The sequence below is a fragment of the Strix aluco genome, chromosome 10, assembly GCF_031877795.1.
Source record: "Strix aluco isolate bStrAlu1 chromosome 10, bStrAlu1.hap1, whole genome shotgun sequence".
Classification (NCBI taxonomy): Eukaryota; Metazoa; Chordata; class Aves; order Strigiformes; family Strigidae; genus Strix; species Strix aluco.
Genome location: NC_133940.1, coordinates 18,942,369 through 19,068,108, shown reverse-complemented (window position 1 = coordinate 19,068,108; position 125,740 = coordinate 18,942,369). Strand labels below are relative to the sequence as shown.

Sequence of the window (125,740 nt, the reverse complement as noted above, 5' to 3'; positions counted from 1 at the left end):
CGCATTCCTCCTGTCCTGCGAGCATCCCTCACTCTGCCCCTGTTCGCAACTCTCCTCCAGGCACACATCCCTTCTTCCCTACAAGCATCCCTGTCTCCTCCTGCGCTCGTGTCCCTCCTCCCACGCAAGACCGCATCCTTCTCCCATGCATGGGCAGCTCTGGCTCCCTCAGCCCAGCCACACAGACAGAGGAGCTCTGGGCTCCCCTTCCAATCTCCCTTTGTCTCCCCAGGAGCAACCCCGCTGGGTGGTGCAGAGGTTGCCCAGGGGAAGCTGGTGCTGGTGAGCACACCGGGCAAGGAGCTCCCCACACAGAGGAGCCCGGGGCTGGCCTGACGCATGGCTCCCACGAGGAGCATGTGGGGTGCAGGTTCCTGGGCCCTTGCACCCCACACTCTGTGATCCTGGGCAGGGAGTGTTGCCACAGCCTCCCCACCTGGGCTCTGGCTGTCCGATTTGGGATAGGTGGCCTCATAACTGTCCTAATTTCTACATTTGCCACACTGACATTCACATCGAAAATTGCTAGAAGGGCTCAGGAAATCAAGGGCCTTAGGGATGCTTTTGCGTAGAAGTGGTGGAGAAGAGAAGTTAATTCAAAAGAGGTCTTGAACTGAGAAAGAAAAAAGCAAAAACCTGCTGTGGGAAGAGGAGGTGAATGGAGAGAAGGAGTCAGGGGGCCAGAGCTGCACTGCAAAGCTGGGCCAGAAAAGGGGGAAGCCATTTCCCCAAACGAGAAACCCCACACTCCCCAGTGGCCTGACCACCTCCACCAGGACCAGGAAAAAGTGTGGGTTCAGGCATTAATACCTTCTTCTGGTTTTAGGAGAACAGCAAATACACATTCAGGCACACAAGACCCTTTTCAGGTCAGAAAGATGAGCCATTCCCATGCCTGGAGGTGAGAGCAGCACAAAGTAATAAATTCAGACATAATACAAGAACATTAATGCAAGGTGCTAGCTCTTGTATAAAGTAATATCCATAAAGTAATGTCCCATTTTTTTATGTTTATTTACCACCCCATCAGGAAAATTAAACTTGCAGAAAGGCGGCAATTATCTAACAAACTATTAATAAGGCATGCACCAACATTAATCATTCTTTCTCTTTGCGTTAAAAATTAAATAAATGTAGGGCATATTTAACTAGAACTGCCCAGTGAAATCCATTGTAATGAGCATATGATTCTCTATATTGCCAATGTTACAGGTGCACATTTCTGGATCTGAATTGCATAGTCACACATTATGGGTTTTTGTATGAATTATTTACAGAAAGACTGTCAGTCTGATCATTACAGAATAAAGCAAAACACATTCCATTGTCAAAACCGTCAGGAAAAATCATTTTGCAGTTAATTTTCCAAAGCTACAAAATGACAAGGTCTCACAGAGTGGTCCCACATGATGGAAGTGTCACGGTTCACAGTGGGAGTTTCCTCATCACATTAGCAGGAGCAGCTTCCTGAGAAGAATTAGACTCTCTTCCCTTCATCCTTTTATTCTTTTTATAGAGTCGGATTTCTCATTGGATGTCTCTTACATATTCAAACTCTTGCATATTCATCAGGTTATTAGACTAGCTCTCAGGAGATAGGAGTAGTAATTTTATACTGATTTAAAAGATTAGTTCAATTTTACGCTTTATGGTGGTAGTCCTGTGTTCAGATTAGGCCAACACATTGCATTACAAACACAACAGAACTGTGAATATTTTTAATTCTGGTTACAAATTTTAACAAAAAAAATATACTTTACATTATTTTTTGTCAGATTTTGCTAGCATGCCAACATAAAAGAGCTAGAGACATGAAATCATCTTTGTAGATCTTGACTATTCAGAAAATGCAGATTACACGTTTCTGTGCCCTGCTTTTGTCCAAACCAGTAGTATGAAACAGGCAACTCTTTGTTCTTCGAATGAGGGAGCAAAGTATTAAACATATTGAACATTTACCAGTTGCCTCTTTATTAGGATTTCCCCATGTCTTCATGCACAAAGAAAGTTAAGCTATAGTAGACAAATCCATTAATTCAGCTACAACCACTGCTTAGTACCCTGATATAGTCATCAAGCTCAGTTTAAGATTTTTATTGAATACTTAGTGTAATTACTATATTCTGAGTGAGATGTCAAAATGTGGAGATTCATTCACACAAAACTAACGAACACCTTCTTTGCAAAAACACACAATTGCACTTTCTTAGGTGATTATTTATTGTTAAAACCATTAACACAGATATTAGTTTGCCTTTCTCATGAAAAATAAACATAAGGCTCAGCAACTACTGCTTTGTGAAACAATGAACAAATTTTTTCAAGAACATCTGACAGCATGCTGTTGGATTCTTACTTCACTGCATCCACGGGTGATGGAGCTGGGGGAGGAAAGGTGACATTTTGGCAAAGATCACAGGGGAAAACCAGTGCCCTTATAAAAAGTCCCATGGAGATCTTAAACAGAGACCAAAGCACAATGTGGATCAGAAATATCACTGTTGGCCAATGACCAAAATTGTGTTTGGGACATTTTTAAAGCCCTTTCAAAAAGATTCCTATTTAGAAAATGACAACTGTTTACATAGAGGGACTTTCTGCATAATGGCGTGCATGAACAGGTATAAACATGAGCAGTTTTATTTAATATGACTTTTAAATAAAGTTGTAGTGAAATATTTTTGTAGAAAATATGCACTTAGAAGATGCTGACTTCACAAACTAATAGCTTCGTTTTTCCATAGAGACCTGGTGGGATGGATCCTATGAGTGGAGTGTTGGAATGGAAGGAGACAGGCCCCTTAGGAAGGACAGGCAGGGGAGATGAGGTGGGGTGTCACCCTCCATGTCAGTGACCAGCTGCAGTGCCTGGAGCTCTGCCTGGGGATGGATGAGGAACCGACCGAGATCTTACAGGTCAGGATTAAAGGGAAGGCAGGGACAGGAGGCATTATAGTGGGGGTCTGCTACAGGCCACCCAACCAGGAAGACTGGGTGGATGAGGGCCTTGGTAGACCCATGGGAGCAGCCTCACATTCACAAGCCCTGGTCCTCATGGGGGACTTCAACCACCCTGATATCTGTTGGAGGGACACACAGCAGGGCATAAGCAATCCAGGAGGTTCCTGGAATGTGTTGATGATAACTTCCTTGTCCAAGTGATAGAGGAGCCAACAAAGAGAGGTGCTATGCTGGACCTTGTCCTCACCAACAAGGAGGGGCTGGTGGGGAATGTGAAGCTCAAGGGCAGCCTTGGCTGCAGTGACCATGAAATGGTGAGTTCAAGATCCTTAGGGCAGCGAGGAGGGTGCACAGCAAGCTCGCTACCCTGGCCTTCAGGAGAGCAGACTTTGGCCTCTTCAGGAATTTTGGGGTTGTTCATCCTGGAGAAGGGAAGGCTCCGGGAACATCTTATAGCAGCCTTCCAGTACCTAAAGGGGGCCTCAGGAAAGATGGGGAGGGACTCTTTATCAGGAGGTGTAGTGATAGGATGAGTGGTAAATATTTTAAACTGAAAGAGGATAGATTTAGATTAGATGTAAGGAAGAAATTCTTTACTGTGAGGGTGGTGGGACACTGGCACAGGTTGCCCAGAGAAGCTGTGGCTGCCCCCTCCCTGGCAGTGCTCAAGGCCAGGTTGGACGGGGCTTTGGGCAACCTGGGCTAGTGGAAGGTCTCCCTGCCCATGGCAGGGGGGTTGGAACTAGTTGATCTTTAAGGTCCTTTCCAACCCAAACCATTCTATGATTCTGTGATTCTGTATAGGAATTTTGGAGGAAGGAAATAGGCCATACTTTTTGAACTTGAGTTTAAACAGTGCTTCATTAATTCTCTTCTTCAGCAGAGTATGGTCAATTTAACAGGTATCAAAAAATGCCCTGGCTATAGAGCCACCATGGAAGGACTGCTTGCTGGATTTTTGTATTGAACATTTTTAACTCTAAGGATTTGAATGTCCATAAACGCAGTCTATTGTAATAATAATCACCAGACAGATGAAGGGCTGACCCTGACTCCAGTATGATTTTGGCACTGACTCTGGCTGGACTGGCCCTTAACAGACTTTGCCACTGCTAGATTGATGTTAGTGAGAATCTGTGCCTACAGAAGTAAAATGTATTTTAATTATGTATGTTTAAATCTAAAGTTCTTATCTGGCAGCTTAACGTTACATCTCCTATACTGCTTTTCCATTGTATAAAAGTTACATCTTTGCTCTTGGCTGGATTATTGAATAATATGTGCGTTTAGCATAGAATTATGGTCATTTACCTGTGAGAGTGTCTTACTTAGGCAATGAAATAAAGTTAGATGAATTAAAATTAGAAAGGATGAAATAAAGTTAGAGAGGGATTAGGAGGATAAAGGGACTATGAGGACTATGAGGATACATAATCCTTGTCTTCTCAGTGCAAATCTAACTCATTTCTGATTGAGAGCTCCTGCCAACATCACTAACAAGAAAAAAGACCATTATCTGTTAAAGAGGGGACAGTGCCTTTTGGAAAGGGTATGCAAGAAACAATAGGGTCCTAAGAGATGCTGTGAAACTCATATGGTGTGTATCTGTGCAAGGTATGCCTGATATCCCCTGTATAAGCTAGCTGCTTTAACATCAAGATCATCATAGACCATAAGTAAGGGGTGGTGACAATGAGGAAGAAGGGAAGAAAGCCTGACAGGGTAATTAAAAACGTGTGTCTCTGATGCACAGTATGCCAGATGTGCAGTATGCCAAAGAGACAGAGAAACTGCAAAACATACTGGGGGAGTGGTAAGCATAAGGGTTCAGAAGTGGTCTTTAGAGAAATGGGCTTTAAAGGAGTTGGTGTGAAGTTCTTCCATTAGAATTAGGGCATCTGTTCTCAACTAGATTTTTGTTTTGTTTTCTGCAAATACTTACCCACAACATTAACAGAATCTAAGAACCAGGATATTAACGTCAAAAACACTTGTCATCAATCAAGGAGAACAACTGAGTGGCTCTATGAATAGATTAATAAGATGGAACAATTTTTTTTTTTCCATTGCAAGAAAGCAGATGTAAATCTACGTAGTAGTATTTTGAACTACAGCAAATTTAATTTACCTCCTGCTAGAAACATTTACTCAAATAATTCTGTGCACTTCTTTACCTAAAAACAACTTTTGGGAAATAAATATCAGTAAGTTTATCCAGCAAGCTTGCCCCATGCAAGGAATCCATATTCAAAGTCTAAAGAAGTGTCTGAGACTCCTCACGTGAATGTAGATTACCCACCAAAGTTATCAGCCTGCCAGGCTGTAGGCAAGCTACCCGTCAGCTGCCCTCCCTCTCACTGTCCTGACTGCCAGATAACAGATCACGTCCTGGGACTCTGGACTTTGTTTTGAAACCACCACTACCTCCTGTTTATTCTGCTGTAAGGCAAGCTCATGCTTTGGCAAAGGGGTTGCCCATGTTTTCGAGCTGCCTCTATTCTGCAGTATAGGTTTTATTTGTTTAAAACTGATCTCTTTCCTGTCAAGAGATTTTCAACGATTGCTCATGCAGCATAAGGAGAGGTCTGCACTTCCAACCCAGCAGTGGCAAGCCAGAGTTATTCACGTTATGTCTTTGTACAACCCTTAACTACCATTTTTTTATGGACCGAGGTTCCAGAGGACTCATTGACCTTTGAAGTATGCAGGAGAGTGGGTGACTTGAGACTTTATTTATAGCTCATATCAACATGGTGAACTTCCCTCCTTCATCCCTGTGGACCAAAAAATAAAAAAGCAGCATGGCAATGAGAAGGTGCTTTTGTCTCCTTTTTACTTGATTTATCAACCTTATCAAGACCAGCCTCTCAAAAGCTACTGAGTCCACACTCCCTTTCTCCTAGGTAAGTTACAAACAACCGTCTCCAAAGAAAATCATGTTTCCAGAGAGCAGGACATGCAGAAGGTCAGACATAGGTAGTTTCAGGCAAAAGAACCAAGCAGAGTTGCCAACTGTGGAATATACAGTCACTGCCCATGCAGCTGACAGTTGGCCATTTTGACCATTTTGGTCATTTTGGTCATTTATCTATGTTGACAAGTTGGCGTGCAGTAACCTGGTTATTACTGTGGCTTGATGTTTTGCATGCAGCTTCTTATTATTAAATCCTGGCAATCTGCTCAAAGCTGAACAACATTACCCTGGAATGAGTTTTTAGGAAGGGTTTGAAGGGGGAAAAGCCTGCTGGTTTGGCAAGCTAGGACCAGATCGATATTTCATGCAATTGGTTCTGCGCTGGGACAAGACTGGAGGCAGGAAACAAAAAAGCTGCTGACGCAGGCAATTCTGCACAGTATAGAGAGCTTGGGATGGGATGAACTGAAAAGTGTACAGGGCCTCCAAGGAGGACTCTTGTCTGCACAGCGCTGGCCTTCATGTGGGTCAGGCTTGCCAGCAATGGCCTTGCTTTCCTCTTTCTCTCCATTCTGCCTTCCTTTGGCTCATCTCAAGTTAAAATGAGGTATACAGAGACTGTATGGCAGCTGAAGAATATTATTCATCTGCTACAGGATGAGAGCGGGAGGCTGGGCTCGATAACTGAGGAAGTGTTCTTGCTGCTCAAGGACAGTATTTCTAGTGTTCCTAATATTTCCCCATTTGCTAGTAACTAATTTGGACTTTTTTGTTTTTCTAGTCCATAATACATTTGTGAATATTTTGTTCTCCTTTTCTCTGAACTTTCTTCTCACTTTTCATATTTTTTTGCCCCTCTACCTTTTGCCTCCTCCTCTATTTTACTCATTCTGGCACAAAGCTCCCCCAGCTCCTACAAAACTCAGCCATCCCACAGCCTCCAAAATCCACGGTGAGCGGAAGCAGAGCAGGGCTGTCTACATTCCTGCAAGCCCAGGGCTTGGGAGATGGTGTGGATGTGTGCCAGTGCTAATAAATAGGGAACTATTAGTGACTGTGTAAAGCAGGAAAATTGCAGAACAAGATAAGACTCACAGAATTCTCATAAGCTGATTTTGGATAAGGATATTTACGAAGGAGAAAAACAGCTTACCCTTAAATGCATATCTCTCTAGCCAGCCAGATGCGTGTTTGCACAGGCGCCATACCCTGTATAAAAGGCAGCAGGATTACATGTTGAAGTATAACTGTGACACACGTTTGGTTCCTTTGCACCCTGCCCAGTACAGAAGCTGCTTTGCAGTTTTGCAGCCAGGCTATGGTCAGGGGTGACTGTTCCCAGCTCTGAGGCCAGACCATACCTTGCCAAACTAAACACCTTGTGTAGCTCCAGTTGGGCCCAGCATGCACGAAATCCAGTGCAGTGGCTGGGACAAACTGAGTGGAGCAGTTTCTCTTACAGGTCTAGTAACCACAAGGCTTTATTACCTCCTCCTTCATCCTGCAGAGCAGAGGTCAGGCCAGGCACCCTGATCTTACAGGTTTGCATTGCAGCAAGACAGATCTGCAGATCCGAGGAAGCTGCTTTGACCTTCTGGGCTGAATTGCATCTCCAGGTAGCTGAGTGCTGCTGGGCAGGGCTGACCCTGCTGAATAAAAAACATGAGGCTCTGGTGGGTTCCAGCCTCTCCACCGCAGGTGGGGTACAATGAATGGTGCTGGCACATCAGCCAACATTTACATATCAGTGGTTTGCATAGCATAAGCTTTATTGCTACGGTCACAGCAGGAAAGAGAGAACAGGCTGAAAATAATGTGACTTTTGTGGTAACCGGTGTGCAGGGTGGGTCAGAGAGCAGAGGAACTGCTTATGGTGGACAAGAAGAACATGAGGAACTGCAGAGACAGGGCAAACAAAAAACAGTCTAGGATGGTTCAGGTTCAGGTCATCCTGCTGTGGAAGATGGGACAGACTAGCTACCCTATCCAAGGACCTTCCAGCCTTATCTCCTGCTGTTGCAGTTCCTGTTTGTTGCAGGAAAGCACCTCTTAGTGTCAGTCATGCTGGGATTTCTCTCCTTTCTCATCTGTGCAGGACCCCAGACAGCACACAAGGTGCAGCTACAGTGCATGGAGCAGCTGCAGGATGTACGTGCAATGGAGTTAACCTCATCCCCAGCCCCATAAGAGGTGCTCAGCTCCATCCCCCCTGGCACAGGAACATGGATGAGTCCTCGGGGCAGCAGCGTGCAGAGTGGCTGGATCCAGCTGGCAGCAATGTTTTCTCCTTCCTGACCCCACCACTGTACTACTCCCTGTGCTTAGCTCTTGCTGTTCTAGTTTTTGTTGATCTAGACGTGTTAAAATTAATTTTTCTCTTGGTGCCTGACTCTAGGCAAGGTTACTAGGTAGCTGGGTCATTGCAGTATGTGACTGTCAGCTGCTGAAATAATTTGCATTGGGCTGTGGGTTGGTAACCCACTAAAGACCTCGTTTGGAATGATGACTAATCAGCATCAAAACTCCTTCAAGTTTCATTTTAAAAACAAAGAATATTTTTTTCAAAAAGAACAAGAAAACTGCATTTCTGTGTTGTAAAATGATTGGCCTTCACATGGCAAGAGTCCAGCTCATTTCCCCTCTGGTCTGCATTCTGGAATCATTACCACACTTATTTCCAGTAGTGCAGAAAGTCTTTTCCATATGCCTTCTCTTCAGTAGTCTGCAGCTGATGTTTAATGTTTCCTAGGCAGGAGGAGATGAGGACAAACCAACAGCTCTACTGTGATGACAACCACCTTAGAAAACGTAAAACCTTTCTCCAGAAGCAGTCACTAGCTCTGAGAGTAAGCCCAGTTCTGCAGACAGTACTTCAACAACACCTCTGAGGATTGTGCAGTCTTGGGACAGTCTGTGCAAGGAGTCCACAGAAAGCTCCTATGTCCCAAAAAAACCTCTTTGTCCAGAGCAAGATTGTACCTTGTCCCGTCTGAGGGGAAAGTGCTTAGTAATGAAGAAGCTGCATAAAGTTAAAAATTCATTTGGACAAGCAATTATTTATGAATTCATAACAAAACGTGTTTTGCATCGATATTCATTTTCACTGACATTGAAGAGCGTTTGTGCCAATTAAGATGGATAAGCAGAAACTTCATCTTCTGCATTCACATAACTTCCATCACAGCATTTCTTAACTGGACGCTATCTTGGCATTTTACATTCCAGCCTGACAACAGTCTGCAGGTTTTGACCAACATACTCTATAAAAAAAGTCATTTACTGGAAAAGGACAGTAAACAGCTCATAAAAAGTGTTTCTCAGCATCAGCTCCAGAAAGGAATTCCTCCCAGAAGCCCATCTCGCTGTCTTTGTTAGAGCTGATAGGGACGTGTGGGATGGAAGGGTATTCATAGCTGAACGTGGCTTAAAAACAGAAGAAAATAATACTCTTGTGGAAAAAAAAAATGGCTCTCTAGTGGGCTGGGCACAGGCAGAATTAGAAAACAGGCTGTGTTGTCCTTAGGCAAGGGCACTCCACGTCCCCCTGCTTCTGCAACAGGCACTGAAGGTCTTTGAAGGATGGCAGATCATACCAGTGAGAGGTCCTCAGCTCCCACATGTGGAGGATACCTGAGATAATCAGGCCCTGGCCATACTGACCTATACAGAAAGGGCAAACTGGTTCTCAGAAGGGCACTGTGGGCCCCTATTCCCAGCCTCACCAAGCCAAGGGTATTGCTCAAAGCATCTGTCCCAGGCATTTTATCATTTCAAGGTTTAAGGGCTGGGTCTCTGCACCTCTTTTTTGTCCCTGCCCCAGCAGCTACTCCAATGGAAGAGCCCAGAGCCGCATTTCTTTAGAGATCCAGTTTTTTTGACAAGGGGTGGATGGTCCAAGATATTTCCAAGGGCCACACTTGCAGGAGAGGTGACCATGTGCTCACCAGTGTGCAGCCCAGCTGCCTGCCCTCAGGCACCAGAGCTGCCTTCGGTCGGTGGTGTCTGTGGTTACAGCTCTCCCAACTTCAGCATCTCCTGTGCTCCAGATGGAGACAAAACACAGTGTTAAGAGCTACCAGCACCAAATGCCCCAGATGGAGTAAGAAGCTCCTCTAAAGGACAAAGTAACACATATCTGTCCCACAGAGATCTCATCTCATGTTTCAACTTGGCAGTGTGAAGAGTTTTGATCTCTTCCTACGCTTTTTCTTGCTGTTTTAGCATTATCTGCCCTCACTTTCCATATTTTTGGTGTTCCTATCCAGACCAACTTCAACTGGTGTTAAAGCCATGAATAAAAAGCACTTCTTCTAGAAGTAGGGCAAATAATATTTGGCCTTAGATTTGATTTTTCCCAAAATGTTTTTACAATTCACTTAGTTTTGTGTTCACACATGTATCTCATAAGAAATCTGAGAAAGAAGCACTGCCAAAGGTATTAACATATAAAAACATGTTTCAGCCACTAAATATCGCCCCCTGATCTGTGAAAAGAAGCTTTTCCAATCATTGTGTGCTTATGGTCCATCAAATTGCTCCATCACCAATTACTGTCACAGACAAAACAGACACAACTTGGGGAAAATTAATTTAATTTATTACCAATGAAATCAGAATAGGGTAATGAGAAATAAAAACTAAATCTTAAAACACCTTCTCCCCACCCCTCCCTTCTTTCTGGGCTTAACTTTACTCCAAATTTTCTCTACCTCCTCCCCACCAGAGGCACAGGGGGAAGGGGAATGGGGGTTGTGGTCGGTTCGTCACATGTTGTTTCTACCACTTCTTCCTCCTCAGGGGAGGACTCCTCACACTCTTCCCCTGCCCCAGAGTAGGGTCCCTCCCATGTAAGACAGTCGTCCACAAACTTCTCCAACATGGGTCTTTCCCATGGGCTGCAGTTCTTCACAAACTGCTCCAGTGTGGGTCCCTCCCACAGGGTGCAGTCCCTCAGGCACAGACTGCTCCAGTGTGGGTCCCCCACGGGGTCACAAGTGCTGCCCAGCAAACCTGCTCCAGCATGGGCTCCTCTCTCCACAGGGCCACAGGTCCTGCCAGGAGCCTGCTCCAGCACAGGCTTCCCATGGGGTCACAACCTCCTTTGGGCATCCCCCTGCTCTGGTGTGGTGTCCCCCACAGGCTGCAGGTGGGAATCTGCTCCCCTGTGGACCTCCCTGTGTGCAGGGCACAGCTGCCTCACCACGGGCTGCACCATGGGCTGCGGGGGAACCTCTGCTCTGGCGCCTGGAGCACCTCCTCCCCCTCCTTCTTCACTGACCTTGGTGTCTGCAGAGTTGTTGCTCTCACATATTCTCACTCTTCTCTCTCCACTGCTATTGTTCTGCAGCAGGTTTTTTTCCTCTTTTTTAAATACGTTATCCCAGAGGCACTACCACCATCACTGATGGGCTCGGCCTTGGCCAGTGGTGGGTCCATCTTGCAGCCAACTGGCATTGGCTCTGTCGGACATGGAGGAAGCTTCTAGCAGCTTCTCACAGAAGCCACCCCTGTAGCCCCACCACTACCAAAACCTGGCCACACAAACCCAAGAGGTATAGAGTTGTGATTCTGTTTCACAGCTCCAGGGGTCCTGGTTCACCCTTCTGCACTGCCCTGCTATTGCCTCTGGGCTCCTACTCAACCTCTAACAGCATCAGACTGGCCCTTCTCATAAAAGCTGGGTGTAAGCTGTACGGTAGATAGTAAACTTCCCCCAAAAGGTCACCTCTGGTGGGCAACAGAAAGTGTGAGGAGTGGGGTCAAACTCAGCAAAGCACCCCCAGACCCTGGGAAACACAAATTCTAACAACAGTTTCAAGTACAGCATTTTAAAGGAACATCACTTGACACTTCATTTTGAATGTGAGGTTAAACATTTAAAGGAGGCTGCAAGTGTTGAAAGTGTTCAAGTCAACGCAAAATAAAGCCTTTATTTTCACTCCAGCTATAACTGACCCTTCTCCTGTTCTGTTTCACCAGACAAACACTTATGTTCCCACCATATAACTGGGAAAAAAAATCTAACTTCCCCACTGGGGACCAGCCTCAAAGACCTGGGAGTTGGAAGATGCACTGTATGTAACACATACTAAATAAACCCTTTGCCCTGCAATGCAAATAAGCCTGTAATGGTTTTACATCCCCAGCTGGGAGGAACGTTTTTCCACATACATCCATCTTTCTAGTGAATGCACAGCTCCTCAGGTTTAAATCTCAGCTTGACACCCTGGCATCTTCTTCTCTGAGTGAGCAAAACAAGATCCTTAAAGCTTCCCCTATCAAGTCCCACCCTCGTTAATGTCACCTAGCTGCTGAATCCTTCAGGCCTGTGAACTGGATATTCCCCTTGGCACAGCCCAACTTTTTTTGTTAAGGTTTGCAACATTTTGCATGATTTTTAAAATTTTCAACCCTCCTCCACAGTGCCACCTCCTTGATTACACAGCTTTGTGTGTCTATCTGCTGCGTTTCACTCTTTATTCGGAGTGTTTAGATGCTTTGGGATAAAAATGATCAAGTCCAGTGCCCATGTGCCATCTAGCACAGTGGGGTGCTGGTCCACACACAAGATTTCTCAGAGCCGTGATTATGGAGGGAGTAGTGATATCACCAAGGGATACAGGAAGGTGACAGGCTGGGAAAGGCCATGGCAATTCAAACCCATGTTTTTTACAGACAAGCCCTTGGTGACACATATGCTGTGATCCAAATGACCTTTAATAACAGCTTTACCTTCTGGACACCGATTCAACAGGGGCTAACAGTCCTGTCCCAGACTGCCCTTTGCAATTTGCCCTCAGCGTCACGTGCAGCCCTGCCTTATCGGTGTGGCAGCTGCCTTCACCCCGGGACAGATCACTTGGTTCCCAGTTGAGCCCTCTCCCCAGACAGAAACTGCCATGAAACCGTGGAGAGAAAAAACTTTGATCTTTATCAGCATGAAAATAAAGAATTCTTGGAGGCCACCCTTCCCCACACTCCCAGCTGCTCCAGTCAAGCAGAGCTGCAGACATCTCTGGAAGTGCCGAGCATGCCAAGCGAGCACTAACACATGGCAGGAGGGATTAGGAAGACACAACTGCTAAAACAACAGCCTGGTCAGGTCAAGCCCTGGGTGCAGGCAGCTGCCTGCAGTGTGGGCAGCCAGGGCGGCTTATGGAATCACCTGTTGCATGGGGGCACAGCTCCTGTTGGCACCCTCACTTGTGTGCAAATGTGATTTTCAGCCTCATTACTATTATTAAAAGCATAATTTATTCAGTGGCACACATGCAAGAGCATAGTATTTCCTCGCTTGCTGTATGAACAACATGATACAGCAGGGGATGGTCCACGCTCCTGATTGCACCTGTGTCTGCTTTCTCTTCCCTTTTTCTTGTAAAATGCTTACTGTGGAAGAAAACAGGCAGAGGAAGAAGTCACACATGGTCGGTCCGTGTCCTGTTTTAGCAGGAATGTTGGGACCAGAGAGCTGCAATTGTCTCTAAGGGATCACAAATGCAGATCTACCCAACAAGGTCCTGGCTGTCAGCAGATCATTCTACTTTACTGCTTCTCTGGCCTTGACCATGAATACGAGCCACTCCTTGCTTCCTCCAGCAGCCAGCTGCAAGCCCACAAGCTGCTGGGCAAACACTCATTGTTTGCATTTTATTGTCTGTGCTATCTCTCACCTAGCAGTGCAGTTATCTGCAGCACGTATAATACACCAGCTTTCCCGTAAAGCTGCCCATGTTTATGGTTTTGTCAATGAGGACTCTCTCCTATGATATTTCTGTACCCTAAGTAGATATGGGCAGGAAGATCAGGGGTGGCAATATTCCATGCTGGGGGATCAGAAAGAAGAATTAGACAAGCCACGGATGCAGACCTTGAAACTTCCACACATCAAACTGCTGGTCTGGATAAAGTGGCTGTCCCTGGTGAGTTGGAGACAGGCTTTAAGTGTGTGATAAATACCCATCCTAAAGTGAATAGTGTTGGGAATCAGTGTGAAGTGAAGTGCAGAAAGTGAAGGAACCCCAAACCAAGGAATCTTACTGTGCCGTGATGCATCTCTGAAATGCTTTGCCAAGCTCAAAAATCCTCTGAATCCCCATGTCTTGCAAAGTAAGGATGCCTTCAGCAGTGACAGTTGACCTGCAACGTGGCAAGGGACAGCCACCCGTGCAGCTGGGCACTGTCGGTGTGGCAAGGCAGCCACCCCCCTGGCTGGGGATGAGAGCTGGAGCAGCTCCCATGCCGCCCCTGCCGCCTCCATGTGGGAGGATGGGGATGGAGATAGGGATGGGGATGGGGCTGCTTCTCAGGCTGACAGCAGAGGTTGCTCTGACATGCCAGATGAATAGAAGATATAAAACTCATGATGAAAGAGGACTGTCCCCCTGTCTGCTGTTGGAGTACTCCCAAGAAAGGTATGAAGGGTAACGCAGGCCCATGGCCTTGGCTCTACCCAAAGCAAGATGTGCAAGAGGACCTGTTGAGGTCAGATGGCTCTTTCACAAAGGGAAAGTGTAGGCATCCTTCCTTTCTCATAAGAGAAACCTTGATGCTGGCAGTCAGGGGCACAGCAGGTTTCTGCAGCTCTGTGAGCTTGCTCTGCTGCAGCCCTCGCCCGCAGGGCTCAGCATGGCTGCCTCCACCGTTGCAGTGCCGAGCATGCCTTCTCTCAGCTGGCAGAGGAGAAAATGTGCTGGAAAGAAGAGATGAAGGGTTCAAATTGAAATAGCTCAAGGCAAAGGAGAATGCTGCAGGGAGAAACATGAAACGTACTACAGGGTGCACCTACTGCACTGGTGTTACAGCTACCCTCGAGCAGGCACAGGAGCAGGAGTGTTTGTCAGCTCCGGGGTAAAAACAAACCAAAAAGAGAACAGGTCTGGGTTAGCAAGATGGGGAGGAGAAAAATATTTAATCTTGAGCAATCAAAAGCACTTAGTTCAACCTGAACATTGCTGTGTTTCCTAACCCTGTATTTAATTCCCCTTATACTTAAGGTCACTTGTAATGGAAAAAATGTATTTTAAAAACTTCCATTGGAAATTAAAATAGTTATAGAGATCCTAAGGTGAAACAAAGGGGAAAATAGAAGATGTTGAAACAAACATTTTTCATCTATATCTGTTGTCGAAATCATGAGTAATTTCAGTTCTCCCAAAATTCCTTTGTGCATTCATTTTGTTACCGGAGATGTGTGAACTACTCGTGGGCAGCAGAAGAGAAAATGGTTAAAGAGTTTAAGAAGGAGGCAGCTCAAGCCTGTACCTGTGCCCGGTGAGCACGTGATGAAACAGGTTCCTGACCGCACTGAGCTGATTGCATATTTGTTATGAACGTATAATCACCCAACTGCAAACAGCAGTGGGTGCCACAGTTCATCAGCCCATGAGCCTGGCATCTGGCTCATACCCGACAAGCCCCCTCTGGATTATTTTTTGGACTATCCAGCACTGAAGGCAGTGATGTCCTTGCCGTGGAGCAAGACAGGCTCAGCAGCTCAGAGGCTGTTGGTACCAGGGGGAGCCTTGGCGCTGCCAAGCAGGGGAGCCTGAGGATTTTGGTTCTATTTTCTTTAGGGCAGGATATTGCCAGACACATCTTTTGGGGCCAAGACTCCTTCTGAGTGTTTATGTGGGACTTGCCCCTTAGCACTGGCAAAGTCAGGGGCAGCTCAGCTTGAGGGCAGCAGTGCAGTGAGGGGGTGATGGGTGTGACGTACGGCACCTTTTCTTCCCGCCTCCCTGCCAGGACACTAGGACACCCCCCCATTTTGTCTGATCCCCAAAATAACATGCATGTATCAGCTAAATATAAGGTTGCACTCCGTGCTGTTTAAGGTGGATCTTCCTAATATTGTAGGTTGGCTTTTGGGACAGAAATAGAGGTGAGCAATGCCCTGCCTAGCACCCAGCACCAAAGCAAATGAGCTCCTTGCAGTCTTTACCAAGTTACACTCCTGATGCTGCCAGACCGTAGGTGAAAACACCGTGTTCAAGGGGTTTGTAGGCTGATGCTGTGATACTGTGGACATGGGCCACAGTACCAAGAACCTACACAGTCCCTTCTCAGAGTATTGCCAGCAGCCAGCATCATCCCTGCAGGACAGCAGGGGCCACCCTGGGCTGGTGCGCGCTGCCCTCTCCTCTTTAACCCTGAAAAGGTCTCCCACATCCCTACAGAGAAAGCTGGCAGTCAAACAGCACTGCTCAACCTGATGTTCTGCAGAAATGCTACACAACTTTCAGGCTGCTAAGGCTGAAAGTATCACAGCATTCATGATGCTCTCTCCTTTTTTATTTCTTTTGTTTATACTGTATTTAGTGTTTCCATTTAAATAATAACCCTCCTGTTACCCAGCTTAGCCAGAAAAATCAAACGTGTGTCTGAGAAGCGAAGGCCTGATTCCTCCGTAGGATTTTGGATCTCAATGGCAGTAAATCAGCAGCGTTTTCCTAAAATGAGCTGTCAGAATCAGGACCGGGCGGCAGCCTATTTCAGCTGTGTCTGTGATTCCTTTGTTATGATTCACCTTCCACAAATATCCAAATAAACAAGTTTGCTGGCAGGAATACTCTGGTGAGAGGCAAAGAGCTGCAAAAAAGGCACTGAACCCTCACTTTGAACGGAGAAATCTCCTCCTGACAATTTGATCATCAAAGATGCCCTGGCTCGTGCCCCGTGACTCCCTGCACCAGAGGCAGGTACCCACACCGCGTGCTTGGCACGGGGCACAATCACACCAGGAATATTCACAGTGCTCTTTTGGCACGTCTTAAGGAAATGCATATTTTTCTGCTGTGCTGTCTTTTTGAATCCTTACACAGAAAAGTATCATTAAATGCTGTTCCAATATTCCCCTTGTTTTTGCTGATCCTGGCATCTGGAAGCAGATGATTTTGTTACTGGGACTTCACCACTGCGACAAGGATTTCTCCCTTATCAGAGACTTCCACAGCCTCTTTTATTTCTTGAAAGATTCTATGTTCCTAAGAAAGATAGCTAATTTCCTAACTATAGTGTCCAATGAATCAGTAGATCTAGTGATTTCAGTAGATCAATGGATATCTAGCATTGCTTTTACTTATGTGGACAAAATTCTTAAAATTTTTGTGCATATTATATAAATCAAAATTATTGTTTTCATGCATATTGAACATGTCTCTGCCTGCCATCATGTTTTTAAGAATCAAATAATGATCATCTGAACTGGCAAAGAACCATTTTTGGAGGAGGGAGAAGTAAAGCACAAAAAATGTTCACTAATATATGTGGTTGTAATATACATATTTCCCTCTCTGTTCGAAGAAAGAAATAAATGAACTAAACCAAACCCTTCACTTAGCTCATCTCTATAACTGGCCACATACAGTTTTTGGCATTGGTGTCAACAGTATCATCAAGACAAGGTACAGAGTCCCTCCCCAGGATTTCAGCATGTGCAGCAGTGCCAGGCTTACAGTGTGACAGTAATGAAGTGTAATGTGGCCTCTTTACCCAGAGTGAAGCCACCACAGTGGTGTCTGCAAAAATTTAGTACAGTTGCATGAGACAGCAGCTTGCAAAATACTTGAGATGCTGAAATATATCCAGAAGACAACTGCTTTGGACAGGCTGACAAACGAGCCTGTTATCCTCTGTCCTTCAGCAGATTTTGTGCCATGTATTAACTCCTGTCAGAAATGGCTCAGTGTTGATCCCCTGGGTGCAATGCTCTAATTTTTTCAGTTATGCATATGGGTCACACAGAAGTCCAAGGCCTGGAGCACACAAAGGCTGAGGCACGTAGCTCACTGCACCACAGCGGTCTGCCAGCTTTGCAGCCGTCCACAGCCATTGCACAGGAAAGTGGGTCTGTGGAGGAGGGAAAAGACAGCAGAGAGATAACTCTCTCCCAAATTCAGAGCTACAGATTTTTTCCTTTTTCTCCTTCTTAAGAAAGAATTCACTGAGAATTTCTGGGCTTGGACTGTTTGTATGTTTGCATTAATACATGGTAAAGTTGCTACTTAATAGTTGCTAACTTAATCCAGAAAAAGAAAAGAAATTACAGGTCAAGGTATTTTTAAATGTACTTAGCTGTCTAAATCCTTTCACTAAAGCTAAACTCAAAACTAAAACTATTCCTTCCCATTTTCTCCAGACAGTGCACGCTTTCAGGATACAGAAATAGCCCAGCATCCCTTTTCAATAGTTTATGAGTTGTCAATTGATGCTCACTGTGTTCTGTGTTTAGAAATCATCCAGAGCAGCAGGATGTATGTACCAGGCCCAAGAAATCTGTTTATATTTCATACACATAGTTATTTAGACCAGCTGTGCTTGTGAGATTTCTTCGTATTACTGCTATTGTGCAAAGAGCAGAAGACACTGAAATACTGTATTTCAGAAGGCTGCTAAATGGCAATATTTGAAGTCCTGACTGTGGAGCAAAGTCTCTCTAATTCAGATTTCTGGAGCTTTTCCTGGAGCCATGTGGATATTTCGGGAAGTCATTCAAAGGAGCAGTTTTTGGGAAGGGAGATGGTTCACAGGAGGATCCGTTCCTCCCAAGCCCGTCTAGGTCTTGAGTACTTCTGAAGAAAGAGTAGTGTGTTTTTTGAGTTGTGTGCTGACTATTTTTGTACTATTTCATAAGATATGTGCCCCGAGGACTGCCATGAGAAACCGATGCATTCGGGGCAGGGGTTCGCAGGAGCACACAGGCCATGCCTGGTCCCACCCAGCAGGGAAACCCAGCGTCCTTCCCTGCTGACAAATGGCACAAGGAGATAACGTGCAGAAATAACGACCACGAAAGAAGCTGGGGAAGGGGCGGGAGCAGATAAACATGCAGAGACATTGGACAACAACGTCCTTTCTCTAACAGAAGTTTGCAGTTATATGATGATGGCTTTGCTGCCTGCAAAAGGGCAGAAATGTACAATGAAAATATTGCAATGGCCATCATAGACTAATGCAGAAATAATTAATCAGTTGTGGATCAGCTGTTGAGGCATGCAGCTCTATGCAGCCTGGGCTGTGAAGCTCAGCTGTGCTGCTGGCTGCCCTGAAGGACAAATCCTGCTCCGGCTGCAGCTCCCTGGCCACGAGCCGTGCCTGCTGCTGTGAAGGGCAAAGTAATTTGTCTCTTCCAACGCTCTTGAAACTCATGTTCCACAGTGATTCAAACTATTCCAGGAAACGTATTTTTTCATATGTAATTATTCTTTGCCTTTTTAAAAAATTATTATTAAAGTGGTCAGCATTTTTCAAAAATCAGAAATGTAATTGCAAAGGATGCTAAAAATGTCAGTCTATTTTCTGTAAATCTTCAGATTTGCTCCAACACAACTGTGTTAATTTGGCCAGATGTTAAAAGATAAAAATCCAGAATTTCTAGTGAATTTTGTCTGTTTAAACAGCAAATAATTTTTTTTCTTGTTCTTTCTTGGGCAAGTGAGAGATGACCTGGGAGACTTATAATGCCCCTGTATCCTGCCTGCTACAGGCAGCAGCTGCAGATGACCTGCTAAAGAGGGAGCAGGGGGATGCAGGCATATGTGAGAGGAAGTCAGAACTGCCCCACGAATGCTGTGGCTGTATGAGCTGTTGCATCCCTAAGACACCTAAATGGAGGAGGAACAGGACATTTCCCTACAGGTATGGCAGGCATCTCCCTAGGTTGCTCCCTCCGTGTGTAGGAGATGTGGCACTGTCTGGGTGTAGCCCAGCGCAGAAAGCAGCTGTCTGGACAGGAGGAAAGATGCTCCCCAGGGCATTGCCTTTCACATCCAGTGCTCTGCAGCAGCCAGCACTTTTGCAAATAATAACCTCCAGGCAGGCAGGAACTTTCCAAGTGAGGCAGAGCTTGCCTGGAAATGCCCATCGGGTGTGATAGAAGCGTGTGGTGACAGCCCTCGGCCCAAGGATGCAGGCTCAGGGTCCAGGTGTGAAGCCATGCTTGGGGATGGAGTCATCACAGCCCTCCTTGGACTCGCTTTGAAAAACCTTTTAAATCCTAAAAGCAAATAGGATCCTCATTGTCATGCCTCTGTGAAAGGATGGCAGGAGGGGAGCTCTCCTTCCTTGCCAAGTATGTATGTTTAGCAGACGAAAGCCCATCCAGTCTGGGGTGGGAGCGCAAGCCAAGCTGTTCATGAATCAATGACCTGTGCCATTTGTGACGTGTTATGATTACAAGTTATTAAATGAAGCTCAATTGAGTAACCGTTCCCTGCCTGACTTTCCTTCCTGCATTCCCTGAACAGCCATCTCCCCTTCACGCTGTACATCTACCCTCCCCAGCCCAGAGGCGTTCGTGATGAGGAAGAAGAGACCATCCCAGTCCTGCTTCATATCTCCGTGTTTGCCTTCACTGCAGCTCCCTGCTTCCCTTCAGGGCAGATCTGTTGACATAAGAGCTGCCTGCAGGCAGAGCAGACAGCACAGACAGCACTGATGCTGCTGTTCCTCAGCTGCCTTCGCCGGCTGACCTGCCCTGTGCTGTGTGCCATCTCATGGCTTTTTTCCTCCCTTCTTTCTCCTCTTGCATTGCAGTACAGAAAAAACTGCAAATTAATTTTCCCCCCGCAGAGCTGTTTTCTTTTCTGAACACTTTTTGGGCAGGAGTAGATGGGGTGCGTGTGAGAAAGAGCCAGCAAAACAGGCTGATGTTATGGAAAGGCAGTGCGCTAACCCAGGAGGGGCAAAGGAAAACTTTTTTTGTTATTTTTGGATTAGTTCACCCAGAATTTCTCTTTGGTTTTCTGCCAGGGCTGCTCTTAAATGTCTAACTATACACTTTTCAGTGGTTCTTGAAAGATCATTGCTTCCCACAGCTCAACATTTTTTCCACCCAGCTCGTAAGCACTCAAGTGTCGTGCAGTTCTGACAAACTGTGCTCTGCCGCTCTGCAGCCCTTGTGCCTGGACCCCAGGGCAGCTTGTGGATGTGGGGAGGGGGCCAGCAAGAAGCAGGGTATCTCTGCATGAAGCATCCTTTTCAGACTTGATCAGCTACAAAGCTGGGAAAGTTCAGAGGAAAAATCAGGAGCAGCATTAGGTGTGTTATGATGGTCCTGCACACAGTGCTAACCATTGGCGGGGCTCAGGGTGAGGGAGCTGCTTCCAGCTGGGAAATTGCCGTGGGGTTATTTGAAGGAAACAGCAGAGCAGAGACGGTGTAGGTATCAGGGGAACACCATGTACTTGTCCCATAGGTTGTCCTGGCCTGTGGCTGTGACAGGCTTACCCATGGGACATCAGGTCTGCAGCCCACGCCACTGCAGCGAGCCAGTGCCATCCTGCTCCCCCCGCTGACACGCGGCTGGGGGAAGTGCTGGATGTTGGGGTGCTGCGCTGTCCCTGCCGGCTCCTGGTACAAATCAACATCTTTGCAGCAGCCTTGTCCTCAGGCTTAGGTTAGGCAAGTGGCTCAGGCTGGCAGCTTCTCCTGAACTGTGAGTTTGGGGCAGTAAGTTTTGATGCTCTGGGAAGAGTCTGCTTTGCTGGGGTGTCTCAAGGGCAAATAGGGACGCAACATTTTTCAGGCCTGGAGGGAATATGCTGTGCTGCTGTGGCTTTCTTCCTTAGCTGCTATAAGAGATGCTGAATGCTCTCTTCTTTGCTGTCACCCTCACAGGTCCCTTAATTTTAATAGTGACAGAGAAAGCAGAGGCCAAACAACAAGCATGCCAGGTACGTAAATCCTGACTGAGAACAAATGCACCATAACAAGGATTGAAATCTTACACCGACAGATCACCTTGACCCCCATCTGTCTGCAAGGAGCACCAGCAGTGCGGAAAGGCAGCTGGGGAAATGGGATGCTATGGGTGGAGGGAGCTGAGTAACCCAGTCCTCTGGGCTAGGTACCATGCCCTGTGCAGCAAGGTCAGGGATGCCCCCAAAGGGGCTGGTGAGACACTGACTCTTCCAAGGCATGAGCCAAGATCTGCTGCCCATCTCCTGGAAGCAGTTAAATTGACAGCCTCCTGTAGCACACAAGGCTGATGTCCCTTTCCTTGCCTCTGACTGTGATTCTGTTTCAAAAGTGGTTTGTTTTTTCTGGCTCTCACAACAGCAACCTGTGTTCAGTCACCAAATGAACCGGCCTTCTTTTGTTGCTCTTAAGTGCTTTCAATCCCTGTGCCCTGCAAGGAAAAAGACTGGCTCCTGTAAGAAAGAAATACATACAGTAAATTCAGAAGCATTTTAGTCATCCCAGCAGTGCACTAAGATGTTTAAGATGCATTTGAGAAAAGCTGCCCTTTGTTGAACTGTTTCACCGCACTCTGTTTAATGCAATTTCTGTCTCCTTCCTTTGAATAACGTATATAATAACAACCGTTAGTCTTGGTCTCTGGTGTGTGAATAACAAACAGCAGCGATGGTCGGAGGCCGGCTCTGGTGAGGAGGCATAGTGCTTCCACTCTCATCTCCGCAGGAGAGGAAGTCAGCAAACACTGCCAGCCCTCATAAAATAAAGAATTAATGCACCCGCTGTGCACACAGTGTATTACTCATTGGACAGACATATATGCACCCTCTGCCCAAAACAGTCAGCAGTCATTATTACCACCCAGCTGAGATCGCATGTGCTGAAATGCACCATCAGCTTGGGAGAGGGGCTGCAGCATTCAGGAACGGGGCAGCAAGAAACACAGCAAAGGAGTTTCTGTCCTGAGGGAGGTGAACAGAATTGCTCCAGCCATTGCCACGTGTCAGGATGAGAACTGGAGGAGTAAAGGTCTTTTCCCAAGTGATATTTTGTTCTAGTGGCCTCTGGATCAAGGATCATCTAGGAGAAATTAAGACATCCATATGGTTAGGTGGCCCATGGAGTACCTAGGTAACAGTGAACTGCAGTGGTGGGTTACAGAAGGAGACTGGAGCATGAAGCAGAGAGGATTAAAGCAAAGACCTGGGGCTGTGGCAGAGCAGCCAAGAGAAGACTATGTTGCAAAGCAGGGTTTGAAAACTGTCATAGAGGTATTTAAAATGTTTTAATAACAACCTCTCATCTTATGAAGGGGATTTCCCCAGAGGATCTCAAACACTTTACCAATGAGGTTAATACCCCTTGTGCCCAAAAAACAGATAAGAAGACGGAGGCTCAGCTAGGCAGAACACCTAGCCACCAGCTATGGAGAGAGCTCTGCCTGAACTCCTGTCCCACACCAAGGTCTGTCCTGTATCACACTCACCATTGCAGAGGTGTGTGTAGCAAAATCCTTCTTCCCCACACATATGGTCCAAAGTGTGATGAAAATAGCAGCATTCCTCAGTTACAGAGTCCTAATATTCCCCGCAGCCCGTCTGCCATCGCTCTCAGCACCGTGAGCCATGACAGTGGAAGTACATTGTCATGAGGAAGGTGACAGTGCAGCACACTGAATACACAAAAGATTATTCTTCGCATTTTTTGAGGCTGAGATGTAACACACGCAGGGAAATGTCCCTTCTGACTTACCTGAAATGGCCCCTGAATTATCTGATTATCCTAAATATTACAGTTCACATAAAGAAAAGGGAAAAGCCAGGAAGCTTTTCTGTAAAACTGTCAGCTCTCCACACTGCTTTCTTCGCATGCCAGACATGCTGTCCTGCAGATGCCCAGCCAGTTTTGCTAATATTCATTTCCAAGTGGATGCAGCACCTTGACCAGCACTGGGTCAAAAACGTGCAGCATCCCTGATGCTAATGATGGCCTTGGCTGATTCAGCTGGTGGGCAGCATGCTGCATCCAGCTGATAATGTCATGCAGGGCGGTAAGAAACCTATTGTGATAATTCCATCGTCTTGATCACCAGCTGCTCCTAAACGTCTCTGGAGCATGTCTGAAGTCAGTTAGTGTTTGCACAATCCTGCTGCTGGGCTGAAACTTGACAGCTGCCGAGAGGGCAGGTCTCACCAGTTGCTGGTGTGCACAGCCATCGTGTTCACCGGCCACCCTTAGCCTCAGCAGCTTCAGGGCCAGATGCTGTTCAGCCCCTCATGCGGCATGAGCCTGCCCCACCGGAGTCCTTGGGCACCATCACAATGGAAACATGCAATAAAGAAATGATGTGTTTGTGCACTCTCCAGAATCCCAACGAAGGAACAGTATGACACAGTGCCCTCTCTTTTATTCTGGAGTTTCCTGCTGGAGTGCAAAGCTCTTAGGCTTTCAAAGGGCCTAAACTTTCTTGGATATTAATGTAGGGGAGAGAGGGAAGGCAGCAAAGTGCCCTACTTCTTGCTTTCATTTTCATCTTGGCTTGACAACACATAGCTGCCGCTAGCACATCTCCTTTCTCATTCTCTTTTATTAGCAAATGCACTTTGACTGGTTCAATTATTCATTGCAAACAATTCACCAGGCCACATAAGGCCAGCTTTTCTCTGCCTGTGAGTTATCCACAAATGATCACGTACTTTTTTATTGATGTATTTGTTGTCGGTAACTGTTCAGTAAAAAGCCTGTGCATACATGAGATGGTGAGTTATTTGTGAGCTGCTGGTTGCTTGGACTGGCCTGTCTCTGGGTAAGAGGTTTCCAGGAGAGAAGAGAAGGGAGCAGCCAGGCATGGAGCAGTCTGACCCCATTTATACTGGAAGGCATCTAATAACCAAAGGTCCCTTCTGTCTCACAAGTGCCCTGATTTGTCAGAGCAGCAGCCGCCGTGAACATTAATGCTAGCAAAGCCCTGTGTGCATGAATGTTTGCACAAATGGGACAAGACAGGGTGACACACTTAGTTGAACATGTCTTAAGTGAACACTTCGCAGGATACACCACCAATTTATGCTGTAGGAGAGATTTGAGTTGAATGAAAATCCCAAATTTTCTAGACTCATTGTGCAATATTCATAGCAGTTCAGTGTAGCCAGAAGTAAGAGTTACCACAAGTTTAGGCAGTCTTAATTTGTTATCAAATCAACTGGATTTTCTGCAAGTGTCACATTTTTCTAGCAGCTCACCCATCTACTATGACACTTTTTATTTTTAAGGTGAGATTCAGTGTTGGTTGTGCAATATTTAACCATGTCATCGGGTCTGGAGATACTTTGTAGTATAAAAGTACAAGTATTCATCTGCTGTAAAAAAGAAAATCTTTGCTTGAGGCAATGAAGCAGCACCAATTTACACCAGGGAAACATTTCCAGTATATACCACAACATCATCCAGCTATTTAATTTATGGTGATGTCAGAAGTCTTGGTTGCTGGTATACAGTCCACTGTAAAGAACATTTCTCACAAAGGAGGGTGCCATTCTCTGGGAGATAAAGACAGTACAGCCTGCAGTGGCTGCTAGAGCCACCTGTATCACTGGAGACAATTAGGAACCATCTAGGATGCTTCTGTGACTGATAGTCTGTGAACAAACTGTGTTTTATGCTGTTGGAAAAAAAAAAGATGCATTATGAGAAGTGCTCTTTGCAATACAAGCTTTCTGTCTTGGTTTAACTTGATGTAATGAAAGTGTTCAATTTTTTCCTATTCTTTCCCCATTTTTGTAACCACACTGTTTGTTGCTTTGCAAAAGGACTTTAATATCTTCGCACACTTTCCTCCTTCCACAGAAAAAAGTTTAGGGCAAGGAAAGAGGAGAAGCTACAAGGGATTGCTCACCATTGCCTGCATGCACTACAGACAGACTTGCTACCTTCCCAATTCTGCTATGCTGCAGTAAATCCTGCTGGACATTACGTTTTATTCACAAATTCAGGGTCAGGCTTGAGCATTAAGCTTTCATGGGCATATCTCATCTTGATGTCTGCAAGTGGGAAAAAAAATCACTGCTGTGCAACTCCGTTCTGCAGCAAGATAAATGTGAGCTTTGAATTTACAGTTGCTCACAGCTCTGCCCACAGCTGCACACTCCCAGTTTCCTGCCTCCACACAAACTTCGTCTGAAGAAAAATGTCCTCTTCTGATTTACTCCATGAACAAGCCTGATGAGGGTTGAAATTGGGCTGCTGAATGCCTGAAGTTCCATCTCCGTGACCTTGAGAGTGCACAGAAAGAAATGTTATTGTACTGGAATTTATCCTAAAAACAAGTTGAAGTATCCTCAAAAAGGGAGAATTACTACGGAAAAGCTATAGAGAAGGTACCATACTACCACTGCAAGTAATTTCTATGGATTTTTGCTAAAAAGTAAAATGAAATGAGATTTAAAAGTGGAGGAAGATCAGTATTAACTAATCCTGTAGATGCCAGTATACTCATCTTCTCAGTAATGAGCTGAAAAGCTTTAAAATATGCTGTCAAGTAGTTAAGATACCTTTTTCTGGTCTCAGTGGAGCTCTCTTTCTGAAAACTTATCAACCTCTTGACTAGTTTCACTGTCTCTCAAGAACATGGGCTGTTGGAAATGACCAGAAACTGTCTCCTCTCCATCTGCCTGTACTATGCAATGCAAAAAAGCAATACAAGGAGACTAACGAAGTACCCAACCAGCATTTATAATTCCTGAAAGCTGTGAATGAAATAACAGAGGACATTTGAGTCATCAACCCCATTCATCTTGGGGCAGCCACTCCCTGCCCATTGCCATCAGTCCCAGTGGGCTGAGATTGGAGCAGTTGAGCTTATCCCATCACTGACGTTTTGTGGCTGCCTGACCAGTTCCATCACATGCATAATTGAGAACAGGTTATTAGCAAAGCAGCCAAATGACAGAGGAGCTGACAAATGGTGCTCAAGGCAGGTGATTTGTTAGACCTGGGTAAATTTCATTGTTCTGAAATATTTCCTTGGGTAATGGGACAAAAAAAGTCAAATTGTTGACTGCTGGTGGCTTGCTCTGGTTTGAGGGCACGGTGCTTTCCAGCCACCCTCGCAAGATGTGGCGGCCACTGTCTAGACTGCTGCAAACCCAAACCTTGTGCTGGCGCAGTTTGAAACCTCATTGTCAGCCTCAGGTCCTGCTTTAAAATGCTTTTCCCCTTTTCCAGTGGAAACTCCTTAGAAAACAAAATGGCTCCCTGCTAGGCATACAAGTGACTCAGATTATGCTCAGACAGCTTTTCTCACGCAAATTAATTCATGGTAACGTGAACCTGAGAACCATGCAGGATCGTCATTTGTGCATATGAAGCAGAAGTTTGCTCTACAAAGCTGGGGGGGTGGAAGGGGGAGAAACAGGTAAACGAAATCCAGCACCTCCCATTCTGATGTAAATATATTCAAGGATGCTCAATGCTTGGAAGAGGTTAAAGGGAGAGCCACAAAAAATGACTTGCAATCTAGAAACATACCTTCAGCATGAGAGCATGGAGCTGAGCAGTCTATTTACCCAGGAGAAGAAAGGAGGGTGACTCCATCACAGTCTGCCTGCATAAGGATGCATTTTCAAGAACAAGCACTTTTAAAATTAACCTAAAATGGAAAAATTTATATTAAGATGCAAATAGCTAGTAAAGAAGCTAGGTAATCATTAAGAAAATTCAGAAAGAAGGTAAATTTTCCATTACATTAATAGCAACAGAAAGAGTGGCTGTTGGCCTTTTACAAAATATTCTGCAGCACAATCAGCAGTGACAGGCTGGTGCAGGAGCTGCTCAATGGGGGTATACAGCCCACATTAATGTCTTCCAAGGGATGTCAACCTGTATCCTTTCCTTTTGCTTGGAATATATCCATGTGTAGCATTCCCAGATGTGAGTGATGCCACCTGTTTGTCTCAGGGAATTCTCAACTGTTCAGCATCCTCCCTTTAACAGCAGTAGGACCTGCATAATTTATTATTATTAACATTAATAAGACTTTTCTTCACATGCCTCAAAGAGCAAGGGAGAACTCCTGGGCTGATCTGGATTCTGCAGCACTGATGACAGATTTTTCTCTAAATACTGTGAGCAAGTACTTCTCAGGAGCCAGGCCATCTCAGACAGGTTGATGGTATGAGTCTGTGCAGATAGTAACTACACCTAAGTAAAATGTGCCAAGTCCGAAAGTAGGAACAACTTATTGTGTTCATCAGAACATCCCAGAACTTTTGGAGCAACTCTGAACCACATTTGGGTTTGGAGCAAGTCATACAAGACTAGAGAGAGTGTTTATTCCAGCAACCTTTCCAAGATGGTTGTGTCAGCTGAATTTTTCTTCAGATTCACAGTTCCTAGGACCTGGAGCTCAAAACTGTGTAATCATGACACAGCAATTCTGGGATGAAATGACACAAGCAGAAGAAAAATTGTTCACATTCTATTGCAAAATGATGCAGCATCTCTGGTAATGCTAGTAATGTTGAACTGTGCTTTTGCTATACAGCTCTGAGATTCTTCTCCAACCCACATTCTCTGGAAAATCTCTCTGCTAAAACATATTAGTTTGTGGTCATTCTTTGCTGGATCTGCTCTGTCTTGACAAAGATACAGCACAGGCCAGGAATTAATTGACTGAGATGAACACTTGGTGGCTATCTTAGATCTTGCTAATATGATTCTTCTTTGTTGAATCCAGCTTTTTAAAACTGGGTTTTATATTGACTTCATGCAGTAGCTGTGAGACTTTCTGAAGCAGCATGTGGGATGATGGTGCTAAAGAGAAAACAAGACAGCAATCTGCCATCTGGCTGGTCTTGGAGCTAGCTCAGGCCTCGCCATGGCATTCATGGCACCAGGAGGAGGTAGACAGCATATAGAGTCTCCCTTTAGCCTGGCACCCACAGAAGGGCACAGGAGCCCATGGAGCATCTGGGCTGCGATGTGGCATGGGGAGTTCTTGGTGGTTTATCCCTCCTCCTCCCCACTTGGGGATATCCACAGGCAGAGCTGTCAGGTCAGTGTCAGGCAGTGTTAGCCATGATCCCATGTGCTCCTCTACCTGAAGGTGGCTCATCTCACTGGGCGGGATGTGGCTCAGGTTATATTCAGCTGTGTGCCACAGCCATGGGCTTCCCTGAGATGCATCGTCCTGAGCCTCAGGCTCAGCAAGACCCTCCTGCCATGGCTCTTCTTCCACAGCATTAGCTTTTCCTCTAGGACTTGCCATTGCAAGAGATGCTGATGTGGCAGTTCAGGCTCCAGCATGGTGCTGGCCTCTCTGCAAGCCAGCCTGTTTCCACTGCTCGGATTGATCCCTGAGGTACCTTCCCAGAGCAGTGAGGGACTGTTCCTGCAAAAATGAAGAAGTATTTTAACACTTACAGTCTTGGTACGTGCGATGGCAAAGGCACAAAGACAGTATTACTGTTATGCATTACACAGACTTATACTAACCAAATTATAACAGTTAAACACTAAACTAGCTGGACACTGGACTAAAGTGTGTCCCCTGTGAAAAAAAAAGGTTCAGATGTATAAACTTCTACTTTGGTTTTAAAATACGAAATAAAGTTCTTAGTTTGCAGTTTGTTGCTACATTAATTGATTCTTTTTTGTTCTTTTTAAAAAGGAAAAAGGAGTCTAAGATGCAAATACCATTTCCTGATATGGAAAGCAGAAAATACTCCTAACACGTTTTCCAAGGTCAGCTCAGAAGTGGAAGCTGCTTCCAGACTACAGCTACAAAAATTAGCAAGCCAAAAGTTAGAATCCTCTTCTATAGTTGGTCTGTTTATAAAAAAAGACTGAGCATCTTGGTCCTCTCTTCACCCCAGAAACATCCTGTCTGACCTCAGTGGGAGATTGTGGGTATATGATACTCTTAAAACTTGAGCAAGTGTCTAAATAGGGACTCAGGAGCCAATGTTTGAATCTGTTATGTAAAAAACCCTCAAAGTCTGTCATTTCAAGCAAAGACACAGCAGAACAGTAATCTATAGTTTCCATGTCTTCACGTAAAGGAAGTTTGAATCTATTCTCTCTCCTCTTTGTTTATTGTGCAAACTGCTTCCTCACAAAAAGAAATGAGCTTCTCAATCCAAATGTCACTTTATTTAAAGCAGTGGGTAAGGAGTTTACCCTGGGAAGTGGTGAGCACACTGCAGTGCTCACTGACCTCCCAACAGGCTCCTAAACAAACAGAAACCAAAGTGCTGATCATGACAATGCAGCCATGAAATGATTCAGTAGCAAGCTATGTACGTTCAAGGATCAGCACCCAGGCAAAGAACCGTAATGAGCTTTAACTTGCGTTTGCTGAGGGCTAAGAGCACACACCGTCACTTGCTGTAACTCAGCAGATCTGCAGTATCTCAAGAAGCTGCAAGATGTGTCCAAGTATTCACATTTGCAATGGATGAAATTGCAGGTCCCCACATGGGAGTCCACCTTTCTCAGGATGGGTCAAAGACACTGGTTATCTTCCCATTGTTGCTTAGAGCAGCCCTGAACAGGCTCCAAACCAGATCAGCTGTTTCTCCATAGTCCTTGTCTGCAGAGATGCACATGAGGGCACCCAGCAGCTGCTCTAAGGAAGAAGGGGCAGGTATTTGCTCTGTGGCTGGGCCTGGCATGTTGTGTACCTGCAAATCAGAGCATTATCCCATCTGATTTCTGGGTGATGGTGTCAGGCAGAATCAACAGTCCTCAGAGGGTCTCTGTGGATCTTCTATTTACAAGGTGGAGACATTATGAGGCATGACAACACATCAGGCAAGGATGTGTTTAAAATAACCAAAAAATACAAAAGCAGAAGTGCGACTTCTGTGTATTTTTGTTGTCCTGTGATCATCCTGGAATAGCATGTGTGATTCAGAAGCAAGCCCAAAGCCACAGTCACTCTCCCAACACCTCCCTACCAACCTGCTCACAGCAGCCACAAGACCCCACTGCACAAAAGCTGTTGCTGTTCAACTGTCCTGGCTCTGAGTTTAAACAATCCTGGGCTGTACTTGCTGTAATGAGTATGATCAAGACTAAGCACATGGGACATAAATAATCTAAAGGCAAGTTATACTCACAGCCTAATTCAGTTACAGCTTTAATTTGCACATTTCCTCTTTGAAAGCAGTTCTTTTATCTTCTATATAGAGCTGAACCTCTCCCAGCTGCCATTTGCAAGCCAGGAGAGGTGCTTTGCATCAGAGCCAAAGCAACACAAAGACCTGCAGGAGCATTTCTGACCTACCCACCATGCTCTCCACGTGAAGTGCAGGACAGAGTCCTTCCATCAGCAATGTTCATCAGCAGTTCCTCAGCCTCCCCCAACTTTCCAGTTAGCTCTGTGTCTAGATGGGAGAAAAACTCCAGCACTTAACAACAGTCCCTTAGCTGACCTTCCCACTCAGTTACTTATTGCAAGCAGCTATAGCACAAAGCAGGAGCAGCTACAAAGAGCTGGTTGTTACTAAAGCAGTATCTGTGGCTCTCCGTTTATAAAACCTGCTCCTCATTTGCACCCCCGGCACCTCATTATAAAGCAGAACAGGCTACCAGCTACTCTTCTTTTCTAGTTCCTCACCCAATTCTCTGCTCCTTTCCAGGTCAGTGGTGTGGCTGTAGGTGTGCTTGTGTAGCTCTCTTGGGTCAGAGCAGCAGCATGCTATGGAGCAGAGCTGCAGTTTTATATCTCTGTGCAGCAGGGAAGTGGTATATGCATAGAGATGGCTTGTCATCCATTCTGAGTCTGGGTTAAAAAAATCCCAACTTGTTGTAAAGCATCAGGAGAAGTACTCTAACACAGCTCTGTGGTGTCTGGTCATCCCAGGAAAAAGATGTGGGTGTTTCCAGTTTCTGTGGATAACTTTGTTATCATGTTATTGCCTTCTTTGATGTTATTTGTTATGTTCCTGTAGAAACTGGTGTCATCCTAGCAATCACAGGCACCCAGCCCCTGTGAGGAGGTGCTGTTGGGGCTCTGATAGCCTGAGCACCTACTCTTAGGCTTTTGTCTTTGTTTACAGATCTTTGACTATACTTGTCAAACTGCAAAGTATCTCAGAAGAGATACTACTCATACTATTTAAGAAACCTTGTAGATGAGGTCTGCCAGCTGCAGACAATGCCAGAGGGAGAGCACAACATATAGCCTGCTTTTATGAAAATATTTATCATTTACTATTCCAGCATTTCCTGCAATTTTGGGGTGTTATGGCTGAAAGGTTTCATTAACAACTCTTTCATGGAGTGTTCTGTTCTCTAAGAAATCTCTTATGTATAAAAACAAATAAAACATGAGGAATATCTGCTGGAGACCTGGCTTGGCCTTTGAAACACCTAAAACTAATTCCAGAGCAGAGCAGTGTTTGTATAATCTTAACTGGTTATACTGCTCTGAGAGCCTGGTGCCAGCTGAGCTGGCTGTCTTTGCAGCTCTGCCCTCACCCCACTCCTGCCCATGCGACAGGGTCTACTGCCACCACCTTCCCACCCACGGGAGGGAGCCTGACCTTATGTGCTCCTAAGCAAGGCTTCTCCCATGGCAGTCAGGGATTTAATCCTCAAGTGAAGCTATTTTCATGTATTTGGTGTGGTGACACAAGTTTACAGCAATGTGTAGGGGTGTTACCCAGAACAACAGGGTCAGGCTTGTCAGCAGCAAGGCAAGGAGAAATGCCAGCGCTGGCTAGTGTCTCCTTTAGAACTGCAGGCAGAGGGCTGGGAATTGCTACAAAAGGCATTTCAGACATCATGGGTCCTGTTGCTCCATCTGCGTGCCCTCTGAGGCACAGTTTACTGGAGAGGAAAGTGTTGTCTCGCGTCAGAGCTCCTCTGTTCAGCAAAAGCTTGGATTGAGCAATGCTTTACAGCTAATGATGATCTTTCCTGGTGGCAGAAATAAAAATTACCATTACCCACGGAAGAGAGATTTTTAACAACTAAGGAGAAGCTTGTGTTTTCCTGTGTGGAGAAATGGAAGGATTTCATATTCACAAAAAAAAGCGCAGCAAAACAAAAACCTGAAAATGGCAGTTTTGTCAAAGAACCATAAACCTGGCTTGGCAAGAAAGTTCAGCAACAAAATTTGAATCTCAAACTCCTTTGCTAAGATGATGTTTAGCAAGTCCATTGTTTAGAATAATTACTTTAGCTTCCTTTTTGAAAACAGATGCCAGCCAAGACTGGGGAAAAGGGTTTTGTAAGAAAAGCAACAGGATAATTCACTCATGGACTCCTAGCAAAACATGTTTGTGTTTACTCAATAGAAGAAAGTCATTTTCCAGATCAATATTTGGACTAGATCCAATTATTCACTGTTTAGCCAAGAAATGGGACAAATCCACTAAGAATTGTTATTTATTTGGAAATTGTTAGTGGTTATAAATCAGTTTCAACTGGCCCAGATTCAGCTTAACATTTAGCCTCTGGGCTTTTTTATTTGTTCCTTTAACCTGTTCCGTTCCAGCTCTTTGCTTCTGAGGTCCGACCTGGTGAAGCTCTCTCCACCAGGTAACTATGAGTGTTGCTCAATGGGAGATGCAGGTCTTGGAGGAGCAGGAGGTCAGTAAACTCAGGACACTAGTGAGGGTAGGTGTTGCTGGGAGACACGCTGATTTCTCTGAGGAAAATATTCTGAGCGATGCAGTTCTGATCATTAAAGTCCCTCAAACTATTACATCAGAGAATTCATGAGGATGTTGGCATATTTCTCTGATTAGGACTATTTACCACAGGACATTAACCCTTTCATATACAGCTTCTGTAGAATATGTCAGCTAAAATTTATTCTGTAGTTTGCATCAGCAGAAAAATTGTAAGTGTAGTTAATACAGCATCTAAAACACTACACTTAATAGAGATGCACATAGCATGGCCAAAATCTTCAGGAGGCTGTACAGAGATGGAGCTGCCTCCCTGAAGGCGCTGCTGGTCTGGAATTAAAGTAATGGTATTTATTTGGTCTTGCCCAGAAGCAAATTGCATGGGGGAAGGGAGCACACTGTCTAATCCCAAGTGATCAGTTGCCTGGGTTTGATGTGAAGTCATCCTTAATAGGCTTGTGCAGGACACGGGCTTCAGAAAGAACATGGTGTCCGGAGAACTGCACTGAGCCTGCTTTATTCTGTGTTGACCACAAGGCAGAGCATCAAGCCCAAATGGCTCTGCCTCTTGAAAACTCAAACGTGATGATCCACCTCTGTCGGGGAAACCAGAGCTTTGCATGGTGCTAGGAGACTGCGCTGCAGTTTGCACAGACATAACATGCAGAGTTAGGAAAGTTATTTTCTCTCCCACAGGAATCTGACATTTCAACCTTTCCAGTCTTTCTGTTTAGGGGAAGACTTTAAACAAAGCTTCCTCACTAATGATGCATTTAATATTGTGCATCTCCACTCATGCGGAGTTTCCTTATCATTCATGCCATGTTACCTTCTTTCAAGTCTAACTATTCATGTAACTGCAGACTGTGGGACACTGAGGGTGACTCTGAGCACCACCTGATCGATTAGATGTCATCTTCCTCGTGGCAAAGGACGGAGCTCTGCGTAGTGGTTCCCATGCCATAAACTGTAGCTCCATGGGTCCCAGATGCCTTTTGCAAGCCAGGATACTTTGCATCAGAGTCAAGACAACACAGAGTTCTGCAGCTTGTGCATAATTTTCTGCCCCAGGTGCTATAGGGACTGAAACCTCTCCTGGCAGACCTGGCTGCTACCCAGCTTCCTTCCATTGATTAGATGAAACAAATAAACTCATGCAACTGCTGTAACAAGGTATCTGAAAGCAGACACAGCTGCCAAGCAATTAGTGTCCAAACCATGCCTAATTAGCCCCTTGAGTACATCTTATTACAGAACAAAGGAGAAGATGTCTTTGTCTGGGTATTATATTGGCAGTGTGCAATTCTGATCTGATTCGGGCTGGTGCAAGGCAGGAGGAGTAGGGCTGTTAGATGATCATTTCCAGGACATGTCTGGGGAGAGACCATCTCTTGCTCTCCCTGCAGTGATGACAGTTCTGGCTCGTGCAGGGAAGGGCAGGAGAAGGGCTCTCAGTTTGCAAGTGGTGCAATATAGAAAGCCGTAGTTTTTATTCTGGATTAGCTGTAAAAGATAAGATACAGATATAAAGGCAGTGTTGTGTAGACTTAGACACACACTGTAGATCTTAAAGACTTTGGAACATAGTAAATTTTACAATATAAGTACTGCAAAACACGTGCTGGTTTGGAGGGTAGTCATGAGAAATAAATGGTCTGCTTCAAATAGATAACACAAGAAATTTCTTAGCTAAAATCAGCCAGATATTAAAAGCTGACTGAATGTTACCATTAAATTTTAGATCCAAAAATAGACAGAATCTGAATGGGAACTGAAATCCTGCTCAGTAACTGTTGGTAAATCCCAGCAAACCACACTTCTGTGTTGAAAGGAAAACACAGACATGCATTGGTTGGCTTTGGCAGAGCAGAAACAAATTCGCTTTCTCAAATCTGCTGACATGTTTATCAGGATAATGTGAATGAATGCATTGCACTTGCCAATACAGCACACAGTGGCAGCAGAAGATAGAAAATGATCTGAAAAGAGATGACAAACTATTTGGCTGTACACACGGGGATGTTACTTGCCCTTCCCGCACAAAGAATTGCACTTCTGAGGAAGATAGGACCTAGCAGCAAAGCTGGCTGCTGACTATGGCTCTGGGAAAAGAGTGGCAGGGGAAGTCTAGGGGAGAAATTAGTCACCCAAGCCCTGCAGCACCCAGTGCACCTCTCCTGCTGTCCCCATGGCCCTGGACCTCTGCAGAAGCAGAGAGGGTCTTTGGCCTTAATGGGTATTTACTTTTTAAAAGCCTAAAAAATCTTTTCATCCCATTTGCTTTAATTCTTATGTAGAGTTTGGGCTCTATATTGCTTGAGTGGAACACAGAACATGCAATAAAAGGGACAGGAGCTAACGATGAAAAATACCCTTTGCTTTCAGCTTTTTGCCTCTGTGTTTGCTGGAAAATAACAGATTTTCTTGGCAAATATCAAGAGAATATTTGTGACTGAGCTTGCTCTAATGGACATGAACTGTGCTGTGCCTCTTAGGACTGTTGCACTTTCAGATGATTTCACCACTTTACAATTCAGCTCTTATGATAACATTTAACACACACTTGTTAAACCATTCAGTGTAAAGGCAGCATAAAGTCCGGGGAAGGGTAGCATTGTGCGTGATTTGTTTCTAGATGGTCTCCCTCTTAAAAGGGCTGAGATGTTGTAACTTTTTACGGTAGGGAGTAGAAATTTATTGACGGTGCTAATGTGATTTAGCAAATTGAGCAAAATAACATGTGGAACTATCTTTCAGTTCTCTTGCATTGTGTGGGTTTTACTTTGTCAGTTGTTTTAAAAAGCAACCAGCAATTTCTGGGAGTGCTGAGTTTTAAAAAAAAAAAAAAAGGGAGGGGGGAGGGAAGAAAAAACTTATCAAGCATTTCTATAGCTTAGTAAACATGATTAATCCAACTCAGCAAGACTGAATCAAAGATAATTCATTGACCAGTTGATAATCAGAAACATTTTGTTTAAATATGTGGCTTAAATATGTGGTTTAAATATGTGGTTTAAATATGTTTAAATATTTCGTGGCTTGAAATGCCACGAAAAATTGATCTAATCCTGAAACCGACACATGCAAAGTTCTTGTTGTCTTTACATCTGTGCTTATGGTCAGATCTGTTTTAATGTCTTTAAAAAATACAATTGCTAGTAGAAAAGCAGAGGGCTTTTGCAGGGCTTAAAGGAATGCAGAGCAAAAACCAGTTTAAAATTGAAGTGCCTGGCCCAAAATATGTTCTTCACATCCCCTTTTACCTGCTTCTCTGCATAGTTGCATAGTCCTTCACAGATCTTCTGCTAGTAGGGTGAAGGATGGGACTTCCCCTCGGGTGTCTCTTAATCTGCCTTTAGACAAAGGAGTTGACTGTGCTGCTCATCCATCCGTATGAGATACCAAGCAATCCTCAGGAGCAGCAGGCACAGAGGTGGCTGTCAGAGGTCCTGTAAATGCCATGTGTCACCCAGGTCTGCAGAAGTGGGGGATGGCAGATGAGCTATGCTCCTTGGCCCCACAGCCTACCCTCAGTGGTGTCCCCCCATCCTTCCCGTGCTCCAGGGGAGCCCCTCACTGCAGTGTGGCAATGCAGCAGCTTGCCTGAAGGGCTAGCCAGCACTCAGCAGCGCATGTTCGGGTCTGAATTGTGAAAAAAGAAAGGCCTACGTAGCTATGGGCAGAGTCATTGGTCATTTTTGCACTACCCAAGATGTTCATTCAAGTTCGGGCAGGATGAAATTCACTGCTGCTGCAAAATGATGGAATACCTCTGAGCGGGGCCTCTCTCAGCCCATCTGACCCTGACATACAGGTCACATTAACTCTTATAATTTGCTGAATATTCTTTGAAAACTTTTAAAAGATTTTCATTTACTGTATCCGGAGTTACAGCTTACAGTTCCCAGCAGCTACCAGGAAGGAGGGGACAGACAGGCCCAGACAATAGCAGCTGTGGAAGGCAGACCTGTTGTAACAGCACTTGCAGAGACTGATACAATGTGGAAGGAGCCCATAAATTGTTCAATGGTTCTGGGACTTGATTTAACGTAAACAAAAGAAACTGAAAAAAGACTGAATATCCCCTAGCTTGTCAGGACACTGGTATGTAATAAATAACCCCTATAAAAATGTTTACCTCCTTTATTCCCAGCAATGAGAGCTTCTTGATGAAACACAGCATTTTCATTTAAAAGTTTCTGGTTCTCCTCAAGAGCTAGGGGGATGTTCATCTGAACAGCTGAAAATGTAATTTGTCCATCTTTGCCACCAGAATGATCAGTTTTAATATTTGAATGAAATCCAGAATTCCCTTTCCTGATTCTAACTGTCATCTGTAAGGATTTTATATGTAGATGATGACTGCTTTCTAGCTGTTCCTAGAGACCCATATGAGGACATTCAAGGAAAAACACAGTTTTATTGCAGTTTATTGCAAGCTATCAAGTGTTGTAGGTCTGGGATGCAATAATCTCCCACAGCCCTTCCATCACCCAGCCAGCTGTCTCTGATGGAAATGTCTTTGGGGAACATGAATGATTGTGAGCTGGTTTTTAGAAGCTCTAGGATCTTTCTCAGCCCTACCTCCCTCCAGCTTTCCATTTCCAGGTGGTTGGAAGTTGCTGATGTGCGTGGCTGAGCAGAGCAGGATGCCGGCAGCTGAGATAACAGAGGATCTGCCTCTGGCCCTGAAGTAGTCAAAGTCCTCAGCAGCCCAGATGAGCAGGAAATTGCCCTGCTATAAAGCAGCAACCAGGCAAATACACCAAAGACTTCTGGTTGGATGGAAAAAGTGCTGGACTGGAGACTTCCGCAAGGGTTTTCTGCACATGGATCCAGGATGGAGTTGGGCTCTGATATCTCCAGCACGGTAAAACCTCCCATGGCAGCGGTCGGTCTGGTGGAGCGTAGGCCTGACAAGTCTAGGGTGGGCAGCAGCCATGGGAGCTTTTATGCTGTGAGCTTGATTCTGCCTTTGCCAGGACACTGCAAGCACTGTGCCAAAGCAGAGACTGCACTCTGCCCGAGACTGAGGAGCTGCTGCTATGCAGCTGAAGAGGTCAAGGTCCTCACAGCGTACATGGGGATGGATCAAGAGCAAAGGCGAAGGTGGGCAGCTAGTTCAAGGAGGTGAAATGTGGCTAGCGGCTGCGTGTACTATAGTTTGTGCGCACACCATGGTCTGTGCAGAGCTCGTGTCTAACACAGATGGCAGGAGGGCTCAGAGAGGAAAAACTCTGCCCTAACCCTGCCTAGGCTCTGGATGACTGCCTGGAGAGGTCCTGCCTACCTCACCAGTATACCAGTTTTGACATTTTGAGTATTTTTTTCCTGGCTGGCCCTAGTAAGAGAGCAATCTCAGCAGAGAACCAGCTTGTAATTTGAAATGGATATAAAAATGCAGTTCTCTAAATACATATGATCTATACCACTTAGCCTATTTTCAAGGAAAGACAACCACACATAGAAAGATGTGATCAGGGGCTGTAATTAGAAGATAAAACCTTGCATTAAAGCTAGGTGCTGGGTGGGAATTGCTACATTTTCACATTCTGTTTGTGGCTACATTCTGTTATCGCCCTGCTTTAAAAGTGCTGCAATTACCATCTATTTCAATGAACACTGCTGGGGCTGATATAAATACATCACCAGAGCATCTTGTATGCAGTACACAAAAGTCCCTTTTCCTTCCAGAAGTGCTTTGGTGTTCATTTGCATCATAGATTCATGACCAGGCACATTCAATAGTATGAATCAAAGTGCTTCTAATTGCAGTGTCAGATCCATTGCACCCAATGAGGCTCTGCATCCCTATCAGTAAATCCAGGGCAACTCCAGAGTCAGACCAGGTGTAGCTTTAGCTGGGGCTGTTGGTGTGTTTCTGGATTGCTGTAGAAACATAACAACCCAAAATGCTCCTTTTTTCCCCACTGGGGTTGCTTAGCAGGGATTTCAGCCACGAGCTGCAGCAAGCAGGGTGCTGGTCATCCAAATGCCTGGGCAGTGCTGGGGACCTGGGAAACAGGGGTGTCTTTGGCACTTGCTAACACTCAGACACACCCTCCAGCATTTCATGGCTGTGGTCTTACCTCTGTCTTACCAGCTTCCTTCCCATTTCCAGGGTTTCCTGGCCTTGGAGGAGGTGATCACTGGGCACAGATACACAACAGAAGCAAGCTTTGTGCAAGCAACTGGAGAGTCTCCTCTTGAGCAAAGGAGATCTCTGCAGTTCCCCCAGGGCTTTGTCTCCTTTTGTCTTCCTCTTGCAGTCTCTCCATCTTCCCCAATCCTTCTCAGCTGTTTGTTGACGAGGTCCAAGCAGGGCACTTTCCTGATGGTCCTTTCCCTTTTCATCATTATCAGCAAGGGGAAAAAACACATGTTTTTTCCCCTTGTGTAGAACTGGTGAACTCTTAAAAGGCTGGGTTTTTTTTCCTCCAGGAACCAAGATCCCTGAGGAATCTGCCTCCCCTGCATCATCCTTGTGTTGAGGTGGAATTAGTCAGATTTTTTGCAGATGATAGCAGTTTCTCAAAAAAAGGAGAAAGTTCTGGACAATTTATAGGTTTATGAAAAAAAAAAGTAAATCAATCTTATTCTAGTCTCTAGCTGTTCGGACTGTGTTCTCTTTTCATTGCACAAAAGCAACTTCCATCACTGCTAATATGCAAATAAAGATATTTGACGTCAGTTTTTCCTACAGGGAGAAAACCCTCAGCCATGCCACGTATCCTACAGCCAAGGCTTGTTGCATGTCAGACCATATTTTCTTCCCTAGCCTGAATCCATGTGGGCTAAGAAACCCACAGGCTCCTGCATACCTATATTAGAGAAGACCCAGACCTCTCAGGATGTTTCAGCTCAGTCCTTCAGGTGAGGTTTTTCACAAGTTATTTTCCATATCGCAGAAGCATTATAACTACAAAACTGTAGTGATGGAAACTGGGACTCAACTGGCGAGAGCTGTTTAGTCTGTTGTTAATATATAGCAGGCAGCTCACAGACACTGAAACTGCAGCTAGATTCCTGTCTTTACCCAAGCATTTTCTGCATACCAAAATTAACTGTGGTCAACAAAGAAACCTTGGATTGGTTGACAGCAAAATCCTTTAAGCAAATGCACAGATGAGTCATTGTGCTGGGTCTAGGGCAGGGGGAAAATCTGAATTTAGGATGTGTGCTCTCTGCAGGCCCAGAGGAGGTGTGAAACCCGGGAGCTCCTGCAGATACCTCCTTGGCAAGGCTGTCTTAGTGTGGTGCAAAAGTGGCTGGTATAAAATATCACTGTCTCAACTGGTAGTATTATGTGGTTGTGCTCCCCAGCAGAGCTGTGCTCCACAGTATGATACAGAAGAGATGTGAGGTCTCTGCGTGGTGGCAGGAGTGCCGTTCGTGAGTGAAGGTCTTGGTGCTCTGCCAGAGCATCCGTGGGGTGGGTTTTTGCATGAAGCTATGAAAAATTCAAAAATTGAAGGGCCGTCCATCTATAGCAGTAACCTTCCTCGTATAGATAAGACAGCTTATTCAGCTACAGTGCATTTGGGAATGGGATGTTAGAACTGGAATTTTCCATTTGTGGGGTTTGAGAAGGGCTCTTAATAGGGCTGGGAGAACTGTGCTGAAAGAGCCAACTGCAAGTGCTCAGCAGAATGCAGGCTGGGAAGGGACTTCTGCATATATACACGCTGCGGGGGACACAGGACAGTGGGGAGGGGAAAGCCATTTCAGCAGAGGATGAGGCTGACTCAAGAACAGGCAGAGATGACTACAAACTTATTTAGACTGGAAAACTGAAGCTAGGGAGAGTCTTCAGAGCAGGGGTTGCTGGATACTCCCTGGCAGAAGTGGAGGGAGAGCCTGCCTGCCCCAGGTCCTGTGGGTGCCTGTGGGTTGCCAAACCCCTGACTGTGGCAGCCCCTTATTTCTCCAATGACAGTCACTGGGAGGAAAAATACTTGCAGAGCTTCACCCATTCCTGGCATTACCGGTAACACAGAAGGCTCCAAGAGGTTTATGAACATGGCCAGCAAGAATGACAAAAAGCTCCATTCCTGGAGCAGCTGGAGGAGACATTACCAGCTGCAAATAAACTCTTAGACAAGATAAAGCAGCCTCCCTCCCTCCTCAGCGCTTGGCTTCGCTTCCCACCCCAGCCTGGGTCCCCCATGGGGATCCTATCAGTCACCACACTCCATCTTCACCTCACAGTACACTTCCTCGATCCACGGCCAGGGTCAGGGACATCCTCAGTTTCCAGGGATGGGTAGCCAGAGCGACAGTGCCATTGATCATCTGAGGGCACAGGGTGGGGAGCCTGCACCCTGTCATTTTCCTCCTGGAGCCTGGTAAGAGGAGGGTTAATAGTTGCAGCCTAGTGTGATTTAGAGATGAACATCCTCTTCTCCAGTCTTGACCTACGAAGAGAGCAAATCTCATGTTTCTCAGGCATATGGGCTTCTGCAACAAGCTGGGACTATTACTGCAGTGCAACAAAGTGCTGCCGCAATGGGGGAAGCGGGGACAAAGGTCTCCAAATGCTGGCAGTGGCATAGAGATTCCCATTTACAATGAGACATGACTGTGGATTCATTCTGGTGCAGCAGTGTGCTCTGAGCATTTCAGAGTCATGAACTGAGCTCTAAACATCATGAGGCTGACTTAGAAACATGACATTCAAAGAAATAATTAAGAGGTTCCTTGTTATTTTGGCATCTGATGCCCAAGCTTTTAAGTTACACTTGGGTCATGGTCTTCCCCACACAGCCACAGCATTGCAAATTGACTTTTTAATACAGGCAAGCCAAGATTTTCACCTCTTGACCCGTCTCCAGGAACCAGGGTTTTAACTGCATCATTAAACATCACAGGACTTTCAGTAAAATCATGAGAGCTGGCAGCAGTCCTGACATAGCTAGGAAGGATCTGCTTTAGGACATGGCTTAATACTAAATCCTAAACCTCTGATCTTGAGTGGATAAAGCCCAAATCTGATTTTTTTTTGTTTCTCTTGCCTCCACGTTTTAGCACTTTATGTTATGTTGCCTATAAATATGGTCAGAGTTGATCCAGATGAACAGTGGCAATAAGACATCAGTGAATGAAACCTGCGATGGGGAAAAATAAATGTCTTGCAAATGGAAGTTAAAGGCCCATTAATTGAGGCTATCCCTTTTCCAGGGTGCAAAGTGGAGCCAAGCTTCTGCACCTAGCATGGGGCATGGGTTCCTGACAAAGCTAACGCTGGCTTGGAGCAGGGCTAGCCATGAAAGCCGGGCACTCTGCCCGTTCCAATGCCTTAACTGGAAGGGCTGGGATTGCCTGGTGCTTCCTGGGGGGATGCTGTTAGTTTTTCTGGTCCTCTAGGAAATTGTGGTAAATCCTTCAGGTTTGTAGCACTTTCCTACATCCTTTTCTCTCCTAGCCCTGTGCTGGGGTAGTACGCTGATTTGTTCAGAAATTAAATTAGATTTCTGGAAATAAGTTACTTGATAAAGTACCGTTCAACCTTCCACAGGCTGTTTCCCCCCTCCAGGCTGTTTTGCTGTCTGGGGTCCAGTTTGAGGCACTCCTTGCATTTCAGTCTAGGGGTTTGCGTGTCTTTTCTCAGCTTGTTATGACTCTCTTTTCTACTGGGCTGCTGCCTGGCAAATTCTCTGCTTGTAGCTCATTTTAACTGTATTGCCTGAGATGCTGTTTAGACCTCAGGTTTCTGTTTAAATATTTTGCCTGTAGTTTCTGGATGTTTGAATCCCTCCAAGGACCCCTAAAAACTAACAACTCCTGCTGCTGACAGCAGGCTTTCCCCTCTGCACCTTCAAGTCTGGGCAGCAAGTTCATGCCCTGCCTGACTCTGTTTTGCAGCCAGTCTGACAAACACTGGCACAAGGACCCCTGTGCAATGCAGGGGGGACTGGCAGCCCCCATGTGTGATGTCTTGGCTGTTGCTTTTATACCAGGACGGGTCTGTCCCAAACCACATGTTTTTATTCTTGAGGCCCCTACTGCCATGCTGTTCCTGGGGCACCACTTTGGGACCCTGCCCTGTGCTAGCTTGGCAATATGAGTGTGCTAAAATACTGGGGAGTGACCTGATGCACATCTTTTACTGGTCATACAACACTAAAATCGGGAAGAGGGGGAAATTCACAGGAAAAGTTGGCCTTCTACCCCCTATCTGTTAAACTCATTAAAGGTAGCTTTTAGCATCAAACCAGACATCCTGAGAACAGCTAAGAAAATACCGAACATCAGCTTAGATGGGAAAGCAGACCCTTGGGCACATCCTCTCGCAGCCAGCCTTTCAAGGTGCCCTCTCTGCCACTGATATGTTGGCTGCAAGACCAGCTTCTGCAGAAAATGTTCCCTGGAAACTTGTTTCATTAAACCAATATAAATGTGCCTTACCGTTTCCTACTCTAAGTGGCTATTCTGGGTTAAAAAGCAACTGGAATGTTAGGAATTATTAGGAGGGGAACAGAAAACAAAGCAGAGTCTCCCTATAAATCCATCTCACATATCGTGTCTGCTTCAGCCCTGCTGTCTCAGGCAGATGTAGCAGAGCTAGAAAAGGTTAAAGGTGACCAGAGGGATGGATCAGCTTCCAGGCAGTGGAGAAGTAGACACATCAAGGGTCTTCACCTAGAAAGGAGGTGAGCAAGGGAGAACGCAGCACGGGTCTATAAAATGCAAAGGAAGTAAAGGAATGAATATTCACTCCTAATACCAGCCTTTGGAGGCACAGACAAATAGAAAGTGAACAATAGTGGAAGCAATAGTGGAAGAAAACCCCACCAAATGCTGTTAAACACAATGATACAAGTGGCTAAAGAAAGAAATCACTGGTACTCTGGGTTCAGTGCAGTGTCCGACCAGGACCACACGCATGTGATGGTGTCCCCGCTCCCCTGGGATGCGCTGTGGGGACTCTCTTCTGACCCCATACCATTGCTCTGACGTTTTTAAATCTCTCAGACATCATCAGAGCTGTCATTCTGGAAATGGCTTTGGCTGCTCTGAAATAGAGTAAAAATGTTTTCTAGCTGCCCCTTCCCGGTGGCCCCAGCCTGAGAGCAGCCATCCCGGCGGGGGGCTCGGCCATCAGCCGGCTGCTGCCACCTTCCGGGTAGGGGACCGCCGGCTGCCTGTGCGGCACCGGACACCTCCACGGAAACCGCCAGAAACGGCCCGACTGGACAAACACATCTCCCAGGCGATGGTTGAAGAAGCGTGCTGAACTGCGACACACAAACACCCTCCCCAAAGAGCACCCGGGCTCGGTGCAGCAGCTCTCCCTATGCACGACAGCAGGGATAATTTTAGAGATGATTATTCTGTGGTTTTAATACTGTGGCAGAAAGAGGTATTTTATGCCTGTTGGAGTGAACTGACTGTGCTCTCTCCCAGTATGTTTTTAGCACGATGGTTATGCTTTTTTGCCACTTATAAATTCAGTGCCCTTCTGTGCAAAGCCTGTTTCGTCTCTTGCTCCATGCAAAGTCACCCAGCCCCGTGGGGAAATCAAACCAGAAAGTAAGTGTAGTTTTTATCATTAAGCCCTCAATTTCAATTTAACTTTAAAAATTATAAGGTACAGATTGCTGAAAAACATCTATTTGGAGAACAATACCAGGGCGTGCTCTGAACACCAATGCAATGCTGCACATTCAGCACTGAACGGCTCCATCCCTTTGTAACCTGGTTTAAGAAGGTTCTCTTAGCGAGTCTACCATCTTTTGTCAATATTTATAGTGAAGGTGTAACTGAAATCAGGGATATAGCCATTTGTGACAGTGTTTCTTGTTCATCTTCCATGACATCCAGATTATTTGCATGAAGGGGTGATGTCTTCCGAGTTCATTAACCTGGAAGTCAGTTTGCATTTGTTTCACTTTGGACATACTCAGAGCCAGGTCTGCTCTGATAATTTTGCCAATAACATTAAAGGCAAAAGACATCGCAGCAAAGATTTTACAAAATACCTATTGAAGGCCTCCCACTGCTTTGGCTGTGCTTGGAGCCAGCTTTGCGAGCAGCAAACTGCTGCGTGGCCAGTCCAGTGCCCCACTGCCCACCAGTGGGCACCAACGGCGGCCACAGTCTCCCCCACAGCGCCGAGGTGGCAGCCCATGTGGCCACACATACTGTGCCCTGCAGTGCCATGCTGAGAGGCTGAACTTGTGCCAAAAGCCTGTTGAAGGAAGGGAAATAACCAGAAGTGACATCTGACAAGTTAGTTTTTTATTCAGTGCATTGGACTCATACATCAATGCTTTGTCAACTAACAATGTTTCACACATTCCTATAAAACCAACGCCAAGTCCAGTCTCTTGTTAAAGACGCTCAGTGTAAAATGTAAAGCAGTCTATCAAATATTTACTTTAATAAGTATAGCTTAGAGCCCAGTAACAGGCTGTGTCCAGTGCATTCAGTGCTGGGTTGCAGCAGTGGGTGGAGAATGGATCAGTGACTCATGGTTGGTGCAGGGCTTCGTTAACAAATGTCTAGACCCAGCTCATTAACATCTCAGCCAATGTTTATTGGACTGCTGTAGAGCCTGGCCTCCCTCCTGCAGCTGCTAGTTCGATTATGCCAGTGCTTTGAGCATGGGTGGAGCTGCACCTACGAAATCCCTAATGCAGAACTACTGCAGCACTGGAAAACCTGATTTGAGCTGGGGCAGCCTGTCTGTGCTCCATGCCAAGGACAGTCACGCCGACAGCTCGGCAAGGCACGTCTCACCCCGTCCCTGCAACTGGGCCGGCAGCAGCAGTCAGAACAGCACAGCAAACCAAAGAGAAATGCAAGGTGCTCAGGCCTGACTATCGGGGCAGAAGAAGACATTTCAGGATGGAGGGGTCTTACACTGCAAACCTCCAGGCAGGGATGCCTGCACGCACAGCAAATCAGGCAATTAAGTGGATGCTGGGGAATGTGGGCAGCTGGAGCATCCCCACTGCTGCCACTGCTGGGGCACATCCTTCAGCCCCACACACGCTCCGCTCCCTGCTCTGTCTCCCACGTGGGCAGGCAGTGTCCTCAGCCCTGTCCCACCCATGGGACAACGCAGGGAAGGCTCCACAGGTATGGCCTGGAGCTGGTCCCCCTTCCCTCTTGCAAGAGTCACCACGGGCAGCACAGGGTGCCCTGGCAGGAGGACAGGGCTGGTGCCAGCCCCACGGCTCCCTGGCAGAGTGCTCCCAGCAAATCCATCTCTGCTCATCCCCCTCCACCAACCTGCTCGTATCCCACCTGCCCTGTGCTTTGGCCTCAACTCTCGTCCTGCCTCATCCCTGCCCTCAATCGCTCATTCATTCTGCACGTAAGGAAGGAGACGGCACATTGCCAAATTAGCTATATCTCAGAGGAAATCTATCGAGTTTTATTGAGCTGCCCGTTACGGGGCCTGGACTGTTATGGGCAGTCCCTGTGAAGAGCATGTGGTGCTAAGGCATGGTGACCGTCCGGCCGGCGTTCCTGGCTGCTGTAAAGCGCCTCTTATTCCTCAGACCAGAGAACCTCTCATCCAGTGTCAGGCTGGTCTGCAGGGGAAAGGGAGAGCGAGTCAGTCCCGTGTCTCGTGGCAAAGCATGGCCAAACTTGTAGCGGGGTATTGATTAGAGCCCATCAGTCAGGACGGTGCTTCACAGCCAGTTAGTCAATTAAACCACTCAGCACACGGAGACAAGGAGCTCAACAGACTGTGTGTGGCTGGAAAACCTCCAAGCAGCGCCCAGCCCCAAGACACTGGGCATCCTCAGCAAGAACAGGAGCAAGCAGATGGCATTTGAGCACATGGCATCAAGTAAAACCAAACCGTCCAGACAAGAAACGCCGGCGATGAAGAAGGTGGAGCAGGATTTCTGACCTGCCCAGGGGCTCTTGGACCATACTTCAGCATAAAACGTGGCACTGAGGAAGTCACCAAAGCAAAGAGAGAGCAAAGCCCAGAAGTGCTGTGTGTCTCTGAGGAGTGGGGAGCACCGACAGTGAAATGGTCCCCCCTGGCCAAGACCACTCACAAGCAGCATCTCCCCGCTCCAAGCAAGCACATGGAGAGGCCAAGAGGGGCCAAAAGACTGGGGAAAACTGGGCCGAGTCTGTAACTGCTGAACAGTCTTCTCAGATGCCTTCAGTTTTGTGAGCAACCTAGCCAACACGGCTACAGGACTCTCCTCCCGGGTTATGCTAGATAAACCCAACTGGTAGCCCCAAAGACCTGTGAGTGATGTTAACAGCTTAGTGGCAGTGCTGCTGCAGGGTGCAAAGTGCCACCTGTCCCGTCGACACTCCTCTACCTGGTTGGCCATTGCACGGAAGTTGAATCTCAGCAGCACCCCCCTGGGCTGGGGCTTGGTGGCCCGTGGCGGGGGCCTCTGACTTCGCAGGAACGGGCGCTTGGATCCAGGCCTGGGGAGAGCACAGATCTGCAGTCACTCAGGATGCTTAGGCAGCTCACTTCCTATCATCTGCAAACCAGCACAGAGTAAAGGAGACACGCGCATGCCCCACACGTCCCATGGCATGTCTCACAGCAGCCGGGGTGAGTCTAAAGGGTGCCGGGAGAGCTGCTGTGCAGGCAGAGTTCCAGCACTGGGGACTGCGTCACATCAAGGCTATCACGGGGTGCTCTCTGCACCCAGGACATGCCAAGTGCCCTCACTCACCCTTCTTTCTGCCCCTGGGTGCTGGGTCCTGCAGCTGCACCGGCTCAGCCCAGGGGTGAAGCTGCCCCCTTCCAGCCTCTGCATTCCTCTCACACAGTGAGGGTGCTGTGTCCCTTTGGGGTGCGTGGGTTTCCCCCGTGAAACCCCACAGCGAGCACAACCAGCCTGCCACCTCCCACATGCTGCTGGCACTTCCATTTCTCCTTACTCCGGATAACAAATGAGCCACACAGTAATTATCATCTCCTTTCAGATATGCCAGGAAGGGAACGAGACACCATTTTGCTAATCATTTTGGGTCTGAACCATTCATTGCACGCTCATTATAGAAGAAGTGAAGATGCAATAATGCTAAAGGGATTTGCAATGGCTTTTGTAGGGCTCCCATCCTAACAAATCACCTCATTTACTTACGCGTTGGTCTGGCCTGCCTGGGGATTAGCCACAGAAACCGTCAGAACTGCTCCGGGGCTGGGTTTCACTTGCCACCTGCCGAGACAGGGAGATGTATCCAGCTTCCACTCGAATGTGAAAGAGCACCTTGTGTTTGCAGCGTGCCTTTGTTCACCAGTTACCTTCTCATCCTTGGTGGTTTCCCTTCTTCATTAGCATCCATCTGTTGTGAAATATATTTTTAAAAAAATGACTTAAAGAATTAGCTCTCAGAAACAATGATTCATTTTCTAGTATTTCATTTGGTGTATCTAAATAGCTCTTTCCTTGCATGTTGTCAAGAAATTTGTTAATTTTGGGGTTCCTGCTGGCACAGTGATCTGTATGGGGTGGCTTTACTTTACCCTGTGTGTGCTGCTGTATAAGCTACAAGGTTTACTTTTATCATCTGCCCAGGTTTTATTTTCCAGCTGCCAGAATATTAAGCTGCATTGAAAGTTGCCTGTCCTGCAAACACTTTCCTAGGAATACATTCATTGTTAAAGCCATTCATCTCTCCCAGTCACTTTTGGAAGCAAAGATACAACTGGGCAAAGGCTGGTAAAACTGAAGGCTTGTCACCATCAGCAAGTTCCAGAAAAAATGTCTCGATACTGACCCCTCTCTGAAAGTTCGCTTTGGAGAACCGCTGCTGCATCCGCTTCTGCTGGAAGGCTGGTCCCCTGTTCAGCAGGAAAGGCCTGCTGGTAAAGGAGGAGAGAGAAAAGGACATAGGTGAGTATGATGCCAGGTCTCTCCTAAAGTTTAATGCTGAACTACCTAACCCAGTGTGGTATTAAAAAGCAAATGAGGCTGTGTGTTACCAAGTTCCGCCCAACGGGTTTTTCTGCGAGCAAAGGATTTCAGAGGAACTCGTTTTTCTGCTCAAATGAAACAACAGCTTGTGTTCTGAACTCTGCTCGTTTAAAAAAAAAATCATGGAAGAAAATAATCTGATCAGAAGGGACCTCTGGAGGTCATTTAGTCCCTGGTCTACTCCAAGCAGAGAAAGATGGGATTGCAACAGAGAACACAAGGACCGCAGTGAGACAGGCACGGAGACTGCCCAGTGCCCGGCAGCCTGCCTTTGTCACCGCTCCTGGGGCACAGCATCTGCTTCTGCAACCCCTCACCAGGACAGACACCCTCTCCCTGCCTATCCCTTACAGCTGGAATCTGTATTTCCTGCCTTTATGAAAATAAATGCTATTTCACCATTCAAAAGTTTTCCCCAAAATGACAGAGTTTAATAAAGGTTTAATAAAAATACAAAGGTCACATTTTCTATGTTTTCTAAAATGAAATGACAGATCTAATACCTGAATTATTAACTATCAGCACAAGGTTGTTTTATTTCCAGGTGCCCTCCTAACATACCCAGGGGTACTTTTCTCACATCGCATGAGCACATGGGTGTGGCCACTCCCAGCTGGCACAGACTGAGAGCAGAACCCCAGGAACTGCACAGGGAAAATCAAAAAAGCCCAGAGTTACCAAAGATTTTACCTTCTCCCTGGGGCGTGGGTGCTGGCGGCAGCTGCTCTGAATCTCTTGGGGCCTGGGGGTGGCCGTCGCCGTCCCTCCGGCTGCCCACTGCTGCTGCTTTTGGAGAAAGCATCGTTGTTCTTGTTGCCCTGAAAGAGCAGCGAGAGCTCAGCAGTTGTCACCCATGCCACAACCTCGGTGCACAAAGGGGGAGTGAGCACGAGTGACAGCACACGACCATGCTTCCCTCCACCGACTGCCACTGCCTGAAAAGCCAGTACATTTATTTGGCATTGTCTTTGGCTCTGTCTAGAGGGAAACCCAGACTGCTCCAAAGTGCAGGTGGTGATTGCTGACACTGCAGCAGTTCCCTCGCTGCTCTCGGACACGTTCAGCGCCACTTGCAATTGCTTCAAAGGGGGCTCAGTCCCACACTGTGTGCTCTGCATTCCCCGTATTCTCATTCCCAACTGTTTTTCCTTTGCAATTTCTGCAGTCTTGCAACTGAACAACCCTGCTCTGCAAGTGGTTTTTTTTTTTTTCCTTTGCTATTTTCTTGATGTGAAACTGATTCCTCACTAAATCTACCAAAATCTACCAAAACCGAGCAGTGTTGCTGTAGTCTCAAATTTGGACTCGGTATACACTGTTGTCAACAATCAGTCTGTGTGTCTCAGCTCCTGGGCATGAAACTACAAGTACCAGGAAGAATGTTTCATTCTAATGGTGCAGAAATACCAAAAAAAATTAGTTCATGGAGAGCAAATCTCACACAAGCCAAGCATTATAGCTTTGCTCAGGTTTCTTTTCGGTCATTGACTCTTTCTTGTTTGGACATGTACGTTGCCCGGTCCAAGCCCTGACGCATGAAGAACATCAGAAGACCCCTCAGCAGTGTATGTCCTCCTGCAGTTACTTATGCAAACTGCCACAGACTCTATCCCATTTATTTCTGTGGGACAACCACCACCACTGTTACTACCCACTAACTGAGATGTGTTTCCACATTCTTCCCACTTGGTTTATTTCTGCGAAATGGAAGCTACCGTAGAATTATGCCTCCTAGCAACTGCTTATTACTTTCTGTTAATATCCAGCCACATTCAATATCTGAGTCATCGCAGTCTTTATTTTCAGGAATAACCACACTCCATGCACATGCATGCTCATCTTAGGGCTCTCTTATTTACACCCCCAGCACACAGCCATTAAATGTGCCATCATGTTTGGCACTTGGGTGTTTTTTTAAAAGCTTGCTGAGCGTATGTGACCTCCTAATTGAATGGAAAAAACCAACCACCTCTCACAGAGGACTACCTGCTTGATTTCCACTTTCTACACCAAGCCAGTTTAATATTAGTGATACTCAGAAGAAAGCTGTAAGAACTACTTTAATGGTGATCACATACCTTCCTTCCCATGTCTTGAATCTTAAAAATAACTCAAAAACCAAATGAAATATTTCAATCTTTTTTTTTTTTAAAGTGTTTTTGAGCAGACAAGACCTAGACATTTAAACTTGAAAAAGGCAGAGCCATGAAAGAAAAAAAATGTGTTTTACACTGAAGCACGTGGGCAATCTGACCATGGCTGTCACAGTACTGGGAATCAGTGTCTCTCGGGAGGATATCCACTTGTTAGTGAAAAGTATGTCTCTGAACCAAAGTCACCTGAAGTCAACAACAGGCTGTCCTTTTACTTCATTGGACCTTGGAAAACGCTCAGGGTGGAGGGCAAATAATGGTGAATCTTAACGAACCTCCTCTAAGTGCTAATAGTAAGATGAGATGACATGAAATTTGTTTTTATGGAAATATTTTTAAATCTTTTAAGAACACATTTTTAAAAAATCTTTTTTTGTAAAACCTATGGGAACTGATTCAGTAAAATTATGCCAAGTCATAAGCTTATAAAATCAACCAGAAAATTGCTATTTTATATGCATATGTGTCTGTACTCAGCTAAGCATACAAATGCTATGCACAGACATATAAAGGATAGTGCCTGTAAATATTTTATGCAGATTGTTCTTTGGGGTAATCCAGGATCATAAAATCCAGCAGATTTCCTCATGACATTTGGGAACAGCTGTACCTTCCTTACCCCCCTACCTCTTGAGCCGATGCCTGGCGATTTAAAGGGCTCACTCCATTTAATGCGGCAGCTGCTCTTCTCCTGGGGCCGGGCACACCATTCCTGAATTGTCTCCGATTGTATTGTTGTTGTCCAAACCCTCTTCTAAAGCGGTTAGGTCCTATGAAAATAAACTCTTATTTTAGCATCCTTCGAAACTTAATTCATGATTACAGTTTTGCAAATGGATTACAAGGTTAACTTAATATGATATAGCAGTATCTATATAAATAGTGATGCAAGAACCACATTAATTTATTCCAGAAAAGTAAATGAATTTTGCAGAATATTAAATAATTTATCCTTCCAATGTCTCACTAACATTCTCATTCTGTGTAGGACTGACATACACATTATTTGATTTGAAAGAATATAGAAAAGCCTTCCACAATTCTGATTCCTAATAAAGGCAGGAACGCTCGCATCAGGAAACCTGTCAATCTGTTGTCAGAGCTCACACTGCTATGAATTAACTGTGAAATGGAAGAAGCCTTTTGATACAGATATGCAAGTGACTCAAGCATCTGGAAGCCAACCCCACAGCAGCCTGGAATAGCTCTGAGTGCCCACATTATAGCACTTGATAGGTGAAGACTGGACCATAGCTTTTATATATGTATATTATATTTTCTTTCAGCTTGACATAGACATATCCTTACTTACTGCATATACTGAAGGGGGAACCTTCTGCTGCTGTTTTATGTAACTGCACAGGACATACACACCAACAGCCCATCTTGCATATAATGCTTTCCCCTAAGCCTGTTCATGATCTTGAAGCGTGCTGAAGTGTCGAGCAAGAGGAAAGCGCTCCGTCAGACGGAGGCAAAGTGCATTAAAGCCTAATTACTCCACATGATAAACTTCTGTAGTCATAATGAAGTAGACATATTCTGAGTCGCTATAGCAGTGAAATGTGCACACATACTCAGAGGGGTGTATAAATCAGGCACAAAGCAGTGCATGGCAGAGAGCGGCAAGAGTGCGGTTAAACCCTGGCCCACGCAGCAGCACCGCACTGATACAAACCACAGAGCAGTTAGACACATGTATTGATCCTACATCATCGATTCCTACTTCACAGCAATTTATAATGACTTGGAGCAATTAGAAATGAAGTGTTCTGAGGCAGTGGTGACATCGCTGTCAGGGGCCACCACCGCAGTGATTAATGAAGGCTCCAGCCCCAGGGTGTAACACCGGTTGGTGCCAGCATGTGCTGGTTACACTGGAATGAGTGAAGATGATTTGAGCTGCTCTAGCTCTAAAACAAAAGGGCACCAGGGCATGCCCGTGGGAAGCACCTCCGGGACAGCTCATAAGGGTGCTTCGCTCCTGATGGCTGGAGATGCTGGTTGGGGATCCTCACAAAAATGCTGCTCACACGATCTGTGGGGCCAGTAGTTATTTTATTTGCAAACGATGCCCTCTCACCTCAGATGTGCAGGTGTGTAAATGTTCCTCTCCAAACACTTGAATTCTGGCAATCTGTGTCATTTTGACCAGATGTGGTCTCGCTGTGTTTAATGGCCCTTTTTTCCCTTCTGGTTCTGTCCCCACAGTTTGTTTTTCCCCTTCTTGTTCCCTTCAACGCCACCCTGGGCTTGCCCCTCTCTCCTGTTTGCCAGATCGTGCTCCTGCAGGCCACCAAGCTCTCCTGTACCCCGGAGAGGGCGCCTCCTCTGCGGCAAGACAGACTGAGCTCAGCTGCCTTTCCTGGGCATTTCATTGGTGCAATGGGAGGGACTGATGCAAAAGGCAGCCCTGACTAGAAAATCATGCCCCTGTCAGTCAGTTCATATTAGGGAGCCTCTGCTCAGCGGTGCGCTCAGGCACACCTCAGCCAGTGTAAATAACTAACGACGGAGCCGTCAGCCTCCAAGGGGTACCCTGTGTACACCAGCTGGGGACGAAGGACTCGGTCTGTCATGTATCCTGAAGTGTGACAGATGGGAGGCTCCATCTCTGCAAAAAGTCTGGCACATATTTATTAATGAAAGAACATTTGAATAAAACCCCACAGCATCAGCAGCTGGGGAAGACCCTCACTGTGTTTGGGTGCACCCTCAGAGCCTGGTGCTGAGCATATCTGGGTTGGCCAAGAGGCACCTCTGCCCAGCAAGCCCAGTTGGGGGAGAAGCCCCGATGTCTGACAGACTCTTTTTCCAAGGAGATTTGAAATTCAAATTTCTTGTCATTAAAAATCATCTTTCCCCCACTGGGGAGATGGTTTAAGCCATATTCCAGGAGGGATAACAGCACTTCGCTTGCATGAATTCTCTTGCTGGTTTAATCAGCATAATAGCCTTCTCCATCCTCTGTCATTACAGTGCTAGGCTGTTCTGATCGTCATTTTGATAATGGTTATCACATCTCAGCCCAGAAGGGACTGCACTTCAGCAGGGACTGAAGTGAAATGAGCCCCTGAAGAATTACGGGCTAAATTCCCAGTCATGCTGAGCTTCCCAAAATTGCTACTGACATCAGCCCCACACAGCATGGTGGGTCTCTGCACTTGGCAGGACTAAATTCAGATTCAGTTAAAACCTCTGAAATACTAAGACTAGCAGAAATAATTCTATAAATGAACAGAAAGGTTCTCCACTCTAAGGAATAGCTAAAAAAATATTTTGGTTGATTTATTTGACTCTGCATGCAGTAGTCGCTTGAGTGTGGAAGAATATCAAAGCCTGTGTTTTTGACAGAAAAATCAATTTGCAAAGGGCAATTATTATCATTCTGTTTTGAACTGGAACAATTCTTGCTAAGCAATACGTGGTGGAGACCAAGAACATAAGAGTGGGAGGCAGACTGGAGACAAGCAGGATTGCTCCCAGCAGTCCCACTGTCCTAATGTGCCATTGGCACCCCAAGGGAAGACTGTAAAGACACTGCTGCAAAATGTCACTAAAATCTTCAATGAAGTGATCTAGCGGTAATTTTAAAAAAAAGCAACACTTTGATAGAGATGGCATTTCGTGCAGCAGATCATTTTGGTTTTGTAGATAAAAGCTAGTGGAACCAAACATAGATTAGTGTGTGATCACTCGGTATTATAAAAAAACTCATCATAAAAATAGCATGGTTGGCAAAAGTGACAAATTAGCTCCAATAACTGAGCTATCAAAGACAGTTACTGAAGGGGTAATTTAAGTGTGTTCTGGGAAAAAGAGGATTAGGAAGAGGCATAATTAAAATATGCAAAGCCAAAAGGGAATAGAGAATAGATATTAAGTCACTTTGAATTAGTAATTCATGAGAGGGTGGAAGGGAGAGAAATGGATGAATTTATGCTCTGAAAGGGCCCTGATAGCCCATTGTTGCAGAGAGAAAAGCTATTCAGAGCCCGAGAGCATCTTATACGCACACAGGAATTAGACAGGAGAAGGATTTAAGGGATGCATTTTGTTATACAAACGTGTTTTCCAGATTGGCAGGACTACACTGTCCCAAGGCGCTCACCTACCTTGCAAATTCCTCTGCATCCAGGCATGGAAACGGGGCCGCCCGTACCCATATGCCGAATTCCTGTTCTTGACCTGCTGCCTTCGCCTGTCCCCTGCGGTGCTGGCATCTGTTTGCTCTTTCCTGTGGCGTTTTATGATGTCATCTAGATCAAAATGGCAAAGGGGAAACCCATAAAACCTGCACTTTCTACCAACAGTGATTCCCACTTTTGGTGCTTGCAATTGTCTGCAGTAAAAATGGAGCTTGCGGTTCTGTGAGCTACGCTGGCTGGACAATAAAAGATTAAGCTTAGCTCAGAAAGTATAGGATCAATTTACTTGGCTCTTGCGGGCTGGAGATTAGAGTGCAGCGAATTATTTAAAAATGTGCCACCATCCAGCACGTATCCACCATGTGCAGGACAGAGATTTCAGACCCACATCCCACCAAGGGATCTGATCCTGCAGATTTCCCACGAGCATAAGGGAATATGGTTTTGCAGGGGCACCGGGAGCTCAGTGATGAGCAGAGAACATTTTTTGAGAAGGTCTGACCTGGAAGGCTACAGGAGCAGTGGTCAAAGGGGGGACATTGAGCAGAAGCACCCATGGGTGCACCCACTCTGTGACAGCTGTTCCAAGGCTCCCCTTGCCATGCGTGGGACACGGGCACTGCCCTGTGCAGAGAACGTGTCCCTGGTGTATAAACAACAGAAATGCTGGTCAAGTGCCATGCAAACACAAGTGGGATGAATGTCCCCCCAGGCCCTAAATTTGTAAAGGGGAGAACTGAAGCTTGATGCAGCGAAGGCTGCGACGTGAGGGCTGTGGGGAAGGAATCTCACTCGTACAGGGCGACTGTCAAGAAAGCGGACATCGCAGTCCCACAAACACTCATGGCTCACCAGGCAGCTGTAGAACAGTTTCCTTTCAATTCCCATCTCCTGGAGTCAGCTACCTGCATGTCTTTCCTCAGTGCTTTAAAAAAACAAAGCAAGTTTCTAGCCCTCAGTGGTATGAGATGAAACTTGAAGCCATAAACCTCTATGGATGAAAAACTAGTAAGTAAATAGATGCAACATGCACAATCAATATCAGCAGTCCTTTGTATTTTAAGTTTCATTATCTTCAGGACCTGACTCTTGATTTTCTATCTGGGGTAGACGCTCCTGCTTAATTACTCAATATAGCTAACATAGAAACAGTTGGATAAGGATGTACCAACCACAGAGGAAGAATTCATTAGCTTCTGCTGTTGTCTGGTGAGGCAGAGAGGGAGAATATCCCAAATGCAAGAGGACTGCGCAGGGGATGCCTGCTCTCCCCTGCAAAACTTGGGCTCTCCCATATAGACCTGTCTGCGCCACACCAAGGGAACCAGCTCTTGTGCTTCACATTGAACACATCAATTCGATTTCCATGCTTGCCCCACTGCCAGCAGCAGCAAGATATTTTGGGAACCCTGTACAGCTCTCTGCAGACAGGAGGGAGGACAACCAGCCAGCTCCTGCACTGCTGCAGTACGAGCACTGGGACCAGGCACAGCTGCCTCACACCTCTGAGTCTCCACTGCCACCCCACCACAAAAGGGGTATAAAACAGCCTGAATGCAGCAAAATGGACTCAGGATGTCTTGCCAACATCCCAGGACTCCCCTCAGCCAAAATTCTTATTAGGCAGCTCTGAAAATGTACTCTATTGAGCTCTTCCATGAACTGCGAGGTGTTTCTCGTTTTCCTTGCAAGACACCATCCAAATGCAGTTCCCAAGGCGCAGAGCCTGTACAAAACAACCAATTATTTTCCCTGTAATTTAGACCCTTTTGGTTTAAAACTGTACTGGTAGCACTGAGAAGACATCACAAAATTTCTCCCAAGGACATTTTGCCACAGTGCTTCACCAGTTCGGACCCAGCCAAGCATCCCGGGTGCTTCCCTGGGCACTGCTGCTGTAACACTGCACATCCCCTGAGCTGCACTGAAGTGGCACATTTTACAACAGAGCACAAGGGACACAAAGTGATGATTCACCTGCAGTATCCAGAGTATACCTGACAGGGTTTTGAAAGCTCATGCTCATCCTGAACAAGTGTTTTTAACTCTTTAAAAGATGGCACTGGAAGTTGAGGTATCTGGACCACGCACAAACTACTTTAGATGAAGAACTCTATGAAGAAACAGCTCAAAGCCCCTCAGTTCTCAATGAGTTGAGCTGGTCTGAAATCAAGGGGATCTTCTTAATTCAAGCTGTTCTGATGAAGAGGAAAAGCAAAGGCCGGGACATCTCCTTGTTAATTTTTCTTGTATTTTCCAACAATTTCTTCTTTGAACCTCAAACCTTCCAGAAAATACTTCGCAAGTAATAAAGCCACATCTGTTAAGCTCCAAGCAGAATGTTTTAACTTTACTTTAACAAATTAGCACGGACAGAAGTGTCCAAATCAGGCCTTTTCCCAGGCAATGGCTACTCCAGCTCCTTAATGAATCACTGGAGTGGAAGCACAGAAGTGCCATTAGCTTTCAATGGTTGATTATCATGAACAGCACACCATACCTCCAGCGCTTGTCTCTTGTCATTTTCTATCAAGAAACTCCTGTGTCCAAATTAATACAAAGCCCAGGGAAAACAAACAAGAGCAGATGTAAGAATAGGCTGCGTGACTGCTTTTGTGATTTCTCTATCAAGTATGCCAGGAAGAGAGCACACTGGGAGAGGCTGGGCGATGTTCTCGGTATGAATGCGCTAATGTTCTCAGCTAAGTGTGCCTTTGGGACATGTGCTATTTGGGGCACAGGCTGATCTGAAGCGTATCGACAGCATCCCTGCTTGCCCTGCAGGGAGGTGGGCGCAGGCATCCAAGGGTGGGCTATATACAGTGTGAGGAAGAGCCTGCTAGGAATGGAAGGGAGATGAATGCTCAGGTGCCCGGTTGGTCACCTTTCAGTGTCTTTTTTCTTTGTGCATGAGTGGTTACCCTGTCTTTTGTGCCCATAAATATGAGGGGGTTAACAGAGCAATGTAATGGAGAATACCTAAGGCTGGAAGGGATCCTAAGAGGTCATTTAAGGTACCCCTATGCCCTCAAGGCAGAATTAGATCTATCAGGGCTTCTTTAGAGTAACTCCTGCAGTTTCCTGTGACTGCTAACTCAAGTAAGGCCTAACATATCTGAAAGCACCGAAACAAGCACCTGATGGTTAAAGTATCAGTTCTCCACCAGGGCTCTTGTTTTATAGTTCTCCCTTCCCTGAGTAAGGTGTATTCTGGATTGAATATGGAGGTGGACCACAGGAGGTCTGACCGAGGGAAGCACTAAGGGAGAGCAAAAGCAAAGGGAGTATCGCACGTCAGCATACAGAAAAAGGGTGTGCAACACCATGGGAAAAAAAAAAAAAAAAGAAGAAGAATTAGGGACCTGCTATTGCTGTAAATCCTCACAGCACCATTAAAATAAGGGTGCATCAGCCAAGGGATCAGTTTGAGTTTGCAGCGGAAAATGTTCTGCTATTCCTGACAAGTGGCTCATTGCTGGGAAGAAATGACACAAGTTTTCGGTTAGGAAGCTGACCCAATAATAAAGGGTGCTGGTGGACTTTCCTTCCACAGCTGAGATGGCAACACAATAATCCACCAAGATCAGTCATCCAAGCGTCGGAGTCCAGGCCTTCGGAGTTGATAAAAGGGCAGTTGTTTATGCACAGTTCACATATCCAGCGCCAGAGGAATGGTGAGCACCATGAGCAAGCTGCTATAAATAGCCTGCACACCCGAGGACATGTCTCCTATCTTTATTTCACTAGAGGGCTCGTTGACGAAAGCCTCTCCCAACCCCCGGCGCTTGACGCTCTCCCCCTGAAGTTACAGGGTGCTGCCAGCAAAGCACAGAGATGAGTTTGAAGCCGTGATTCCTTCCCCCCCCGCCGCTATTTCTTCGCCTTTTCCTGCCCGGTGCCCTCCCCCCAGCCGAGTGCAGGGGTACCGGGGGTCACCCCGCGCTCCTCTGCCCGACTCTGCCCACCCCGCCACGACACACACAAGCACAAACCACCCCCCGGGCCCCGCCGGGCGCACGGAGCCCCGGGCCGCGCCCCCCCCGGCCCCGAGCGCCCTCGGCCCGGCCCCGCCGCCCTCCCCGGGCAGGGACCCTCTCCCCGCCGGACCTACCCAGGGACATATCGATCTCCTCGGCTCCCGGCTGCGGCTCCGCCGCGGGACCCGGCCCGGGCTGCGGCCCCGCCGCCTCCATGGGCTCCGAGCGCGCACTGCCGCCGCCCCCCGCCGCCCAGTGCGCCTGCCCGGAATGGGCCGGCACCGGCGGCGGCACCGCGGGCGGCACCCCGCCCCGGCACCCCCTCCGGGCAGCCCTGCCCCGGCACCCACCCACCGCACCCTGCCCGCTGTGCTCGGACACCCCCTCTCTCCCCAAACCGACCGTCCGTCGCCCGCCCCCCCCCCCCCCCGCCAGCATCCCCCAAGCTCGCTCCGCGGGCATCCCCTCCAGCGCCCCCCCGGCCAGCTCTGCCCTCGGGGCACTCCCTGCTCGGCCCTGCCCTGGCTCTCTGCCCCCCTGCACCCCAAGAGTCGTCCTCGCAGCCTCCCCACTAATTCGGGAGATCCTTTTCATCAGCACTTCCCCTCTAGCTCGCTCCTAAGCACCCTTCCCCAGCCTCTGTGCTAACACTCTTCTCCCCCCCGAATCCTTCTCCTCTGGGGTTATGCCGGGCGCAGATGTATCTTAAAAGGCCGTCAGTCGTTTCTGAGCGATGTAAAAGAAGGAATGACTACAAAAACAAGGTAACTTTACCAATGGAGGGACTCTCGGCTTGTACTCGGCCATCAAGTCTGTTTGTATGTGTGAGCTTCCTGGGGAGGGAGCATCCGTTTGGGATTGGTCCTTCAGCACCATCCTGATCACTCGCAGAGTCAAATTCTTCAGATATTTCAGCCTCTGTGTCACATTGGATATGGCACTGGTACTATTCTGCATTTTGAATACAAAATGTGAGCTAGACCATCTTCCTCTACTTTTAAAGCCAGATTAAAAAAACAAACAAACAAAAAACAAACAACAAAAAAACCCAAACCAAACAAAATGGAAAAGAACTGGGAGAACTCACTCCTCTTCCAAAGGGCTACCAGGCATTAGGTGAATAACATGGTTTTTTCTGAAGTTTCTATATAATAAATGCTCTGAAGTAATCTTCCACACCACATACATAATAAAGGCCACATAAATCTCAGAACAAAGTCTGCATGTTCAAGATTGTTTCTTGTGTTTTCAAGACAGTTTCTTTTTCCCAGCTTGCACTTCAAATGGCAGAGAAATTTCTACGTGAAAATAAATCAGGGCAAAGATTGCCTCCTGGTATGTGTATAGCTCTTAGCAAGATCAAGTGCTTGTGAAAGTGTTGGTTTAGGGAACTGTTCTTTCATGAAAGAAAAGAACAGAACGGTGTTGAGAAAGCAACAAATAACCTTGGCTTTTTGCAATGACACCGCAGGACGATCATTAAAGCATTTTAATGTGAAATGTTATGAACGAAGATCATGATACCTCATCTGCAATTTTCTGTGATATACAAGGTGTCCAGGGGGTGCTGCTGCTCTTTGGGGAGCCCTGGTTCTAATGCCCCCCTAGTCCAAGAGCTTTCCTTCAAAGGGAATCATTAAAATTTCCCAGCAATTTAGTCAGAGCAGCCAGGGAAGCTGGAGCTGCTGGGAAAGGGCTAGAAAGTATCCATATAAACCAAACCTTTAGCTATGGACAGGGAGAGGAGGTCTACAGCAGTGCCATTTTCTAGCACCTAATGAGAGTGTTGGAGAAGGGCTCTGGCAGGTGTCCTGGAGCCAGATGTGAAGCAGCAGCTGCCAGGAGCCACAAGGGAAGGACTGCGGGAGGGGCCTGGAGTCTCCTTTGGGTACAGGCTAGCTGGGCGTTGAATGACCCAGGTTTCCACACTGAGAAGTTGAAGTTGGTCCCGCTGAGAGGACAGTGTAATGAGAGTGGCTTTATGCAAAGTCATACATACTTGTTTCTTCAGAAAATCTGAAAGCAACAGCTGAGACATTTCCAATAGTTTCTACTTGATCACGTTTAGTGAAACAAACATTTGAGACAAAAAAAGACAAAGGCGGAGTTTAGAAATACCGAGACTGACTTCTAAAATAGAAGGTTTTCAAATGACAGGTTTTTTATTGAACTGCAACACAGCTTTTGCAGCAAATTCCACTTTACCAGGTGAGAGGTTTAATGATCTGTTTTTCTGTAAGTGCATACCTTTGAAGGCAGTGATAAACCTTTCCGAGCCCTATTTCTGCATCTGGGAAGTAGGAGCTGATATGTACTCTGTTATCTCTCAACTGCCAGTCTGTGACCTCTTAACGTCTTGGCAAGTGTCCCATTTGCTTAGTATGTCTAAGCACTGCCATTAACTCAGTTCTGAGTAATTTCTCACATTAACAGTGTAGGTGACACATGCTGGAGTTGGTGAAAAGGCCTTAAGAGCCAGAACCAACTCTGAAGCACGATCCCCCTGCACTGGAGAGGACTGCAGAGGTCTGGCAGACAGACTTGACCCTGCATCCTAAGAAAGGAATGTCAGTAATGTGACTTTCTAAAGGTTAAAGTGGGATTATTTAAAAAAAAAAAAAAAAAGGGAAAAAAGAAAGGAACAAAGGAAAAAAAGGATTTTTGTCATGCATTGACAAAATTATACTGTTGGCAACAAGCCGTCAAGCTAAGCCTTCAAAGAAAACTGGGGCACCTCTGCCGAAAGTACCAGGTATTCCTTCTCTGGAGGGCACAAGCATAATGAACTTTTTCACAAAGAGCAAGTGTTATTTTGGGGCACTGAGCCTTTCAATTTATCAGGTGCTCTTCCTGTCACATAATCAAACCTCAAGGAACCCTAGAAGGCTTTTAGTTAAAAACAAATAAAAATAGAACTCAGTGGGAGAAGGGAACACATGCCAGTGTTCAAACACTTGTATTATCTGAAATGTTTTCTCAGTCTTTTAGTAGATTTAGTGAATCTTCTGCATGTTAAATAACTTGTGATGTTTGTAGTTGTAATAAATCTTATGCTGTGATATAAAATAATATAAAAGACCTCTTTGTCTGTTGTTCCAGGGGTACCTCATATCACAGTTATTTAATGTAAAATTACAAAAAATATGACTGTTCACCTTCAGTGAAATGGACCCAAAATTACATGATGCAATTCCAAATAAATGTTTTTCTTGGGAAGTAAGCCTGAGTGGCTGTAGGAATATGTGTCAAGGAAATGTTTAGCATCTGTATGCATACGTTTGTACGTGTGGGTATGGAAGCACCCTATATCAAAATTGCTCAAAGCATAAGCAATTGCTTATCTCAGTGGGCCAAAAATCCGATCACTTTTGTGATGTTTTGTATTTTGCCCACCAGGGGGGGTGTTTAGGCCTTTTAACTGTTGAGAACTACAGGAGCATAACTCTCAGCTCTTAATGAGGAATACTGGTAGCAGCACAGCTTCCTTAGCTTGCTCCGAAATTGGTGCACCACCACCCGAAGAGCTTATGTTTCATTGTTAGATGCTGAACATGGTCGCTTAACCATATGTTGCTACTTGAAAACCATCTCCTTGAGAAGATGGAAGAGAACAAAACTGTCATTCAGACTTTTTGAGAAAAGAAAACTCACGCCAATATTTCTGCACATTACCCATTCCCAGAATGTGAGCTACATTGATGATAATACTTCTGGTTTTATGTAGAAGTTCTGACTTGATGCAATAAGTGACTGATGTGCACATATCATTGAATTCGGCTCAGTGAAAACAGTTCACTGACAGGTCAACCACTTCTCGTTAACAGTTAATGACAAATTCCATTATTTGCTTCTTACACATTTAGCAGATGCAGCCTGTACACTGTAAGACTGAAAGGTATTTAGAGAAAGATTGTTGTTGGGGTTTTTTTTTTCTCTCTCTCTCTGTATATTAAAATTGAGATCTCAGCCTGGTACATGTAAATCTACTTTTACAATACCCATTAGCTACACCTCTGAACTATGCAGAACATCCTCAAAGTCATCCCATAAAAATGCACGTCTAGATCTGGAGATCTGCAGGATGATTTAACATTTGTATTAAAGCACAATACAATTGATCATCCTGTGTGCAGCTATCTAGGACAAGGTGACAACCATTACTTCTTATCTTAGACTGTCTTTTGTGTGTCAGAGATGTGGCTTGTGAAATGCATGGCATACTTGATAAAAGATAATTGCAATTGGCAGGGGCTTGGACTCAACACACACACGTGCAGGATGACAGGGGTGCAATCTATAAGCAGCCTAGCTACATCCCAGTAAGCTGAGATACACAGATACACCACGCCGCTGTGCTTCTGATTGCAGTGTAGGAGTAGTTTTAGTTCATGTTGCTTCTCGGAGTCTCTCAATATTAAAGTAATCCTTCCCTGAAAGGGCTGCATTTCTAATTTTACTGAGAAACAAGCAAGGCAAGTATGCTACTGCATGGCAAACAAGTTATTCAAAATAGAATAAAAAGAAAAATCCTGTTAGAATGACACTAGAATGATCAGTTCAGGATAAAGGCCTCTGCAGCACCACAAGAACCTATTTCCAGTACATGTAATTGCAATAAGTGGTACTTGAAATTACATCTTTGAGGGTAGAGACTGCCCTCCCCCTGCCTTCAGAAATGTATTTTCTGGTACTCAATGAAGCATTGCAAGCTGTACAATTAATCAGATGCTCCCAATGGAAAAGGTACCAGGAATCTTCTCATTAATGGATCTGCTGTCTTATTGTGGTCTGTACATAAAGACTTTTAAGAACAGATATTGCTCACCAAAGCAGCTAGACAGAATCCTATTTGCTTCTTTTCTATTCAGACATCAGATGCTGAAGTATTTTGAGCTATTTCTAGCACTTTCAGAATGGTGTTTCAGATAAATCACTACCCTTTAGCACAGACAGTGTGGCATTTGCCTTTTGACCTAACCAGGAATGTATGGTTTGCTTGCTTTACTTTCAAAGTGGCCCAGATGATGCCATTTTAGCATGAATCTTGAATCCCGTTATTTGGAGATTATTTTAACTCCCTGTGGGAAGCTGTGGACACTTGCAGGTCTTGAAGAAGAAAAGCAGTATCAATTAGGAATAGAGCATGCACTGATACACAAAGTAAGTGAGAAGGAATTGAAGAGTAATCAAGGAGATGGCACAAGGATCATGTGAGTGCTGAAATAACAGTGAATGTGTTATCTCAGTACCTCACACATGTAGGAGGACTGAGGCTACTCACACAGAAGCATAGTAAGAACATTATGAAAGCTCTGGTGTGTTTAATTGCTTAAAGCAAGAAAGTCTCTAAAGGATGCAAAAAAGGTCAGTGCTGACATCTCAGGAGGATTCAATTTCTCACAGCAAACAGCAATCTGGACTGACAAAGATCTGCTTTGTATTCAGCTCAAGTATTTAGTTCAGGAACACTGAAAGCTTCAGGGGTGTCTGTGCTTCCGGCAACGCCTGTTGCTTGGCCTTAGGTGCCCAGAGCTTGCGTTGCCTGGCAGAGGCCTGCAAGTCTGACAGAGGTGTCGAGGGAGCATTGCACCACATGACACCCCAGGCAGCACCTCTGCTTTGTTACTGTGCTTTGATGTTCTTATCACATGCCCTGACCTGACCTGAGACACAGCCTACAGTATGCTCTGGAGAATTATGAAGGTACAGGAGAGATAAGGGACTCCACTCTTGCTTTCCCTATTCTCATAATCTACTTTATTCTGACATTTCCAGTGCAGATGAACCTGTCTGGCTCTCTCCAGAAGGCAGTGCTCTGGGGAAATTTGGAGCTGCGAGCAACGATGCTGAGCAGGGGTCAGAAGGGGTGTGGGAGCAGCACAGGCAGAGCAGCAGGATGGGCACACAGCTCTCGCACTCGCTCGGAGCATGGCTTGGGCTAACTGTTCCAAGGACTACGTCATTGCAAGACTTGTGAGTAACCACAACTTGCAATCCATGTTGAAAGTCAGATAGATCAAAGCCTTATCTAGATCTCATTCCTCTAGGCATTAACACTACCTCTTAAAGTTTGTTGATGTCATATCTTTATGAGTTTTTATCTCATCTAGACCGGATGTGGGTAACCACAAAGACTTTCAGGGTGGAAGCTCGTCATGGAAGTGGGGGATTTTCAGTGGTTTTCAGACTCCTGAAACATAGACTCTGTCTGTGGTGTGGCAGCAAGAATATATGCTTGCCTCGTGCAGTTTCATTACATCTCAGTGTTTCCACCTCTTCCTGTACTCATCTTAACTGCCTTAATAAATAAGAAAACACCATCATCTCTGTTTTATAGAAGAAACTGAGGGATGGCACAGCTGTGACTTACTACTAATTATGACAAAAAGGTTGGTTTTGGAAACCTTCTGCCACTAGACTAGTGACTCTGGTTCTGCTTGTGAAATGAAAAAGAAAGGGCAGCTGGGGGCGTGGGGAGAAAGAACTGTTGAAAGGCTGTGAAATATGGTATAAATAAAATGAATTAAACTTTAGCATTCCAGACATCCGTTCTGATTGTGCAGCTATTGGAGGTGATAAATGACTCCCCGCAGGTAAATCTGCATGTAGCTATATGATAGGAACCTGCCATCAGTTCCCAAGCTTTTGCCTGAGTAAGCAGCAATTTGCTCAAGACAGTTTGCACGTCGGGGATTTTTGGTTAGCTATTAGAAAGAGTCTCAGACATTGCTTCTAGCCTATTGTATTGGACATTTTAATGCATTTGAAGATGTGAGCGTGTGCCTGAGCAGACTGAGCATGCTTGGTTTGCTTCTCGGTAGGAACACCTGCAGACATCGTATTTCGTTAAAGATAAAAAGGCCCCTCATACATGGGAACTCCGGCATGATTAAATGGTGTTTTGAGTCCTCTGACAATTCATCAGACCTATTTCTTGCAAAGTGAGCTGAACCCCTTTCTCTGTCTAACATCTCAGAGATCAGTTAGGCTCTAAACAGTAAGCGGCTGTGAAACTGGCTTAGAGGGAGGATAGCAAAGCAGCATCTCTGAGCTGGTCCTGTGCCAAGTCACTTGCTTTGTGAACTCAGAGAGACTATTTCTAACCTTTAGTAACATTTAGTTACTGGACCTGGTCCTGGCTGCTCCTCTGCTTTGCTCCTGCCAGCTGCAGAGTCACTGTACCTCCCTCTCCATGTCTGCAGGCAAAATCACCATACACACTTGGCTCAACATCAGTCTGTGAGTTTATTTAACCTCCACCCTCTCTGGCTGGAAGCTCGACCGAGGGCAGCAGTCAGCAGTGTTTGTGCAGGTTTGTCTGATTTTCCTGCTATGAATCCAGGGAACAATTAGCTTTTTCAGGGCAAGAGCAGAGGCTCTGGCCCAGGCAGACTGATCAGTAGATATTCATCTGTAAGCTTTAATCCCGCAGCCCACAAAAGTATCCACAGATAAGGTTAAATGAAGCAGACAGCCACAATATTTGCAGGTGACAATGGGAGCCCTTCCCCCACCACACATGCATTTTGCACATAGGCCTCTTTTGCTGGAAAGCCAGTCTATTTGCAATGACACAGTGATCCCGAAGTCCATACAATACTGCACCAAAGGATTAAACCCTTCACTCTTCAGTACCTTCTTACTGATCCTGGCTAATTTGGTTCTATTGAATTTCAGCCAGATATCACCCACAGAATATTACAGGGCTGTTCCTCTTTTGACTAATAATGGCTCAGCTGTCTCTCACTGACATATTGCTGACTGAAGGCTAGTCTCTTCCATACTGCTTATAGAAGGAATTTCCCTTAGATCCCCAAATTAGTCATGATGCATGCATGCATGCAGAAAAATTATCCATTTAAGGACCTTCAGGAGGATCAAAGCATAAAGGCAGATTCTGCTTATCAAACCCACAGCAATTGCATTCAAATGTGGGTCTATGAGCCTTTCTTTAGCATTTCTTAATTATGGCTCCAGAGTCATTTTTGACAGATAAATATGCAGCACCTAACAGGTACAGATTACATGGTAATAATTATTCATCCATACAGTATTCCCACAATTGCGTAGCATTTTATTAATATAACGGGGCCTTGGACATGGTAACCAGCTTCTGATTTATGTTTCACCACTCCCCTTTCACATGCTGAGTGAAGACCATTAGTACCTCTGAGGCTTTTGTGGATGTTTCTTAACCCATTTTAGAGTGACTATCTTGCTCCTATTACCCTTTGTTCTGCTGTGGAAGATTCTGCACTCATTTTTTTTTCATGCCACTAACGGGGATCTGCAGCTATTGACAGGCACTCCTCGTTATTAGCCTTCAACACAGAGGTGATGCTCTGATGCATCTGGTTTAGGTGACTTTTTAACCTGAGGAGCAATCGATAATCTGTGTTGCCATAGATACGACAGTAAACCTGAACGTTGCCAAACGCCTCACTGCAGTGAAAATAGCCTATTTGCCACGCCGCCGGCAGGCGAGGCGGCTCCGCCACCGGGATGGGATGCCGTTACACCGGCGCTGTGGTTGCCGAGCAGTTATTTTCCGTGTCACATCACCGTCACCGCTGTTCTGCGGGGCGGCCCCTGCCCTGACACACACACCACCACCACCACCACCACCCCACCCGCAGCTGCGTTCTCCCGAAACACAGTGACCCGCTCCCGGCCCGGCTGCAAGAGGCACGGAGCTCCCAGGTTCCTCGCCAGGCCCTGCTCGCCATGTCGGCGGGACATCCCGGGACTGCTCCCGCCGCACCGCCTGCTCTTCCCGCTGCAGCCCCTTAGGCTGCGACATCCCGCTCCCCGGAGCGCCCGCGCGCACCGCCCTCATGCCACAACCCGCCCCGCCCCCTGGCGCGCGCGCGGCCCCTCATTGGCCAGCGGCGCCTCGGGGAGCCACACCTCCACCGCCCCCGCCGCCGCGGATTGGTGAGGGAGGCCGGGGGGGAGGGGAAATCCACGCCCCTTCGCCCTACCCCGCCGCGGATTGGTAAGGGCGGCCGAGAGGCGCGCGGGAGCCACGCCCCCTCCGCCAGCGGCCCCTCCTTCTCACTCCCGCGCCCCCCCCGTCCCCCATCGCCTGCGGGCTCGGCGGCGCCTGCGCAGTGGCGGCGGGGCGGCGGGGCGGCCCCAGCTGTTGTTATTGTGGGGCTGGTCTGCGCCGCGCGAAGATGGCGGCCGGGCAGGGGGGCGGCGGTGGCGGCAGCGGTGGTGGCGGCGGCAATGGCAGCGGTAACGGCAACGGAGCGGGGGGCCTGGGGATCCCCGCTCACCTCACTCTCTCGTTCTCGGCCGGGCCGCACTGGGGTGCGGCGACTCTGCCGCAGCCGCACACGGTGCGCAGCCTGGACCGGGCCCTGGAGGAGGCGGGCAGCTCGGGCATCCTCTGCCTCAGCGGGAGGAAGCTGCGCGACTTCCCCGGCAGCGGCTACGACCTCAGCGACACCACGCAAGCAGGTGGGGGGGCTCCGGCTGTGAGGGGGGACGGGGCCTCCTGCCGAGGAGGCCCGGCTGCGGGGGTAATGCGGGGCCGGGCTGTGAGGGCGGGGGGGGCGTCCCCGCTGTGGTGGCAGTTGAGGGCGAGCAGTGCGAAGGAGGGGCCCTGTGGTGGCAACGAGGGGGAGTGCGGGGGCCCTGCTGCGGTGGCAGCGGGGGGAACACAGCGAAAGGGTCTCCTGTGGTGGCAGAGGAGGGCTGCGGGGAGTGGGGGCTGCGGTGGCAGGTGGGGGAGGTGGCATGGGAGAGGGCTGCTGTGGTGGCGTTGGGGGGCCCGGGGGTGCCTAGTGGGGAGGATGCAGAGGGAGGATTCGCTGTGATGGCAGTTGGGGGGAGCAGTGGGAGGGACATGCTGTGGTGGCGATGGGGAAGATGTAGTGGGAGGGCTCGTGTGGTAGCGATGGGGAGAAGTGCTAAAGAGCCCCTGCTGTGGTGGCAGTGGGGGCCTTGGCGTGTGGGGGGGGGTTGCTGTGGTGGCAGTGGGGAGAAGACGGGGCCCTCGGTGTGTGAGGGCAATGGGGGATACTGGGGAGGCTCCACGTTTTGGGGGGGGGGGCGGGACAATGGAGAGGTTCCCCCTGCGTGCAGTGGGACGGGGAGGGCTAGAGGCTCTGGGGTGTGCAGTGATGGGGTGCTCCCTCTCTGCGTGAACGGGGGGGGTTGCTGCTTCTGTGTGTGCTCACGAGGGGAGCGATCCTGCTCTGTAGGTAGGTGGTGGCGGGCTCTGCACCAGGGGGGACCTTGTTTCTGCTGTGTGCGAAGGCAGGGGTGCCCCTGCCTGAGGAGGTGGGGGGCAAGGGGCGAGGGTACCCCAGCAGCGTGCGCCTGCGCGGGGTGCTGCCGCTGTGTGTGTGCAGGGGCAGGGCTCTGCGGGGAGAGGGGCTCCCGCTAACCCCCCTCCGTGTGTGCTTGTGCTCAGTGTGTGTGTGTGCAGTGCGAAGGGTTATTGTGCTTCGTGTGTCTGTATCTGCCGTGGGGAGGGGCGCCGGCGCTCTCCGTGTGCCTGTGCTGCCGGGGGAGAGGGGTTCCCGTCTGTGTGTGCTTGTGCACTGAGGGAGAGGCGGTGCTTTCTGTGTGCGTGCAAGGTGTGTGTGTGTGTGTGGGCATTCACAGGGAGTTAGACGTTGTGTTCTGTGTGTCTGTCTGTACGTGTCGTAAGGATGAGGATTTGCAATTCGTGTGCATGCACATGGAGCCTGTGGAAGAGGGTGTGCAAGGTGAAGGGAGCTATTTAGTTCGTGCCCTGGGGAATAAGAGCTCCGTGCTGTGGTTGGTTTGTACCTTCAGGGGTGTCAAATCCCTTGCAGTGAACCTTTATTACCTGGGGTATTCCGGTGGGTCCTTCTTCCCAGCTCAGCAGGAAGATGGTTACAAGTGCGGGTGCGAGGGATGTGTGTGCATCCAGCAGTGTGCGTGTCGGAGCTTAATGTATTCACCGTGTTGGTAAATGCTTAAGTATCGTGAGTGTGAGCCTGGATTTACTCAGGCTTTTAGGTGAAGAAAACTTGGAGACATTTTTCTGTACGGTTCCTGGAAAACAAAATTACGTTTTCTGTGGGGATTCTGTTATATTTTGGCTCATCTCTGATGCACTTCTGAATGTATTTGCTGCTGGAGTATTTGCTGAAAATGGATCATCTTGAGTAATGTGCTAGAACAAAATATTAATGAGAGGTCTAGCATCTTTTGTTCACAAGTAGTAGTGGTTTTCCAAAATGTCGTTTGAGTGAATTAATTCTATGGGGTTCTTTGCTTTGTTTTGGAGCTTTTCTTTCCCCATGGGTTATGAATAGCTGGCTTATTGTTTTGAATATGAGACTGTCCATTGTGGTACCTTATCCATCTCTGACAATCCTGTACTCCTGGTCTATCAGATACTCATTCTGTTGCTCTTTGTTGTGGGCTGCATTTGTGCAGAGGGTTAAATAATGATGTACTCATTCTTCTGTGATATGTTAGGTTGTGTAGTGGGTAGAATTTGTGGAGGACTGATTTTAAAATCCAATTTATGTATCCAGTAGCAAGCCTGCTAATGATTTGTAGGTCATTAGCTTTTTTTCCTGACACATGTGATGCATCCCTATGTGCAATGCAGAATACGGATAGGTAAAAGTGTGTTAGTTATTTCATAATGCAAGCACAAGACTAAAATAAAAACAGGTTCCATGGAATAATAGCTCTTTTTCCTTGTAGTAGCATAAAAATGTATTCAGCAACATAGTAGGTCGCTTCTGTGTATAAATATTCAATAACTAAAACATTAAAAAAGAAGCATTGCATATAGGCAATCTATTATTAAAAAGACTTTTTCTATATCCTGAAGCAGGTGCATCAACAATCCATATTTTGTGTTTGTTTCTAATTATTACTAATTGCATTTTGGGTTTTATTTTTTCTTGTTTTATTTTGAATCTCATCATATTTGAGTAAAAGCTGTATGCAGTGATCTTGTCTCTATCTTTTAGGATGTAGTAGAGCCCAGTCACTGCCATCAGGATTGAATTCTCATCATGAAAGATTGCATGAAAATGTTTAAGGGTAGTCCCTGACAAAAATAGCTGTATTGCTTACTTAGATAGTTGATGTGGGTCTATGCAATTACCATCTCATAGCAATCCTGAATTAATGTAGCAGTGACTTAAAAATTAATCCTGTGAAATACAAATTTTAGATATCTTTCAAAATACGATTGTAAACAAAAGATTTGTAGTGTTTATTTTGACTTAATCTGTAGATTTTTTTTTTTGATAAGTGGGTAAATGGTATTGTCGTGAATCACGGACATACTTTACAGAGTATCAGCATGGCATAGAGCTTGATGGAGGATCAGCAACTGTCTCGGAGGCAATGGTCATTTACTTATTGGCATATTTTAGCAGTGATCACTGTTTCACATTAAAATATACCCATGAATAAGGGTATAGGTTTAGGCTGAGGCATGGGAGATGGGGGGTTGGGTCAAAAATCTTTGTTGTGTTTCACTTTCTGTTTTAAGCCAGTGACTTTTTAATTGGTTCTGTGGTAGTTGAAACAAACATTTTAAAAAAACAACCTCTAACAAATCTGTATGTAAAAGACTTCTTTTCCATATCACAAACGTTATGCAGTAGGATCTACAGTGTCACTGTAAATCCAGAATATTCTGCCTTAATGTCAATAAAATCAGCAACAGAAAGAAAACTGCCACTGTTCTCCATAATGTTCAGATATATATACCTTAAAGCACAACTGCTGTTGATTTATCAGAAGCACTGGTTTTTTTGTTATTTAAGGTCTGACCATATTTTACATCTAACTTACATAATGGCTTGCCAGTACATAATTTGCAAATACTGTAGCACGTTTTTGGCATCTTAAATTATGTGGCAAAAAGTAATGCTGAGCTAAAAGCATAATGATGACATCTGGCTGTTTAGCTCTGACCTTATGTTTGTAATATCTTTTTTTAACCATGAATTGTCATTGCAGCTCTTTGGCCAAAAAATCCCTTATTTTTATTTTCCTGAATTTGTTTTCTGGCTGTTCAAACAGATCTTATGCTGCTGTTAAATGAACATCTGAAAAAAAATTTATAGGTCATGAGATATCAAGAGGTATATTGAATATTCCAATCATTTTATTAACATGTAATTTTGCTTCTCGCTGTGTGAGCAACATTAGGCCCCCTGGCTGTTAAGTAATTGAGTATATCGCATCACTGTAATCACTGTCTGCTTAACTGAAGAGTTGTGTGGTTTCTGTTTTGTTTTTTTTTAAGATAGGTTCCTGTACTGTATTGTCATGCTGAACTAAATCATTCTGTGCCTTTAGCAATTTCCCCACTTTTTTGTGAGCACTTCTTAAAACATGAATTTAATAAATGTGAAAGGTTCTAGACTGACAGCTCAAGAAACAATTTATTTGCTCTGAATAAATATAGTGGTGCCATCAAGCTTACTTGTTTATGACTTCATCACAACAAACTTGATTCCCAATTTTTAAATCTGAGGGAACCTCGAAGCAATTACAAGTAGGTGAATGATTGCTTGTAAATGTATTAACTATGAAATGTCTCCTTTCTCACCACCTGCTACCTCATATAGCTGAGAAGTATCACCAGTGTATTCCCAGTATGACTTCAGAATGAGCCCTCCTGTCATGGCCAATAACAATCTCAGCACCACAGGCAGAGTTCCCACATTGTGATTCCTGCATGTGTTTGCCGAGGGGATGGGAGGAAACGTGTGTCATGTCGACAGCATTGCCTGGCATTATTTGTGTGACTTTGTTCATTTTTACATCATACTTCTAGCCCTTCTAATGTAGATAGTCATTCATGTGATTGCAGATTAAAACCAACAAAACTTGCAGTTTAATACTGAGTGTGAATTGTATAAGAATGTTAATTTATAATACTACTCTTCTGTCTTTACAGTATACGCTTCTAAACCAATTATTTTCGTGTCTGAATAACGTTATTTTTGTTGGTGGTACCAATGTTGATAAAGCATTGGCAGGTAACTAAGTAGCAACACCAAATCCAATTTTCAGTTTAAGAAAATAACATTCATAGATGATGATTATCCTAAGTGTAGATTACATTCTAGAAATCAAACATGTTGAAAAATGTGGTTCTTCAGTAACGATTTCTTCAGATTTGAATGAAAAGAGAAAGCCAGATTATATGTTTTTGGGGGGGCAGAGGGTATAGTGTTTATGCTCAGAAATGCATCTGATGCAAACTCTGGAAGTGACACAGATCATAAGTAATTGTAGAAATTCCCCACAGTGGTTTCTTAGCCTATCCAGTGTTTTAGGCTAAGGGGAAATGGGTTGTGCATGTTGTCTGAGGCTTTCTTGCTGAGGTCAGTAATGAGGATACTTGTTATTATGACAAGTTAGGAAATGTCTCAGTTCCGTGAGTTGAAGTTAAAACAACTGATTATTAGTTCACCTGCAGAAAAGGATTGTATTATGAAGAATACCACTAGTATCTTAATCTATTTTTTTTCTAAAAATGCCATGTTTCTAGCTTTATCTGAAATACTGACCTACAAGAGATGTGCAGTATGTAATTTTTTGACTTTTTGTATTCTCCATCCATCAGAACTAAATTTGCCATCACATTTACTATTTTTGTGCCTTGGAATATTAAAAAATTAATCTTTGAAATATTTCTGCTTTTGATTGATCTAAAGAACTTTTTGTGATACCTATTTCTTCTTTGTTACTATTTGAGGAGGGGGCAAATGTATTTAGATCCTGAATTGTATTGCAAAACTGTGTGTGATAAGAAAAATAGACTAGCCATTGCTTTTTCAGATTTTTTTTTTGTTAGTGAAAAGTATCTTCTCATTTGACTTGTGAAGCTTTGTTGGAGCTGATTCAAAAGCATATAATCATTTTACTGTCAAGGCTGGCATTTAATGCTGAAATGTGTCCTTAGCTAAAAGGTAACCGAATGAGCACTGAAGGCTAGAATTCCACAGAAAATGCAAAGATAGTTGCTGGATCTTTTTTGTGGTAAAAGGTCTACATGACAATGTGGAGAGACTTCTGAATTCTCTGCTTTTCTGTGGCTGTGCAATGGTCTGATTTTCATCATTCTTCCAACTAACCTGGGATTGTTTGCTGCTTGCTAGGAGAACCTGCTGCCAGGTCTGACAGATCTAGAGAAGATACAGCACTTTAGGCAAGGGGAGAAAAAAAAAAGTCTGATTCTCTGTTACAGAACTAAAACATTATTTTGCTTGGCAGCCATGATTACCAGTAATGTGTTCCCAAGTGTCAACCTTATTTTTCAAAAAAGGTTTTTGTAGTTACAAGGCTTGAAGGAACCCTGCATCTTGGGACTGTTCACAGGCTACTGACCAGCAGGTGTATATGCACAATGAGCAAATCCCTGACCATCTGTGTATTAAAACAAACATCTACTTCAATTTGTCACTCTACTACTGTCTCAAGAGGTGGAACCAGTATGCAGTGAAGAAGTAGTTGATATATTAAAGACTGACCTAGAACTAAAAGGTTTGCATCAAATCATTGCATGCAGTAATGAGTGATGTTATATCCCTATTTCTAAGCTAATATAAGTGGCTACAGCCATTCTTAAATGCTGCCATGAGGTCTGGCATGAGTAGGACAGTCAGCGGGAGGCACCAGCAAATAAGAACAGATGCTGAAGTTGCTACAGCAGTGGCCTTCCTGTCTCAAGAGAACATGCTGTAGTTGTTGCTAGACCCCATTCACTCTGTGCTCATGGACTGTTAGTTTACCTGTTCAGGGTTTTTTCTGCTTTGGTCTTATTTCACTTGCCTTGTTTTCCGGTGTTGTTTGTCTTCCAGCAGTCTAGCTTACTTTAAAAATGTTTCTGCTTAGTTTGTCTACTGTCAAGCAATTTTTATCCGCACAAAAAGTCAGTCATAGAGCAAACATTGGTTCCGGTTGATTGGTTGTAGCCTTTTGTCTCTGCCTCATGTCTATTTAGATTGTAAGCTCTTCAGGGCAAAGGCCTTGGATGTATATAACTGAGCATGCAGAGACTAATGTAAGAAGCTTTGCTTGGGAGTTTTGTGTGCGTTTTAGGTAATCGTTAACAAACCCAGACTTTACTTCATTTATGAATGATGATTTCTTTCCCTTATATTACTTTTCTGTAAAAGAGTTAAATAATTTGAAACTGAATCTTTGAATTTAAAAATTTCAAAACCAAAAAAGAAGTCAACAGAATTAAACCAATAAGTAATGGCCAATGTAAGTGGGGGGAAGATGCCCTGTGCTATAATACACAAGCTTAATAAGTCTTGCTGACTTGTCAGGAAAACACATTTCACTCTTTCTGGTAGTAAACTGTTTCAGGAATTATAGTCTAGACTAAATACCAAAGTGTGGTTTTGTTTAAGGAAGCAAATAGGTTTCCTGTGGGATTTGTTGTTTACCATTTCAAACTACAAAAGATTTGTGGTGACAAGTTGCCTTCAGAAGTGGAGAGGAAGATAATCTCCTTTTGACTGTGTAGCCAATTGGTATGCCAATTTACCCCTTCATATGTCAGTTTGAGAAGTAAATGATCCCCCCCTCCTGATGTGTTCTTTATTTTTTGTTTTAATCATGCTACGCTAAAATAATTGAACACACATACTCAAGAGTTGGAGCAACGTGCTGTCTTGTGTTAGAAATGCCTGGATCCCTCTCATGTGGTAACATGGTGAGGAATTCCCTGAATTCATCTGTTGGTTTCATCCCTGCATTGGTGTGCAGCAGATCAGCACTGGCGTGCCTCTGAGTTGTTCCAACCTTTAGATCAGCGCTTCTGGTTTATTTTTTGATGAGTGCAAATTTCAGGAAAAACCTCATGCACCTGAACCAACATGTGACAAATGGAGATGACTTATATGAAAAACAAGAATTGCTTCAACCAAACAGCAATTTAGACATGTTCAACGTAGATGTGTCCAGCAGAGAGTAGGAGACTAGGTTCAGTGAGGATGGGCTGGAATAGTGGGTTCCTCAAGGCTACCTTGGTTTTGAAGTCAGTGTGCTGGATCTCAGTCCTTTCTCCCTGCTAGTGGAATTCTGTGAGAGACAACTGTTGGCCTGTTCCAGTTACAGAAACATGTATTTCACATGGAAGAACTGTGGTTCGATCTGGCGGGATGCTTTTTTTGTTTAAGTTCCTAAAGTAATGAGTATATTTTTTTTATAAAGAATTTTTTCTTTAGTAGTGCTGTTTAGCTTGAAAAGCCAAGAACTCAATCTATAAAATACAGTTTCTGGTTGCCTGTACAAGCTTCTCTCTGTGCTTGACAAGAAACTTTAATTATGTGGTCATGTACAGTTTTTTCATTTGTCACTTTAACCTGAGTATGTAGCTAAAATTAGTGACGTGGATAACCATGAAGCAGGTATTTCCTAGCTCGTCAGTTTTTGGATTTAGAACCCAAACACCACTTTTTAATATCTCTATCACAAAAATAGAAACTATTCTGTGCTCTGTCAAATACCCAGTTAAAAAAGTAAAAGCTGCTTGTAGCCACCTATAGTCTTGGGTGTGTTTTTCTTTCTTTTAAACAGCTCAAAGAAACAATACAAGCAGAGGAGTATGAAACTGAGAAGCAATATGAAAAGATGGCTAGCTTCTCTCTAATATGGAACTGCCCTGTGCTGAAATATTTGATGGCATATTGCTGTGAGAAACATGGTTGGTCACATTAGCACAGTCCAGTACCCTGTGTTTCACTTCAGCAGCATATAAGGACACATTGTGTGTCTTAGAAGACGGAATAAATGATTGAACGTGCACTGTAAGCTGTCAAGCTGGCCAAAGTAATTAATTTTCCTGGAAGGCTTTTTCATCTCTCTCTAGGTATATTAAACAGTGGTCACATTGATGGCAAGGAGAAACCTCTTTTATATTTTTCTCTGAACTTGCTCAGAAGTCCCGAGTTTATCATCCCTGCCTGTTGGAATTCTGTGACTGCATAAAAGCTGCAACTCAGTATCAGTGCTCTTTGTCCTTTCAGTTTCAGAAACTTCTCACTATTATTTCCCTTACTGTCACATCACTTGCAGAGGGTTCTTTTTATCTTTGCTGCTGTCTCCCACTATTCCCTGGAGTAGTATTCCCTGCTTGGGAAGAGGTACTGGTCCTTATTTCTGTGCATTCTCTCTCATCGTGGTTATATGTAGGATTATATACTATATAATTAGAAAAAAATATATACAATTATATATATTACATATTAGAAAAGTATTTTTCTAATATATAAATTGGACATAACTGTATTGATACAAAAGGTGTATCTAGCCTAGGATTCTCTATTAAAACCCAGTAATAATCTTTCTAACCTTTTACTTGATAACTTCCTTTGCAGCCCCATATTTTTACTGAAAATAATGGAAATAGATTGTGTCCTCAGTTGTCTATTCCAGGCTGATGAAACCTATTCTGTATAATCTCCTGTTATACTGAAAAATTCTCATGCGTGTGTGTATACTCTTTGTATATGTTGTATGTATCTTTTTTGAGATAAGCCAGGAACTGCATGCAGTATCAAGAGAAGGGTATGCAGTGAAATAACTTTCTATTCTCTGTTCCTAGCACTGTTTAGTGCCTTTGACTTGAGTTGCCATTTTCCAAAAAAAAAAAATTCAAGAATTGAGTAATATGGCTGGATGAATCTCAGTTTTGAAAGATGAGCATATTCACTTATGAGTTACTAATTAAATGGAATACATTAAAGCTATGTGAAAGTGAAATCCTTACAAAATTCTGCCTAAGATAAATAGGAAGCAGCATTGGAAACACAGAAGTAGAACTAGCTGCACATGTAACATAGCTGAAAATGCAGAGTGTGTATAAGATTTTCCTTCAATTTTTTCTTAGCCATAAGCTATTGCAATATTAATCATGAAGTGAAGATGGAGTTCTAATAATATCATTTAATTTATTTAAATGTCAAAAATCTAACCATGTAACTTCTCAGGTAAGTCCTTCTGAGCAGGGACACCAAAAAGCTTTTTTCATAAAATGATCTTTTGCTTCTGTAGAAACTAAGTGATTTGCTCTTTCTGCACATTGACTCCATGCTCAGATTAAAAAGGGCTTATACTATTCTAAAAGTTTCATTGGTTTGAAGGAGCTTTTCTAGATAGAGGTTTTACAATTAATATTCCAGGTGATTGGGAATTAAATTTTAATTATGACACTCATATAAAAAAATATTTGGAGGATGACATTTTAGATGGCCTTAAATACTTATGAAATCTAACTTTCTACAAGTGCCTAATATTTTTTGAAAGTAAAACATCACTATTGTTAAATGCTCAGGTGTAACTTCGTAAAAAGTGGTGTCTGTGTCTTCTGTTAAAAAAGTTGCTTCCCATTTGTGGGAAGAATGTGCTGCGGAATGTAAATCCTGCTATTTGTGATTCCATAATAAACACAGAGCTTATGAACCATTTCCGAGTTTGTGTCTATTGTATGTCCTTTTGATATGTCAAAATACACAGCAACCACAGGGATTAGATGAAGACAGACTAGGCTTCTGTTTTACTTAAGAGTATACATAACAGATAAAAATCAATTTAAATATTACTACATAAACTTTTAACAATAGACTTGAAATGTATTTAACTTAACTTGTCACAAGGAAAGTACATGGGTTGGTTTAGTTTCCTGAGAGCTATGGGTGTCTGGCAGGTATATCAGTTTCCTAATTGTGCATAAGAGCTGATGGGTGCTCAGTTAGTTCTGTGTAGTCCTTCGCCATAGCTCTAAATGTTGGAGAGTAAACGTGTATTTGTATGTGAAAGAGTTACATGCAAAAATTATTTTTCTGTAATTCTAGAATATTCTTTGCCAGTAAATTGTAAATTTTTTTGTCCTGCAGCTGAAGTCGTTGCTGTTTATATCAATATGCATAATCATTTCTACATTTGGACATATTCTCATTGTTCAATGCTTAATTTTGCAATTTAACTAATATCAGAATTCTTAATGTTTACTTATTGACCAGGCTTCTCTTTCTTCTTTTTCAAAGAAAAATTTTAAAACATTTCCATGTTTCAGAACACTAGTCGTGCGTTACTGTTAATATCTGAACTCTGAACCTGCCAGTAGGGTGTGTAGAATTTGAGGGGAGTGCTAGAGATGGTAGAGGACATCCTTTCTGATGTAAGCTTGGCAAGCTTAAGAGTTTCTTTCTCCTGAGGTTTCTGAAAATCAGGATGAATCGGTAGTTTCAGAAACCTGATTCTGTTTCAGTTGTAATGGAAAGTGCTAGATAACTTACGCAAAGGACTTGTGATCAGAATCTATGAGGAAAACAATCTTCTTGAATAGCCTGTCTTCTTTCTACCAAATCTGGCTTTCAGTTTCTGGCTTAGTCTTGTGGTTTGGGTTGTTTTCCTGTACCAGATAACAGCATAGGAGCAAGGTGCCTAAAACACACTCCAGCATGTTCACTTTCTTTTTGGCAAACTGGACACAGAATACACTTTTTTTTTAGGTGAGTGTAACTGTTGTTTTGGGGACATTTTTGTGGGTGGTTTTTTATTCTCTTTTCTTCCATAACTCTGTACTTGAAAGCTCCAAATGGAAGATTTATGTTTCATTAATGCTGCCATCAAAAGCAATGGCTGATAATATTTTTCACTTTATAGGAAGCAGATATGTATTTAGGCACACTTGGCTTTTTTGATGCATCTTTAGTTTTCCTCTTTACCATCATCAGGAACTGATATTTGAAATACTCAATCAGTGCTAAGATGATTATACTCCTGTAATATGCACAAACTACAATTTTATATCCTGTAATTACATACGTTGAAAGATCTTCATAGGTCATCTAGGGCAGTCTCTTGCTCAGAACAGGTCCAGTTACAGCAGGCTGCTCAGGGCCTTCTGTTGAGTTTTGAGCATCTCCAGTGATATTTCAGTCTTTCTGTAAAATGTGTTTTCTGGATTCTCTTAGAGCCCTCAGTTAATTTAATTTTTCTGCCTGAAGAAAGCATTATTACATAAACAATGAAATTGGTTTGTTCCTGCTGAGTGCCATTTCGTGGTTAATAATGAAAGCCAGATTTCTTACCTCCTTTTTTAGTTTCTCAACAAAATGGGCAAGGAGCCTCAAGCTTTAGTAGACTTTGAAACATACTATTTTTTTTAACATACATCATTTGTCATTTTAATATTGGGCTTACAGACTTCAGCTTAAGATCAGTAAATTCAAGTAGTACCTTTGAATACCTGCTGACTCATGAATCCATCTTCCCCAGTCTTAGAATGATTGTGTCATTTATACAGTACTTACATGACTTTCGAAGATTAAAACAAGATAGAAAACAAGGATATTCTTAGTGATTACATTAAGACCAATAATATTCTTAGATTAGGTAGATATTCACTACTGAAATATCACAACAGAAGCTGGCAGCTTCAGTTTGTTGATAAACAACTACTATATACTGTTTCCATGGGTTTTGTTACCTTTTTACTTCTCAAAGCAGGATTGCTAAAACAAGGAAGGAGGAGAATGTAATACAAGTGGGTTTATTTTCTGAACTGTTTTGTTCAACACTTGTATGTTGTTAGCAGCTCTTCAAGGTCTTTGGAAGCTTGATACTGACAGAGTACTAAGATGAAGGATGACATTTTCAGATGTGGATAAACCAAGGTTAGTGTTAGCTCATCAGTGTTTCTTTTTAATAAAATTTCTGAGCATCTGCATTTAATTATTTCCAGTAAAGAAGATGACAAGACTAACAATAATGTGAAAATACAGGTTTTGTAGCATTACAAACATGCTTGAATGGGAGATGTACAGTCTTGGTTGTCCTGAGGATTAAACTCTCACTTTTCCATGGTATGGCCATGCAAACTATGCTAGTGTAACATAAGATAGGGTAGGAGCTAATGAATTTATACAAATGCCGAGGAATTACTTGTTGAGCCACAGTCACGAACAATAGCAACACTCCAACTGAGATTTGGACGTTCTTTTTCTACTTAGCTTTTGAGTTTTTGTGAGTAATTCTGCAGACCTGGTTTTGCTGTTCATCAGCAGTAGGTGAGAGATTCCTCTGCTACATGTATTAAAGCTATATAATAACACTGCAGGGCTCTGCAGGTTGACCCCAGCATGCCAGGAGTCCATGGTGGGTATAGTGTAGTTGAAGTGTTGGACTGCTTTGGCAAGCTGACCTAGTCTTAGTTTTGGATTCATACTTTTCTTTCTATGCTATGCTGGAATCTCCATTCCTGGTAGGAGGCGGGCAACTCATGCCTGTTACAGCTTAAAGTATTAGGCTTTTATAGTGTGACTCAGGGGTGGTGGTGGTGTTGTTTTGGGGTGTTTTTTGAGACAAATTTCACTGTATTGTGTGCATGCATCTTTGCTTTTTGGTTAATACTAAATGCTTGGCAGCTTGGATTTAACTTTCCTTCCTCCTCCTTAGAGAGATAGGGAAAAGCATACATTTACTGGCTGATTCCTTTCAATTAGTTTGATGTTTCAGCATCTGGAATATCTTTGTGCAACAGAACTTAATTTCTTATATTTTATATTTTGTCTCCTGTTCTTTGAATGCTGTGGTATAAATAATGCCTGTCTTTTACCATGGTTCATTGTGAAGTTAAAGGTGTTTGAAGTCTAATGTCCTTACTTGTGGGTGAAGGTGACACATCAGTAAAGCCATGGTCTTGTCATGGTATCGCTCTTGGAACTCCATTGAATAGAATGCAAATCTGATAATTTTCTCTTTATAGAAGGAGGGAGACTTGGCTTTCTGTTTGAGATGAGAGAAAAAGAAACATGGGATATTTGTGTAACAGAATAGTTGGTAGGACACGTGGTCATATGGTGGCTTTGGAGCGTGACACTAAGTAAGAACAATTGCCTGCCTGTATTTCTTCAGTACCATTGGCCTGTCAAGTGAATCAATAATTGCTGTGTGAAATATAATTAAACGGAAGGGGTTTTTTTAATGCTGTTATTGTTTAATATACATTTTAACCATCACAGGATTTGAATTACAAGGTGACTGAATATTTTGTGGACATGGAAAACTTCTGCCTCCTGGAATTACCATATGCAGGTGTTTCTGCAGTGTTTGAGCCTCCTTTTTTTTCTCCAGAATCATCCTGCTTGTGACAGATTAATAAATTGTACTCGGGTTCTGTGTGTTGATCTCAGATTTGTGTTTAGATTGGCTAAAAGTGTATCTTTAGGATCAGATCTGGACACTTAGTTTTATTCATTCGTTGACTTCTGTAGGACTATTATATAGTTGCTTTTGTGCTTAGATTTTTTTGTCTTAGACTTGGCTAAAGCATTACTAGAAAAACTGGCTAGGAAAATCTGAACGTATTAAGAGTTAAGAGAGCAGATCTGGGTTTTGCGGGGGAGGGGTGTGTGTGTGTATGTGTTGTTTTCTTTTCAATGTAGTTTCTAAATAAAATTTTGGAACACTTTGAGCAAACAAAAACCCAACACTGGTATCATGGATCGACATATTTTTATGAAAAATGTTATAGCATCAAGATGAGATTCAAGTGTAAATTTCCCAACTAAGCTTTGTATTTCAAATTCAACGTGTAGTGCATGCAAAGCATGAATATAAAAAAGATTGTACTGGATCAAATAAAAGGCCAGTCTGTTCTAGCAGCATGCTTCTGATAGTAAGCAGTAATGAATGCTTGGGGAAAAGTGCAAAACCAAAACAAACATGATGTTAATACTATTTGACTACCTTACTGTACACTGCTGTAACCTGACAGCTTGAGCTTTTTGTTTTTCCTTTTGATCATGGCTTAAATTTATACAACATACCTTTTTACTTCTAATAGCTTCCCTTCCAGACTCTGACTGATTTCCTAAAATTCTTTTCTTTTGAACTCTCAATATATTGTTTTTTCATCATTGTCTTACAGTCAGTAAAGAGTTTACTCTGTGTTAAAGAATCTAAGCTTGCAACCAACTTCTTCCTATTTTTGTAGTTCTCCTTTTAAATTTAACCTTAGTAATGGTGTACTTCTCACTTTTATTGTTTCTGCAGAGATAGTGAATTGAAATACCCTGTGATTCATGAGCAGTCACGGATGGTATCTTCTATTTAGTCCTCACCTAACACCCCAATTTAGAGTTTTCCAGTCTAAACTGGTTAAGCAAAGAATTCCTATAATCTCACTTCTAGAGGAGTTGTCATCTTAAATCATCTGCAGTTCTGCATTTAGCAGCTTTCCTTGCTACTTCTATTAACCCTTAAGGAACCATTCCCATTTTAAGTGCCAGCAATGTGCTTCCATTTTGATTGAGATGAAATCTATCATGTTTGTAGAGGAACATTCTATTCCATAAGTTTCCTCCTTTTTTTCTTACAATATTTTCTCAGTCATACATTGAGTTATTAGTCTTCAGAAGGTACTTAAATTGCATAAGCTTCACATCTACATTTTGTTCAGCGGAATAGATGAACTCCTAAATTCTTTTGCTCATGAAAACATTTCTGGAGTAGAAATCATTTTTCAGTGTGGGAAAAGAGCAGCCTTACTTGTTTTTAAAAAGCTGTAAATACATTTGATATATGAATGTTGTGGGAAACTATATACACTTGAATCTTTCTCTTTAGAGAGATCTGAACCCCTGGGGCTACTCTAATACTGTTTTGCAATGAATGAATAAAGAATTGCTTGGAAGAGAAGTTATCTTCCAACTTTTTATTTACCTTTTTATTATTGACAGATAATGGGTATAATTTCCTATTTTAATAGGACTTCTGGGTTTTGTAATGGAAAAGTGGAATCCTTGCCCCTCAGTGCCTGAAGGCATTGTTTTCAAGGAAGTGTTTGCAACAGTAATATATACCAATTTCACAACACTTGTAAATTTTTTCTAATGTGAAATTGTATGGTTTTTCTACAAGGGTGCATGCACTAAGGGACTTCAGCCAGGCTGTGGTAATGTGATTTTTGTCAGGTCATGGTTGAAATCACGGCTGGTTTTATATTGTCTGTTGAATACTACAGTCCTGGTCCACTCATTGTCCAGATCAGAGAGTTGATGCGCACTCTAGTTATTGTCTGGCCCACCTCTGGGTTTTATTTCTGCAAAAGAAATGGTAAAGCTGTTTTTTAACCTGTGTCTTTCCAAGACGTGTGGTTGGAGTATGGCTGGATGCACATACAGCGGCAGAATTTTCATGGTGCTCTTGAATCTTCCAGTTCAGATGTTACCTACAGTATTGTTCTTCAGATCCGTGGCAGTAGGGTGGGATTCTGTCACTTGTGTTTTGTGGACTAGATCTTTGAACTAGCCTTCAGTTATCTTTCCAGCTGCTGATAAAACAAAATCAGGAAGAGCTTTAGAACTGATTTCTTCAGAATGGGGTTGTATCAAAGACTGTTCATATGGTGGAGGTTGTAAAACTGCGCTAGCGATAAAACTGTGTGCATTTTCACACAGTTATCCCACTCTGCTGAATATTAGAATAAAAGAGCCTTTGTTTAACCTCAAAATGGTTTTGCAGAAAATTCTTTCATGTGAAAGCTGCCATCTTTCTCTAATGTTCTGAAAATTGATGTGGTAGAAAACAAAACCAAACCTCATTATTGTGAAAGCTTTCTCAAGCTATGCTAAATTTTTTAATAAGTGTTTTAGTTGGGATGTTTAGTTTCAGTTAACTTCATTCCATTTTTCATTTAATTCATTAAGAATGTCAGTCCTGCAATCTAGGTCTTTCTGCCTCTAGCTGCAAGAGTTTGCAGAATTCAGCATCAGCAGTGGATGCCATGATCTAAAAGAAGGCTTTGTGATACTTTAGCTTGAGAATGTTTCTTAGAAGTGATGGAACAATGGAGTGACAGTCAGTTAGCTCACAAATTTCACATATTCTAGACTTCAGGAAGCAAAGTTGAGGCTACTTCCAAAAATAATGCCACCAGAAGGTGATGTTTCATTGTAGCACTTCATTTTATTTGTTGGGCATCTGCAGCACACTGTGTGGATGGCCTTCCCGGCTGCTGGGCACACTCATGACTTGCATTCACCTGTTGTGTACCAGCATCGTGTGTTCTTCTCTGCAAAGCAGTCTTCTATGCTTTTGTCCTTCAGCCCACGCTAGTGTGAAGAGTTATTCTGCCATACGTGCAGGTCTTTGCATTGGCCTTTTATTAGATGGGGAGCCTGTCAAGGTCACTGTGGCTGGCATCCCATCCCTCCAGTGTGTGAGTTGCCCCTTCACTCCCTCCAACTTGATGTTGTCCATGCGCTTCCTGAGGGCACATTCTATCCTGTTTTCCGGGTTGTTGATGAAGATACTAAACAATACTGATTCCAGTGTTTTCTCCCTGAGAAATGTTGCTCGTGGCTGGCTTGCTGGTTATACTTCAGGCTGTTGAGCTCTCTTTTTTTGAGCCTGACGGTGACATTGAACCACTTTCCCAGTCACTTTCTAGTCTGTTTTTTCAGTCTAGTGTAGAACAAAGTAATGTATGTTCCAATGATAATGTGATAGGAACTAAACAGAAACACGGTTATTTCATGCAAGTGTTAAAAACTGAGAACTAAAGCCTGAAATAGCAAGGGATCTGTATTGCATCTTTGTTAAAAGAGTTTGTTCAGCGTTTCTGAGAAACCACATCCTTTTGAAATATCTTGGGTTGGGAACCAGAGTTACTTTCAAAAAAGTAGACAGTCATTCTCAAGTAAATATCTCTTTCTTCCAAGATAGTTTCATGGAGTTTTTATGACAGAGGTTTTGGTAGTTAACTGATAATTTTCAGGATTCTTTGGTCACATCCCACTTGAATTTTCTGGTCTCTTTAAAGATTTCATATAGTCAGAGATGCTGTGCATTTTTGTAGTGCTCTGATTTTTTTGTATCTTCCGTATGCAGTCATGCATTGTCAGAATAACTCTAGTTCAAGTATTATGTTCCCATTGTCAAAGATACCTCTTCTTTCTGCCTGTAGGGCAGGCTAAATTGCAACCTTATTTTTATAGCTAAATGCATTTGGCATTGGTTTTTGCAACTTTATTCTCTTTTTAGCTAAGTTATAAATGTGTACCTGGAGAATGTCTTGGTTACTATGCTTGCAATAAAGAATACCTTTTACATGAGAATTGTAGTTCTTAACCAAAATAAATATGTAAGCTTTTCGCAAACTTGCCTTTGGCATTGCAGATATTTTGTACAATGAGATGAGATTCTAATGTAGCTGTCAAACAGGAAAAGTAATGTTTGCTGGGTTTGTACGTTGACTTACTGTTGTGCCTAGAATTGGAGGAAAAAACCCAACGGTTGCACAGAACAAAGACTGATAGAGGAGGGACAATCAGAATTGATATTCAGCTGCATTTTAAATGTTCTTAATTATGTAGTGGGTAATATATCAATTCCTGTCATTTTTCTATTTTCTGTTATAATTGCATATCAAAAAATAATCTTTTAGTGTTTTCAGTCTCTTTTTGTGTATTAATTATATGCAGTAGCATCTGGTAAAACGGAATTATTTTACACTTCTTGCAACACCTAAATTTTTAGGAGCGTGACAAGAATAACAGTGGGTACTTTTATCTCCCCTTACTGCAGGGAAATTTTTGACTAAAAAGGGATTTTTTTTTTTTTCCCCCTTTTGCTTCTAGATCTTTCAAAGAACAGATTTACTGAAATTCCTCCTGATGTCTGGCTGTTTGCACCACTGGAAACTTTAAACTTGTATCACAACTGCATCAAATCCATTCCAGAATCTATTAAAAACCTGCAAATGCTTACCTACCTTAACATTAGGTGAGTAATGCTTGTTATTTTTGGTCTTTATATAATTTATCTCATTGTAGAGGTGGTATTCTACTTCATCAGGTCACTGAGTGCCCTTGTGCCCTCATTTTGCCCAGATAGATAAAATTCTGTTGTTTGCCTTATAGTTGTTGGTTTAGGGCCAGCTGTTGTTGCTTCCTTTGTGGGAAGGAATTGAATGCATTACTAAATTTCAGTCAGTAAACTATGGTAGCTGAGGATAAGGAGAGTTTACAGAGTTTTCTTTTGTTTTTAATGTTATGCAGGCAGACAAAGTTTAGAAACTACATGTGTAAAGATTTGCTGCTCTCAAGAGGGTAGATTACTCTGGCCAGAAGGCCCGACTCATTTTGCACATTATTTATATCCGTTGCTGTTCTTAAACTTGGAAAACACATGGTTGGATTTTCTCAGAAGAACAGAAGATTAATGTAAGCTCTGGAAGGAGAGGGAATCTGGAAGAACCCTTTCAAAAAGAGCTGAGACCCCATTTTCCACAATATTCCTTGTTTCTTATATTGACTACATCAAGTCCAAAAGAGTCATCTTGTCTAAGAGCTATTTATCATGTGAGATTTGGTTCCAGAATTTATTTTGAAAAAACTGTGAATTGATCTTTGAAGGGAAAAAAACCACCCCAAACAAAACAAAAACACCAAACAAAACAAAAACACCAAACCAAAAAACCACCACCAACGATGTCTCGAAATCTGCAACTATCAGTACCTATAGTGATAATTTAAGAGTAGTGTATTCTGTGGCAATTCTGGAGAGTATTAATGATATGATAAAACTGCGGTGTTTTCTGAAAGCAAGTTGACCTTTCTTCACGGACCAACAACAGCCCATTTCTCTTGATGGTAATTGAGGTGCTGAATACAGTTCACATAAAAATAAAAGTAGCATGTAGTTCTAACTGCATGTTCCATGTTATTTCAAGAGTCAACTCTTGTAATCATCATTTGCCTTACTGCTTTGTCTTAATTTTTGTGCTCATGTCTGAGGACTATTTTAGCAATGCACGAACATGTGGACTGTAGTAGTTGAAGAACAGGCTAAAGTGCTGTTACAGAAGAAAACCATGTGATCTCAAATTCTAATTTTGGATTCAGATGACTGAAGAAATGTATTGTGCAATTCATAGTAAAGTAGGCAGCTCTTTTTAAAAAACTACCAAAAAAAAAGGCAAACCAAAAACCAGAGGAAACTTAAGTGATGCAGAGGATAACTGTTTCGTTGCCACTTTTATAACATTTAAAAAAAGCTTCCTTGCACATTATGTTTTCACTTCTCATGCTCTCCAACCAAAAATGCCTGTCATATCTGCCTGAAATACAACATGAAAAAAGAGACTTACTGCATATTTGCATCCAAAACTTATTTGTATTGTTCACTTAAAAAATTAACAGAATAAATATGTTACTTTTATAAAGATACTGATAGAAGTTTACTTTCATTTTATGGTGTTAAATTGCAGTACTTTGAAACTGAAAGGTTGCAGGGTCAAATTTATTTCTGTTAGGTTTGCACCTCTATAAACTGTAGTCATGGATAAAAATAATGTAAAAAGCTTTGTATCATTTTCAATATGAAAACAGTGCTCTGATATGTGTAAATTAAACAGTAAAACTTCTGGGTTTTTCTTTAATACAGTGTGAATACAAATGTCAGTGCTTGAAAGTTGGTTTTTTTGTGTTTTTTTTCCAAAAGAGAACTGACCTCTACACAGTTCTACTTAAAGCAACAGCAATTACTGAATTTTTTTACTTTTATGTACAAAAGGAATTGCTTTCATACCTTATCTGAACAAGCTGGTTTCCCAATGGCTTTTTAAAATGTACAAGTACATTATTAGAAAAAAAAAAGTGTATTTCTGGCAGTGGCAGTCTGCAGTTGGTAGTTTTTCCAGTATGGATTTAAATCAAATTGTCAGTATATTTCTTGTGTACAAAGCAGACGTGCATGCAGTTAGAAAATGGTATACACAAAAGAAATAAATTTTAAGTAAAACTTACCTTCCAGACTATTGCTCAGCAAAGTAATAAATAAATGTCAAGGGCTTTTTGTGATGGCTTAGGAGTGACATGACCACATGACATGAGAAGCAATGACCTTGTATAAAAGTCTATTTTTCTGAGAACATTAACTTCATATTGGTAGACTGTTAGATCAGGTGGTCCTTCTGAAGGTATTGGCAGGATAAAAGCAAACATCAGACATTTCTTTTAACAGATTTCTATGTACATTTTAGTGTTAGATCAGTTATAGTATATACTCTTTTCATCAAGTGAGATGGAGATCTAAAATTCACATAGCTGAGAGAGGCTTTATCTGGTAAGGAATTAGTGATGAAGATTGTAGCTTAAATTTAGATGAAACTGTAATAGGTGGAGAATATCTTCTGGAATATGAGAAAAGTTGTACAATGTGCATCTCAGGCTTCCTGTCAGGCTTAAAAAGAAGATTATAATCTAGCCTTGCTTGTTTGTTTTTCTTTCTTTAAAGTCGAAATCTCTTATCAACGTTGCCAAAATACCTGTTTGATCTTCCACTTAAAGTTCTGGTTGTCAGTAATAATAAGCTGGTGTCCATTCCAGAAGAAATTGGAAAATTGAGAGATCTAATGGAGTTGGTAAGTACAATTGTGAACCATTGTACTAAGTAAATTTAAACTGTAAGCAGTTTATTTACTGTGTAATAAAAAAATAATATTTTTTTAAAATACAGAACTACAATATGTAAATTCAGTTACTGCTTTTTCTTAGTGTTTGAGCTCAAATTACAGGTGTAATGTAGAGTTACAAAAATGGGGTTAAACACAAATCAGTATGTTGGGTTAACTGAAGTGTAAGAGGTTCAGAAATAAAATCGCTCTTCAGATCATTTCATTTGAGTCCCTTGTATGTTACAAAGAATGGTGAATTTTTTCTATCTTCTTTGCAGTAATCATAATTCTATTTATTATGTTGTCAGGAATCTTCTTTCCATCTGAAGAGTTCATCTCTGCTCTGTACTCTTATATGTGTTATGCCATTCAATCATTGTTTTCTTGTTTTTCTTTCCCTCCCATTTCTGCTATTCCTTTATTTTGATTGGGGTGAATATTGTGTGATATTCACAGTCTAGGTGTCTGTTCAACATGATTTTATCCTATGGCATACTCAAGTTTTGTGCTTTGTCCTCCACGACTTTCTCTATATTTCTTAATATTCTGGGCTTTTCTGATCATTACTCCGTGTTAGGCTCATGTGTTTGAGAAGTACGCGCAATTATTCTCTGACCTGGCTCCTGGATTAGGTTTGATTTGCCCCCCCCACCCCGTATATATAATTTCTTTGGTTGCTGCAAGCAATCCGTATCCTGTTTCCAGAGTAGTTGTGTATGCCCTGGAGATTTCTTTTAACATGACCTAATTTCTGAGCTATAAATCAACATTCTTTTTTAATTTGCAAGTAATATGAGATATTCTGAATGTTTGTGAGGCTTTTCTAGTGTCCTCCACTCTTTGGTGAGAAATTCTTTGTGCTCACTTCAATGTCATAAGGATTTCAAGGTGGCGTCATTGCTATTGTTTACAGGACGTGAATGTTTTTCAGAGTTGCAGGTGTGGTATTTTTGGTTTATTTTTCAAAATTGTCAAACCTAGAATGCATGTGTGATGACACAGATTAAGAACATACTAGAGAGTTTCATTCCAATACCTGTTACACCTGTTTAGAACATAAGTAATACATACACACTTCTTAAAAAGTTGACAACTAAGCCACATGCTAGAAAGAAGACACTTTTAGGAAGGGAATCCCATCTTAAATCTGGTGATGTAGCCAGAAAAAAACTTGCAATAGAGACCCAACAGTTGATCCCAAGCAACTTGGGAGACATCCAGCTGTGTGCAGACATCATGGTAGCCAAAAGCGGATGAGCAGTGCCTAAGCTGAAGCTCTGGAAGCATGTAGTGGAGAAGGAGGCTGGATTCATCTGGTTAAGGCCTGGCTTCTGGTTACTGCCTCAGCTTGCTTTTAAAAGCAGCTTCCAGTTTTTCAAGAGATGGATATGTATCGTTGTTACTTAATCTAGGAAACTAATCTCTAAAGTCAATGTTATTGAATCAGAAATAAAAAAGATTAGCAATGGTCTTATAGCAATGTGATTGACTCAGTGTGGGCTACATAAATAAATGTTAAATTAGTGGCAGAAATAGCTGTAGTCTGTGTTCACTTGGTGCAGCTTTGTCACCCTCTAGTGCTTGTATCCGAAAAGTTGGTGAGCCTGCTATTGCTCTTTGTAAATTTTTAGTTGCATAGATTGGTTCAAGGTTTTTTAAGGGTGAAGAGTTTTTATAAAAAGAACGGAATGCAAATCATTCGCTGGCAGTAGCACAAAAGTTCTTAACTGATAAGGGAACTACACCAGAAACTCCTGATTCCTATGCTATAGTTTTAATCTCAAAACCAGTCTTTCATCATTCATTAGTTCAACATTTTTTAATTGAATTTCTGAAACGTGAATCACTGATTGCTGAAGAAACAGCGAGACCTGTTATGGTACTTCTTCCCTTTGTGGGAAAAAAATAAGCAAGACATGATGTCTTTTTTTTTTTTTTTATAGTATGCTTCATAGTATTTTTGATAGAAGTCTTCCATTGTTTAATTTCATTTAAGGTGTTCAGTTAATTTATTAATTATATCTTTCTTAGGATATTAGCTGCAATGAACTTCAGGTTCTTCCCCAGCAGATAGGAAAATTGCAGTCACTTAGAGAATTAAACATAAGAAGAAATAATCTCCATATGCTGCCAGATGGTAAGCTGCTAGTCTTCATTTCTTTGATGTAGGTAAATTAGGTAAAGTGTTAAGATATCTGATTCTCTTTTTTGTTTCCCCCAATGCAGAATTAGGAGACCTTCCCTTGGTAAAGCTGGATTTTTCTTGTAATAAAATTACAGAAATTCCCATTTGTTACAGAAAGTTACGTCACTTACAAGTTATAGTTTTGGATAATAATCCAATGCAGATACCACCAGCACAGGTTAGTATTAAAGCATTCTAGTTCAGAAATTTGCATTAGGATCTTAAGAAAGAGGAAGCTGTTCTGAGTGATAACAATTAGGTTTTCATTTTTTCTAGCTGTATTTCTTCTAGTGGGAAGCTGTGAGTACAAACTCAGTGTAAAAAGTATTTCTTGGGGTACATTTTCAAAAGCCATGCTATGTAATTAAGATTTTTGGTTTTGCTTGTTTGTTTCCCAACAGATATGTTTAAAGGGTAAAGTACATATATTTAAATTCCTCAGCATTCAGGCGTGCCTCAGAATAGATAAAAAGCCAGATTCTTTGGATCTTCCGTCATTAGGTAAACGAATTCCTTCCCAGCCACTCACAGACAGGTGAGTAGTGGGTTTTTTGGTTTATTTCACTTTAGCATTTGCTATGAAGTGATCTTTCTATTACAGATAATAGTGTAATTTCAATACTTTAATTGTTCTTTATTTGGGAGTCATAGTATTTATTTTCTAAGGTCGTGTTACTGGAAGCTTAATTGACTCATCCAAGTTGCTATGAAAAATTTTCATTGTACTTGCTAAGGATTTGGACACTGTAACGAAGATGTATTTTAATTTTTTTTTATTGGAAAACTCAGCTATGTATTTCCCAAACAGATATGTCAAAACAGTAGATGAGAAGTTCCCATAAATGTCCTGAATATAGAGTTAGTCTGTTGGATGGAAAGTCTGCCTCCCACATATATATATATATATATAAAGGAAAACTAACTTAAACATCAGTGAAATACCATGGATTTTTTTTTATTAGATTAGTCGAGGTTAAAAAGTGCGGAATATTTTGTTGGGCTTCTCTACTGAGTACCTCTTGAGTAATTAAATGGGTATGCTTTTGTATTTTCTATTGTCAGTTAGCTTGCCATTGGAAACCATATGGAACAATAGTCTCTTTTTGACTATTTTTTTAACCATCTGAACCATCAAATTCAGTCCATGGTCTTGATCTTGGGCATCTGTGCCATAGGGATTTAGTCCGCAGTGCCTGTGGATAGCTTCTAAATGCTCCTAAAAAGTGCAGTCCGTAACTGCTCCCCAGAAGCCTCCACTGAACTTAAGGCCTACAGCTAAAATGTATTGCAAAGGAAGAAGGTCATGGGTGTTACCACTGTACATCATATTTGTAGTAGTGAGAACTTGTTTAATTAAACTTTCCAGATAATCCTATGATTTAAACCAAGCTCCAGTGCACAGCTGGAAAACATCATGCTGATGCTGCCAATTTTATGTCTTCAAAAGGCATAAATTTGGAGGAAATACCTCCTAGATATTCAGACAGATTTAAACCATTATAATATGACAGCCTATTAGGGAATGTATATTTGCTGCTAATAGAAAACCATGTCTGCCAATAGAATTCAACAAATTGCCTATTTTCAGAGGAAGCCTTCTTTTCTGAAGACGGTATTTTTGAATGAAATAGAACAATTCTAAAATGGCATAAATACAGAGAGTACTGTAATTGATTGTTCCCACTTTAACTTTGGTTTGATACTTTTTTCTTAAACAACTCCTTCAGGAGATTAAGAATTTGTTCTCTGCACATGGGGCATTGTGTAAAAATTCTGTATCAGCAACTGTGGATGCATATAGAGAATATATTTTTAAAAGGATTTTATTTTCTTTTAGAAAAGTGAAACTACAGTTTCTTTCATTCCTGTGTGGGGTTTTTTGTGTTGTTTTTCTTAATGTAGCATGGAGGACTTTTATCCCAATAAAAATCATGGACCAGACTCTGGCATCGGAAGTGATAATGGAGATAAAAGGTTGTCCACAACAGAAGTGAGTATTTTTCAATGTTGAATTTTTGTAATTTCTGGGTTTTAGACTTTTTCTTTCCTTTGTATTTTGTATAATTTGAGAAATACTTTACTAAGTTGAATTTAACATTCTGTGAATATCTGTACAGTTGAGTTTAAACCATTAGACTGACAGCATCAGACACAAATTATTTACATATTGCTTTGACTTTTCTGGTTAAGGTTCATTCCAGTCCAAATTTCATACCTTTTAAAACTGAATTCTGACCTAAGGAATTGTTTAGATCTTTTAATGTGTGAAGTGCATAATCATTTTCTACGCAAAGAACAAAATTTATTTGAAACTTTATTTTGTTATTAATTAATGTACTTAAGAAAATGAAAGTATATTTGGACTAAACTTGTGTTGTATATGTTAGTAATCCTCATTGTTGTTTAAATTTTAATAAACGTCTGGATGATCCGCTAGGTTTAAAGCGATGAACAAAAATCCATATAAGTTACCTGTATATTTTGTAGAAGTATAGATTAAGGAGCCATAATTAATAACAGTGATGTCAAAGCTGAATAGTGTAGAACAAAAGATTTTTGAAACTTGGGAGAATTACTACAAATGCAGAGTGATTGTTAGTGGGGAAAGCTGTAGACCAAGCTGTATTACTAGTTGGGGGTTTTTAAAGAAAATTCCAAATGATTAGAAGTAAAGCTATGATTTTTTTTTTTTTTTTACCCCAGTGGTCTGAAAAGGGTCAAAGTAATTGGAGGCTTTAGATAAGAAAGTACCTAAGTACAGTTTTCTTAACCCACTGAGTGGGGCTGGACTGGACCTCTTTGAACAAAATACTGTATTTCAGATTTATATTATATACTGAACAGTTGTATGTCACTCCCTAAACTGTGATTCTCTTAAACTCCCTTTCCATCCTGTCAATAAAATCCTGCCCACAAAAAATCCCCACCTGGCTTGATGTTATTTTGTCTGTTCTGGGAGCCATCCCTCATGATAGGGTCAGTAGCACTATAATTTGTGATTTCTTAGCAAATCCTATAATAATGTAATTTATATGCAAGTTTTGTTTTAAATTTGACTCTCTTTGCAGCCATCTGATGATGATACAATCAGCCTTCACTCCCAGGTATCAGAATCAACAAGGGAACAGACATTAAGGAATGACAATCATGTAATGGGAAGTAAACTCGATCCACAGAAAGGTACTATCTGTTGTGCATCTGTCCCTTTAGGTATCAGAAATACTTTTGCTTAGGTAATCTAATATAAGAAGATTGCACAAAATGGTATGATCACATGTTGGCATTGTATTTTCATAATTTCAGAAAATGATGTAATAATCACAAATAGACAAGGCCAAAAGGAAAGAAAAAATATTATTTCTAGCTCAAGGAGATGTGATTTCATTGTTTTGTCTTTATGGGACATTTTTCATAAGTACTTATCTCTCTCAGGAATAATGTTTGGTTGAGAGAACTGTTTAATACTGTCTTTTCCGTTCTTCATCAATCCTCACTAGACCAGGAGGTGTACGATTACATCGATCCGAATGCAGAAGAGGGAGCTGTTCCTGAGCAAGGAGATGTACAGATTGGACCATTGCTGTCTTATATCAAGGTAGCAAAACTTGACAAAAGAAAAAATGTTCAGCAGATTTGTCTGGGTTTTTTTTTTTGATTCAAGTCTTAAGTTTATTTTCCATTCTGTGTAAGGAACGGGGAAAACATCCTGAGAAATCCCAAAAAATAGAACAGAATGAGGACTGGGGAGATGAAAAAAGGTAAATCTTGATCTTTTTTGGGAAGGATTTACTGATGGTGGGGCATGAGGGTGGTTTCGTTCTAAGCTCCTTGCATATAGAGGAAAGCTTATATTGAACACGTAGTGCTCCTTCTGTGACAGAAAATAAGCTTATAGGAAGTGCTTCTTAGTTATTGTCCAGTAATGCAGCCATTTCTGTGTCTTGCTTTACTGAAGTCAGGCAAGTCACTGATGTTTAATTTTTCAGACTTCAGAAAGAACAGCTGCTGGCTGAAGATGATGATGAACTCAAAGAAGTGACTGACTTGAGAAAAATAGCAGCTCAGTTACTGCAGCAAGAACAAAAACACAGGTATTACAATGTTACTTAAGGTAACTTTTGTTACAATTAACTTATTCTCTAACCTGCCTTATACCCAAAAGTTCTTGAAACTTTATTATTCTGAGAACAGTTTTGTCCAGCTGTTAAACAGCTAGTGACAGACTCTTTCAAGATACCTGTCCTGTCTTTCATAAAATTGCTGTCTAGAGAAGCAGTGATATACCTCCTATGGAGAGCAAGAAATGAATGTGAAAGTCTCTTGATTTATTGGTTTGATATTTGTTAACTTTTTATACTTTTTTTTTCAAAGTGGTATATTTAAGTAGGCATGGCTAATGCTCATACGAATGATTATTGGTGACGTGGTAAAATGACTTTGTATTAGTTTGGGTTACAAAATGTGTGTATAGTTTGTTTGTGACTGGTTATTTTTATGCAGATAGACAATTTAGGTTGTACTTCATTCAGTCTGATGTGAGAGATAAATTTCCTATGGACTAAAGGGGAAATTTGTACAAACATTCTGTCAAATGACAGAGCTTATGTATATTATGAATATAAAAAAAAAATAAATAAATTGAACGGTGTAAGTTCATCCTGATGAACTGCCTGACTTTCTCTACTTATTGTTGGGCACTACAACCAGATTCTTGAAAAGGAGCTGTAGAACAAGCAGCGGATTAAAGGAATGTAATAGAACAAGTTAACAACTGTGTAAAACGAAGAGCAGGAAGGAATACCTGGAGTTGCATAGGATGTGGACAGGCTAGGGTAGGAACCCTGCTCTCTGCTTCCTTTACCAAGCAGGCAAATGGCCAGTGATGTACTTGGGCGAGACTAAGCTCTTTCCTGAAAGGGAAAAGTTATAGTTATTAGTAGTTCATTAACTAAAATAGTTCAAGTTATTCATTATCCCACAGTAATGGATTTAACTTCATGCCAGCTTAAATACTGTTTTTGTTTCCTTTGAATTTCTGTGTAATGATGAGATTCTGCACTGCTGTTTTTCTTTTAAGATAGTTGAAATACATGTGAAGCCCTTAGAGAAATTCATTTCCTCATACTATAAACTTCAGAGCTTTAAAAATTCACCAGTGTTTTATATTAGTTAAATATAATAGCCGGGGTGGGGGGTGGGAAGATGGGAGGTAGAGATAAAATAGGTTTTACTTACAACTCCGTGCAGTGTATTTAAGAATTGGTTGTTCAAATTGGGAAGGGAAAAATAAGAATGAAATCTTAATGCTAATACAGTCTTATTACCAAAAATACTGCAAAAAAGTCTAGGAATGCTAAATTTTCTTGTATTATTCTATTAATAAAGAGAGAATAAGTGTGTTTTTTCTTATATTAGCTTTTTATATGATGGTTATTTATATTGCATGTGGTCTTGTTTGATTGGTTTTAATATTTCCTGGTTATCTAGTAATTTGAAATACCAAGCCACTCCTCTTCTGAAGCACTGCAAATTAAATTTTACTTGTCATATGTTGTATCTTTAAAGTAGTGATCTTTATAATGGTTCTGCTTTGCTCTTGAATATGCAATCTTATTGTTAAGGTTTACTTCTTAGTTTAGCATTTATATTTTAAAGCTTGCTTATGTATCTTTAAGTACGTGAGGGCAAGATCATGTCTATAAAATTTAGCCCTGATTTTGAATCCATAGTTTTATGAATTAATAATTTCTTGCCATAAACAGCAGTAAGAGTAATTATTTAGAAGTTTAGTGAAGATATTTCTGTGTTTATTTGTGGAAAACATGTTCAATCTGAGTAAACAGAATCCTCAGAAAAGTGAGCATCGTGAAATAATTTCTCACTAATCATATTTCTGTTCGTTCAGTGTGGCTTTTTTAAATATTATGCAGTCTCCTTTCGTTTTGCTTGCTATGCTAATGACTTCCCTGTCCTCTCCCATCAATCTATCCTGCTTCCTTCTTCCGTCTTTGGCTTTGGTGTGCATGAAATATGAATACAGACGAAGGCCATTAAGCTATAGAACTTCATTCAGTGAAAAACTCTTCCAGAGGACAAGGGCGGCAGGACGTGCATCAAGGTATAAAGGGTTTGTAGAGCTTCAGATTTCCAAAGTTAAAATGTGGATGAAAGAAACATTTTGGCCATTTCTTGAACAACAATAGAGTAAAGGGATAGGCTATGTTAGCCTAAGATATTTTGTTACCAAAAATAGATTGCAATGCATTTATTGTTCTTTAAGATGAAATACTCTTAAGGAAAATATTTAATTAGGCAACTCTCCAAAGAACACTTAAATGAGTCCAAATGCTTTCTCTTCAGTTTTTTGTTTTTAATAGATACCTCAAGCATAGAACCTCAGGCAAAAGATTTTTTTTTTTTAAGATATTTTGGCTTTAAAGTGATCACTTTCAAATTAACATGACCAGTGACAACTTGTTTCTGCAATTGACAGCCATAAGGGAAGCATTTGCAGGTACACAAACCTTACAGGTAATAAGAAATCTGGAATGGGCTCTGTAGGTTATGCTGACACATAAGTGATGAATCAAGTGATTTCAGACTTTGTTACCTTATCAACTGAAACTCTGTAACTTGCTCTGGATACTCCTGGTTGGTTTTAAAAAGAAAGCAGGATAGCTTAGATTAAATAATCTTCATATTAGTTCCAAATGAGCCTGTTTCAGTTTGCATTAAAGTTAAGTAAGGGTTCTTACCTGACAGCAGTGACTTCCTATAACTGTCCAAATCCCTAAGAGCACAGCTTATGAACACAAAGTAGAACCGCATGTAAAGACAGTAGACTGTTCCTGAATGAGTTTAAAATCCATCTTTTTTTTTTTTGTGTCACTGTAAAGTGTCTTTATACATGTTACGGATCCTAGGTAGTGCTTGCTTGTTTGCACTTGAAGATAGCTAACTTTAAAATAGCATTACCATCATTCACTTCATTTGTGTCCCTTAATCGTGATGTTTGCTCAAAATGTGAAAGTATAAATGACTGAGATTCTACTTTTTAAATTCTCAAACTTTAGAAAATATTTTTCAGTACCATAATTGGTCTTGCCATCACCTTTCTCTCCCATCTAGTCAGCAGTAGATGTTAGGTTTGCATGACTAGAAAAATGAGTCAGTGTTGGGTTTCCAGTTTAATATATATAAATATGTGTCATTGTGTGTGCTGTTGAGTAATTTACATTGCAGAGTTTGTATTGAGTTTTAGAGCCCTTTCAGAATAATAGTTTGCATGCTACCTCTGTAGCAACAGAATTTGTGTGGTTAGTGGAAACTGTAAGCAGGAAATTAATGGCATTAGTAACACAAGTGTCTTACGCAAATTCTTACTTAGTGATTCACTATGACATCAATAATTGATACTGATAATTGATCTGTTTAATAAAAAAAAAAATTTGGATTTAATGAGTTGTAGTATGAATGGAAACAGTTGCTGGAATCTTTGCACCATTTAACAACACCACACTTAGAAGAGCATGGCTTCTGCATATGAGGTACTTGTACTTTCATTTTGCATACTGAGTTTTGCATTGTATTTCCTGGAAGACAGTTCTTAACATGACTACAGTGATGTTTTTTTTTCCTCTTCCAGCTGAACAAATTATTTTGCCATGAATTCCTTAATCTGCAATTTAGTAAATTCAGATTAATTTTCTTCACCATTTTCTGCAACCGAAAACTTTCAAGTTCCATATTCCACAGGAAATTCAGATTTCTTTGAGTGGACTAGTGACTGCTAACCTGACAGAGACTGAACTTGCTATTACTTCCCCATCAGTATTTTTCAGTTTTTAAAGAGGAAGTTTCAAAAATGATAGATTGTGTTTGTTTTACAAAGTATAAAAACATACTTAGTTTATAATAGACTTAGTTTATAATAAACTCAAACATTAAGTATATACATATTTCATACAAACAGCATAGCTGAAAAGTGCATGTGTACATATGTTTGAATTGTAAGGAAAACATATTCAAGCTGTTTCATATAATGACTAAAAAAGAGATGGCTTGTGTTCCAGTCATTAAATTTACACTGGTAAGTGTCAGTTTTGGTGCACATGTTACATTAAACTGTTTAGGTGACTCAAATTTCTATTTTTTTAAAAATTCTCATTCTATTGCAATGATCACATCTTGTTACAAAGTCTCTCTGAATTTCTCATTGCTTTCAGTTGGAAGACATAAGGCTAATTGGGAATTCTCTCTAAAAATTAATGACTTTAAAATAGCGTGTTTATATGATGCTTTGATAAGCTACATTCTGAATATTAATTTTTTGTAACACTCTTTTCAGGCTGTAGTGTAATTTAATTCTGGAATGCACCCTCAAAATAAAGTTTCTGAAGACAAAATGTAGGGAGCAGATGCTGCAGACTGTAAATGCTGCAGACTGTGTTGGTTTAAAGACTTAACTTCTCATAATCCCATTAAATTGAGGTTCACACAGTGAGAGATTTAAACTACAGATGAGATTACTGAGCCCAAAGCTATCACTATAAACAGAGAAGTCTGAAAAATCATCAGTCATTAAAAGCTAATGGTTGTACTGCCCTATGTAATGATGAAATAGAAAAAGGTGCCTACTGTTTTACTTCCATTGAATAGTTGTTCTTCTAATTCTTTCTGATTCTTAGTACATTCTACTTCTCTATATAATTCAGCATAAATATACTTTGATCACAGTTCTGCACATGAAGTCAGTGTCAAAGTGTAACATTACTACCTCAAAGAATTCAAAATTATTCATTCTAGTTACTGTTCAACATGACACTTCTTGAAAATGTTTAAGTGTTACTGATTGTTTTGTTATTTTTAACACTTTAAACATTCATAATAGCTCATTTTTTCTTCCTGTGTGTGCACATGTGTGGTATGTTTTCCAGATGAAAAGACATTTCTGAATCTCTGTGTAAGTTTTGGCTTTTTTTGACTGTTTACCGTTTAGAAAAATTGAATTTCCATTGGTTCCTTTCTGCATTAGACTTTTCATTTAGTTCTTAGCCTGTGCTGCTTCATTTTCCACCTTTCCTTTTTCCCTGCATTTCCTTTGTACTTAGTGTTTCTTACTCAGCTGTCTTCTTACCTGCTCCTATGGACTGACTTCTTGTGCTCAATCTGTGTATCATTTCTTGTCTGCATTAGGTTGACTATCTTCTGTCTTCTAATTTTAGTGAACAGTAGGGCCTTTTGTGTTGAGGGCAGCAAAACTTTACATAGGTGTGAGATCAGTTGAAATAGTATCTATTTGGGGAGAAAAATAAGAGGAGACTTCATTTTGGTTTGAGTTATGATCAAGTTTTACTTCCTTAAAATTCAGAACTTGAAATATTTCAAGAGCTGGAAACAATATTGTTGATTTAAATAGAAGCAGGATTGGGCTTGGTTTTCATATGTGTACACACATACATATTCTAATTTTATGGAAAATGTTACCTTAATGTTCAAAAATTTTTACTTGCAGGAGATACTACGCAGTGAAAGTAACACGTATTCTAAGAAAAAGGTTCAACTACAAAGCTGTTGAATAAATATCTATTTTTTTTCTTTCTAGGCTTCTTAATCATTCAGTTTCAGTAAGCACAAGGAACAGGCCAAAGCAGCCAATGGAATCTGAAAAATGGTATTGATATACTTAAATTATCACAGCTTTCAATATTGTATTCATTTAATTTTCATATTTATTCTGTTTTGCTACTGCCACCTTCTGTCATAGTGTTTTTAGCTCAAGATGAAATAGAAGCTACACAAATAATCTGTTCTTGAGCTTCTTTCTTTCAGATAAAAAAAAAGTATCTGTTCTTCTGAGTCTTTAGGAAAGTTGATATCATCCAGAAACTAATTTGTGGGTCTGATTATGGCAGCAATTCAGATACCTAAAGATAGGCATTCAGTGTTGTTTTAGATATCCAGTTCCAGTCCAGATCAGGTCTCCCATAGTTAAGTCCTGTGTAGATGTGTTAGATTGTGTTACATAAAATGGCACTGTAGCTGTGCTTAGGCATCTAAATTTTCCTCCCTGGCAGTCCTTTTGTGCTCTTAACAGCTGTTGCTGGGAGTTCAGCCTGCAAAACCTTTACTGTTTGTGAAAGATGTGTCAATGAGGAATCCATTGTCTGCAGGAGCTGTACTCTTATGCTCTTTCTTTGAATTAAAAGACCATCACAAACTAACAACAAAAATATCCAAATTAGGAAATTGGGAAATCACAGCTTCCCATTTCTGACTACTGGGTGAGAGAGAACTTAGCAAGTTTTCAGACCTCCCTCCCTTAAGGAATCCTAGATCAGTTCTTTTAAGACACAGTGTAGATATTTCAATGTGATACATCCTATTCTGACTGTCTTCTCTCTTACTGGTGTCTGTGGTTTTAAAGAGCTAGTTGCACACATGTCCTGTGGTTACATGAGCCATGCTGCAACTATTACTCCTTTTCGTTTGGAACTTTCTAGTCCTTGATTACTTAACATACACTTTCTGTTCTTTGGGGTGCTGTCACCTAGTGTAGTGTACAGCTATGTCAGGCCTTTATATTATCAGGTAATCCAGGAAAGGTTAAATTTACCTTTCCCCGTTTTGTTAATGAAACAGAAACAGTTATGAGACTTAAAAACAAAACAAAAAAACACCCCAAAAAAACCCCAACCATGCCATCCCCTCCATAATTTTGAGGTGTGCACACAAGAGAAGGTAGATGTTGCAGGCTATTTGTTGTTTTATTGCACTGATATATAGGAACCCAAATCACACACTGCATAAGGAACATAGAGTAGAAAGACTGTCATTTCCCTAAAGAATTTACACTTATAGAACATGTCACAGTTAATAGGTACATAGTTATCAACAACTTATTCATTGCTGCAGTTCCTGCAGTTCTCAACTGGATTGCTTATCAAGCTATTGGACATGATTCAGACAAATTTCCTATGCCTAACAGCTTTAAAAAATGGCATTATTGGTTTGAGGCAAACAAAGAAAAAGGAGGGAAAAGGAATACAAAGTAATAGAAGCTAAGCGACTAGTTGCTTTCCCTTTAGGATTTAATATAATTGCTCAGGCTGTTATGCCCTGCTTGCATTCAATCTGCAGTTACTAGCCTTTTGGTACACTGCACAGCTTCTAAGCCAGCTGTCAGAATGTGAAGCAAATTTCACAGAAAGATTTAGAAGGAAAAAATTGAAGTTACTTTAAATCTAAACATCTTTTCTGGAGAACTTTCAATAATCTCAGGCAGACGATGTTGCAGAGTGTATTTTTTGAGATTTTGCAGTTTCATTGTCCCATCTAAAAATGTTTTTCCTTCCCTGTTAGTGTAAGTTTCTACTCTACTGTATAGAACTACCAGTGAAACTAAACATGTGGGTCTTTCAAAAGTTGTAAGAATAGATCTTTTGTCAGCTTTGAACAAAATGTTTCATTGGTTGCTTTGAGAAACAAAACAGCATTAGTAATCTTGAAAGATCAACATGGTTAAGAAAAAGCTTTATCTGAATAAAGTACTGTAGTGTGGAAGACCTATTGATAGCATAGGGTAAAGGAGAGTGAAATAGGATTTGAGATTTTAGTAAAAAGGTTGTAACATCCTTATACAACACAGGCAGCTGAAAAATACTGTAGTGCTGCAGAGAAGCTGCTTTTTAAGTGTTCACTTTTTTGATATTTTAAAATGACTTGTTTTTAAACTACATGAAAAAGTAGTAAATTTCATAATGCCTCTTATCTTAATTTCCAGTGTCTCAACGGATGAGGTGAATTCCCCAGTGTCCCCATACAGCTGGCAGGTAAATATTCAAATGTAAATGTGGTGGCTTCATATTTGAGTGATTTTTTTTTGTTTGTTTGATTTTGATATTTGGTTTTGTATTTCTGGCAGAAAGCTTTTACACATTCATACAGCTGCTTACAGTTATTATATGTGTGTAATTGTGGAAAATACAAAACTTTTGAAGAACTTATGCTTCAAGATATTGAGTTGTGTGTAATGGAGGCCTTTTGTTTTAAGAGCATATGGTACTAGCTTTAAGATCTTGAAACTAGTAAGTTTTACTTACTTGGTTTTAGTATTTCTCTACTTATAAATTTTGTTGCCTCATGATAATGTGGTTTTTTAATTTCTAAATCGTTTGAATTATGTAGGCCTTTCATTCCCCATACCTCACTGAGAAGCTTGCATGGTGTGATAAAATTGCAGTGAAACTGTAGCGAGTACTTTTTTTATTATTTTAGATTTTAATCCATCAGGTATTTACAATTGCTTCAAGTGGCCTGATATTCTGATATGAAGAAATAGTTGGAAATGGGGTTTTAGCCTTATGAAATGGTGTCTTCAGATTGTCTGCTTTAAGTTTTCATAAAATAGCCATATTCATACATATTAATTGTTATTTTAAGAATAAATCTATTTTAGCTATCTCTTCAGAATATGTTGCATAATACAATGCTTTGAAAGAGAGATTATTTTTACAGCTAGTTGATGTGTATAACCTTTTAGACAGGACCAGCAGACAAATTCTTAAACTGTCTTGTAGTCATCCTTTTCCTGTGCAGTCAGTATTCAGATTGAGAAATTAGATATGCTAGTGGCTAACAACACTTCTAACTGTTTATTTTAAGTTATTTATGGCAGTCTTGGGTGCCTTCCTAACATACCTGAAAAAATTAGGCTCAGTGCCTATATGTTTTAGGATTTGAAAGGGAATAAGTGATTTCTGCCAGAATCACCATCAAGACTGGTAACACTTTCATGTCATAAAGCTAGATTGAGAGGCAAACAATTCATAAATCTAGTTCATAATAGTATGTTTTGATGCACACAAGGTATATTTACCTTTTACGTAGAAATTTTTCTGAACCTTATAGCCACTGGAAAACCAGAAGGATTCAATGGATGAGCAGTATTGGCCAGAAACACAGCCAGTGATTTGGCAGAATGAAGAAAGGAGGAGAAGTAAACAAATTAGAAAAGAGTATTTCAAGGTAATGGGGGAGAGTGTGGGTGGATGACACATTTCTTTTTTTAAAATGAGAGTAGAAGAAACTATATAGCTAAGTAAAGGTAAGAAAACCTCAAAGGTTGTCATGCTTTTAATTTTTGCATGTAACCTGTATTGTTTTATTTGGATCTTTTGATTTAAATAATACATATATGTATTTAGATTAATGTGTAGGAAAATCACGAGAAAAAAATCGACTGAAGACTTTGTTTATCCTTTAAAAAAAAGGAAGTGATTTACAGTTGTCTTCTGGTAAAGCCGGAAACTAATCTTCAGTCATTGGTCATTCCCCATCCATTTTGAGCTTTGGGGGTTTTTTTGGTAGTGCAAGTAAAATATACAGTACCTTTTTGTGCAGTGTGGTTATAAGAATGATTTATGCATTTTGGTTCTTACTGTATTGATTTGCATTTTAGAGAGGAAAATTTTTCTCTGTATTACTTTGCTGCTGTAGTGTGTATCATTGGTCACTAGATGTCAGTGTCTGCTTATTACAAAAACAAATGAGAAGTTATAGCAGCATTAGATAAAATTCGTTACAGGGTATGGCTGAGAAATAGGAAAATTCTGACCAGTGCTAGGTTGAGTTAAAATTAAATTTGTCACTCATTAAATTAGTTTCTTGGGTCTTTGCCATCAAGCATCTTTATGAAATGCTAGGGAACTTCAAACAAATTAAATTCTAGGAAAAACTGTGTGTGCCATACAGCTCAGATACATTCTTGTGATTACAGAAGCTGTTGGGGTTTTTTTTCCTTGAAGAGTTTATGGAGTTGTCTTCTTTCCAGGGTTTTTAATCCCTAAATTAATTTTGCGCTGCAGCCTTTGAGAGGAAGGGGAGAAACTTCTATGTAAAACAGAATTCAGTCATTTAACTTATTAAACAGCTGTGCTATCAATATGGAAGACCTGCATTAGTGATTCCTCATAACTTTAAAGGATGTCTCTAAATGTTAGTACAGATTTCAGTTTTGAGCTCTGTGATGGAAGCAAATACCTGACAGCATATTACATACAACTATAGACATGTCTCAAAAGTGAATTAAGCAGGCTGTACCAGTAACAAAAAATACTGTATGAATGAGTTTCATTTGCAAAAACAAGGCAAATAAGCAAGTAAAATGAAGTCTGTCTTCCATGGGAAACTGGAGGAAAAAGAAATAGGTGCCACTGCTGTTCTGAGAAACCAGTGAAAATACAATTCATATTGTGCCCATGTTTTCTTGGCAAAAAAGCTCATTGAATATCTGTACTGCCAAACATTACTATCTTAAGAATACATGCCAAATTACTGCAACGGGTGTCATTAGAACGGGGAAAATTTACTTGGATCAGCATCTAGAAGTATTTATAGAGCATCTTTATTATACATGTAATATATTTCATTGTGCAGTTGTACTGTGCCACAGAAGGGTAGGAAAATGCCCATGAGAATCAGAGCTCCTTTGCTTGTGGTATTGCACCAAAGTCTCTCTGGAACCCGAAATCTTTGTTGCATTAAGTATATAAAAAGAATCTTACCATTGAAGACAATTTTATCAACCAAAATGCTTTTTATTTTTTTTTCTGAAATAGTTTGTAGTTGTATTGGATCCTAGCTACATCCTAGCTGAACTTCTTACTAGCATATCCACAATGGAAAATAATTACTATGTGCTAGCTTTGATATGGTTAATTATGGTGGAAGAACATGAACACAGAACTGGCCAAAGGCCTGTATAAACAGAAGTCAGCAGTGAAGGTCTGCAGGGCATAGAAGATGAGGCTTTGCTTTATCAGCTGCCAAAGTAATATATTCCTTTGTACTGTAAACTTACAGGAAATATACCTAAGAAGAGAAATACCCAGTCATGGATATATGTAATAAGCTCTTCCTGACCCCAGAACTACCTGTACTCTGTGCATAGTTTAAAAAAAAACAAAATAACAACAAAAACAGAAAAAAAAAAAATCCACAAAACCCTCCCTAAAACTCCTCAAAACAAACACAAAAAAACCCCCAAACCAGTAAAAAACCCATAATAACAAAAGAATCCCACAAACCAACAATTGAGACTTTATTTAATCACTCTTCAAAAGATGTGTTTAATTTACACAGAAAATGAACGGCAGTAGGATAGCTAACAAAGGCTGTTTGTCCTAGACTTTGATTTTCAAGAGCTGCTGTTCATCATTGTTGTCAGGATCGTTCAGCATGTAGTTCAAAAACTGTTGAAAATTCAACTCTGTAAAGCTGTTCAGTTTTACAGTCCAACAGTGCTCAGTTATAACTAATAAATACAACTTTCTCTAAGAGCTTTGTACGTTTGCATGTTTATTAATATCAAAGAACATAGTTGCAGGTTAGGCATACATAGTAAAACCTATATGTACCCTAAAAGTCAAATCTTTGAAGGAGAACCATCCTTTCAGTTCCAGAGTTAGTCTCTTAATTTAGCCTGTTATGTGTTATATAACAAAGATGGGTAGGCCAGCTGCATACACACAACGCACCTATCAGAGTTTTATAGTGATGGATCTTTTTAATTTTAGCTATGTGGCGTTTTTTATTTTTTGTACACTTACTCTGGAGACAATGAAATACAATTATTTTCTTAAATACCACTTGTATAAATTTCTTCCTTCAGTACCTCAATTTCCTACACTTTTAGGATAATCAGGAAGTGGGACACTGGTGAAGGCAGTGTGCAACGAATCAGACCAACCTGTGGAAAAAAGTGCTGATCTTAAATAGATAAAAGGATGTGATCAGGCTTTGAAGTTGTAAAGGAAGTCTTGATTTATTTTTTTAAATTTAATTTTTTGCAATGTCAGGTCAATCTCTCAAAGTGTAAGCAATCTTAAAGTTACATAACAAAATATACTATAAAAGTAACTCTCACAGGTTGCATAATTTTTTCTAACAAATCATGCTTCAGAGTAGCAGTTGTTAAGATCTTTTCACTTGGATCAACTGTCATATGCAGTCAGAGTTCATGTTATGAAAATATTTAGTTTGAAAATGCTCTTACCCTCTCATCAACATAATGGAGATCTTGACTAGCTAGGGACTAGATGTTCATTTCCTGTTTTGTTTCTTCTTTGCTCCCTTGATTCTGTAACATGTTTTTTTCCTCAGCAGCTTCACCAGTAATAAGTAACATCTGAGTGATATCAAGCCATTTAGTTCAAATGAAAACCATACTTCCATTTTAAAGTAATAATTGTGTGTGTTTTGCAGTATAAGTCTTCCAGAAAGAGTTCAAGTGGAAATGAAAATGATGAGGTGAGAAATAGTAATTGTGTAAAGTATTTAAGAAAACATTTTATTCATTTGTCTTTTATGAACACCTGTGAGCCACAGTCACAGAACTGGAGAACACTGGCTGAGTACGTGCAAACAAACTTTGCATTCCAAAGCCATTGTAGAAATAAGTATTACAATGCTTCATTTGAAAAAAGTCATCAAGATTGTGTACTGGGGAAAAGTAGGACATTCACTTGCTTCAGTAATAGGAAAGTTAATTCACCTGTCAAGCAGACGTAATGTAAAGGTAGTATTTGACACAAACAGTGAACAATGTTTCCTTGACTTACATGTTTTTAAATTGAGTTGCTGCCAGTTTGTCAACATACTTGGCAAATGTTGCATGTCTCATGTATTGTGTATTTCATAATTTCATGTTTCTTGTTAAATCATAATTTTCATTTTTATAATTTCATCTCTTTGATTTCTTTTTAGCAAGACAGTGATAATACTAATGTGTCCCCACAGTCTCCTGTGTCGTCTGAGGTACAAGTTGTGGTTTTGTTTTTCATTCAACAGACATTTCTTTGTGTGCATTACTTGTCACCAGGTTTTCCATGCAGATACAAAGTTGTTAGTTTCCCTTGAAACTGAAGTTAGAAATGCTTCATCAAAATAAAAATTCATAAATAGATAGAAACTAGAGACAGATATGACAACTTGGTTTACCTTTGCAACCATCTGATCTCTCCTAGATTTCTTTTTGACTGGTGTGTAGAAAGGTTTATTGCTTTGTCTCATCTTTCCTAATGAAAACAGTTAATAAAACAAGAATCAAATTTGCCATATTTTGAAGGCGTCCCCTATGCACTAACCATCCAGAGGATTTTAAGTAAAACTTGTAGTTAATATTTTATATATCACAGGGAACCCAAAGGTACTGACAGTTCTTAGGGAGTTTCATCCTTTACGATTCTGGCTGTCACCTTTGTGGTGCAGCCTTGCAGCTTCATTCACTGGTTGCTTTCCTTTTTAAGGAATGTCCATGTAGTCTCACTGGGGCTGGAATATTTTCTACCTCATGTCACTAAGGAACTTGTGGGAACAGAATGAGAACATCTTCCAAATACAGTGAAATGAGTTGAAATAAGGATATCTCATGTACATACCAAATTACGAGTACATCTCTTTCTTTAGAAGGTGAAATAAGAAAAACCTGATCTTCATAATTGAAAGTAAACATTTCTTAAGAAATATTTTGATGCTAAGCATTGGGAAGATATTTGCATTTGCTTACAGCTGGCTTAGAACTCTGTTCACAACATGGTTTGCAGTAGTTTGAAGTGGTTTGGAGTAGATTTTAGTTAATGTGGTGCTGCTTTTCTTCCTCAGTAAGATCATTTTATCTACATATAGTGAGGTTACTTTCATCCTACTTATTTTATACTGTCCCCTTCAAAAGTGTGTTAGAGTTAAGCAGAAGGACTCACTTCTCTTAGGCAAAAATAATTTAAACACTTTCTTGGTGGGAATAAAAGTTAATTCTTGTAATGAATGGAAGAAAATTGACTTTGTCTCTTTTAACAGGATTATGAAAGGACAGATAGTAACACTCATGGTCCATTTGGTCTCAAACCAAGGTCAGGTAAGCTGCTGTTCCCCAGCTGCTGTTCTCTAACATAGCATGATAGAACAGATTTTCTGGGCTGGAATAGACGGTAAGGATAGCAGATGCATGAATTGGAATGAATATGAAGAGATGCCACAGTACAGCAATCCACTCAGCATATTTATTGCAAGTCTAGTACTGGGAAAGCCATAGACAGCTGCTTTGGCAAATGAGTAGTTGAAAGTTCCCCAAGTTTGCGCAGTGATTTTAAAATTATTTTTTAATTTTTTTTTCCCTCACTGATTTATTTGGTGCATGTTTAGTCACTGTCAAAGAACAGGGAAACAGCATGCAATTGTTCTTGAGACCTGATGGCTGAGGTGGGAGGTTTTCAAGAGAAGTGGATTTTTGTAGTTTGTCCTATGAAAGGATGCTTTGAGCAGAGCTTTGCCAGGAGTTTTACGGGTTAGTGTTTTGTACCCTGACTCTTCCAAGACTCTGCCATACCCTTGTAAGAAAGCTGTATTGACTAAAGCAGACTTTCAGTCCTCTGAAATCTAGGTTGAAATAATATTTTTTTTTTTTAGTTACAGTATTCTTTTGTTTGCAAATGTCTTTGTGAATATCAGTTATCAACAGTATAAAACATAGGTTGGAAAAGCCATTGTGAAATCCTTTTCCCAGTTAATACCACTGTTCTCTGTTTTTAAGGGAACAGTCTTTGTGCAAATTCATTAAGGAAGAATGGTGTCAGCTCTTCAGTTTAATTTCATTCAGTGTTTATGGTAGCAAAGCCTGTGAGCCCTCAGTAGTAGAGGATGTCTGGCTGAGGTCATGCAAGTGGCTTCTTCAGGGCCCCTAAGTCACTTCAGATTTGTTAGCACTTGTGTGAAACTATCTCTGCCAGAGATAGTTAGGTTAGTTGCCTGCCTGGCTGTGATCATTTAGAGGCTTCTGAGATATCTACGTCCTTGGCTGCAGGAAGGTGCAGGTTTGACAAGAGGAAGCAGGCTTGTTAGGACTTTCAGCCCATCTTTTCACAGTGGGGTAGTAGGCTTCCTAGGAGCTGCTGCTGGCTCACATCTGAAACAGCAGCACCCCTTTCACTCAGTTCTAGGAAAGTGAAGGGCATTTTCTTTCTTAGTTACAAGCCAAAATTTTAGTGGTTTTAGATGCTTCCATAGATACTGCTGGTAACATAGAATTGTATTTTTCTGTATACAAACCACATACTCTTATGTATAAAATCAGAGCAGTGATTTTCAAGACTATCTATAAAATTTCTGTCATTTTTGATTGTTAGATCTCTTGCTAAAATCCAGACTGTTAGAAACAACACAGAAAGTTCTAAAGGTGTAAGTTTTAATTTTTTTTTTTGACTGAGAAGCATGGGACAAAATACTTAAGGATGCAGTGGTATTGCTACAGAAGAGTTTTTATTTGCCAGTGTTCTATAAAATAATATAATTGTCATTTTAAGGCTTTCTGACCATGAATAGTAAAGTGAATGTAATTATTTAACAGACTTCCTTTTTAAAGAACTCTGAACTTGTAGATGTGATGTTTCATATTTTTCAGTTCTTTAATAAGCAATCGTTGTGTCTCTGCATATGCACACCTAACACACATGCCTCTATGTGTGTGTATATATATTTTAAGTCTCATTGTAAGTTCTATCAGGGAGGTCTGTCCTTTTTTTAGACTCCGTAAAGACTTTATACTTGATTAAAAATAAACCACAATTAAAATACTTTCAAAGCTAGATTGCAAGATATGCTTTAAAAAGTGCAAATGAAGTTGTATATCTCAAACAGATATTTGAATATTGAAGTCAATTCTGTCTCCATATTTTTCAAGTCATCTGCACTTAAGACAATCTGTGTATTTTACTTGAAAGTTTCATAGACAGCATCTTTTACATCAGGATACTTAAATATATTTGTTCTGAGAAGTTCTGCAGCATTTTTCCCATTTTTATTCTTGGTGGTAGGTTTTTAGTCATTATATTTTTTTAATCTGAATTCTGAAAACTAACTTCACTAATGTTTAATAGCTTTCATCCGTGCATCGCGCCAGGACTATGGTGCTGTCGATCCTGGATTTACAATGAGGAGGAAAATGGAGCATTTAAGGGAAGAAAGGGAACAAATAAGACAGCTTCGCAATGTATGTACCATTATTTACTATATGGGTGCAGTGCGTTTAGTTTGCTCTGTACCACAATTTAAACCTTTATAATAAAAGCATGCAAATCATTACGGTTGTGCAAAGGCATCTCTGTAGTGATATTTCTTCCTGAGGAATTTCATGTAACAGGCTACACTGGTCCAACATTGGTCCAATCAAAACACCAACCAGGAATGGAATGGGTTTTTTAGCTGAAAAATGAAGTGAAATGAAAAATAAATTTTTTAAAAAAACTTTCTCAGTTTCTGAAGTTTTAGGTTTTCCCAGGGAGACGGTAAGTCTGCTTGTGTTTGCTGCTATTTGAAGAAAGATGGTCATAGTCTTCTCAATAGCCAAATGCTTTTTGAGTGTAGAAAGTTGCTACAAATTATACAATACTGAATGGGATGTAAATTTCAGACTTCCACTAAGTTTTCTGTATAGTTCTGTTCTCAAGGTATTTAACAGTTAAGTTAGGCAGCTCTGTTCTCCAGGACAGTGCTAATCCTGGGGGAGTGACTTTCATGAAGGTTGTTTCTGTCTTGTCTGGTTCACTTCCTGAGGCTTGTTGCTGGGGTGGGAAAAAGCATTCACTTTGCAATGCAAGTGTGGGAACTTCTTGGCCACGCTTTCCTCAGCTATTTAACTGTCATCTGCAGAAGTGAAATAGCCATGCCCAAAATGGTTTTCCCCTCTTTTTTCCCCCTCTTCCTCCTAGTAAAATTGTGTATGATTTCAACCCACAAATTCTGCACACTAACAGTATTCAGCCTGATGTTTCTGTCCTTAAATTCTGTGCTTTCCTGTTATAACAGGGGAGTTCATCATATGGCTTTGAGGGTTATGTATCATGGTAGCTGTTGGCTGAATGTCTTTCTCAGTGTCTATAGTTGCATCATTAAAAAAAAAGCAAAGGGAATGTATGGTTAATGATAAAGAGAAAAGGACATTTGTACTCAGTAAAGTGTCAGTTGACTACATTTACTTCACTTCAATAATGTCCTTTTTAAAGTGAATCCTTTAAAATACCCTGGATTTAAAATTAAAAATTAGCTAATGTTGAAAGTAACTTACTTATGGACTTTTTAACAGAATCTTGAATCAAGGTTAAAAGTAATTTTGCCTGACGACATTGGAGCAGCATTGATGGATGGAGTAGTTCTTTGCCATTTAGCCAATCACATAAGGCCACGTTCTGTTGCCAGCATTCACGTACCATCGCCAGCAGTGGTAAGTCATTTATCTCACTTCTGTTCCATCTTATGTGAAAACAAGCTTGTGAAGTTCAATACTAAAATATCATGAATGGTGTTTACTGTATTAATTGGCTACATGCCTCACTTTAATTCTTCTGCACGGTGCAATAAACGAGGCTCAGAAGTTTAATTTCAGCTATTTTCATATATTGAGTCTTCATAGAATTTGTTTTGTGTTTTATCAACTGTAACTGAATTTGCATCAGAAATATACAATCCTTCATGAATATATGATGATGATCTCACATCCTGTCTTTACAGCCTAAACTCAGTATGGCAAAGTGCCGAAGAAATGTTGAAAACTTTCTTGATGCTTGTAAAAAATTGGGCGTTCCACAGGTATACTAATTGCTTTATTGACTTATTATTAATAACCACAGAAAATATCAGCAAATACTGAAGTTGAGTTTTGTGGGGCGCTTTTATTCAGGGAGAAATAGTGATTATATTACTGACCAGTAATCTTGAAGATAGGAAAAGAAATCCCGTTTCTGGCCTGTGGCATGAACTTGAGGAAGCTACTTTATGGATTTGTAGTCAGTTCCTTACAGTGTAAATAATACTGACCTCCTTGTAAAATAAACTATCATCTAAACGAAAGAACTGATGCGAGAAGATGATGTTGTAATATTTGAAAATCTTGAGTTTAGAAACTCCCTTTGGCATGAATTTCAGTGTCTGCCAAGGACTAATCCTGCAATTATAGAAATACGTAGCCTAACTGATTAGTTATCTTTTTTTAGCATGGCCATAGTGGCAGCCCTTTATTCATGCTTCTGTTGCTCAAGTTCATCCTCTTGCTTCCCTGTATGAGGGGAAAAAAACTAAAATAATTTCCTGCATATTACGAGAGACAAGAAAATCCCTTGACCGACCTTTTTAGCGCAACAAGAAAATTAGTTCATGGATTTAGAAGCCTGGGTTACTGTTCTGCCACAGCTTCTGTCTAGTGTGGAGCCACAGGCCGTTCAGAAGTTGAGATGCTAAAATTTACCTCCTGAATTACATGTAACACCAGTTAGCATTTGGAAAGGTTGTCCAGCTCGTGCTGAATTTTGAAACTGAAAGATGACTTTCTTGGGGAATGGTTCATTACTGAGGACCCAGTCTATTAGCACTTCCAAGTTCTTCCAAAGGAAAATTGGTAATAAGCCTACAAAATGAGAGAAGGGGAAAGTAGGCCACTGAGCTAACTGCTCATCAGCCTGGTTTTCTTGTTCTGCGTATGAAAAGAAACAGAGTCTTTGGCTTTATGAAATTAGCAGTCTTTTATGTATCTGCTGATGTTTAACACTTCAAACATCTTAGATACAATTAGTTGCTGGCCATTCTGTCACTGTGGAGAACCACATGCAAAATTTAAGGCCAAAGACGTTTTCTGTGCAACTGTCTTAATGATGTATGTGTGACTTAAGAGAGAATGCACTGGTTACCTGTCTTGGGGAAAAAAATGAATGAATCTTGATACATGTACTGCTTTATTTTGCAGGAGAGACTTTGCTTGCCTCATCACATACTGGAGGAAAGGGGTCTGGTGAAGGTTGGCCTCACAGTTCAAGCTCTGCTTGAATTGCCTGCGTTGAAAGTATCTCAGCTTTCATCCATGTGACATGACTTCTTGGAAGCTAGACAACTTACCATTCGATCTGTTGATTTGGATTGCTCTGAGGCAGTTCAGCTTCCTACATGGGAACACCCAAGCCATCAAAAACTAATATCTGTCCAGATGCTGTAGACACCCGTACTTTGGAGTTGTATGTGAAAGCCTTGGAGTCAGCTAACAGTTAAAAGGACATAATTATTATTTTTTTCTTTTGTAGTTGGATGCACAAAGAGATTGTGGTAGCATCAGGTTGTCTTTCCAGTTAATTTAAGTTAAAAGCTGCCATTTAACATCTCAGTGTTACAGTTAAATGCTGGATTTCTTTTCCTACATTGAAAATGTTGTTTGAATTTAATTTAGAAGTACAAAGCACACACTCTCCCTCACTTTAATCTTTCAAGTCAGTCGATTGATTTAAAGGTAAGACAAAAATGTAGCGATGGTATGATGGTAAAAATGCGTGTGACTGATCACTTAGAATCCACTTTCACACTCTCAAAAAGCTTAATATTTGTGTTCTTTATTTTTTGCACTCCTGATTGTAACACACACTTCTAACATTGCCAGTATTTAGTCTGAGTGTATGGTGATTACACAAAACAGTATACAATGGGAAAAGGACACATTTTATTGGGTTTTTCCAGTCTTCTAGATTGGTGCCAAATATTTTTTTCAGTTGTACTGTAGATTGTTTACATGTGAAGTGCCTGTGTAATTGATAACTCTTAATAGTCTTAAACATTTTTGAAATTTCTTTGTTTAAAATAGATAAAATGGAAATTTTTAAATATTTTAATAGTTTTTTGTAAAATCAGTACGTGAAGATTTAAGTAATACTTCACATTTTTGATGTTGGGTGTTTTAAGTTTGTTGCACAATTTAATTGGTTATTTTGTTGTCTAATAATTAGAAAATACTGTAAATACTTTTTATTTATGATATTTAATTTGATAATACCTAATCACTTTTGGTTTAATGTATTGTTGGACAAGAAAAAGCTGTCTACTTTTCTTTGTTTGGGACAAATACACACAGTGAGTAAGACATAAGGACTAGTGATGCATACAGAGTAATTTAGGACCTTTTGATAAAACTGCCAAAATCTCAGGTTTATGCTGTGACTTTCAGGATTTTGTGTAATATTGCTCCTGATCTCACGTTACATTTTTACAACAGGTATATCCATAATTTAGTTGGGAAATATCAGTGTTTTTAGTGTTTACGGGATTTATTGTGTAATTGACACAAGTGTGGCATAGCACACAAATCAGTTTGTACAAATGTCACTGTGCTGAGACATTAGATTTTTCTGGATAAATGTGAAAGAAAAACTTCCACCCTGGTGGTTTTCTGAAACTTCTGAGTTTATGTATTTGTTTGCTTCTGCACAGTTCTCAGTGTTTTGAGAACGTTATGAAACCATACACAGTTGAGTTCTCCAAGTTGCAAATTTCATAATTTTAGTAATAAATCTATTTGCATTAGTTTGTACTTTGTTAATAGGTAGCTTAATTAAAGAAAAAAGCTCTGACTGTCACAGGTCTTCTGTTTCAGGCTAGGTTAATTTCAATGGAGGGGTATGTTTGCCAAGCATGTAACAAGATTTGATTCTGTTCTTTCCAATTGATCAAGACCCCATATAATTCATAAAAGAATGAGGGAGGGGTATCATTTACTCCTTACTTCATTTACTACAGTCCTTAAAATCAATAGCTGAGAGGAAAAATAACCAACATTCTTTTTTTTTTAAAGAGGTACATTATTTTTAAATCCATTGAAACAAGCTGATTCATGTGTAATAGTTAAAAACCACTCTTGTTTATATAGTGTTTTATTAAAACACAGTTCATGGAGAGGTTGGTGTAAAACCTAATTTGCAGAGTCCTAGATATAAATCTTAGGTTACATAAATACTTGTTTAAGGAAACTGAATTACTTTGACCTTTGAAATACGGTATTTCAAATCTCTCAATTGGTTTTTAAATTATTCACATAGTACTCATTTTAACAACTTCGATCTCTATTTTTCATTAAAGGCAGTATCTGAAAAGTCATGCTAAGACTAAAATGAAAAAGTAATATAATTCATTAAGCATTTGAAGAACACAACCATTCAAAAAGAGTAAGTCATTGTCTTTCAATTCCTTGCTGTGGTATTGACAACAACAAAAGTTCTATTTCAGTGTGTTAGCCATAGAATTGCTAACTGTAAATTATCACTTTCAGTTATCTGGCTTAAACTGATCTACACTACTATTTCATTTTCATATTTAAATGTTTTTTGATCTTAAAGTAACTTTTTTCCTACTAGAACTAAATTTATAAAGTTATATTGCAGTGTAAACATTAATAATTCCCTTGATGTAGCATGCCAGATGCTTACTGGGGGGGGGTTTAAGCTTAGCTTATTTCCTAAGTAACTTGAAAACTGGATATGAAATTAATGTACTCATTTTAAACTGTGTCTCTGAAGTTGAAAAATACTAAAATAGCATATTATTTGTTTTTAGTGCTCCGGAGTTGTTCTTCCCCACAAACTTGCTAGAAACAATCTTGCATTGCCATTCATTGGAATTTATTATGGCCTTCTTCATGCTTATGGGGAAGGATAATCATGATTCTTCCAGGGCTTCCTTTTTAGTATTGCAAAGATTAAGGTCTTCAGGTATCCTTAGGAGCAATCTGAGAAAAGGTCCAGTGTGCCTGGGTGAATCTTTTCTCATTTTTCTTTAGCTGCTTTTACAAATAATAATGATCTAAAGGCTTGCTAAAATTGGCTGTTCCCATTGTGATTTTTTTAGAAGCAGTTGCAGAAAAGATGCTAAAGATTTTCATTTTAAGTTTCAATTTTAAAGCAGCGTGTGGAAATTGTTGCTGTCTTCCCTGTACAAGAATTTGCCAGCTATCCCCTTTCTTCCTTTCCATTTGATTCCCATCATCTTCTTTCTTACTTTTGTTTGTTCACAGATCTAGTGACTTTACATTGTTCATTACTGCATGCCCCTTTCCTCCTTCCTCTTTACTTTTTTTTTTTTAAGAAATTACTCCAGTGGCATTGGTGAACTGTGACTCCAGAATTCCTGGTATCAGCCTTTAGTGTGTTTGAGATATCCTTTTTTAATTTTCTTTAGGATGCAATGCCAATACTAGGTACAGCTGATAGGATGATTTAAAACAGAGGTCTGCCCAATTCCTGTTGTAGATCTCAGTTTTTGCTTTGGATGTGAAGAAAAGTCAACAGTAAAAGCTTTAGGAAACTGCATTAAGTTTGCCTAATAAATTTAGGAGTAAACTAGGGTGCTTTTGTTATTGTGAATGCTATACAAAGTTACTGCAATAATGGGGTATGAACTGTAAATTACAGAGTGAATCAACATACTGACAGGGCTTCTGGCCTTGTGTATTTTTTGTCATTGGATGCAGTATGTCACACATGAATGATCTTTCATTTAAGCAATAATGTCCTAGATATTGAGATCTTAAAGCAGTGGCATTAAAATAATTGTTGTAAAATGTGGTGACTTCCCACACAGTATCTCAGAAATGCTTCACATCTATTATATAATACTGCTAATCCAGTGTGCTAGCTGGGGCACTGCTGGAAATGCAGAAAACCATCTATACTCATATATCTGGAGGCCTTCCAAAATATAACCAAGAACTGAAATTATCATAAAATACGGAGGAATACATTTGAAACAATAAGTAACTATGACATGAATCATAAGAATTTCTGAGTAAAATCCTAGCTTCGCTAAAGTCAATGCAAGTTTTGCTCTTGACTCCAGTAAGATTTTACCTTTTTGATTTATGGAACACCTGAGGTGGAGACCATAGCAAACATGGCTTTTAAACATGTTTGACACTAAGAAAGGTATAGTGTCAAATTCTTGACGTAAAATATTGGTCTCTGGTAAGTCAAAGGAAGCTGTAAAATATACTCTGATTCATTTATTTAATACAAATTTTCTGATCTGCTGTATACAGTATTAAGATGGTAGTAAAAATTTGAAGCACAGCTTTCATACTATGGGAAGGTATGTCACCTCCACAAAATTGCAGGTGAGGTCTATCATCAGTTATTTACTGCACTAAAAACTATTTCAAATCCTATCATTTAGCAGCAGTCTTCTCAGATTTTGACATAAATCTGTAGCCAAATTCAAACAAAAAATGAAAAGGCGTCTGTGGTCTGACACTTCTTCCTTCTGCTGATTTCTTAAATGCTTGTGTGAAAGGTAGCTGTTGTAACTAACATAGCTGCAGTCTGCCTGGGTCGGAATTGGTCTGTATACAAGTGCAGAGATAAAGCACGTTAATTCAGCTGATTTCAACTCAAAGCAACTTGTGGGAGTTTTTAGCACTTTCTGCGTATAGGAGATGATTTTCTATTGGCAAATCAAATTTCTCCTATTCCTCACTAAGTCAGGCTAATGTATGTGTTTTTCAAGAGGTACATCATATTAAACAGTGACTTGAAAAACAAGAGCAAATAAACAAAACACACCCCAGCATACACAAAACTCATTAAATATTTCCTGTTTGCAGGCAATTCTTTGGAATAAAGTCACTAAGACCAGGAATGGGAAGGGCAAAGTCCAAGCAGAGGGTGCTCTGAGTTGGTTTCACATTGAGTCACTTCAGTGAAAAGCCTTTAGATTTAGTAGAGAAATAGATGTTTTGTAGCTACTTCATGCCACGGGAGGCGGATCCTAAAGTACAGGGAGCTTTCTGTAGAGGTTACAATAACAAGAAATTTGGCATCTTTGTTTTCACAAAGATTGTATAATTTGGATAGCTCTTATCCCAGCGCTGCAGAAAGCGTGGTTGATGGTGCAGAGAACGTTGTACATAGCTGGTGCTATTTGCACTACCATCTGGCTTTGTAATGACAAGAATGGCCTGTGTGGTGCAAGTTCTGAAGGAAACACCTCCTTGCTTCATGCTGCTGCCTCCTCCTGAATAGGCTATAGAATTCTTTCAAACAGATGTTTGCAATCTGAATAAAAATGCTAAGGAAAGCAGTAACTTAACTTGAGAGTGATAGATAAGTACATATTTACCGATATTTAACTTTCACCAGCAAAGAACCACGTAGTGAGACAGAGGAAGCTTGCTCTAGGAACTACAGAACTTCACTGACTGAAAATTGCACCATGACTCTTAACAGATTAGCGTGTCACTTGTCCTCTCACGTGAGTGAATCAAAACGGTAATCCTGTTTCTTGTTCCACACTGTGCTATACACGTAATTCATTTACAAATGGAGGGAAGAGTGAACTGTATTTTTTAACCAGGAATTTTATGGCACAGATCTCTTTGGAAAAATAAATATGAAAGTAAAAAATCATTCTCTTCCTGTGAAGAAAACTTCTGCTGATCTTGACTGTTAAAGTAGAGAACATTTGTGATTAACTGAATTTTAGTTTAAACTTGCCACTTCACAGGAGCAGTTCTGGCTCCTGTGTTTCTTACATAATAAAATGCTGCTTTGCTTTATTTGTCTTTTAAGTATTTCACATAGTACAATTCTGACAACACATTATCTTAAAATTGTGGTTATGTGCAGTGTTTGTTCCCTTATTGGTTTTGATGTTTTTCTTTTTTTTAACATGGGAGACAAAGGGAAGCAAAATTTCTATAAGCTACCTGATTAATTTCTATGGAAAGAGCACAAGTTGTTATAAAAATGACATAATCAGTCATTTTTAGTTCAGATGTTTCATAGCCAACTATGCTTTCGAAGAAGAATTTGTGATTTTTTTCAGTACACATTTTAGAAACCTAATCTTAAAACAAACAAAACCAAAAAGTTTTTCCAGAACTACTTTAGTATATTAGTAAATATTGAAGGAGAAGAGTAGCTCAAACTAACAGGAAATTTAAATGTTTTGGGAAGCTTTCAATTTTGGCAGTGTTAGGTTTATAGTTGGACGTGATGATCTTAATGGTCTTTCGCAACCTAAATGATTCTATCGTTTCAGTGAAAACAAAATTTCCCTCGATAGTTTTGTAACTGAACTAGATCAAGTCAGTCATTCAACATGAATTCTTGGCGCTAATGAGGATTTCCTCAGTTCTTTCAAAATTATGTGAGATAAGGCAAACATAACTTTTTTTTCACAATAGTTTTATGAAGGCAGATTGTCAAATAGAGAATATTTGGAAATAATCACAAGGATACTTTTTGTTTTGTTTCACTTTTAAATACAAGCAAACCAGTGAAATCTTTCCAGAATTGCTGTATTTGTTTAGGATTTAGTCATGCCATTCCTGGCATGGGAACTCCCATTGTTCAGTATTTAATATGCTTTCTGGAGCATGTGCAAGACTGTGCTCTTTACATGCAAATGTTAATACAGTTGTGTTTACTGAATCGATGTGTTACATTAAGCATTGCTGCAACTGTGGGAATTCCTAGCTGCAACTGTTCATGTCTCTTGCACCAGCAGGTAATGCAAGGCTTTGATTCCCATGAGGGACATACACGCAGGCATTGCAAAAGGGTTGTTTGGTGGATTACATTGGAAATAATGTGAATACTTACTATGTAAAGTGTAGAACAAGGAAAATGTGTTTGCTTTATGATTCAGTTGGTATTCAGTATTTTATTTTGTAATGTGATTATAAAACTCAGAAAATACAATGTAACCAAATTATCGATATGTAAATGCGTGTAGGACATGACAGAAGTAGTTCTGAGGCACAGTTGGAGAGTTATCATTTTAAAATAGATGCTTAAATTGTGTATATACTTGCAACATCTTTGATAGTGCATTTTAATTTTGCATTTCATGTTCTTGTAAAGTGCATCTTCCACACTTCTGAAGATTGTCTACTTGTACAATACTGTATTAAGTCTTTTTTCAGGACTTTCATTATTGCTGGAGCTTCCAACATATATGTTTCTTCTGAAAAATGTTCTTACTGTTACTTTTTTGTAAATAGTTTTTTGTATTAAATTTGCATGGATGAAACCCACATTTCCAAGACCAGTGTACATACTCAGTGTATAAAATACAAACTGTTTCATAACTTTCATGTAGTCAAGTTATTCAATTTGATTTCACTTCAGTTTTTATATATTCATAGTAAATAATGAGAATTTGTTGTATGTTCTTTCAAATGTCTGTGTTGCCATTTTGGTAGATAAGTGACCTGCCTCATTACATATCAGCAAATAGGTTCTTTTGTAGTGATGACAAACAAAAGAAATGTTAACTCTTATTCCAAGGAAATACAGGACACTTTTACGTATGAAGTATGTTAGGACTTTGGTTTTGACCAACAGATATCATTGGTGAGAATACGTGAAGATAAAGATGCCTTCACTTGTAGCAGGGTCTTCATACACTTTCACACTTTCCTGTCTTACACAATGTGAAAACCACCCAATGTCTTATATAGCATATATATTCAGAACAACGTAATTTTTGAATCTTGCTAATAAGCTTAATCCAGTACAGAAACTGTACAGGTGATGTGCTTCCCTTCTGCTCCCTGGATTAAGTCTGACAGTAGCACAGATCACCTTTTGTGTGGTTTGAAGTCATTAATTGCTAGAACCAGCATTAGGGAAACAGAACTGCCAGTGTTTGGACCTCTAGTTAGGTTATTCAAATGTAGGTTAAAATAGAATTCTATATGATAAAATTGATTTTACCTTAATTTATTTCTGTATTAAAGATCTGGCCAATTTTATTACTAGATCTGATTATTGAAAGTAAATATTCTCTTTTGAGAGGTGTTTTTTTCCTGTGAGACTTCATTCTGCACCTGCAGGCACCCAGCTCTTCTTTGTTTCTTGATGAAGCACAATTTGGGAGTATGAAGCAGAAATTGTGGAACAGCATTACAAATAAAGTGAACACCGTCCCTTGACAAAGGCATCTAAACAGAACTTGTTTTTGCAGTTATTGATGAGGGGTGTGTGGCTGAAATGTTCTGTGAGTCTGTTTAGTTCCCAGCTATAAAGAAAACTTTCTTCTTATGAAAAAGCCTTTCAGGTCTACAGGGGGAATGGTACCATGTGCAGAGGCCTCTGTTCCGGGCTGGACTCTATGAACCATGAGATTCCTGTTTTTCCTTGACCGTCTTCATGGGGAAGGTCACTGTTGAATAAGGAAAGTGGTAGAAGCAAAAATGATCTGCAGTTTCCACATGAGATGTATTGAGAGAAATGTAAAATGCATGAAGCTTTGCAGTGTAACCTTTTTTTTTTTATTCGAGCTTGGTCCATTTGATCAGGGTGCCTTTAGGTTATCAACTGTGGATAATATGACTCAGACATGGACTTTTTTCACTGAGTCATGAGGTTTTAAAAGTTTTGTAAACGCCAGGCTCCAGCTATAAACAAAACATACATGGTTCACAACACCTGCCTTGGTAAAGGTGCTTGCTGCTGGCAGGCTGCGTTGATTCCAGCAGGATTTGTGAACTAATGGCACTGAACAAATTTTACAGTTCTTTACTGCAGTGCTTCTTCCACCCAGCGATTTTTCAGTAGTTCTTAGGTCTGTATAGGTCTTGCTGACTGCAGCAACCTTTTCACGTGTCACACTGAGCTTATTCACCTTCTATTTCCTAAATCAAAGATGGTGAACTACTGCTAAATAGAACTTTTTGTTTTCTGTTCAAGCTTGAAATCTACATCTCCTTCTATAACCTGTCAGATACCTGCGATGTCTGTTCTCATGCTGTGTCTGCTTTTACAGTCTTGTCAGTGTCCTGCTTACAGACCAGTGGTACATCTTGCTGTCTTCAGCTGCTGGTTTGCATTGGTTAAGATTCATTGTTATGACTTTAGCCTTTTGACTTTCCCCTCTGATTAAGATATGTCTACAGTGCCCCAGGCTAGCATCGCTGTTCTGATACTCTTAGGTTGTGGAAACGGTATGAGAGGTTTTTTTTTTTTTAAAAAAAAGTGTAATCAAAATTCAGTTCATCATCCACAGCTTCAGTGAATTCTCCTGTTTCTGGTTCTGTGTTCAAACACGTTAATCAGTTACTCTGAGTGGCTACAACTGTCATTCAAATGGCTGTTAGAACCCTTCCAAGAATATGTTTTTTAAAAGTTTGAAGTTTAATGTTTCAGTGACTTCAGCAGATTAAGCCTATTTGCAAAATGTGTATGTAATTATTTGTGGTTTTAATTAGTTAGGCCTCATTAATAATGGAAATCTCATGCTAATAATATTCTGATTATATAGCCAAAGAGTAGATTATAATATGAATATCTAGTTTTCACAGCTATAACACATTGCCTTCAGAACTGAACGATGCGTAACTCAGCACAGTAGCTCATAGGTACTAGTAAGGGCAATATAACAAGAATTAGAACATGTAAACTTTTCTGAAATTCACAGGTGATTATTAAAGGTTTGACTTTGTATCATCTTAACATAGTTTTCATTATAGTGGGGAAGTGGAACAACTAGACTGTATAGAACTTCTGTAGGTTTTTTTAGGTAACCTTTAAATGTGACAAACTTTCTGGAATACTTGTATTTTTCAGCAACTTAATAAACCTATCTTTGGAGTATTATAATTGTGGTTTTATTATAATTATTTCATTACCAGAATGCATACAACTTTTCATATATACATACAGATACTGCGTGTGTGCATGTGATCTGTAGATCAATAATCACAAGTTGGAGAAATGATAAAGAATTCACCCAGAGAAAACCATGTGTTCTGTGTTAGTTGATCCTGCAGGGCCTCTGCTTATATACCTGGTTCTGTTGCAACGTCCGTGATAAAGAATCACCTCTACTACTCTATCCATAGGAGGAAGAAAAACTAAACTCATATCTAACAATGCATCTATTGTTAGGTGCAGTGGGACTATTCTTGTTGCCACCGCCCTAGCACACAGCTATGAATGCTTGTGTCAGTGTGGGGACTGCAGGAGGCCACCACTTTTTGCATCTTCATCTTGATACCTTTCTATCCCACTTGCATGTCGCACTGCATTCCTCTGTATATAAGAAAGTCTATTGAAGGTGGTTGTCGGAGGTCTTGGGGCTCACTACTCCAGTGAGTTTAAGGTGTGAACCTTCCAGAGGACCATTTCCCTTACTCTTATCCTTTCACAGGAGATGGCTCCAGTGCCAGTGGTAAGTTGTCTCACTAAATGACATACTACTATTTTTATCTTCCATAACACTGTTAAATAGAGCTACATTACATTTCCTTCTCCTAAGCATTCCAAAGAGGTTTGTTGCTTTTTCTCCTAATGCACTTACAGATATTTTTCTGCTCTAAGGTTAGTGGTTTTTTGAAATCCTTTTGCAGCTTGAGTGAGAAATACTGCTATCTTAAGTAAATGTTCATTTATGTTAATATGACATTCCAGATAGGTATGAAGTCATGAACTGATGAGACATTGTTCATTTCATCCACTTGCTTTTGATCTCTAGAATCTCCTGTTCTCCTATAATCAGAAGAAGAAAAACAAAGTAAAGCAACAGCATGTTTCCAAGTGCATGAACTTCTGAAAACTATTCGATAGGACAAACCATCCCACATTCCATGTATTCTCCAGCCCCAAAGAAACACAAGCAATAAATAAGAGGATTATCTCTGAAAACTTTAAGCCATACCATTTAGAAATGGGTAAGTAGTATTGAATTACAAATAATCTTTATGCTAAAGCTGTTCTCCTCCACTACTTGGTGGGCGATGTGTCTAGCTTGCACGTTCCACTGTGTACTGAAATGGTAAGTTCATTCTGTTCTTTCTGCAGTAAAACATTTATACAATGATGAAATGGAGATACTTCTGCCAACAGTGATAATTTTGTGATTTTTGGC

At 41.6% G+C, this 125,740-nt stretch overlaps 2 protein-coding genes across 4 annotated transcripts; one reads left to right on the top strand and one right to left on the bottom strand.

Moving 5' to 3' along the window:
- Window positions 1-45,429: 45,429 nt before the first annotated feature.
- On the bottom strand, window positions 45,430-59,686 carry LOC141927565 (UAP56-interacting factor-like). 2 transcript variants are annotated; one of them, XM_074834646.1, is made up of 9 exons: window positions 59,531-59,686; window positions 55,387-55,530; window positions 51,899-52,041; window positions 49,809-49,936; window positions 48,922-49,006; window positions 48,446-48,486; window positions 48,285-48,359; window positions 47,502-47,613; window positions 45,430-46,745 (listed from the first exon to the last, which is right to left on the bottom strand). In XM_074834646.1, exons 1-9 carry the CDS (start codon window positions 59,610-59,612, stop codon window positions 46,650-46,652), a joined length of 906 nt encoding a protein of 301 aa, XP_074690747.1. In that variant the 5' UTR covers window positions 59,613-59,686; the 3' UTR covers window positions 45,430-46,649. The 2 variants fall into 2 exon arrangements, with proteins under 2 accessions (XP_074690747.1, XP_074690748.1); XM_074834647.1 differs by having other exon boundaries at window positions 48,922-49,003.
- An 8,851-nt stretch (window positions 59,687-68,537) lies between these two features.
- LRCH2 (leucine rich repeats and calponin homology domain containing 2) lies at window positions 68,538-121,965 on the top strand. Of its 2 annotated transcripts, XM_074834644.1 has the most exons (21): window positions 68,538-68,858; window positions 87,020-87,164; window positions 89,679-89,805; window positions 91,870-91,975; window positions 92,065-92,201; window positions 92,425-92,558; window positions 93,926-94,013; window positions 95,092-95,203; window positions 95,521-95,618; window positions 95,714-95,781; window positions 96,010-96,114; window positions 101,628-101,696; window positions 103,806-103,854; window positions 104,933-105,049; window positions 108,287-108,331; window positions 108,788-108,838; window positions 109,880-109,937; window positions 111,955-112,067; window positions 113,160-113,297; window positions 113,585-113,662; window positions 114,813-121,965. In XM_074834644.1, exons 1-21 carry the CDS (start codon window positions 68,573-68,575, stop codon window positions 114,930-114,932), a joined length of 2,244 nt encoding a protein of 747 aa, XP_074690745.1. In that variant the 5' UTR covers window positions 68,538-68,572; the 3' UTR covers window positions 114,933-121,965. The 2 variants fall into 2 exon arrangements, with proteins under 2 accessions (XP_074690745.1, XP_074690746.1); XM_074834645.1 differs by lacking the exon at window positions 108,788-108,838.
- Window positions 121,966-125,740: the final 3,775 nt, after the last annotated feature.

Coding starts and splice junctions, on each gene's coding strand:
- LOC141927565 (XM_074834646.1), bottom strand. CDS start 59,612: ATGGAGGCGGCGGGGCCGCAGCCCGGGCCGGGTCCCGCGGCGGAGCCG. Junction 52,042..55,386: donor GATGCAGAGGAATTTGCAAG/GTAGGTGAGCGC, acceptor TTATTTTCATAG/GACCTAACCGCTTTAGAAGA. Junction 48,360..48,445: donor AAACCACCAAGGATGAGAAG/GTAACTGGTGAA, acceptor CTGTCTCGGCAG/GTGGCAAGTGAAACCCAGCC.
- LRCH2 (XM_074834644.1), top strand. CDS start 68,573: ATGGCGGCCGGGCAGGGGGGCGGCGGTGGCGGCAGCGGTGGTGGCGGC. Junction 87,165..89,678: donor CTTACCTACCTTAACATTAG/GTGAGTAATGCT, acceptor CTTTCTTTAAAG/TCGAAATCTCTTATCAACGT. Junction 108,332..108,787: donor GTGGAAATGAAAATGATGAG/GTGAGAAATAGT, acceptor ATTTCTTTTTAG/CAAGACAGTGATAATACTAA.